This window comes from Mustelus asterias, chromosome 1 (assembly GCF_964213995.1).
Source record: "Mustelus asterias chromosome 1, sMusAst1.hap1.1, whole genome shotgun sequence".
Classification (NCBI taxonomy): Eukaryota; Metazoa; Chordata; class Chondrichthyes; order Carcharhiniformes; family Triakidae; genus Mustelus; species Mustelus asterias.
In genome coordinates this window covers 151,889,732-152,033,910 of record NC_135801.1, presented here as the reverse complement: position 1 = coordinate 152,033,910, position 144,179 = coordinate 151,889,732, and the positions used below count along the sequence as shown (strand labels likewise).

At 43.1% G+C, this 144,179-nt stretch overlaps 1 protein-coding gene across 2 annotated transcripts; it reads right to left on the bottom strand.

Annotated features, from left to right (window-relative positions):
* Positions 1–80,909: 80,909 nt before the first annotated feature.
* fam219aa (family with sequence similarity 219 member Aa) lies at positions 80,910–143,235 on the bottom strand. Of its 2 annotated transcripts, none has more exons than XM_078220642.1 (6): positions 142,985–143,235; positions 121,482–121,581; positions 98,793–98,895; positions 89,436–89,516; positions 85,495–85,549; positions 80,910–82,847 (listed from the first exon to the last, which is right to left on the bottom strand). In XM_078220642.1, exons 1-6 carry the CDS (start codon positions 143,042–143,044, stop codon positions 82,695–82,697), a joined length of 552 nt encoding a protein of 183 aa, XP_078076768.1. In that variant the 5' UTR covers positions 143,045–143,235; the 3' UTR covers positions 80,910–82,694. The 2 variants fall into 2 exon arrangements, with proteins under 2 accessions (XP_078076768.1, XP_078076759.1); XM_078220633.1 differs by having other exon boundaries at positions 80,910–82,850; positions 142,985–143,232.
* Positions 143,236–144,179: the final 944 nt, after the last annotated feature.

Here is a 144,179-nt window from a genome sequence, read left to right as displayed (position 1 = left end):
TCACTAACTGTCACTTCACCCACTTATCCTTCTTCATTCCCCAAAACTAGGTCTAGAATTGGAGCTCCTCTTGTTGGGTTTGTCATTAATTGGTTGAAGAAAATTTTCTGGACACACTGCATGAATTCTTATCCTTTAGTGCCCCTTATATTGTTTGAATCCCAGTTGATATTGGAATAATTAAAGTCTCTTACTACTATTGCCCTTTTGTACTTACAGGCAGAAATTTGCCTACATATTTGTTCTTCTATCTCCCTTTCACTATCGGGGTCTGTAATATACTCCCAGTAATGTGACTGCTCCTTTTTAAACTCTAAGCTCAACCCATAAAACCTTGTTTTTTGACCTGTTCAGTATGTCATTCCGTCTCATGACTGGAATTTATTCCTTAGCCATTAGTGCTATTCTCTCATTTTTTTATCTCCCATTCTATCGTATCTGAAGATTCTGTAGCTAGGTATATTGAGCTGCCAATCTTGCCCCTCCTTTAGTCAGGTTTCTGTTAAAGCAATGACACCATGCTGCCACATGTCTACCTGTGCCCTGAACTCACCTACCTTGTTTGTAGTACTCCTTACATTGAAGTATAAACAGTTTAACCCCATCAGTTTCCTTTGCTGAACACTTTTAAACTTACTTTCACCTGTAATTCCAAGTTTATCACTACATAGTCAACATAGAATCATAGAATCCTACAGTGCAGAAGGAGACCATTCAGCCCATCCAGTCTGCACCGATACAATCTCACCCAGGCTCTATTTCCGTAACCCCACATTTTTACCCTGCTAATCCCCCTGACACTAGGGTCAATTTAGCATGGCCAATCAACCTGACACACACATCTTTGGAGTGTGAGAGGAAACTGGAGCACCCAGAGGAAACCCACACAGACACGGGAGGAAGTGCAAACGCCACACAGACAGTGACAGTGGAATTGAACCCGGGTTCCTGGCACTGTGAGGCAGCAGTGCTAACCACTGTGCCATCTTGCCACCCTGTCATGGTGACACATCACCTGCGAATGTTCTACCTGCGTTTTCTTGATCTGAATCTGACCTATTTGATTCTAATCCTGGGAGCCCATCCCCCGCCACACTAGTTGAAATATTCTCCAACAGAACAAGCAAAAGCCCCCTCAAGGACATTGGTCTCTGCTCTGCCTGGGTGCAGCCCATCTGGTTGGACAGATCCAACCTTTCCCAGAACTGGTCCCAGTGCCTCAAGAATCTGAATCCCTCCCGAGTACACCATCTCTCCAACCTCGTGTTCATTTGGTCTATCCTCTTATTCCTGCTCTTACTAGCACATGGAACTGGGAGTAATCCTGAGATTACTACATTTGAGGTACTGCATTTTAATTTATCTCCTAACTTCCCGTACTCAGCTTGCAGCTCCTCATCCCATAGTTAACCTATGTCGTTGGCACCAATGTGTACCGCGACCACTGGTTGTTCACCTTCCCTCTTGAGAATGCCCTGCAGCCATTCCATGGCATCCCAGGCCCTAGCACCAGGGAGGCAACATACCATCCTTGATTCATGTTTGCGGCCACAGAAGCATCTGTATGTGCCTCTTACTATTGAATTCCCTAACCCTGCCATTCATTTTCCTCCTGCCCTGCTAAGCAGCAGGGCCACCCATGGTGCTGTGAACTTGGCTGATGCTGCTTTCCCCTGAGAGGCCATCTCGCCACCGAACCCCCCCCCCACAACCACCGCCCCCCCCCGCCCACCCCGACACACACACACACACACACCACCCCCCGCAACAGTATCCAAAGAGGTATATCTGTTTGAGAGGGAGAAGACATTTCTCTGAACTGAGGTGAGGAAAACTTTCTTCACCCAGGGGGTGGTGAATGTGTGGAATTCATTACCATAGAATGTAGTTGAGGCCAAAACATCTGATTTCAAGAAAAAATTAGATATAGCTCTGGGGGCTTAAGGAATCAATTGATATGAGGAAAAGGGGGAATCAGAATATTGAATTTGATGATCAGCCGTAATCAAAATGAATGGCGGAGCACACTCGAAGGGCTAAATGGCCTACTCCTGCTTCTAGTTTCAATGTTTCTATGTTTCTATGATGTCCACAAGGGACTCCTGCACTACCTTCCTGTGTCTTTTATTGTTCCTGATGGTCACCCAATCCCTTTCTGCCTGTGCAATCCTCACCTGCAGTGTGACCACCTCACTAAACATGCTATCCATGACTTGCTCAGCATCGCTGATGCTCCATAGTGAGTCTACCCACTGCTCCAGCTCTGCTAGAAGCTGCATTTGGACATACCTTCTGCACAGCTGCTCACCAGGGACACTGACAGCATCCCTCATTTCCCACATTGTGCAGGAGGAGCATATCACAGGTCTGAGGTCTCCTGCCAGGTAGTACTTCTCGATTAAGCTAGTTAGTCCCTTAAAAATATATTAGTTCAGGGCTTTATTTATGATAGTTAGGAAACTTGTTTCTTACCAAACACTTTTATTATAATTGTACAGTACTGCTCTATCCATTTTTGTTGTCCTTCTCTCAGTATTAAGCAATGAATTATTTTAATAGATTGAAAATACTCACCAGGACTTCCTCGCCAAATCAGTTTTAGTTGGTTCCACATCACTTTCTAAACTGGCGTTTGCTGACTGCTCTTCCTCCAGTTGAGCACTAGGTCCTCCGCAATCCCCCGGTTATGGTGACTGAGCCAAGTTTTCCCAGATGCTCCTCAGTGACTCCTCACCAACAGCACTCTTCTATCCACTCTCTGTCTCACTGTTTCTCGCACTCTTTTATCCTCCCAGCTCTGATACTTATCCATCAGCTCTCTCCCTTGTATCTTCTGCTACTGCAGCAGGGTAAGACCACTCAATTCAATATTCCTGAGACCCACACTCACACTGGCTGCATTTCACTCCGAATGAGTCTCTCCCACAGTTGTTGCGCAAATACCATTCCCTCACAGCAAGCATCCTTCCCAAGCTGTCGGTGCCAATGGCCACCAATATTCTGCTGGCACAGAAAATCATTCTCACAACCTCAGCAACCCCACACCAGGTTATGTTGATCAAACGGGTTTGCATTACAGAGCAAGGGCAGTTTCTGAAGTGCAGACGTCACTCACACTTTGAGCTACATTGTCGGTGTCATGGTTTGTGGCACTAATGAGCAGATCCCAACTCCCCCCCCCCCCCCCCCCCCTCCACCGTACCCTCCTCCAAAGCAAATGATAAGTGAGGCACAACAGGAAATAACAGATCCAGGTAATGTGGTGCAATGACCCAGGAAACGTGGAAAGAAATTAGAAAGATCATGTTTGATTGTAGGATAATTACTAAGTTTAACCATTCCCGTTACTTGGAATGACTTGTTTGCACTCTTCATGGGTGTATACTGTAGCAGCTGATGATAGGGTACCACAAAAAAGCTTTTGAAAACAGATTTGAAATAGTCACCACTGGTATTACAACAGGAAGAAATTTGCATCCTCCATGTTAAGCTTCACAAGTCAACAGTAATTAGCTTGATTGCTAATGCACAAATAATTTCACTCAGCAGGACATGGCTGTGTCATTACATGATGTGGACTTGTGCTTAATGCTCCCTCCACTCACATTGTCTGTATCTTTAAGACCTGGTTGGCTGTAGAGATTCGCATTCTAATCAGTATTCTGTAACTTGATTTTGTGTCTCTGTATGCCCTGTTTGAGAGCAGATTTCCACTCCATCTGACGAAGGAGCGGCACTCCGAAAGCTAATGGCATTTGCTACCAAATAAACCTGTTGGACTTTAACCTGGTGTTGTTAAAACTCTTACTGTGTCATTACAGGCAGGCGTGTATTCACACAGAAGCTTGCAAGGTAATACAAATTGCCCAGAACCACAATGTGACAGGCATGATGGAGTATGAGCACATTGTTAATGCATGTGGGTGGGGCCAGAATTCCCTGGTTTTTCCAGCCTTTTTTAAGACAGCAGGTTGGGCAGGGTGACAGTTACCTGCCCTCAAGTTGTTGACATTATTAAAATGCCAATGATCAAAGGCCAACTGGATGAGTGCTTCGAGGTGGAAAGGTGTCGCTGGCTGGTGTTGAAGTTGTGGAGGAACTGAAGAGAATGATCTTTGAATAACAAAAACTTATGCTCATTCAGTAACAGTGGTGAGTCAAACAATCATCAATTTAGAGAGTGTGGAGAGATCAAGAGAAATGGTAGTGAGGTATTCACTATATAGCACTGCTACCTCACAATGCCAGGGACACAGGTTCGATTCCCGGCTTGGGTCACTGTGCGGAGTCTTCACATTCTCCCCGTGTCTGCGTGGGTTTCCTCCGGGTGCTCTGGTTTCCTCCCACAGTCCGAAAGACTTGCTGGTTGGCCATGCTAAATTCTCCCTCAGTGTACTCGAACAGGCAACTGAGTGTGGCAACTCGGGGATTTTCACAGTAACTTCATTGCAGTGTTAATGTATTACTTTGTGACACTAATAAATAAACATAGAACATAGAACAGTACAGCACAGAACAGGCCCTTCGGCCCACGATGTTGTGCCGAGCTTTATCTGAAACCAAGATCAAGCTATCCCACTCCCTATCATCCTGGTATGCTCCATGTGCCTATCCAATAACCGCTTAAATGTTCCTAAAGTGTCTGACTCCACTATCACTGCAGGCAGTCCATTCCACACCCCAACCACTCTCTGCGTAAAGAACCTACCTCTGATATCCTTCCTATATCTCCCACCACAAACCCTATAGTTATGCCCCCTTGTAATAGCTCCATCCACCTGAGGAAATAATCTTTGAAATAGCTCCATCCACCCGAGGAAATAGTCTTTGACTTTAATAAACTTTAAAAAAAACTTAAGAGACAAATTTGTTGTACAGTTTGGACTGATCCAGACTCAAATTTACAGTTACTTACAAAGTTTATTCATCAAATTGTCATCTTGACATTGCCCTCAAATGACAGTATCTGGACTGATGGAGAAGGTGAACCGGATTGTGAGGAAAGGACAAAGGAGACCGCATCCCGTAGTATCCTTGTAGTTCTCCCTTTGCACTACTGTAACTCCCTCGGATGTGAACAGGAAATCCATTAATAGGCGGTAATGAAGTTTCCACCAAGCTTCAGGCAACGTTGTGATGGCGAATGGGAACAGTTCCAAAGAAATATCCAGCTGATGCCCCATTCTACATGCTGTCGATTGCTGGTGTTTTGTCTCCTGTATTCAACAAGAGTGCAGAGGTTTAAAACAGTAACAATGATCAGCATTTCCAGCCTAGACTTCTGGGCTATGTGTAACCTCAGCTTTCTACAAGCAGAATGATGGCAAAATCACTATTTTGCTTGTTCTGCCACACACATTGAGCATTACACATACTGAGCAAAGTATCTGGTCTAACTGCCTCTCTTATCTGTGTGGCAGCGCTATTGAAATCTATAAATTGAGTTTCCCTGGCAAAGAGGACGTTACAAGTTGCCTTGAAAATTGACTGATAAGCCAAAGGTTTCCTGTGGCTTACTGGAATCAGCCCCTGATGTGAAAAATGAGGGTTGTGATTACTTTCTTCATAAGCAAGATATTGCACACACTGTATAGACTCCGACTGCAAATCTGACTACAGAACAACGCTCTTCCAAAACGTCAACACCGACATGCAGCCTTGTGAGGCTGAGATTCTGGGAAAGATCTAAGAAGCTGCACCTGTGTCTGTGCATCATGCTGGATTGGTTTAATGAGATGGTCTGGTCCTCTGCTGGAGTCGACTAATTAATCTGGCTTGCTTTACAACCTTCTGCTGCTCCTCTGCCTCCAGCATATAGATCATGTAAAGTAGGATTCCCACCGGGAAGCCCTCAGGTACGAGCTAAGTAATTGTGTTTAAATATGTTTTCCAAGGATAATGTGGGGGAAAGCATCCTGAGTATAAACGATTCATTTTTCAAGCACTTCCAGTGAATGCCTAAAAGTCTCCACTCAGAACCTGAGTTGAGCAGCACCTTTTAAAGTTAAAGTTCATTTATTAGTCACAAGTAGGCTTACATTCACACTGCAATGAAGTTACTGTGAAATTCCCCTAGTCACCACACTCCTGTACCTGCTCGGATAGATTGAGGGAGAATTTACCATGGCCAGTGTACCTAAACTGCACATCTTTGGATTGTGGGAGGAAACCGGAGCACCCGGACTAAACCCATGCAGACACAGGGAGAATGTGCAAACTATACACAGACAGTGACCCAAGCTGGGAATCAAACCCAGGTCCCTGGCACTGTGAGGCAGCAGTGCTAACCACTGTGCCACCATGCTGCCACCTTTTAACCAAATGCCACTAACCTAGAATCCCATAGAATAGAATCATAGAATCCCTACAGTGCAGAAGGAGGCCATTCAGCCCATCAAGTCTGCACCGATCACAATCCCACCCCAGCCCTATTCCCACAACCCCACGTATTTACTCTGCTAATCCCCCTGACACTAGGGTCAATTTAGAATGGCCAATCAACCTAATCCGCACATCTTTCGAGTGTGGGAGGAAACCGGAGCACCCGGAGGAAACCCACGCTGACATAGGGAGAATGTGCAAACTCCACACAGACAGTGACCCGAGGCCGGATTTGCACCCAAGTTCCTGGCGCTGTGAGGCAGCAGTGCGAACCACTGTGCCACCATGTGCCACTTGATGCATGGGTTCTGGAAAACTGCCATTTTTCTACGTGGTGCATACTCTGAAGGCTCGATAAGAAAGCTGAGGGCATGGACTTTAGGATGGATGGTGCCATTCTGTCTAGGCCCTGTTATTTTGATGTGGCTACCACCGAGAGGGTGAGGCTTCTTTGACATTTTAAAATGAACTTCTCCAATGGAACCACAGCACATATCAACCCTGTCAGAAATTTTGCACCCTGCAAATGCGGACTGACAGGGCTAGCTTTTCATTTTTGGTCAGGTCCCCCATGCTATTGAACAGTGAGATCAAGAGTCGCGCTCAGTTAGAGAAAGATGATACATCTAAGATGAGATTAGTGTTGAAGATATAGATATAGATATGCACCATGACTGGTGCCAGCAGAGTCGGAGAATTTGGCACTCAGCCAAATCTCCATTCACAGCAGCAGGGCCAGAGAATCCCAGCCTCGGGCGAGGTAAAAGAATTCTGGCCTGATATTAAGCTGATCTTTCCCTACATCCTTGCTATGACTGTAACTATGACTATAAGGGGTCGATTCGTGTCGAATTTGGGTGAAAACTGGAGTAAATCCCGTTTTCTTTTCAGCGGGAGTTTCAAAATGAATCTCCCACACTCTGTGCACTGCAGAGTGCACTAGCCTAATTCACACTGAAAATCAATGGGCGGAACCTATTTCCACTGGAGAGACCGGCAGCATAGCGCTGAGCGGGCCACTGCGCATGTGCTGATCTGTCAGCGCCAAGATCGGTGCATGCACAGTGGCTCTGCATTGCTGGCCTCCCGATCACTGGCCTCCTGGGCCAGTCTCTAAACCCCTCCATCCCTACCCCCAACCCCTGCCCGCCTCGATACCCCCCTGCAGCCCCAATCTCCTGCGTTCCTCCCCCCCCCCCGCCCACACTGGCAGCCCCACCCACAGTCCCGGCTCGTGCCCCCCCCCCCCCCAGAAGCCCTAGAACCCCCCCCCCAAACAGTCTGGCCACCCCTCCCCCCCACCCCGCTGGCCAGCCTTGATTGCTGGCCTTCCTCCCTCTGTCTCAGGTCCCGATAGCAGAATGGCAGTGGGACACCCACCCCCACCAATCGTCCCCCACAGTGGCCCTGCCCCATCAGGCCTTGCACCCATTAGGCCCTGCCCCCTTGGTACTGCCCTATGCCCAGTGGGTAGTGCCACGGTGCCCCCTGGGCATTGGTACTTTGCCCTTTGGGCAGTGCCAGAGGCCCTATCTAGCACTGCTAAGGTGCAATGCCCATGGGGCACCCCACCCCACCCCACACCCTCTGGGGGGGCCTTGATTGTCCCCCCCTTCACTCCAGCAGGGTCAGGTCGCCAACTCCCCGCAAGTGGGGAGCTATACTGAACCCTGCTGGAGTGAAATACACCTAGCGGGGTGGGAGAGGCTAGAAGACCCAGAGATTTCAGTCCCGGGCCCACTAATTATATTTCAAATAGATTTAAATAAGGATTAACACAATGTATGCAGCTGACGGCACCGGCACGCAGAGGCCGTGGTGCCCAGTGGGGAACCCACGAAACAGCCTCCGCTAGCGTCTCCCAGCCTGCTGCACTACAAAAGAGCTATAAGTCCTGTCTAATTGCACCGGTAACGACGGTGATAATATAAAAACAAAAAGGCAGAGGAGGTGGAGAACCAACCTGAGCGCCCAAACAGCCCAAGCTATAAACTAGTGGGCGGAGAAAAGAAAGAGAGGCAGCGAAGGAGAGAGAAGAAAGAGAGTGAGAGGGAAAAGGGAAAAGTTCTCATGTTGGTCCCCACACCTCGGCAGGGTGGGTAGGCATGCTCAGGTACAGGGCCAGGGTGCGTACACCAATCGGGGTGGGGGAGGTTCTGTGGGAGCACCCGGAGTCCTGGGGCCATCGGGTATCTACTCACCTGGCTCCAACTGCAACGTCCCAACATGCACTATAAATGGTTGTCAGATCTTATAGAACCGAGCAGTGGTGCTTGACAGGTTAAATATGCTTGCTGGGGGTTGATGTGTGAGGTTGTTTCCCCCTCTTCTTCATCCTGCCTGATGCCAATATCTCGATCTTGGAACAGTCCGAAACAAAGGAAAAGGCAATGATTCACCCAGGGTATTCACCCAATGGCTGAGTCCAAGACAGCTTAATAGTTGCTGAGTGAGTGTAAGAAAAGAAAAGTAAAGCAAAATCTTCCCCTACTGAGGAGATGCCGGCATTGGACTGGGGTAAACACAGTAAGAAGGAGCAGCCCTCTGAAAGCTAATTGTATTTGCTACCAAATAAACCTGTTGGACTTTCACCTGGTGTTGTTAAAACTCTTACAGCAGATGTGAATCCATCTTCTTAAATACCGCCTGATGCTCTATCCTGTGCTGCTCCTTTTCCATTCTAATTACATATATGATGTAAGCCTGTGGTGCAAATCATCTTCCATTGACTAAAAATCTCACTGTCACAGTAAGGGGGTCAGGGTAGTGGGGGGTTGGGGGGGGGGGGCGGGGCGGGGGGGGGGGGGGGGGGTTGGCGGTGGGGGGCATGGTGGTGGGAAGGTTCCACCCTGTGTGAAGCAGTGAGAAGCAAGTCTATAATAAAAGCAAAATTCTGTGGATGCTAAAGGTCTGAAATATAAGACCGTGCTGGAAAGACTCGGGAGATCTGGCAGCATTTGTGGAGAAAGAAACGAGAGTTAACGTTTCAAGTCCACCTTCGGAACACCAAGTGCAGGAATTTACCATCCCGCCCGTCACGGGAATCATAGCAAAGGTTGGTTGACCTCAGGCAGGATTTTCCCACTTTAGGGTGAGTGTGGCTAAAACCCCCACCCTTGTGAGTCTATTTATAGTAGATGGAATCACAAACTGTTGTAAATTTTTGTTCTGGCTGTAAAGATAGCTGCTTAAGGTCTGTGAACTCTTCCAGTTCAGAAATGTTTCATTTGTATGTGACTCTCCTGGAGCTCTGGCATCCCACTGGTGTCTTCCACTGTGAAGACTTATGCAAAGTAACTATTCAGTTCTTCTGACATTGCTTTGTTTACTATTATTACTTCCAGCCTCATTTTCCAGTGATCGGGAAACTATAGGCCGGTTAGTCTGACTTCGGTTATTGGCAAGATTTTAAAGTCCGTTATGAAAGATGAGATCACAGAGTACTTGGAAGTGCATCATAAAGTAGGACTGAGTCAGCACGGCTTTGTCAAGGGGCGATCATGTCTGACAAATCTGTTAGAGTTCTTTGAGGAGGTGACTCAGCCAATACCAGCAACAGTTATGCCTCAGAGCTCTCAGTCTTACCCCAAAGACTTTGCAAATGTAAGCGCAGAAAACCAGGGGTTTCAACACACTATGACCTTCAATATCAAATTAGATCACTCAGGATCTAATTTTTTTCAATGTATTCTTTTTTTCAATATATGAAAGGTAAGAGAGAGGCAAAAATAGCCATTGGATCACTGGAAAATGAGGCTGGAAGTAATAATAGAAAACAAAGCAATGTCAGAGGAACTGAATAGTTACTTTGCATCAGTCTTCACGGTGGAAGACACCATTCGGATGCCAGAGCTCCAGGAGAGTCGGGGGCACAGGTTGAGTGTAGTGGCCATCACTGAGGAGAAGGTTCTGGGGAAACTGAAAGGTCTGAAGATGGATAAATTACCTGGACCAGATGGACTACACCCCAGGATTCTAAAAGAGATAGCTAAGGAAATTGTGGAGGCATTGGTGGTGATCTTTTAGGAATCACTGGAGGCAGGGAGGGTCCCAGAGGACTGGAAAGTAATGAATGTAACACTGCTGTTTAAGAAGGGAGGGAGGCAGCAGACGGGAAACTATAGGCTGGTTAGTCTGACTTCGGTCATTGGCAAGATTTTAAAGTCCGTTATTAAAGATGAGATCACAGAGTACTTGGAAGTGCATCATAACGTAGGACTGAGTCAGCACAGCTTTGTCAAGGGGAGGTCATGTCTGACAAATCTGTTAGAGTTCTTTGAGGAGGTAACAAGGAAGTTAGATAAAGGAGAACCAGTGGACGTGATTTATTTAGATTTCCAGAAGGCCTTTGACAAGGTGCAACATAGGAGATTGTTAAATAAGTTAAGAACATAGAACATAGAACATTACAGCGCAGAACAGGCCCTTCGGCCCACGATGTTGCACCGACCAGTTAAAAAAAAAAACTGTGACCCTCCAACCTAAACCAATTTCTTTTCGTCCATGAACCTATCTACGGATCTCTTAAACGCCCCCAAACTAGGCGCATTTACAACTGATGCTGGCAGGGCATTCCAATCCCTCACCACCCTCTGGGTAAAGAACCTACCCCTGACATCGGTTCTATAACTACCCCCCCTCAATTTGAAGCCATGCCCCCTCGTGCTGGATTTCTCCATCAGAGGAAAAAGGCTATCACTATCCACCCTATCTAAACCTCTAATCATCTTATATGTTTCAATAAGATCCCCTCTTAGCCGCCGCCTTTCCAGCGAAAACAATCCCAAATCCCTCAGCCTCTCCTCATAGGATCTCCCCTCCATACCAGGCAACATCCTGGTAAACCTCCTCTGCACCCTCTCCAAAGCCTCCACATCCTTCCTGTAATGTGGGGACCAGAACTGCACACAGTACTCCAAGTGCGGCCGCACCAGAGTTGTGTACAGTTGCAACATAACGCTACGACTCCTAAATTCAATCCCCCTACCAATAAACGCCAAGACACCATATGCCTTCTTAACAACCTTATCTACTTGATTCCCAACTTTCAGGGATCTATGCACACATACACCTAGATCCCTCTGCTCCTCCACACTATTCAAAGTCCTCCCGTTAGCCCTATACTCAACACATCTGTTATTCCTACCAAAGTGAATTACCTCACACTTCTCCGCATTAAACTCCATCCGCCACCTCTCGGCCCAACTTTGCAACCTGTCTAAGTCTTCCTGCAAACTACGACACCCTTCCTCACTGTCTACCACACCACCGACTTTGGTGTCATCAGCAAATTTGCTAATCCACCCAACTATACCCTCATCCAGATCATTAATAAATATTACAAACAGCAGTGGCCCCAAAACAGATCCCTGAGGTACACCACTTGTAACCGCACTCCATGATGAATATTTACTATCAACCACCACCCTCTGTTTCCTATCCGCTAGCCAATTCCTGATCCAATTTCCTAGATCACCCCCAATCCCATACATCTGCATTTTCTGCAGAAGCCTACCATGGTGAACCTTATCAAACGCCTTACTAAAATCCATATATACCACGTCCACTGCCTTGCCCCCATCCACCTCCTTGGTCACTTTCTCAAAAAACTCAATAAGGTTCGTAAGGCACGACCTACCTGCCACAAAACCATGCTGACTATCACCTATCAATTCATTACTCTCCAAATAACTATAAATCCTATCCCTTATAATTTTTTCCAACATCTTGCCGACAACAGAAGTGAGACTCACCGGTCTATAATTCCCGGGGAAGTCTCTGTTCCCCTTCTTAAACAATGGGACAACATTCGCTAACCTCCAATCTTCTGGTACTATACCAGAGGCCAACGACGACCTGAAGATCAGAGCCAGAGGCTCTGCAATCACTTCTCTTGCCTCCCAGAGAATCCTTGGATAAATCCCATCCGGACCAGGGGATTTATCTATTTTCAGACCCTCCAGAATATCCTGCACATCCTCCTTATCAACTGTAATACTGTCTATTCTACTCCCTTGCAACCCAGTGTCCTCCTCAGCTATATTCATGTCCCCTTGCGTGAACACCGAAGAGAAATATTGGTTCAATGCTTCACCAATCTCCTCCGGTTCCACACATAACTTCCCTCTGCCATCTATAACTGGCCCTAAACTTGCCCTAACCAACCTTCTGTTCTTGACATACCTATAGAACGCCTTAGGATTCTCTTTAACCCTATCCGCCAAAGTCTTCTCATGTCCCCTTTTAGCCCTTCTAAGCTCGCTCTTCAACTCCCTCTTAGCCAATCTAAAGCTTTCTAGTGCACTACCCGAGTGCTCACGTCTCATCCGAACATAAGCCTCCTTTTTCTTTTTAACCAACAAAGAAACTTTTTTGGTGCACCACGGTTCCCTAGCCCTACCAATTCCTCCTTGCCTGACAGGGACATACCTATCACAGACTCGCAGTAGCTGCTCCTTGAAAAAACTCCACATGTCGGACGTTCCCAGTCCCTGTAATCTCCTAGTCCAACCTATGTTTCCTAATTCTCTCCTAATAGCCCATGGTGTTAAGGGTAAGATCCTGGCATGGATAGAGGATTGGTTGACTGGCAGAAGGCAGAGAGTGGGGATAAAGGGGTCTTTCTCAGGATGGCAGCTGGTGACTAGTGGTGTGCCTCAGGGGTCAGTGCTGGGACCACAACTTTTCACAATATACGTTAACGATTTGGAGGAAGGAACTGAGGGCACTGTTGCTAAGTTTGCAGATGATACAAAGATACGTAGAGGGACAGGTTGTATTGAGGAAGCAGGGGGGCTGCAGAAGGACTTGGACAGGTTAGGAGAGTGGGCAAAGAAGTGGCAGATGGAATACAATGTGGAAAAGTGTGAGATTATGCACTTTGGAAGGAGGAGTGGAGGCATAGACTATTTTCTAAATGGGAAAACACTTAGGAGATCAGAAACACAAAGGGACTTGGGAGTCATTGTTCAAGATTTTCTTAAGATTAATGTGCAGGTTCAGTCGGCAGTTAGGAAGGCAAATGCAATGCTAGCATTCATATCGAGAGGGCTAGAATACAAGAGCAGGGATGTATTTCTGAGGCTATATAAGGCTCTGGTCAGACACCATTTGGAGTATTGTGAGCAGTTTCGGACCCCATATCTAAGGAAGGATGTGCTGGCCTTGGAAAGGGTCCAGAGGAGGTTCACAAGAATGATCCCTAGAATGAAGAGCTTGTTGTATGAGGAACGGTTGAGGACTCTGGGTCTGTACTGGTTGGAGTTTAGAAGGATGAGGGGGATCTTATTGAAACTTACAGGATACTGCGAGGCCTGGATAGAGTGGATGTGGAGAGGATGTTTCCACCAGCAGGAAAAACTAGAACCAGAGGGCACAACCTCAAGCTAAAGGGACGATCCTTTAAAACAGAGATGAGGAGGAATTTCTTCAGCCAGAGAGTGGTGAATCTGTGGAACTCTTTGCCGCAGAAGGTTGTGGAGGCCAGCTCATTGAGTGTCTTTAGGACAGAGATAGATACATCCTTGATTGATAAAGGGATCAGGAGTTATGGGGAAAAGGCAGGAGAATGGGGATGAGAAAAATATCAGCCATGATTGAATGGCGGAGCAGACGCGATGGGCCGAGTGGCCTAATTCTGCTCCTATGTCTTGTGGTCTTATGGTCTAGAACTTGGTTGAAACATTGGGGCCAAAATGCTCAGAGGTATTGGAGGGAGGGAATTATTTTTACAACAGACAAATGACTTCAATCCTAGGGCGGCACGGTGGCACAATCGTTAGCATTGCTGCCTCACAGTATCAAGGACCCAGGTTCAATTCCAGCCTTGAGTCACGGTCTGTGTGGAGTTTGCATGTTCTCCCCGTGTCTGCGTGGATTTCCTCCAGGTGCCCCGGTTTCCTCCCACATTCCAAAGATGTGCGGGTTAAGTTGATTGGCCAAATAAAATTGTCCCTTAGTGTCGGGGGACTATTAGGGTAAATACATGGGGGTTACGGGGATAGGGCCTCGGTGGGATTGTTGTCAGTGCAGGCTTGATGGGCTGAATAGCCTCCTTGTGCACTGTAAGGATTCTATGATTCTATGATTTTCCTACTGGGGAAGTTGCTCAAGGATTTTATAAATCAGCATTTGGAAGATAGTGGTATAATCAGACAAAGTCAGCATGGATTTATGATGTGGAGATGCCGGCGTTGGACTGGGTTGGGGACAGTAAGAAGTCTCACAACACCAGGTTAAAGTCCAACAGGTTTATTTGGAATCACTGGCTTTCGGAGCGCTGCTTCTTCATCAGGTGAGTGGAGAGATGGGTTCACAAACACAACATATATCGACAGAGTCACAATTGCATAATAATGCGAGTCTTTACAAGTAATCGAGTCTATACAGGTACAGCCAATGAGAGTGGAGAAAGGGATAATCACAGGTTAAAGAGGTGTGAATTGTCTCAAGCCAGGACAGTTAGTTGGATTTTGCAAGCCCAGGCCAAATGGTGGGGGGGGTTTCACGTAGTGTGACATGAACCTAAGATCCCAGTTGAGGCTGTCCTCATGTGTGCAGAACTTGGCTATCAATTTCTGCTCGGTGATTCTGCGTCGTTGTGTGTCTTGAAGGCTGCCTTGGAAAACGCTTACTAGAAGTCGGTGGTGTGGTAGACAGTGAGGAAGGGTGTCGTAGTTTGCAGGAAGACTTAGACAGGTTGCAAAGTTGGGCCGAGAGGTGGCGGATGGAGTTTAATGCGGAGAAGTGTGAGGTAATTCACTTTGGTAGGAATAACAGATGTGTTGAGTATAGGGCTAACGGGAGGACTTTGAATAGTGTGGAGGAGCAGAGGGATCTAGGTGTATGTGTGCATAGATCCCTGAAAGTTGGGAATCAAGTAGATAAGGTTGTTAAGAAGGCATATGGTGTCTTGGCGTTTATTGGTAGGGGGATTGAATTTAGGAGTCGTAGCGTTATGTTGCAACTGTACACAACTCTGGTGCGGCCGCACTTGGAGTACTGTGTGCAGTTCTGGTCCCCACATTACAGGAAGGATGTGGAGGCTTTGGAGAGGGTGCAGAGGAGGTTTACCAGGATGTTGCCTGGTATGGAGGGGAGATCCTATGAGGAGAGGCTGAGGGATTTGGGATTGTTTTCGCTGGAAAGGCGGCGGCTAAGAGGGGATCTTATTGAAACATATAAGATGATTAGAGGTTTAGATAGGGTGGATAGTGATAGCCTTTTTCCTCTGATGGAGAAATCCAGCACGAGGGGGCATGGCTTTAAATTGAGGGGGGGTAGTTATAGAACCGATGTCAGGGGTAGGTTCTTTACCCAGAGGGTGGTGAGGGATTGGAATGCCCTGCCAGCATCAGTTGTAAATGCGCCTAGTTTGGGGGCGTTTAAGAGATCCGTAGATAGGTTCATGGACGAAAAGAAATTGGTTTAGGTTGGAGGGTCACAGTTTTTTTTTTAACTGGTCGGTGCAACATCGTGGGCCGAAGGGCCTGTTCTGCGCTGTAATGTTCTATGTTCTATGTTCTATGTAGAAGATCGGAGGCTGAATGCCCTTGACTGCTGAAATGTTCCCCAACAGGAAAGGAACACTCCTGCCTTGTGATTGTTGTGTGGTGTCCATTCATCCGTTGTCATAGCGTCTGCATGGTCTCATCAATGTACCACGCCTCAGGATATTCTTTCCTGCAGCATATAAGGTAGACAACGTTGGTTGGCCATGTTGCATGAGTATGTACCGTGTATCTGGTGGGTGGTGTTCTCACATGTGATGGTGGTATCCGTGTCGATGATCCGGCACGTCTTGCAGAGGTCGCTGTGGCAGGGTTGTGTGGTGTTGTGGTCGCTGTTCTCCTGAAGACTGCATAGTTTGCTGCGAACAATGGTCTGTTTGAGGTTGTGCGGTTGTTTGAAGGCAAGTAGTGGGGGTGTGGAGATGGTCTTGGGGAGATGTTCGTCTTCATCGATGACATGTTGAAGGCTCAATATCGCGAGAAGATTTGAGTATAGGGATAGGGACGTCTTGCTGTAATTGTATAGGGCGTTGGTTAGGCCACACCTGGAGTATTGTGTGCAGTTTTAGTGTCCTTATCTGAGGAAGGATATCCTTGCTATAGAGCGATTACAGCGAAGGTTTACCAGGCTGATTCCTGGGATAGCAGGTCTGTCATATGAGGAGAGACTAAGTCAGTTAGGATCATATTCACTGGAGTTTAGAAGAGTGAGAGAGGAAACATATAAAATTCTAACAGGGTTAGACAGGGTAGATTCAGGAAGAATGTTCCCAATGAAGGGGGAGTCCAGAACTAGGGGTCATAGTTTGAGGATAACCTTTTAGGACTGAGGTGAGGGGAAATATCTTCACCCAGAGGGTGGTGAATTCACTTCCACAGGAGGTAGTTGAAACGTTGTCTGATTTCAAGTGGAAATTAGATATAGCTCTTGGGGCTAAAGGAATCAAGGGATATGGGGGGGAGGAAGGAACAGGATATTGAATTTGATGCTCAGCCATGATCAAAATGAATGGTGGAGCAGGCCCAGAGGCTGAAAAGCCAACTCCTGCTTCTAGTTTCAATGTTTCTATGACATGAAAATTCTTCAAGTATTTAATATTCTCCATCCATAGAATTGCATAGAATAACATAGAACATATAGCACAGAAACAGGTCCTTTAGTCTAATCAGTCAATGACAATGTTTATGCTCCCTCTAGCCTCTTCCCATCCTTCCTCAACTAACTATACCAGTATAGCTCCCTATTTCCTTTCCTCACTTATCCAGCTTGCATACCCCATTACTGGTAACTAAGTGTGTTGATGAAGGTGTTGATGAAGGTAGGGCAGTTGATGTCATATACATGGATTTTAGTAAGGCGTTTGATAAGGTCCCCCATGGTCGGCTTATGATGAAAGTGAGGAGGTGTGGGATAGAGGGAAAGTTGGCCGATTGGATAGGTAATTGGCTGTCTGATCGAAGACAGAGGGTGGTGGTCGATGGAAAATTTTCGGATTGGAGGCAGGTTGCTAGCGGAGTGCCGCAGGGATCAGTGCTTGGTCCTCTGCTCTTTGTGATTTTTATTAATGACTTAGAGGAGGGGGATGAAGGGTGGATCAGTAAATTTGCTGATGACACCAAGATTGGTGGAGTAGTGGATGAGGTGGAGGGGTGTTGTAGGCTGCAAAGAGACATAGATAGGATGCAAAGCTGGGCTGAAAAATGGCAAATGGAGTTTAACCCTGATAAATGTGAGGTGATTCATTTTGGTAGGACAAATTTAAATGTGGATTACAGGGTCAAAGGTAGGGTTCTGAAGACTGTGGAGGAACAGAGAGATCTTGGGGTCCATATCCACAGATCTCTAAAGGTTGCCAGTCAAGTGGATAGATCTGTGAAGAAGGCCTATAGTGTGTTAGCTTTTATTAACAGGGGGTTGGAGTTTAAGAGCCGTGGGGTTATGCTGCAACTGTACAGGACCTTGGTGAGACCACATTTGGAATATTGTGTGCAGTTCTGGTCACCTCACTATAAGAAGGATGTGGAAGCACTGGAAAGAGTGCAGAGGAGATTTACCAGGATGCTGCCTGGTTTGGAGGGTAGGTCTTATGAGGAAAGGTTGAGGGAGCTAGGGCTGTTCTCTCTGGAGTGGAGGAGGCTGAGGGGAGACTTAATAGAGGTTTATAAAATGATGAAGGGGATAGATAGAGTGAACGTTCAAAGACTATTTCCTCGGGTGGATGGAGCTATTACAAGGGGGCATAACTATAGGGTTTGTGGTGGGAGATATAGGAAGGATATCAGAGGTAGGTTCTTTACGCAGAGAGTGGTTGGGGTGTGGAATGGACTGCCTGCAGTGATAGTGGAGTCAGACACTTTAGGAACATTTAAGTGGTTATTGGATAGGCACATGGAGCACACCAGGATGATAGGGAGTGGGATAGCTTGATCTTGGTTTCAGATAAAGCTCGGCACAACATCGTGGGCTGAAGGGCCTGTTCTGTGCTGTACTGTTCTATGTTCTATTACTGGTTGGCTATTTGATCTTACATTTCTTATAACCAGTTAAATCATGCTAGTTCCCATTTCACGGCACAGGGGTGGCACAATGATTAGCACTGCTGCCTCACAGTGCCAGGGACCAGGGTTTGATTCCCGGCCTGGGTCACTGTCTGAGTGGACTTTGCACATTCTCCCCGTGTCTGCGTGGGTTTCTTCTGGGTGCTCCGGTTTCCTCCCACAGTCTGAGAGATGTGCTGGTTAGGAACATTGACCTGAACAGACACCGGAGTATGGTGATAAGGGGAGTTTCACAGTAACTTCATTGCAATGTTAATGTAAGCCTTACTTGTGACTAATAAGTAAATAATTAAACCCAGAGATGAGCTCATTTTCAACCCAGCAATTTTTCCTTTGTACCGCTCATTTTCTTTACCTATTTTCACTCTTAACCCTAATTAGGCCATGTTCTCTATGTCCCCAGCACTCTCCTTTTTCCAGGTTACTTTTTTATCTGGCCTCATTACCCAGGTTCTGTTACAATTAACCTTCATCACTTCTCAAACAGCTAATAAGCCGTGTAAGCCGAATGCATGCTGATAAATTCATTATTTCAGCAATGGATTGCACAACATCTGTGACAAAAAATGACTCAGCATTAAATGTGGAGGAAGCTGATTAACCTATGAGGCTGCGCTGTGCCAATTACCTTCCATCAATACTGTCTGTCTGTGTAAGAGAGACTCAAGGGATAATTTCCTGAATTTATGCTCTCGGCAACTGAGAGCACATATTGGAAATTTGAGTAAGCACTGCATAAGATTTTGTAATCGTTATTTTAAATGATTGGAGTGCTGGACAGAGTCAAGGTAAGAGGCCAATGCACAAGCACAAAATACGGAAGTTATATGCCGAGAAACATTGATTTTTCTAATTATAGCGGTTATTTGTGCTGGTCTGAATGTTATTCAATGTTAATGAGATGGAAATGCGTGTTCTTGGAAGTTCCTGGTCTCAGCTGGAATGCATTGCTTGCTCACCGAACTACAATTAAAATTAAATGATGTCCAGCAATGAACCATTCAGTTCTCACATGATGGTTTTCAGAGAGTTCGCAGTCATTCCATTAGTTCCACAACCTGTGCCAAACATCTATTATCCTCTGAAAATAGAAGAACCATCATCTAACCCAGACCTTGAATGGCTACCAGTATCAATCCTTGTCTCTGCCAATCAGTCAGACTGAAATAATCCATCAGTAAGAGGTTTTTAAAAATTAAGTCACAGGGCCCAGAACGTTCCGGTTGTTCACGCCAGTGAAGTCGGTAAAAATACCTCTTGAGGCTGATATGAGTCAAAATAGAGTAGGCTTTATTTAGAGTAAGCTTGTGGGAGAACTTGACCCCTTGAAAGCGAAAGCCAAAGTTCTCTCTGAACACAAGAAGCGTGGACATTTATACATCAGTGTTCCCAATACAAGCCATAAAGCAAAGTCCAGTTAACAGTCCTTGATCATAAATTATAGTTCCTTTAACAGCTTCTGATAGTCTCTAATCATAAACCAGAGTGTAACTGGTATCCTTGGGTCATAAAGCACAATTCTCCTGGTAGTTGTAGTCAAGATGCAACCTCTGGTCCCCCTGCTCTTCCCGCGGCCTTCCCTTTGAAGTGACTGTGTGCGATTGCAGCTGTCCCAGTGGGAGTCCTCCTTCAAACGGCCATTCTCGCACTCTATCATTTGGTAGCTGCTTCCTTTGTTTAAGTCATACACAAGCCTACGGGAAACATAAGACTTACCACCCAACATTTACATTTAACTGTCTGTTTTATCAGAATGATATAAACAAGCGAGGGAACCATGAACAAATGGCTTATACTACTACCAGGAGCAATATAAACAAAGGGGAGACTAGCCATAAGGAAGGGTTATGTTTGTGATACATTCCAGGTACAAAGTTCAACCTTTTAGGTACAAAATACATTGAGTACAAAAAAAACATTAACCCTTTCCCTTCTTCACCAGTAAGATCTTTTGGTCCTGCTGACGGCACACCCACAGCTGTGGGTTTATTGACGGCATGGGGTGCAGTCAATGGGAAATCTCATTGACAGCGGCAGCAACAGAAGGTCCCTCTGGGAGGACCGGGCAGGGAAGTTTGCACGCTCTCTCTGTGTCTGCGTGGGTATCGTCCGGGTGCTCCGGTTTCCTCCAAAAATGTGTGTGTTAAGAGGATTAATCATGGTAAATGCATGGGGTTACAGGGATAGGGCAGGGGAGTGGGTGGGCCTGGGTAAGATGCTCTGTCAGAGAATCAGTATGGACTTGATGGGCCGAATGGCCTCTTTCTGCACTGATTATTTTCTAGAGGTTGCAGAATGGTTCAGAATTCATGAACACTTTAAAAGAGCCAACTACATGGCACAGATTTGACACTTTTGGAAAAGATTCTCTGCTTGATCAATATGTCTGCGAGCTAAGAAGGAATCCATTCACAACAAAGCAGGTTCAATTTTACACTTGCCTAAAAATTGCCCTGGCTATGGACATGACAAATATCAATACAAGGGAACAATCAGGAAAAGCAATTTGGCTTGCCATTGGTATAAATGAAATAAATTGCTGATACAAATGCTCTTGTGTCATCCTGAGGCTATAAGCTGAAAATCAGGTTTATGAATATTGATAATTAGTAGCAGAAGATCAACGTAGCAGATTTTACTTGAATACAGTTTTTTTTTGGTTTACAAGCTTCAGGGGCGGCACGGTGGCACAGTGGTTAGCACTGCTGCCTCACAGCGCGGGGGCCCGGGTTCAATTCTGGCCTTGGGTCACTGTCTGTGTGGAGTATGCATGTTCTCCCCGTATCTGCGTGGGATTCCTCCAGATGCTCGGGTTTCCTCCCACAGTCCAAAGATGTGCGGGTTAGGTTGATTGGCCAGGTTAAATTGCCCCTTCGTGTCAGGAGGATAAGCAGGGTAAACGCATGAGGTTTTGGGGATAGGGTCTGGGTGGGATTGTGTTCGGTGCAGACTCGATGGGCCAAATGGCCTCCTTCTGACTGTAGGGATTCTATGATATACAAAAATAACAAACGGCACACATCATTAACTGCCTTAATAATATAAATAATATTCATATGTGTTATTTAACCAAAACAGATCTTTTAAAAAAAAATTTTAAAATTCGTTCATAGGATGTGGGTGTTGCTTGCTCGAGCAGCTGTAATTGCCCTTGTGGTGAAGTGTTCATATCAATCTTGTAAAACCCAGAGAAAATGATGGGTTATGGAAAGCTTTCAGTGAGTGCTGAAGAGTAAAGGGTTAACACTAGAGCATTCGTGGGGACCAGCTAGCTCAGTTGGCTGGACAGCTGCAGAGCAATGCCAACAGTGCAGGTTCAATTCCTGTACTGGCTGAGGTTATTCCTGAAGGCCCACCTTTTCAACTTTGTCCCTCGCCTGAGATGCAGTGACCCCCAGGTTAAAATCACCGCCACTCAGCTCTCCTCCTTTGAAGGTGTTCATCTGGGAATATTGCGACTTTACCTGATGCTGGTGTAATAATGATGTTAGGTTACATGGCTGGGAAGTGAGAAAGATTTGGAAGGAGGAACAGCTCCAACTTTGTGTGGAGGTCCAAATGTGTAAACACTTGCTGTAAATAAAGAGTTTGGGAAACTACAGACACAAGCAGCATACTTTGGGAGAATAGTCCCTCCCCAAAAGCCCCATCTAATCACCAACTACTCCAAACAGAGGCTACATGGTGGCACGGTGGCACAGCAGTTGGCACTGCTGCTTCACAGCGCCAGGGACCTGGGTTCAATTTCGGCCTCGGGTCACTGTCTGTCTGGAGTTTGTACTTTCTCCCCGTGTCTGCGTGGGTTTCCTCCAGGTGCTCCGGTTTCCTCCCACAGTCCAAAGATGTGCGGGTTAGTTTGATTGGCCATGTTAGTGTTCGGGGGATTAGCAGGGTAATGGAGGATTGCGGGAATAGGGCCTGCATGGGATTGTGGTCAGTACAGACTTGATGGGATGAATGGCCTCCTTGTGTACTGCAGGGATTCTATGAATCTGTGAAACATTGTGAGAGCAAGTAAAGACCCAGCAGACCTAAAATGTTGATACAGGGCTGGCAAGAAAATAAATGCTTGAAGGAAAGAAAAAAAATAAGACTCGCCTAGATATCGGAACATCAGGGGAACATTAAATGAAAACTGAGAGACATGCCCGGAGACTGAACAGCAGTGAGCACAAGCCCAAAACAACAAGCAGCAGCACAGAAGCAGGAACAATTCCAGCTCTTAGCAGAAGCATGGAATTCACACTCCCGCTCCCAGAACCATTTTAGAGTGCTTGCAACAGGCACAGAACCCAGACAACTGGAGAAAGAGGTGCTTCAGGATTGCACAAAAAAAACCCCAGGACAGTGCATTACTTTATGCAGTAGCACCTTTGCTGATGACGCGATAGCAAGGTGGGGATTGATGAGACTGCAACTTCTTGTGAATAAGTCCTGCAAGCTTTTGACTCTTGTTTCAGTGCATGTTGGAATTTAAGAATATAGATGGCTAAATTTAATAAAAGAAAGCACAGATCAGGCCAAACCACCTAATTGTCTCAGTTGATGAGAGTCTTGCCAAACAAGTCAAGGTTACTTTATTTGCCAAATTAGATGTGAAGAGTGGATTTTGGCACTTCTCTCTGGACAAAAATAATCTATATTTCTCACCTTGTTTATCACACCATTCGGTCTTTATTGTTTAAATACACTGCCCTTTGCAATAGCATCCATTCCGGAAACCGTCCAGAGAACAATGTCTCACACTCTGGAAGTCATGGAAGGAGTAATGAACCACATGGACAACATACTTATACATGGCTCCTTGAAAGATGAGCATGATCACACAGAGTCAGAGCAGCCCTGAGAGACTTACAGAATGCCAACCCCACACTGAATGAAAAGTGGGAGATCACCAAACCTATGATCAATTTTTTAAATTCACATTGTATAAGTCACTGGAATTATGGGTGATCTCCAAAACACAAAAGTAATCAGAGAATTTCCACAACCCAGAAACTGAACCCATAACTGAACTCAGGTTTCTTGGTATTGGCATAGTCAACCAATTAGGCAAATTCCTACCGAATTTAGCCGAGGCCAATGAGCCTTTGCGACAGTGGTTGGAGTGTAGACCAACAAAATGCTTTCGAAAAGATCAAGCAACTTTTCATCTCTTCCAAAATCTTGGCACATTACGACTGAGAAGTTTCTAAAAAATCATTTTGTAGGATGTGGGCGCCACTGGACAGCATTTATTGCCCATCCTTAGTTTCCCTTCAGGAGTTGGCAGTGAGCTGTCTTCTTGGACCACTTAAGTCCCTGATGGGAGAGTCCACCCACTGTGCTGTTAGGGTGGGACTTTGACACAGCAACCATGAAGGAACAGTGATACAATTCCAAGCCAGGATGGGAGTGACTTTGAGAAGAACCTCCAAGTGGTGATGTTCCAAGGTATTGGCCGCTCTTGTCCTTTTAGATGATAGTGGTCGTGGGTTGGGAAGGTGTTGCCTAAGGAGCCTTGGTGAGTTCCTGCAGTACATCTCGGAGATGGTACACACTGCTGCCACTGTTCATTGGTGGTGGGGGAATTGAATGTTACTAAAGACAGGATTGAGACAGACCAGGAAGAAACAATAAAGCCTTAATATCCTTAGAGAGAAAACCAATCGAAATTCGGTCTTCCTGTTCAGATACTGATGCTGAAGAAGAAGAATGATTTATGACAAGATGTACTGCCAGCCAGGAGAAGAACACTCAGACTGACAGAAAGGAAAGTATAGAGTATCCTTGACTTCAACAGGAGATCATAACAAGACCAGAAAGATTGGTCAAGACACCTCAGACATTGAGCATGTGAAGTCTGAGACTGTGCGGGGGAAATATAGGAGGATGTAAATATGATAGGGATAAAGACTTGAGGGGTGATGTAGAGTAAAGAGTTAACATCAAAAGCATACATGATGCCAATTGAATATGCTTTTCTTCATTTTCTCATAGGATGTGAGCATCCCTGGCAAGTCTGGTATTTTTTGCCCATCCCTAATTGCCCTTGAATGGAGCAACTTGTTAGGCTATTTCAGAGGAAAGTTAAGAGCCAACCACCAATATTATGGATTTGGAGTCATATGTAGGCCAGGCCAGGTAAGGAAGTCAGATTTCCTCCCCTAAAGGACATTAGAGAAGCAGGTAAACCTACAACAATCAATGATAGTTTCATGGCCACTATTAAAACCATAGAACCGTAGAATCTCTACAATGCAGAAGGAGGCCATTTGGCCCATTGAGTCTGCACAGATTCACTGAAAGAGCATCTTACCCAGCTCCAACCTTGTGTGGAGGTCCAAATGTGAAAATATTCACTGTAAATAAAGAGTAGTGAATTTGAGAAACTGTAGACTTAAACTGCATACTTTAGAAGAACAGACAATCCCCAAATTCTCTGTCTAGACCCTGATCACACAACAAAACAATTACCATCTCCTAAACAATCCCTCAAAAAGGTTTGAAAGCCTTAGGTTTCTCCCATGGCAAACCTGTTTCAAGACACCCAGCATCTCTATTTACTGTGATGTTAACTTTGGCTCCATCAGGGAAGCTGGTGTGGCTTTCCCAGCAGCTGAGGACTGATGTGAAGAGGATCAGAAAGTTGAAAAGGCCCTTCAGATACGCTTGTTTCTTTTGTGTGTGGGTCAGGAGGACCCCTCAAGGAAGGTTAAAGCCTTGCCAGTCCTGAACTTCCTTCCCTTCACCCCTGCCAGTCTCCCTCAGGTGAAGACCTCCAGATTTCCTTCCACTATATTTGCCTGAGAGCCATTTAATGTGGCTTGTTGTGCCCAACTCTTGTTGTGCCCAACTCTGCAACTGGAAGTGCAGCAGGGCAGGATTTCCTCTAGCCAGCCTGCCCAGCACTGGCCAATGCCAAATTTTAAGGTCGGGCTCAGTAGCAGTGAAGCAGGCTGATACCCATGTTACAAAAAACAAAGAACAATACAGCACAGGAACAGGCCCTTCGGCCCTCCAAGCCCGCGCCGCTCCCCGGTCCAGGATTGAATCCTGAATCCAGGATCCCCGCCCAATTTTCCAGCCTATCTACATCCTAATATCCTATCCACCGAGCTGTCCCTCACAGCTACGATGCTTTGTTCATCACAACCTATTAACTCACCCCCACCCCCCATTCCAGACCATGTGATCTCCAGGGAGAGGCGAAAACCCAGAGTGAAAACCCCAGGGCCAGTATGGGGAAAAAAAAATCTGGGAAATTCCTCTCCAACCCCCTGTGGCGATCGAAACGAGTCCAGGAGATCACACTGGCCCTGATCAGAAAATGCTTCCCAACCCTATTCATTTCCACTTCTGCTTTACGAACACCATCTGAATTCCCTGCCCCCGAGACAGCTTCCCAACTATCCGCAGTCTCGCTCTGTACTGGCACCAGCAAGATGATCATAGAATGAAGCCTTGAAAGGAGAAACAAAGAACAATTAGCCCGCGTCGCTCCCTGGTCCAAACTAGACCACTCTTTTATATCCCTCCATTCCCACTCCGTTCATATAGCTGTCTAGATAAGTCTTAAACGTTCCCAGTGTGTCCGCCTCCACCACCTTGCCCGGCAACACATTCTAGGCCCCCACGACCCTCTGTGTAAAATATGTCCTTCTGATATCTGTGTTAAACCTCCCCCCCTTCACCTTGAACCTATGACCCCTCGTGAACGTCACCACCGACCCGGGGAAAAGCTTCCCATCGTTCACCCTATCTATGCCTTTCATAATTTTATACACCTCTATTAAGTCTCCCCTCATCCTCCGTCTTTCCAAGGAGAACAACCCCAGTTTCCCCAATCTCTCCTCATAACCAAGCCCCTCCATACCAGGCAACATCCTGGTAAACCTCCTCTGTACTCTCTCCAAAGCCTCCACGTCCTTCTGGTAGTGTGGCGACCAGAACTGGACGCAGTATTCCAAATGCAGCCGAACCAACGTTCTATACATCTGCAACATCAGACCCCAACTTTTATACTCTATGCCCCGTCCTATAAAGGCAAGCATGCCATATGCCTTCTTCACCACCTTCTCCACCTGTGACGTCACCTTCAAAGATCTGTGATCTGAAGATCAAAGATGTTATGCAGGAAGGGGGCTGGAGTTTTCCAGTGGCACTTTTGTTGCCGTGTATGTGAGGGGGCATAGATTGATTGACTACTGTCGATCTCTTAAAATAAATGCTGCTCTTTCCTCACATGAGAAAACTGGCAGATTGGGTATGGCAGGTAACTACATCTGCAACGTGCTAAAATAAGCTGGAACTGGCAGGAGCTATTCTCCCAGATCAGGACTTACCCAGCTCCGTGATCCTGGCCTAAGAAAAAGAGGCCGGGAAGGTTAAATGTTCATTCCAGGTTGTGAGTCGGGGAGAAGCAGGGAGCCAAGCTGACATAAAAGAAAATTGTCTATTGATGACATCACTACTAAATAACAAACCAAAAGAGAAAATGCTGGAAAATCTCAGCAGGTCTGGCAGCATCTGCAAGGAGAGAAAAGAGCTGACGTTTCGAGACCAGATGACCCTTTGTCAAAGCTTTGAAGGATGTGAACAATGAGAAAACCATTGACTGTTGTGGGACTGGAAGATCCCACGGCTGGTCAATGATGGGCCAACTCTGCCATCGCAAGACACGCCACGGTGAGCGGGGGATTATGCAAATGGACAGAAACTTGAACAATAACTTCACTTCAGAAACTTGAACATTGGGTGGGATTTTCTGGCTGCACTCGCCCCAAAGCCGGAAAACCCTGCCCAAGGTCAATGGACCATTGCATGGTCCTCACTGCCCCCGACCACTACGATTCCCATGGCGTTCGGAATGGGAAAATACCCCCCAATAACTTCGCTTCAGAAAACTAGCACAGTTGTGAGAACAATTTGTGCTCAGAATGCTGAATGCGTTCAAAGTGTTCCCGCTTAACCTTAAATTGCCGAGTGCTCCGGGGAATCCTGTGATGTAGTGATTTCCCTTTTTCAGTTCAAACAGCGTGCAAACGAAAATCCTTCAATCTCCTATTTTATGTTAATGCTACTAAGTAAAGAATGAGAAAAGTAATGAGATGCTAAAAAAACAATTGGCCATCAAGCCCAATCCTCCCACAGATGATATAGAATCTATCCTCCAAGTAAAATAGTGTTGCTAAGGAACATAGATAATCGTTGCAACTTCAGTTGCACTAAAAATAAACAATATTTTGAGTACCATCCTTTGCTTATCTGAGTCAGGAAGTTATAATTTCAGGATCCACTTCAGGACTCGAGTGATAAACCAGACTATCAGTTCAGTGCAGCGGTAAAAATACTGCAAGGACTAAAGAGGTTTCCTGAGGATAAAATATTAAACAGAAGTCACAATCTGACTGTTGTGGTGGACGTGACCGATCTCCTGTCAGTATTTGAAGACCAGGGGGTTTTGGTGTTCTGCTTTGATGTCTTGAACAGTTTTCTCATTGCAAAATTTACAATCGCTGTAACCTGGGTGGACAGGGGAGGAAATCTGTAGAACAGTTTCCCAACTTCATGTGCCTTCAGGAATCAATTAGGCAGTTGAGAAGAAATAGAGGAATCATAGAGGTTTATATCATGGAAACAGGCCCTTCGGCCCAATTTGTCCATGCCGTCCCTTTTTTTAAATCATTAAGCTCGCCCCAATTGCCAGCATTTGGCCCCTATCCCTCTATTACCATCTTACCCATTAAAAGGCAAAATTGTATCCGCCTCTACTCCTACCTCTGGCAGCTTGTTCCAGACACCCACCACCCTCTGTGTGAAAAAATTGTCCCTCTGGATCCTATTGTATCTCTCCCCTCTCACCTTAAACCTATGCCCTCCAGATAGGAGAAGCTTGAACAGAGCATAAAGCTGACATGGACCAGTTGAGTTGAGTTGTTCTTATGCTATATATTTTATGTAATTTTAAGTTATAAAGGGAGGTTGGATAGGCTTGGGTTGTTTTCTCTGGAGCAGAAAAGGCTGTGGGGTGACCTGATTGAGGTGTTCAAGATTATGAGGGGCATGGACAGGGTGGATAGGGAGCAGCTGTTCCCCTTAGTTGAAGGGTCAGTTACGAGGGGACACAAGTTAAACGTGAGGGGTGGGAGGGTTAAGGGGGATTTGAGGAAAAACATTTTTACTCAGAAGATGGTAAATGCGCTGGAATGCACTCCCTGGGTAGGTGGTGGAGGCGGGGTGCCTCACATCCTTTAAAAAGTACCTGGATGAGTTCTTGGCACGCCATAACATTCAAGGCTATGGGCCAAGTGCTGGCAAGTGGGATTAGGTGGGCAGGTCAGGGCCTTTCATGCGTCAGTGATGACTTGTTGGGCCGAAGGGCCTCTTCTGCACTGTAGTATTCTGTGATTTTGTGCTTTGTGATATGATAAAGTATCTGCCCAAATATGGATGAATGCATTATAATAAGAAGCAAATGATACAAGTTGGCATACCACACATTTTTACTGTAGAAATACTGGTCATAAGGAACACCTATGTATTCCTGATATCTGGTAATTCTATGGGCTATGATGCAGGTTACATTTTAAGTGACTGCTTTCTCCTTATGAATTTCTACAATCAATTGTGTTGAAGTGGAAACTTTCCTGCTTCTTGACTGTGATAGAAAGACTCAACAAAATTCGTTCCGACTTATCCACTTTGGAAGGGATAATAGTAAAATGGACTATTATTTAAATGGTGAAAAATTACAGCATGCTACAGTGCAGAAGGACCTGGGGTTCCTTGTGCGTGAATCACAAAAACTCAGTTTGCAGGTGCAGCAGGTAATCAAGAAGGCAAATGGAATGTTGGCCTTTATTGTGAGAGGGATGGAGTATAAAAGCAGGGAGGTCATGCTGCAACTGTACAGGGTACTGGTGAGGCCGCACCTAGAGTACTGTGTACAATTTTGGTCCCCTTATTTAAGAAAGGATATATTAGCTTTGGAGGGGGTACAGAGAAGGTTCACCAGGTTGATTCCAGAGATGAGGGGGTTAGCTTATGAGGAGAGATTGAGTAGACTGGGCCTGTACTCATTGGAGTTGAGAAGGTTGAGGGGAGATCTTATAGAGACATATAAGATAATGAAGGGGCTAGACAGGGTAGAAGCAGTGAGGTTATTTCCACTTACAATGGAAACAAGAAATAGGGGGCATAGCCTCAAAATATGGGGGAGTCAATTTAGAACAGAGTTGAGGAGGAACTTCTTCTCCCAGAGGGTAGTGAATCTTTGGAATTCTCTGCCCAATGAAGCAGTAGAGGCTACCTCGTTAAATGTGTTTAAGTCACAGATAGATAGATTTTTAACCATTAAGGGAATTAAGGGTTATGGGGAGCGGGCGGGTAAGTGGAACTGAACCCACTATCAGATCAGCCATGATCTTATTGAATGGCGGAGCAGGCTTGAGGGGCTAGATGGCCTATTCCTGCTCCTATTTCTTATGTTCTCATGACTAAATAACTAATCTTTATTTACGAAAGACTGCATGCAGTAGTGGCCGAAACTTGAGTTTAGAGAGCACTTGTTACGACTTGCTAATTCCTTCTCAAGTCCACGCTTACACAAAGAATCAGTTCAGTATTTACACATAATCATTATCAGTTTGCGTGACTAGAGCTTATTCAGGAATTCGATCAGGATTAGAATCATAAGCAATGTCATTAATAATGGCACAACCTGCTGACCTCCTGGAACTCTTTGTCTCATCATTCATACCCTTATCTTGTCCTTTGATGGAACAGAAAATGGTCGGTGACTCCTTCATCCCTGACCTTATTTTGTCTTACTCATACAGCCCTAGGTTATGCGGAGTCAGCCTTATCAGGTCTTACAGGGGTCAGGCATTTTGGAATAGCTTGGTCAGCCTTTCTTATATTGTACCAAATAGTTGACCAATTTTCCCATCATGCCTTTCCTTAGTTCGTACAACTTCACAATTGTGTTGACAAAACTCTCAAATCTCAATATTCTGCAGAGGGCTATAACTTCCCCTGTGCCACCTGGCTCTGGAAATATATACTTTGGAGCTATTAATGGGGTGGCACGATGGCACAGTGGTTAGCAGAGCTGCCTCACAGCACCAGGAACCAGGTTCGATTCCCGGCTTGGGTCACTGTCTGTGCTGGGTCTGCACGTGTCTGTGTAGGTTTCCTCTGGTTTTCTCCCACAGTCCAAAAGATGTGCTGGCCTTGCTAAATTCTCCCTCAGTGTACCCAAGTGTGGTGACTAGGGGATTTTCACAGTAACTCCATTGCAGTGTTAATGTGAGCCAAAGTGATTAATAAATACCAATGTGATTAATAAATAGATCTTTATCTTTAACACCAAAAAAAATGAGCTAATGTTTCTTGTGAGATTCTATATCAATTGTCATTTTCAATCTCCTCTATCATGGATTCCACCTTATTTATTTAATCACCCCAGAAAGCTTTCCATTAATTATTGTACGGTTAGGATGCAAAACATCTTGCTATCCATACTTGTGCATTCCAATAAGAACTTATTGTAAGCCTGCTCTTATGGGATTCCAATTATAAAAGTATCCACATTTCCTTCCAGTTAGCTATTACACTGGTAGGTGGCACTACGAAATCATGTTCTGTCTGTAACTCTACACAGTGGGAGTTGAGGGGAAGAGAATCTACTTTCAGTTTGCATGCAATTGCAGACTAAGGTCACAGGGTGGAGCTGCAAGTACAAGGAAACAGAAACACCTGTTGAGGGTCATAGAGATTCTGAAGAACAAGTAAACAGACACTTCGGCCAAGATTCTCCAAAGGGGAATTAAAGCTCTCTAAATGCATGGATACTCAGGTGTCCTCGTGCATCAGTCACTCAAAGTAAGATGCAAGTACAGCAGGTAGTAAAGCAGGCAAATGGTACATTGGCCTTCATAGCAAGAGGATTTAAGTATAGGGATAGGGATGTTTTGCTGCAATTGTACAGGGTGTTGGTGAGGCCACACCTGGAGTATTGTATGCAGTTTTGGTGTTCTTATCTGAGGAAGGATGTCCTTGCTATAATGGGGATACAGCGAAGGTCTACCAGGCTGATTCCTGGGATGGCAGGTCTGTCATATGAGGAGAAATTAAGTCGGTTAGGATTATATTCACTGGAGTTTAGGATAGTGAGAGGGGATCTTATAGAAACTTATAAAATTCTAACAGGATTAGACAGAGTAGATTCAGAAAGGATGTTTCTGATGGTGGGGGAGTCTAGAACTATGGGTCATAGTTTGAGGATAGGGGGTAAACCTTTTAAAACTGAGATGAAGAGAAATTTCTTAACCCAGAGGATGGTGAATGTGTGGAATTCACTACCACAGAAAGTAGTTGAGGCCAAAATGCTGCGTGATTTCAAGAAGTAATTAGATGTAGCTCTTGTGGCTAAAGGGATCAAGGGATATGGGGGGTATGCAGGATCAGGATATTGAATTTGATGATCAGCCATGATCAAAATGAATGTTGGAGCAGGCCCAGAGGGTCGAATAGCCTACTCCTACTTCTAGTTTCTATGTTTCAACTCTTCCATCAGTCTTGGTGCTAACTTGCAACACAGGGCAGGCTTCCTGCAGTATGCCTGCTGACAAGAAAGAGCCCATAAGTGGGCATGTGGAAAATCCTGAGGCATCCCACAGCATATGGTAGCTGCTACACTAGAAAGGGTAGTGAGAAACCTTAAACGAGCGAAGCTTCGACAAAAATTACAGCCTGCTGAGGCTCAATTTGGGTTCCAGTAGAACCACTCACCTCCCGACAATATCACAGCCTTGGTTCATACATGGACAAAACAGCTGAACCCCCGGGGTGAGGTGAGCATGATTGCCCTTGATGTCAAGGCAGCACTTGACCAAATGTGGCATCAAGGAGCCCAAGCAAAACTGGTGTCAATGGGAATTTTGGGGGGAAAACTCACCACTGGTTGGGGTCATATCTAGTACAAAGGAAGATACTTGCGGTAATTGGAGGCCAATCATTTCTGTTCCAGGACATTGCAGCAGGAGTTCCTCAGTGTGGTGTATTAGGCCCAACCGTCTTTAGTTGCTTCGTAAATGACCTTCCATCCATTATAAGGTCAGAAGTGGGGATATTCGCTGACGATTGTGCAATGTTCAGCACCATTTGCACCTTGGCAGATATTGAAGCTGTCCATGCCCCTGTGCAGCAAGTCCTGAACAATATTCAGGCTTGGGCTGATAAGTGGCAAATAACATTCATGTCACTCAAGTGCCAGGCAATGACCATCTCCAACAAAAGAGAATCTAAACATCTCCCCTTGACATTCAATGGCATTAGCATCACTGAACCCCCCACTATCAACACCCTGGGGGTTACCATTGACCAGAAACTGAACTGAACTAGCCATATAAATTATACTCTCAATCACAAAGTTTATAAATCTGAGAAGGTGATTGTGCTTTCTTTATGGCTAGCAATCAGTAAGAAGAGGAAGGCAATTTTACATTTATTTTGTCATAAGCTGAATAATGGGCTCAAAGAATATCTCAGAGTAATGTCTAACAGCTATCTCCTGCTGAGTGCAGAATGCATTAAGCCAAAATTCAACATCATGTCATGGAACATTGTTAAAGGTTTTGCTGAAATCCATATGAACTACATCAACTGCACTACCCTCTTCTACACACTCAGCCACCTCCTCGAAAAATTCAAACAAATTTGTTAGGCATGACCTCCCTCTGACAAAGCCATGCTGACTATTCCCGATCAAACCTTGCCTCTCCAAGTGAAGGTTAATTCTTTACAAAATGTGCTCCAGTAGTTTCCCTACCACTGATGTGGTCTCTCTGGTTTATCTAATTTTCTCCCATCTACCACAAATATCTTCCTTTGAAGTAGGTATGACTCCAGCTACTGCAGTTTTCCCCTGATTAGATTGATTTCAATTTTACAAAGGCTCCTTGATGCCACTTTTGGTGAAATGCTGTCTTTATGTCTAGAGCAGTCACCTGTAAAAATCACTTCCTTTGTCCATGTTTGGACCAAGGCTGCAATGAGGCCTGAGGTTAAATGGTCCTGTGTACTAAGTCTACTCATCTTCTTTGCATAGGTGTCGCATCCCCAACAGGGCTGATGACTGCATTTACAACTTACAATCACAGCTTACTGAGTAATCTATCTGTAGTGTATTACTCATTTTAAGAACAATTGAGCTAATAAACAGCAATTTTTCAAGTCTTTTCAAATTATCTATCTTATTTGCGGCACGGTAGCACAGTGGTTAGCACTGCTGCTTCACAGCTCCAGGGTCCCGGGTTCGATTCCCGGCTCGGGTCACTGTCTGTGTGGAGTTTGCACATTCTCCTCGTGTCTGCGTGGGTTTCCTCCGGGTGCTCCGGTTTCATCCCACAGTCCAAAGATGTGCGGGTTAGGTTGATTGGCCAGGTTAAAAAATTGCCCCTTAGAGTCCTGGGATGTGTAGGTTAGAGGGATTAGCGGGTAAAATATGTGGGGGTCGGGCCTGGGTGGGATTGTGGTCGGTGCAGACTTGATGGGCCGAATGGCCTCCTTCTGCACTGTAGGGTTTCTATGATTCTATGATTCTATGATTTGTGTTCCATGAGCCCATGAGGACTTTTTTAACTGTGATTTCTTAATATTGGGACAATTTTCTTTTGGCTTTAAGTCAAAGTAGTTGGTTCCTGGTGGGGGTAAAACATAGGCATTTTGAACTTTTTTGCAGCTTAGCAGCCTCCAGATTTCTGATCCCTGCTTTTTCAGTAATCGAAGTGGTGAGATCAAATTTCTGACATTTTAAAAATAACCTTCCTCAAACTCTTCAAATGGTGATGATGGTCTTCTGATACTTTGTGGAATGGGTAGCAGTTGGCTGCAGTCTACTTGGATATTGGGGCCATCACAGTCAAGCTGAGCCCGGTGCATTGACCTCAACAGGCTCCGGAGTGTGGTGACGAGGGCAATTTCACAGTAATTTCATTGCAGTGTTAATGCAAGCCTTTCTTGTGACTAATAAATAAAATTTAACTTTAACTTAAACTTTAGTCCAATAGCCACACAATGGTTCTTTCAACAGCTGTCATTAGATGTTGAGCAGACTAGGAACTCTGGGTGGGATTTTGAGGCTGCACTCACTGGACACCGGTTTGCTGGCATGGGTGCAAAATGTGGCGAGAATTGGGAAATACGGTCGTCTCCAGAGAGATCGCGCTTCCAGATTTTCCCTGCCTCTCGCCAGCGCCATCATGAGATTTACGCCCACAAAGGGCGGGAACATCACTTAAATAGATTTTAATAAAATTTATTAATTTTAATAAATTAAAATCTGATTAATTCTCGCCACGTGACCACACCCCCCCCCCACTAAATATTCACCTCGGTGAAGTTTACAACAGGTTTGGCCAAATGAAAAATAGTCTAATGGATCCCTCCAGTCGAGATATAGCCTCTGGGAGGTGTGGGGGAGGGGGAGCGCAGGGTGGGTGCACGCGGCGAGGGCTATACTCCAGTAGCTGCAAGAGGGACATGGCCAGTTCCTGCCCTGGTACTGTGCTGGGGTAGACCCGAGTGGGAGCCTAAAGGCATTCATTAGGGGGGGTGCGGGGTGCGCCAAGATGATTGTCGGGGGGGTGGGGAGGCAAAGAAGGGAATGCCAGCAATGATTATCAAGGAGGTAGTGAAATAGCCCTCAATACCTCTCTGGTGGTGAAGGAGGTTATTTTCAGTTCTAATTGCAGCACCCTTTAACAATGGTGGCCGGATCTCTGTGGAATGGACCTTGCCGGCCCCACGAGGCCCCGCCTCGCCGGAGAGATGGCATAAAGCGCGCTCATTCTTTTTATTGGTCTAAGAGGCTCAAAGTCTGGAGAGAAAACTAATCTGTGGAGAAGGAGAGCTTCACGCCAGTTATCCGTCTAAGCCTGACAACTTCGAAGAATATTTTAAGATTTTGCCCATAGTCTTATTTTTTTTAGATATTAGGAATCTCATGTTTCTTTTATATATCTGCCACTGTTCCATTTGGAGCAGTCAGTGTCCTCAGAGTGAGTCCCAGGTCCTGATTTTACCATTTTCATTCTAAGTGCTGAATCTGGGCGCAATTCAGATCCAACTTGGAAATCTGTTCTCAGGTGCCCCCATACGCACTTAGCCTGAAAAAAAAATCACGAGTCTGAATCATGCTGTGGGCAGGGCTTAGCGCGCCCAAAATGATTGGAGCTCTGAACTGCGCATGCGCAGTTCGAAAAAAATTTGAAAAAGCGCACCCGTGTCAGATCGCTCCCGGGCCGCAGAAAGCAGAGAAAGCGGCCCGGGAGCGAAAAGTGGGAGCGATGGCCCCCACAGACATCACTGTCCCCCTTATCCACCCACCTCCCCACTACCCAGACCGATCGCGACCCCCTGCCCCCTTCCCCCACACCAATCGCCCGCAGAGCGGCAGCGGACCCCTCTGCCCCCCCACCAGAGACCCATCTGCGCCCCCCCCCCACCAATGAGCGATCGGGCCTCCCCCCACCCCCCCCACCAGAGATACATCTTACCAGCCTCCCTCCTCCCCCCACCCAGAGAATGATCTGGCCTCACTCCGCGCACCCCCCCCCCCGCCCCCCCCCAATAGAATGATCTGGCCTCACTCCCTCCCCCCAAGAGAATGATCTGGTCTCACTCCCCTGGAAAGACTCGCATTCCAACCATTATTTTGTAAATTGAGTTTGTGTCTTTATATGCCCTGTTTGTGAACAGAACTCCCACTCACCTGATGAAGGAGCAGCGAGTGCTCCGAAAGCTTGTGTGGCTTTTGCTACCAAATAAACCTGTTGGACTTTAACCTGGTGTTGTGAGACTTCTTACTGTGTTTACCCCAGTCCAATGCCGGCATCTCCACATCCTCGCTCCCCCGCCAGAGACTGATCTGGCCTCACTCCCCCACCCCACTCCCCCCTCCCCCCACCTCCAAGAATGATCCGGCCTCACTCACCCCCACCCCCCCCCGCCCCAGAGGAACATCTGACCCACCTCATCCTCCCTCCCCCCCCACAATCAGACAACGATCGGCCCTGTCCCCCCATCAGACAATGACCGGCCCCCCGCCCCCCACCACCACCAGACAACGATCGGCCCTCCCCCGCTACCAGACAACGATCTGACCTCACTTCCCTCTCCCCCGCAACCAAAGAATGATCTGACCCGCCTCCCTCCTCCCCCCCACCACTGATCTGAGTCAGAGAGCCGTTGGAAGCTCTGAACGCGCATCTTCAGCAGCTGGAGTGCCCGATTCAGACTTTTATTCAGCAGGTTCATTTCGGCGCGATTCCAGATTGGTGAATGTGGCGGTAAAAGGGGAAATGCTGATAAAATTGGGTGGGCAGTTCATTAATTCAATTTAAATGCATGCAAATGCATTTAAGTCGCCGTTGCGCCCATTTCGGGCACGAATCGGATCGTGGCCATTCCCGGGTCTTAGTAAAATGGCCATCTGCGCGGACACGGGCGCGGATCGTGTTAATGGCCTCACACCCGACTTTACCACGGACGCAATGGTAAAATAAGGCTCCTAGTCTACAGATTGAGTTGTAACAGTTGCAACGAAGCAGAAGCAGTAAAGTAAAAGATTCATGCAATGGGAAGCCTTGGACAATTACGTTTTCACAATCAAAGAGCACAAAAGGCTGTGAAGCATTGAGTGAACTTAGCAACCGCAGTAACTGTGACATATCTGATTTGTATGGCTCCATGTAATAACAGATATGCCATTGGTCTATTGAGCATCAAGAAGCTTAGAAATAGGTAAAAGTGAAGTAAAGTTTATTCATTAGTCACAAGTAAGGCTTACATTGACACTGCAACGAAGTTACTGTAAAATTCCCCTGATTGCCACAGTCCGGCACCTGTTTGGGTCAATGCAGCTAACCAGCACATCTTTCAGACTGTGGGAGGAAACCGGAGCATCCGGAGGAAATCCACACACATTGTGCAAACTCCACACATACAGTGACCCAAGCCAGGAATTGAACCCAGGTCCCTGGCGCTGTGAAGCAGCAGTGCTAATCACTGTGCTACTGTGCCGTCCCCACATATATGTATGTGTAAATGACACATACTGCTTTTTGATTTGATTTGATTTATAATTGTCACATGTGTTAGTAAACAGTGAAATATATTGGGCGGAATTCTCCCAAAAAATTCAAAGTGTCGAAACCATATGAAAACTGGAGTAATTCACGATGTTTTTTTCAGTGGATGTTCAGAGAAGAATCTCCCACACTCTGTGCACTGCAGAGTCCACCAGTGTGAATATCATTAATTTTTTCACACAGAGGGTGGTGAGTGGCTGGAACAAGCTGCCAGAGGTAGTAGTAGAGGTGGGTACAATTTTGTCTTTTAAAAAGCATTTAGACAGTTACATGGGTAAGATGGGTACAGAGGGATATGGGCCAAATGCGGGCAATTGGGATTAGATTCGGGGTTTAAAAAAAAGGGTGGCACGGACAAGTTGGGCCGAAGGGCCTGTTTCCATGCTGTAAACCGCTATGACTCTATTTCAGGGGGCGAGGCCTATCCCCGCTGGACAGGGTGAAATCAGTGTGCTGAGCAGGCCACTGAGTTGTGCCAATCTGTCAGTGTTGAGATTGGCGCATGCGCAGTGGCCCTATACTGATGACCTCACTGTTTGCTCGATCACTGGCCAGCCCTGCAACCCCCGCAACGTCGGCTCTCTGCTTCCCCCCCCCAGGCTGATCGCACCCCGCCTCCTGGCCCGCCCTGATCTCCAGCCTTCCCCATCCACCGATTTGTCCACCTTGACAGTTACCCCCTACACAGTCCCAACCTTCCCCCCCGTCGCGGTGCCAATCCCTCCAGCAGGCTGACTGTAACCACCCCCCCCGCCCCCAACCGGGGCTGACCGCCTCCCAAACCCCCCCAATCGCTGGCCTCCCTCCTTCCCCCACCAATCCCTATGCAGAAGGGCAGCGGGACCCCCCCCCTCCGATCACCCCCTAGGCCCCACCCCATTAGGCCCTGCCCCCGAGGCCACACCCCCATATGCCCCATCCCCTTGACACTGCCACATGCCCGATAGGCAGTGCCAAAGTGCCCCCTTGGCATTGGCACTGTGTCCAGGGGCACAGGCTGGCTGACCTTCTATCTCGTCATTGTTTGAGATGCGACCCACTCTGGTGGTATCCATGTTGAAAATTAAGTTGGACAGGTATTTGACCTCACAGTCGCACATTTCTGCCAAAGACCGCAAGAAACTATAAAAGGTCGCGAATGCAGCCAAGCCATCATGCAAACCAGCCTCCCATCCATTGACTCTGTCTACACTTGCCCCTGTCTTGGCAAAACAGCCAGCGTAACTAAGGACTGCACGCACACCGGGCATTCTCTCTTCCAACTCTTCCATCGGGAAAAAAATTACAAAAGTCTGAAGTCATGTACCAACCGACTCAAGAACAACTTCCTCCCTGCTGCCATCAGACTTTTGAATGGACCTACTCTGCATTAAGTTGATCTTTCTCTCCACCCTAGCTATGACTGTAACACTACATTCTGCACTCTCTCGTTTCCTTCTCTATGAATGGTATGCTCTGTCTGTAAGAAGCAAGAAGCAATACTTTTCACTGTATGCTAATACATGTGACAATAATAAATCAAATCAAATCAAATCAAAAGAGCCTGTTACACAGGAAAAGCAGATGTGAGGAGAGGCCAGAAAGCGCAAGGTTGTGAGGAATGGTTTCCATGACGTAAAGATGCAATGGAGACATTTCTAAATCCAGAGAAGTGATATGAGAAGAGTGGTGATGCCGAAGGAACTGATTGATTTTATTTATAATTTAACCAAGTGTATAATTTATCATACAATTACATGAAATGTTTCATTAATCAAATCTTGGGGGATTTAGTTAAAATTAACCAAATAGGGGATAGTAACATTAAAGGGTTTGGAATTTCCATTAAATTAATGTCTGACAGAAGCAGACAATAAGAATTGAATAATTATTGAAGCTGATGCACAAAACAAAGAGCTGAGCAAAATAAAAGAATGGAATACAAAGCAGTTTAAAACGAGTCCCTGATTTAATTTTAATTTTAATTAAATAATGTATTAATTAAATAAATAAAACAGGAAACACAGGGATGCCAGGTGGGGGTGCTGTGACTGCAGCATGTGTGAAGTTGTGGGAAGTATTATGATCCCAGACCACCACATCTGCAATGTCTGTATCTTAAGAAACTTCAGCACAGACCTACTGAGCTTGTGTTTGAGATGCAGATATTGGAGGGCATCAGGGATGGGGAAATTTACCCAGACAGTCAGGAGAGGATTTTTCAGGTGGCAGGACTGCCATCCTCCGACGTCCCCACTACCTGAAGAGGCTACGTGGAATGCACCCCACCACCAGTCACAGCAGCCCCATCTCTTACTCAGGCACTTTGTAGTCCCAGTACTGCCGGTGGTAGCAGTGGCCAGGCTGTGACTACAAGCAATCCTGGAGTCCTGGACCGGGTAAGTGCAGGGGGTCTGATGGTGGGGAAGGGTTGTGATGCCTGAGTGGGGATAGGGGCATGTGGGTCTTTATGGGAGAAGGAGCACCCACAGCAGGCAGGCCTTGTGGGAGGGGGTGTGCTTGATGTGGAAAGGTGGCCCTTGAAAGAGCTGCCCTAACACTTCTCACTCGAGGTCCGAGTAGGGTGACTTGCCAGTCTTCCCCCTCCACCCCTGAATTTCTCCCACCAGACTCAAAATTGGGACCCACTAGAAAGTGGATCTTAAGTAGCCATTCATTGGCCACTTATGGACCTCAAATGAGACAAGGGCAGGTGCCTATCCCCTATAAAATTTGGGGAGGCGATGTCCTAGTGGTATTATCGCTAGACCATTAATGCACAAACTCAGCTAATGTTCTGGGGACCTGGGTTTGAATCCTGCCACGACAGGTGGTGGAATTTAAATTCAATTAAAGATATCTGGAATTAAGAATCTACTCATGACCATGAAACCATTGTAGACTGCTACATAAGATAAAGGTTCACGGTGTTACGAGTAATGTATTAGCATGGATAGAGGATTGGTTAACTAACAGAAAGCAAAGAGTGGGGGTAAGTGGGTGTTTTTCTGGCTGGTGATCAGTGACTAGTGGTGTGCCTCAGGGATCAGTGTTGAGACCGCAATTGTTTATGATTTACATAGATGATTTGGAGTTGGGGACCAAGTGTAGTGTGTCAAAATTCGCAGATGACACTAAGATGGGTGGCAGAGCAAAGTGTGCAGAGGACACTGAAAGTCTAGATATAGATATTCTAAGTGAGTGGGCGAGGGTCTGGCAGATAGAGTACAATGTTGGTAAATGTGAGGTCGTCCATTTTGGTAGGAATAACAGCAAAATGGACTATTATTTAAATGGTAAAAAATTGCAGCATGCTGCTGTGCAGAGGGACCTGGGTGTCCTTGTGCAGGAATCTCAAGGAGTTGGTTTTCAGGTGCAGCAGGTAATTAAGAAGGCAAATGGAATTTTGTCATTTATTGCTAGAGGGATAGAGTTTAAAAACAGCGAGGTTATGCTGCAGCTGTATAAGGAGTACTGTGTACAGTTTTGGTCTCTTTACTTGAGAAAGGATATACTGGCACTGGAGGGGGTGCAGAGGAGATTCACTAGGTTGATTCCGGAGTTGAGAGGGTTGGCTTATGAGGAGAGACTGAGTAGACTGGGCCTATACTCATTGGAATTCAGAAGAATGAGGGGAGATCTTATAGAAACATACAAGATTATAAAGGGAAGAGATAAGATAGAAGCAGGGAAGTTGTTTCCACTGGTGGATGAAACTAGAACTAGGGGGCATAGCCTCAAAATAAGGGGGAGCAGATTTAGGACTGAGTTGAGGAGGAACTTCTTCACCCAAAGGGTTGTGAATCTGTGGAATTCCCTGCCCAATGAAGCAGTTGAGGCTACCTCATTGAATGTTTTTAAGGCAAGGATAGATAAATTTTTGAACAGTAAAGGAATTAAGGGTTATGGTGAGCGGGCTGGTAAGTGGAGCTGAGTCCACAGAAAGATCAGCCATGGTCTTATTGAATGGTGGAGCAGGCTTGAGGGGCCAGATGGCCTAGTCCTGCTCCTAGTTCTTATGTTCTTAAAACCCATCTCACAGCGCTAGGGACCCGCTTCAATTCCGGCCTCTGGTCATTGTGCAGAGTTTGCACTTTCTCCCTGTGTCTGCGTGGGTTTCCTCCGGGTGCTCCGGTTTCTTCCCACAGTCCAAAGATGTGCGGGTTAGGTTGATTGGCCATGATAAATTGACCCTAGTGTCAGGGGATTAGCAGGGTAAATGTGTGGGGTTACGGGAACATGGCCTGGGTGGACTTGATGGGCCGTCTTCTGTATTGTAGGGATTCTATGATAACGTCCTTTGGGGAAGGAAGTCTGTTGTCCTTAACTGGTCTGGCCTATATGTGACTCATGAACCACAGTAATGTGATTGACACTCAACTGCCCTCCAAGGGCAACTATGGATGGGCAATAAGTGCTGGCCAGCCAGCAACACCCTTGTCCCATGACTGAATTTTTAAAAAGAAGACAAGTTGTGGGTATGCAGAGTCACCTGGAGAGTTCGATGGGCCAATCCACCCGCAAACACAGGAGACAATAAAATTCTGCCTTTTGACCTAGGAAGCAGCCACAATCCTTAGATTAGGCAGTGGCGCGACTCAAGTTGGTGACCAGGCTGAGGGGTGTGTGACTGCATGTCAAGCAGGTAAAGGGACCCCAAGTGCAGTGCTAGAGGCATGTCAGCCTTTTAGCTTATCCAACAGGTATGAGTTTCTTGCTGCCTGTGTGAAAAAGGGTAAAGTCTGTAGGGTAGATTAGCAAAGTGTCCATGAAATTATGGTACAGGAGGCCGTTCAAGTGCAAAGAATGAAACGTTGGGGACAGAATGGTCAGGAAGTTAGATACTTCTCTCTGCAGCGGCGATCAGGTGTTCTGAAGCTTTTGTCCTGATTTGCATCTCCATTGGGTAAAGCTTAGTGCTAAATCATCTAATTTACCTTTAGCCTGATGGGTATTCATAAAGACACTAGCAAAGTGAAGATACTAGCAAAGCTTGATAGTTAAAAGGGCAAACTCTGTATCAGGCTAGAAGCTGTGGAAGCAGCAAAGAACAGGATGTGCAGCTATGGAACAAACATGGGAATTTATTGGACAGTGGATGTTGCTATGCATTGAACAGACAGTGATTGAACACAGATCCCTGTGTGCCATATTCCTGAGAGAATTACAGCCTCCTGACAGAGGCACAACTCTCAGTATTTGTGAGTAAAAAGACAATGATTGATTCATGCCTCTCCTTGGAACACGTGACTGGAAGCATGATCAGTGCCAGTAGGATCTCAATAAGGAGAGGAGACAAAAAGACAGCAGTAACCCAGGATTCACCACTGTAGAAGGAGCAGCAAGATCTGAGTCTGGGAATCGGAGACATTGGAACAAACCCATCAGCAGGGAATCTGGTCAGTTCACCTCACCACGGGTAGTATCTCTCTATGTAGAACTCATGAGTTTGGAGATTTTGTTAAGTTTTGATACATTTTGAATACTTGTGTGTGTAACGGAGGTTAGTTCTTTGTATGCAATGAAGTAAGTTAGATGTTAAATACTTTGTGAATAACAAAGTTTGATGCCTGTCATAATTTTGTGGTAACTTGGTACAATATAATAAAGGAAATTTGTTGTACAATAACTAGAAAGTTTGAGTATCTTTCTCCATGGCATCAGTTGACCAAGTTTGAGGGCAAGGTACCCTAATGAGTAAGCAGGTGCAGCTTGTACTCTGCCTATTACGACCAACCAAAGGAACATGTCATTGATTTGATTAGTCAGTCACTGGGATATACAACCTACGCGCCTGGCATCTGTCATTGGGAATATGTTAGAGTCCATTATAAAGGATGTAACGGCAAAGCACTTAGAAATACATAATATAATCAAGCAGAGTCAGCATAGCTTCATGAAGAGGAAATTATGCGTGACAAATTTAGTAGAATTCTTTGAGGTGGTAATGAGCAATATAGATAAAGGAGAACCAGTAGATGTAAGGTACTTAGATTTCCAAAAAGCACTTAAGATTTTACCACTAAGCTAGTCCCAATTGCCCGCATTTGGCCCATGTCCTGCTATACCCATGCTTTTTAAAGGACTAAATTGTACCCGCCTTTACTACTGCCTCTGGCAGCTCATTTCAGGCACTCACCACCCTCTAAGTGAAACAATTGCCCCTCTGGACCCTTTTTATCTCTCCCCTCTCACCTTAAACCTAGTAAGTAGTCTCACAACTCCGGGTTAAAGTCCAACAGGTTTATTTGGTTGCACGAGCTTTCGGAGCGCCGCTCCTTCATCAGGTGAGCGCCGCTCCTTCATCAGCACTCACCTGATGAAGGAGCGGCGCTCCAGAAGTTCGTGCTACCAAATGAACCTGTTGGACTTTAACCTGGTGTTGTGAGACTACTTACTATGCCTACCCCAGTCCAACACCGGCAACTCCACATCACCTTAAACCTACGTCCTCTAGTTTCAGACTCCCCTACCTTTGGGAAAAGGTGTTGACTATCGAACTGTTTTATGCCCCTAATTATTTTATAGATCTCTATAAGAGCACCCCTAAGCCTTCTACGGTTCAGGGAAAAAAGTCCCAGTCTATTCAACCTCTCCTTAATAAGATAAGTGTCCATGGTGCTGGGGGCAGCATATTAGCATGGATAGAGAATTGGCTAACTGATAGAAGACAGAGAATTGGGATAATAGGGGCATTTTCAGGATGCCAACCTGTAACTAGTGGAGTGGCACAGGCATCAGAGCCATAATTATTTACAATATATATTAATGAATAGCTACTACCTGGGATTTACGTATTTTGAGCCCTTTTCGTCTGTCTAGCATTTGCACCGTATTCATATCAGAGTCAATGGGCTGAACATTAACACAAAAACTGTGGATCAGTTATGTCAGTGGCATACTGTTGAGTTAAAACTCACCAGTTTGTGGGGGGATCCCGAATTGTGGGTTCCCCATCATTTTCTGACTGGTCCATTCCTATGGGTCAGCTAAAAGTTCTCATCATTTATTCTACCAAGATTATTGTTATTTTGGGAGCATATGTAGTTCATGTTTTACCTTGGAAATGCTCCTCAAATGAAGTAATCATTCCTTTTGTTAACTGTCTTTTGTTCATCCTCTGTTTGAACCCTATTGCACCTTCATCGTCCTTATGGCTTCTCTGTACTGTATTCGTATTGTAAAAGTACTGAATCAATTTTTTTGCTGTTATGATTTGCTTTGGAGCTTTGCAATATTCTACTTCCAGACCTTGCCAAAGACTTTGCCCGTGATCTTACCATTTTGCCTCGCCGACTGATGGGCAGCGGAAGCCGGTAAGATCGCGAGATAGCCGAGAAATTTAGTTCGCAGCCGATTTCTCACCTTCATGATCTTACTGGCACTGGATATCCGGCGAGATCAGTCTTTTCGGGCGCAAGGGTGATTGTAATATTTAAATCCAATATTGCAATGTAACAAATGCACTTGCCTCCGCGGCCTCGCCGGTGTAGGTTCTCTCTGGCGAGAATCACATATAGTCCCCATCGATGGGTTGCTCATTAAATAGCATTTAGATAATATTCCTTTTAGTTCATTTCAGAAAAGTCTTAAAGCTTGAAATTTTCTCATGTGAACCAGTCCGTCACCGAAAATTCAAATATCTTTTCTAAAGCAATTCTAAAGCAGAGATTATGAGAATGTGTAGAACCTGGATCTGTGCTTTCAGATGATGTCACCAAGGAGCAGTATGTAGATTGTGAAGTGGCAACATTTCTTCCCAGTTACCTTATTCTGCTTTGAAATATGAAAGGAAATCCCATGTCCCAGTTATTACAAACTTTATATACCCTGGGGATGTCTTCAGTGTGCTTCACCTGTGAACTTTTCCCCTTGTGAAACCACCTTCCCTGCATCTTCTACTTCTCGGCCAAGTGCTCATTCTATGTGTTTTCCAAGTGGTGTAAAGAAACAGCCAGAATGACTGTTTCTTGGATTGGAGGTGACCCAGGCCCTCCTTGCATTGAGTCAGCAAATGACTGTAGAGCTAAAGGCTCCGCACTAGTCGATGCAGTCATTCTCTGAGCCTTACCTGTGGTTATTTGCTGCTCAGACATTTGCTAACATCACCAAAAATACTGTATACTTCCTGGCAGCACAGAATCAGAGAGGGGTGGCATGGTGGCACAGTGGTTAGCACTGCTGCTTCACAGTGCCAGGGACTCGGGTTCAATTCCCGGCTTGGGTCACTGTCTGTGTGGAGTTTGCACGTTCTCTCTGTGTCTACGTGCGTTTCCTCCGGGTGATCCGTTTTCCTCCCACAGTCCAAAGATGTGCTGGTTAGGTGCATTGGCTATGTTATATTCTCCCTCAGTTACCCAAACAGGCGCCAGACTGTAACTTCATTGCAGTGTGAATGTGAGCCTACTTGTGACTAATAAATAAACTTTAGACAATAAGTACAGGTGCTGTACCAGCCATACAAAAGTGAATATTTGACTAGATGGCCTCTGCCATCTTTGAGTATCTATGGTGGGTGTTGACAAAGGGTGAATTTCTAGGCATGTTGCTGCCATATAGCCATTTTTCTCTATTTTTTATTATCCTTCCTTCACTTAGTTAGTTTCTTAACCAGCACAGCAAGGCAACCTTCACTCATTGGTTGCATGTTTTATGATTTAAGCTTCCTTCGAATCAGGGACGCTTTGCAAATTTTTATTTTTCTTTCTTACAGAGTGCAGTGGAGGCAGAATCAATCAACAGATTCAAGAAAGAAATAGATATGTTTCTGATGAAAAGCAGGATAAAGGTGTATGGGGAGCAGGCACTAAAGTGGAGTTGAGACCAAGATAAGATCAGTCATGATCACATTCAAAGGACTGAATTGCCTACTCCTGCTCCTAATTCCTATTATTGACAAGGGTTTTCCTTTTGAGGCTATGTATTGCTAAACCTAAGCTAATACAGAGACTCATGAAACGCAGTGAACTGATTTTAAGATGTGACTATTAACCAAAAGATCGAATGGGAGAATGGTATAAGGTAGCCCAGTACTCAAGGTATAGAATGCACCATGTCACTCTAAGATGCAAAGCCCTCGCAAGGACAATTATACGGTTATAAAATCATTTCTCCCACCTTTCAGGTGGACTAAATCCAATAAACATTCCTACAAATCCGTCATTAAATTAATCATCCTGTCATTAACTCCAGCCAATAACAATACACATCATGACCTAATGGGATTTCACCTGTTATTAATTACAGAACACTCAACAGTGAAAATAATTCCCACCAAATTGAACCCACGTGACACTTGTCCGAATCTGAGAATTCCCTTATGTCTGCTTACCACCTGCATTATCAACTCGGAGCTGTATAGCCCTATTCATCAAATTGGCATTAGTAGCCATCTTGTTCCTGACAACTGCTGATTACGTAGCCTGCTTTCAATAGAACTATTGTTTCTTGAATACCTCTCCCACCAAGCCCTGCTGTTTATTATCATTGACTGAAGCTTCACAAAATGTCACTAAAAGCAAACCACATCCATTTTATAAATTCAAAATACATGTTTTAAATGAGAAATACTCATTATTCATATAGAGTTATTCATATAGACCCAAAAGTTAAAATTCTAAATTGGGGCAAGGCCAATTTTGATGGTATCAGGCAGGAACTTTCAAAAGTTAATTGGGGGAGTCTGTGGGAAGGCAAAGGGACATCTGGTAAGTGGGAAGCTTTCAAAAGTATGTTAACCAGGGTTCAGGGTAAGCACATTCCTCCTAGAGTGAAGGGCAAGGCTGGCAGAAGAAGGGAACCCTGGATGACTCAGGATATTGAGACCCTGGTCAAGAAGAAGGAGGAAGCACATGACAGGCATAGGCAGCTGGGATCAAATGAATCCCTTGAAGAGTATAGGGGGTGGAGGAGTAGAGTTAAGAGAGAAATCAGGAGGGCAAAAAGGGGACACGAGATTGTTTTGGCAGATAAGGCAAAGGAGAATTCAAAGAGCTTCTACAAATACATAAAGGCTAAAAGAGTAACTAGGGAGAGGTAGGGCCTCTTAAGGATCAACAAGGTCATCTATGTGTGGATCCATAAGGAATGGGTGAGATCCTAAATGAATATTTCTCATCAGTATTTCCTGTTGAGAAAAGCATGGATGTTAGGGAACTTGGGGAAATAAATAGTGATGTCTTGAGGAGTGTACCTATTACAGAGAAGGAGGTGCTGGAAGTCTTAAAAGCGCATCAAGGTTGATAAATCCCCGGGACCTGATGAAGTGTATCCCAGGACATTGTGGGTCCCCTAGCAGAGATATTGAATCATTGATAGTCACAGGTGAGGTGCCTGAAGATTGGAGAGTGGCAAATGTTATGCCTTTGTTTAAAAAGGGCTGCAGGGAAAAGCCTGGGAATTACAGGCCCGTGAGCCTCACATCTGTGGTGGGTAAGTTGCTGGAAGGTATTTTGAGAGACAGGATCTATAGGCATTTTGTGACCCAAGAACTGATTAGGAACAGTCAGCACGGCTTTGTGAGCGGAAAATCATATCTCACAAATTTGATTGAGTTTTTTGAAGGGGTAACCAAGAAGGTAGTTGAGGGCAATGCAGTTGATGTTGTCTATATGGACTTTAGCAAGGCTATGACAAGGGACCGCATGGTAGGTTGTTGCATAAGGTTAAATCTCACGGGATCCAGGATGAGGTAGCTAAATGGATACAAAATTGGCTTGATGACAGAAGCCAGAGTGTGGTTGTAGAGGGTTGTTTTTCAAACTGAAGACCTGTGACCAGCGGTGTGCCTTAGGGATCAGTGCTGGGTCCACTGTTATTTGTCATTTATATTAATGATTTGGATGAGAATAGAGGGGGCATGGTTAGTAAATTTGCAGATGACATCAAAATTGGTGGCATAGTAGACAGTGAAGAAGGTTATCTTGGATTGCAACGGGATCTTGATCAATTGGGCCAGTGGGCTGACGAATGCAGATGGAATTTAATTTAGATAAATGCGAGGTGATGCATTTTGGTAGATTGAACCAGGGCAGTTAATGGTAGGGCGTTGGGGAGAGTTACAGAACAAAGAGATCTAGGGGTACAGGTACATAGCTCCTTGAAAGTGGAGTCACAGGTGGACAGAATGGTGAAGAAGGCATTCAGCATGCTTGGATTCATTGGTCATAACATTGAATACAGGAGTTGGGACATCTTGTTGAAGTTGTACAAGACCACATTTGTAAGGCCACACTTAGAATACTGTGTACAGTTCTGGTCCTCCTATTATAGAAAGGATATTATTAAACTAGAAAGCGTGCAGAAGAGATTTACTTGGATGCTACCAGGACTGGATGGTTTGAGTTATAAGGGGAGGTTGGATAGACTGGAACTTTTTTCTCTGGAGCATAGGAGGCTGAGGGGTGATCTTATAGAGGTGTATAAAATAATGAGGGGCATTGGTCAGCTAGATAGTCAATATCTTTTCCCAAATGTAGGGGAGTCTAAAACTAGAGGGCATATGTTTAAGGTGAGAGGGGAGAGATACAAAAGGGTCCAGAGGAACAATTTTTTCACATAGACGGTGGTGAGTGTCTGGAACAAGCTGCCAGAGGTAGTAGTAGAGGCGGGTACAATTTTGTCTTTTAAAAAGCATTTAGACAGTTACATGGGTAAGATGGGTATAGAGGGATATGGGCCAAATGCGGGCAATTGGGACTAACTTAGGAGTTTTTTAAAAATGGCGGCATGGACAAGTTGGGCCGAAGGGCATGTTTCCATGCTGTAAACCTCTATGACTCTATGAGAGCTGTCTTCTATAGCAGCAGCCCTTGTCAGTGTTCCTTTAGACCAAGATCATTCACTCTTAAGTCAATATTATGTTCGTGTTCCTAAACCTATGGTTGTTTTTATTAGCCTAATTAGCCCTCGTACATCACTATACTCCTATGTTGAGATGCTGAATGCAGAATGACTTCATGGACCATGGCTTCTCATGACAACTGTCATAAGAGGGTGCAGATCCAAGCACCTCTGTGCATATTCATAATGAATTTGAGTGAGAAACACAAAGTGATTCACAATATTACAGAAAATCAACTGGAGGTGACAGGAACATGTGAAGCTGGCAGCCCACAAGATTTGTTTTCTCTAGGGGTGAGGGATGGGAACTCTAATTGACCTGTGCTCTGATCAGAGAAAGTCCTTAAGATGGTTGAGCGAAGTACAGCAGAATACACTCGACTGCACTGCAAGCCTAGCTGGCTGGATCCGACAGGCTATGTGATCACTTGGAATGAGTGTTGACAGCAGGCTTTACTGACATGGGAGAAATCTTACAGTGCGTCTCCTGCTGGTTGCTAATTATCCAGCAGCAATGAGGCAGGGCTCTCGCATCCACCCACTCCAACCAATCCCCTCTAGAAATGATGAGGTGCCAGAGAGGCGAACACAATGGCAGCAGAACTGGTGCAGAGCATGAACTGTGCCAAAATGTTTAGTTGCTCTTTCATTAAATTAACACCCTCTCAGCAGGTGAGCTAATTATTAACTGGTCGCTTGGATTCTCTCAAGTGGAAAACTGAGGCATCATTCTCTGAAAGCTCATTAACAAAGATTTATGCCAGAATTCCACTGCGTCACCCGCCCGAAGCTCGTAAGATCCAGCCCGAGGCCAACGGAGAATGCCACTCTGCCAGCCTCGCCCGCCCTGATTCTGGGCCGGACATGCCGGTAAAATTCTGGCCCTAATACCTTCTTTTTTGGGCAGTACCTGGAAGTAGCAGAGAAGAGGATTAAAAATCTTGGTTTTAGCCGACCCTTTCAAGTCCTGTCTGTTTTAATGCTCATCTCTGGCATTCAACAACAGCAGAAAGTACACTGATTGTATATTTCTGTGTTTAGTTCAGTTTGTATTTTCTTACCTCTTTGAAGTGGATTTTGGGAGACTTGAACTTGTCAGAGGTCAATACAGAAGAGATTTCAGATGATGTCACGAAAAATGTTTTTTTAAACTTTTAAAACTGACTTGAAATTCTGGATTTTAAAATGAGTCAGCACAAACTGCTTTAGAATGTGAGGTCACCTACTGAGGTAAAGGTGAGAAAAGCAAACAAGAACCTTGCAACAATGACTACGGCCGCCACGTTAATCAAATTCCTTTGGAATATACAGACAGCAGGACTTTACAACTGGTTTTGCCAAGCCAAATTCAGTAGTCATCAAAGGAGTTCATCTGAAGTTACTAATGGAGCAGCAGGGAACCTTTCTTTCTCTCCTGGAATAAGAGCAGATCTGGTTCAAGAAATCAGTGTACCGAAATCTACCAATGAACTAATATCTCATAGGATTTGCAACATTTCCTAAATCTGACCACATCCAAGGAACCAGTTAATTTAAAACAGCCGCAACATTCAACAATCTACATCTCAAGGGCAAGCAAAGAACTTAACTGTATATTCTTTTGATGTTTTATTTAGAAACATAGAACCTAGAACCTGAGCGGCGCAGGCTTGGAGGGCTGAAGGGCCTGTTCCTGCGCTGTATTGTTCTTTGTTCTTTGTAGAAGCAGGAGTAGGCCACTCATTATGATCTTGGCTGATCATCAAATTCAATATCCTGATTTGGTCTCTAACTTTTCTTACTCTTGATAATTTTATATGTGCAGTGTTACGTCTTTTATCATTTTCTCCCTCGGGTTCTGAAGCTAATAACTTGCTCTTTCTTTGACTCAAGAAACCCTCCAGATGGTCTCTAGATAGTAAAACCTACATTCAGAAAAAGCAGCCGGGGGAAAGGGAGGGAGCAACACAGTTAAAAAACCTTTGTTGTGATCAATCGAGAAAACCGAATGCAAAGGAGTTAGTTCACTGCTCACCTGGAGTAACAATGAACAGTTTTATTCAATTGAGGCCAATCACTTCATATAAAAAGTGCCTTTGAGAATATCAGGGGAATGCGTTTAGACAGTAGATTTGACTGTGAAGTTTTTCAGTGTATATCCCAGTGCTGATAATTCAGTGATCAGATCGAATTTGAGCTGCAACCAGGATTTTCCACTTGGGTGAAATCCTGAAGGAAGAGAACAATTTGTGACTGGCTGATTCATTGTAGATTTTGGGCTCAGCATGAGTGCGACACTCAGGGTGAACTCCCAGCATTCTGAATGAGAAAGTGCTGTTTGAAGGTCGGGGACCAGCAGGCTGCTATAAAATTTAAAGGCCTGTAGCAATTGAGAGGTCTGCAGGAGAGCAGATTCAATGACGGAACTGTGGAATTGTTTCTGCGAGATGTTAGAAACAGAGAAACATAGAAAACTACAGCACAAAACAGGCCCTTTGGCCCCACAAGTTGTGCCGAACATATCCCTACCTTTTAGGCCTACCTATAACCCTCCATCCTATTAAGTCCCATGTACTCATCCAGGAGTCTCTTAAAAGACCCTAAATGTACGAATAATTAAATGCATACCGTTTCTCTGAGATTATTTCTCCCATGTTCCCTGAACTCACTGAGGCCCCCTTTCTCCAAAAAACATCCAATATTGTAATTCTATAAGTAGTCAAATCCAATTAATAGTTACCACACAATATAACTTAGATGACCATGTCTGGGAAGCTGTCTCTTGTTGGTTCAGCGAAGGTACAAAACTGTCTTGTAGAAGAGAATACCTGCACCGTGTCTTGGCTCTGAATCTTAGATAGAACAGGCCTCTCTGAGGGTTTTGGCCTGTGTGGCTGCTGAATGGAAACTAGCCTCTCGGGCTGTTGGATGTAACAAGCCTTTCTCAGGCATTCAGATGTACTGATCTTTCAGGCTCTGAGGTGCTGGCCATTATACCACTGAGCTTCTTTGATTATTCCATCTGTGGATTTGGCTGTCTGCATCTCTCAAATTCCTTAACTCTAGAAATTAGTATATGTATACCTTCACTGATCTCTCAATCGTCTTGATAAGCCCTTTCTACTGATAGATTTTGTCTAGATGCCTGCTACTTTTGTTACTGAGCAAATTGCATCTCATCATGTCTTTGGAATGCTGGATACTGCTATCACCAGGCAGATTTCTACTTGTTGCTGGGCAAATCGCATCCTACCATACCTCTCACGGGGAAGGCGATAGCCTAATGGTATTATTGTTAGACTATTAATCCAGAAACTCAGCTAATGTTCTGGGGATCTGGGTTTAAATCCCGCCATGGCAGCTGGTGGAATTTGAATTTCATAAAACTATATGGAATTAAGAATCTACTGATGACAATGAAACCATTGTCGATTGCCTGAAAAATCTATCTGGTTCACTAATGTCCTTTAGGGAAGGAAATCTGCTGTCCTTATCTGGTCTGGCCTACATGTGACACCAGACCCACAGCAATGTGGTTGTCTCTCAACTGCCATCTGAAGAAGGGCAACTAGGGATGGGCAATAAATGCTGGCCAGCCAGCGGGTCTGTGGGCCCGATCTTACCAGAACTTTGCGCCTGTTTATGGGTGCGAAATCGCGGTAAAGTTGGGCATCGGGCCTGTACCGCGATCTGCACCCGAATCCGAGCAGATCGTGGCTTTACCGACACCCGATTCAGGCGCGGGTCTGGCCTGCACCTGAATCGGGCGGCCCGACGATTTAAATGCATATGCATGCATTTAAATCGACTTAATGAACCGAGCGCCCAACTCTACCGCCAAATCCCACTTTACCGTCTTCTGGCCCGTTCCGTATCCGCGCTGTTACCGACCTGCAAAATAAAAGTCTGAAGTCGCCGCTGCAGCCTGCAGAGAGCGGGGTCAGAGACTGCAACGGCTCTCTGACCCAGCTCCTCCTCGGGTGTGGGGGGAGGTGAGGAGGGGGGGGGGGGGCAGTGGTGGGAGGAGGAGGGCGGGTGGGACCTAGATCATCCTCTGGTCGGGGTGGGGGGGGGGGGGGGGGGGGCGGTCTGCTGCAAGTCTGCGGCCGATCGGTGGGGAGGGAGAGGGCAGGGGGGTCCGCCGCCACTCTGCCGGCGATCCCTCCTCCCCACCGGAGGAACAAATCCCTCCTGCCGGAGTGGACGTGCGGCCATGCCATCCCATAAAACCTTCAGGATGAAGCGATTCCTCGCTAAGAAGGTGAAGCAGAACCGGCCGATTCCACAGTGGATCCACATGAAAACCGGTGACAAGATCAGTACAAGTCCAAGAGGAGACACTGGAGAAGGACCAAGCTGGGCCTGTAAAGGGATACACCATCACTGGTACACTACCAGCCACAGCCATCTCTCCCGCTCTCTTGCCCCTGCAGGGAAGAGTAATCTGTAGTGGCGGCGGACCCCCCTGGCTCATCCCTCCCCACCGATCGGCCGCAGACTGGCAGCGGACCCCACCCCTCCCCCAACCAGAGGATGATCTGGGTCCCACCACCCCTCCCCCCTCTCCCCACCCCCCGACCAGGGGATGATCTGGGTCCCCCCCCCCGCCCCCCCCCCCCCCCCCCCCCCCCCCACCACCGCGCAGTTCAGAGCTCCGATCGGTCCGCCAGCACTAAGCCCCGCCCACAGCACAGATCGGACTGGAGCTGGCAAGACACGTATGGGCACGCTGGAAAGAGGATTCCAGGCACGGATCTATTTGGCGCCTGGATTTGGCACTTAGACTCAAAATGGTAAAATCAGGCCCTAGGTCCCACGAATGAACAAAAAAAAAAGAATGTTGGCTACTGCTGTCATTAGGCACATCCCTGACAGGACTCAGTTGGACCTCCTAATAATACATGATATTAAACTTAGTTTTAAAATACTTGGCACATTATTCATGTCCAGGAGATAACACAAAGCCCTTTTCATCACCATCTGAAAATGTTTCTTAATCTTATTAATAAGTCTCATGTGCAACAATTTTGCTTGCATGCGTCTTGCGCTCATGCTAACAGTTCATTTCATTGGCTCCTATGGCAACTAAAGTAATTTTCACATTTAACAGCCTTTTAAAAGGACATGACAAACTGCAACAGCAGAAAGAACTCGAACAGATGGTGAACCCCCAAAACCTACACCATCTAGCCTCCTATGAGCAGGCAACAGATGGAGCTTTGTAATGACATTTTGCTTCTCTTCGTTCTCACCCAATTATATCCCACATTAATATATCATGACACCGAAAAGTCAGTTTATTTACTAAATGTCACAGGTGTATTCTACTCCTCAGCAGCTCGTTCTGCCTTCCTCCTCCAGACGTGCCATGAAGAAAAAAAGGAGGGAGGAAAAAAACAAATCTCATTGCATCTTGCCCTGCCAGCACATCACTGCAAGCGCTGTCGCTCACCCGATGCTTGCCAAGGAACAATCCAGAGATACAAACCTCCTGGGGAATTAGGGATGAGTGTGCCAGAATGGAGTGGGAATAGAACATGTGGAAGAAGACATTGCCGGACAAAGGGCTGAGAGAACTGGGGTCTCGGCAGAATAATCGGAAGCTCAAAATCTCATGTCTCCTACTTTTTAAAAGAATCTTGTGGAACATCAAAGGTAGATGCCGGCAATAGTGAATGTGTCAGACACTGTGTTGTAAATGTCACTGTGAATATGTCCATGCTCAAATTTAATGGCTCCCTGTGTGGCAGCTCCAGTAAAGAGCAGACAGTCTAGATTTCCTCCACAGAGACCCAGACTATTAAAGAAAGGTCTGTGCTGGCTGTTTGGAGAGGATTTCTCTGACTGTATTGGAGTCATAAAATGTTTTAAAGTTAAAGTTTATTTATTTATTAGTCACATTAAAACTGCAATGAGGTTATTGTTAAATTCCCCTAGTCACCACACTCCGGCGCATGTTCGGGTCAATGCACCTAACCAGCACATCTTTCGGACTGTGGGAGGAAACCAGAGCACCTGGAGGAAACCCACGCAAACACAGGAGAATGGGCAAACTCCACACAGACAGTGACCCAAGCCAGGAATTGAACCTGGCGCTGTGAGGCTGCAGTGCTAACCACTGTGCCACCATGCCGCCAATTGAGCAAATGTTTCAGACTTTAGCCCAACAACTTTTATTTATATAGGGTGTGGTGAACCATTGTTGGTTCCCACCAGGTAGTGCTGAGCCATGGTCTGGCCAGTACTATGAGTCTGTAGATATGTTACTGTTGGGGTTAGGGTTGGGCTGTTCTACCTGTTAATATAGTTGTTATGGTACACCCCAGTCGGCTCCGCCTCCTGGGAGAGGTATAAAGGTCACTGCTCTGCCTGGTGACGCTTTAGTCTGGGATCGTATACTGTATATGGTAGCTCTGTTATTGTTGGCAATAAAAGCCTTTATTTCCCGAGTACATCCAGCCTCTCGTGTGTTATATCGCGCATCATAGGGCATTTAGCATATTACAACATCTCTCAGTGCTTCACAGAAGCAATACAAAACAAAGTATGACACCGAAACACAGGAAATATTCAGTCAGGTGACCAAAAGCTTGGTCAAAGAGGTAGGATTTAGGGAGTATCTTAAATGAGAAAGTGAGGTAGTGAGGCAGAAAGGTGTAGGGAGGAAATTCCAAAGCTTGGGGTCAAGGCAACTGAAGGTCTCACCACCAATGGTGTACAGTTAAGTCGTGGAAACTCTAGAGGCCTGAATTAATGAGCTCAGATGTCTGATTTGATTTGTTATTGTCACATGCATTAGTATACAGTGAGAAGTATTGTTTCTTGCGCTATACAGACAAATCCTACCATACATAGAGAAGGAAAGGAGAGGGTGCAGAATGTAGTGTTAGAGTCATAGCTAGGATGTAGAGAAAGATCAACTTAATGCGAGGTAGGTCCATTCAAAAGTCTGATGGCAGCAGGGAAGAAGCTGTTCTTGAGTCGATTGGTACGTAATCTCAGACTTTTGTATCTTTTTCCCGATGGAAGAAGGTGGAAGAGAGTATCTCAGAGGGCTTTGGGGCTGGAGAAGATAAGCAGGGACAAGGCCATGGAAGGATTTGAAAATAAGATTGAAAATTTTAAGACTATGACATTGTTTGACTGAACACAGCGCAGGGTGAATGGGACTTGGTGTGAATTAGGACACAGGCAGCAGATCTTTTGAGCACCTCAAGTTTAAGAGGTAGAATGAGGAAGACCAGCCAGAAGTGCACAAGAATGATCAAGTCTAGAGGTAATAAAAGCGTGAATGAGGGTTTCGACAGCGAAGGAGCTAAGGCAGGGACTAAGTTGGACAAGGTTACAGTGGTGAAAATAGGTGATCTTTGTAATGATGCAAATATGTGGTCAGAAGTTCATCTCAGGGTCAAATAGAATACCAAGGTTACGCAAAGTTTGGTTTAGTCTCAGACAATTGCCAGGGAGAGAGATTGAATTAGTAGCTAGGGAAGTTGAATAACAAGCCTAGGATTATATGTTTTTTTTATACAGTTGTTCACGGTTTGTGAATAATGCTGGCTAGAAGAGCATTTATTGCCCATTCCAATTGCCCTTGAGAAGGCAGTGGTGGTGAATTGCTTTCTTGAACCGTTGCTGTCCATGTGGTGCAGATATACCCACAGTCCTGTAAGGAAGGGAGTTCCAGGATTTTAACCCAGCAAAAGTGAAGGAACAGCAATATATTTCTAAGTCAGGATGGTGAGTGGCTTGGGGGGAATCTTTTGGGTGATGATGTTCCCATGTATCAGCTGCCTTTGTCCTTCCAGATGGTAGCAGTTGTGGGTTTGGGAGATGCAGCCAAAGGAACATTGGTGAGGTCCTGCAGTGCATCTTTTAGATGGTACACACGGCTGCCACTGTGCATTAGTGGTGGAGGGAGTGAATGCTTGTGGATTGCGTGCCAATCCAACAGCTTGCTTTGTCCTGAGTGGTGTCAAACTTCTTGAGTGTTGTTGCAGCTGCAACCATCCAGGTAAGTGGAATTATTCCATCACACTTCTCACTTGTGGACAGGCTTTGGGGAATCAGGAGGTGGGTTACTTGCTCTAGAATTATAGAATTCCCTATTATTTCCTCCCACAGTCTGAAAGATGTGTTGGTATTCCCTATTATGATGAAGGCATGTAAAATCGCCGGCTCCAACGCACCCCCCCCCCCGCCAAACCTCTGATGAGCTCAGGATCCCAAACCCTCGCCATGTTAATTTAAATTCTCCCTAATAGCACTAGTAAACCTCCCTGCAAGGACACTGGTCCCATTTCGGTTCAGGTACAGGTCCCAGTGTCTCAGAAATCTAACTCATGCTCTCCCTCATGCACCATCTCTTCAGCCACACATTCATCTGGACTAACCTCCTATTTCTAAACTTACTAGCTCATGGCTGTAGTACCTGATTACCTGAGGTAATCCAGAGATTTCTACCTTCAGGCTAAATCTATGTCTTATCTCCCTAAGTTCTACTTGCAGGACCTCATCACCTTTCCTGCCTATATTGTTGGTACCAATATATACCACAATCTCTATCTGTTTGCCCTCCATGTTCTGAATGCCCTGCAGCTGTTCAGTGACAACCCTGACCTTGGAAGCAGAGAGGTAACAGGAGTCTCTTTTGCGGCTGCAGAAATGCCTGTATTAAAATGTTGAACTGCAGTTCTTTGAAACTCATTACTGCGTCCACTCTAAGTCCCACTAGAATTGGAAACTGTAATGTTTTAAATACACAATAAGCAATTGCTCAGTCGTTGAGGTGGTGCGATGCAACTACACATTGGAATGCAAATACCTGCTGCCAAAAACAAGCAGAATGTGATATTGGACATTTAAATTTTTCACCACTGCGCTCGAGTCCCTCTATGCCCTAATTTGTTTTTACCTCTGTAACCTTTTCCAGCCCTACAACCCACTGTGTGTACCTCCAACTCGGCCATCCTCTATATCCCTCACTCCCTTTGCCCCACCATTGGCAACCACACATTTAAACCTGTTGGACTTTAACCTGGTGTTGTTAAAACTCTTACTGTATTTACCCCAGTCCAACGCCGGCATCTCCACATCATAACCACACATTTAGTCATGAATGGCCAAATCTCTGGATTTCCCATTCTCCGCCTCTCTGTTTGTCGCCCCTTTGACTTCCCCCTTAAAACCTATCTCTTGTCAAGTTTTTAATCAACTCTTTAGATATTTCCTTCAATGATTCAGTGTCAATTTTTGGCTAATTAAGCATCTGCGATGTCTCTTGGGACACTTTGCAATGTCAAAGCCGCCATGGAATTTAAGTTGTTGATTTTGGTGTCATCATCAAAAACTCTCAAGCTGGGTGCAATTTAACCAAATATAGAATAAAGCTGGGGCAGCACAGTAACACAGTGGTTAGCATTCTGCTTCACAGCGCCAGGGACCCGGGTTCGATTCCTGGCTTGGGTCACTGTCTGTGTGGAGTTTGCACGTTCTCCCTGTGTCTGCATGGGTTTCCTCCGGGTGCTCCGGTTTCCTTCCACATTCTGAAAGATGTGCTGGTTAGGTGCATTGACCTGAACAGGCGCCAGACTGAGACGACTAGGGAAATTTCACAGTAACTTCATTGCAGTAGTAATGTAAGCCTAATGACTAATAAATAAACTTTACTTTTACTTCACTTTTTAGCTGGTAAAAGCAAATTTCTGCGGTAGCTGGAATCAGAAACAAAAACAGAATTCTAGAAAATCTCAGCAGCTCTGAAAGCATCTGTGAAGAGACAACAGAGTTAACGTTTCAAGTCTGGATGGAGAGAGTCATCCAGACTTAAGTTCATAAAATATAGGAGCAGAATTAAGCCATTTGGCCCATCAAGTCCGCTCCGCCATTCGATAATGGCTGATATGCTCCTCATCCCCATTATCAATTAAAAATGTGTCTAACTCCTCCTTCAATTTACTCACTGTTCCAGCTTCCAACGCACTTTGGGGTAGCGAATTCCTCAGATTCACAACCCTTTTCACTCCACATCTACTTTATCCATACCTTTCATCATCTTGCGTACTCAATTTGATCTCCCCTCATGCTTCTAAATTCCAGAGAGTATAGGCCTAAACGGTTCAATCTCTCTTCATACGACAAACCTCTCATCTCTGGAATCAATCTAATGAACCTCCTCTGAATTGCCTCCAATGCCACTACATCTTTCCTCAAATGAGGGGACCAAAACTGCATAATACTCCAGGTGCAATCTCACCATTGCCTTGTATAGTTGCAACAGTACTTCCTTATCTTTATATTCTATTCCTTTAGCTATAAATGCCAACCTGCATGCTAGTTTTCTCTGACTCATGAACGAGAACACCCAGATCCCTCTGTACTGAAGCACTCCAAAGTCTCTCCCCATTTAGATAATAAGTTGCCTTCCCATTTTTCCAACCAAACTGCATGAACCAACCAAACCAGCCTCCCATCCATTGACTCTCTCTACACTTCCCACTGCCTCGGCAAAGCAGCCAGTATAATTAGGGACCCCACCCCAGACATTCTCTCTTCCACCTTCTTCCTTTGGGAAAAAGATACAAAAGTCTGAGGTCACGTACCAACTGACTCAAGAACAGCTTCTTCCCTGCTGCTGACAGACTTTTGGATGGAATTACATTGCATTAATTTGATCTTTCTCTACACCCTAACTATGAGTGTAAAACTACATTTTGCACTCTCTTGTTTCCTTCTCTATGAATGGTATGTTTTTTCTGTATAGCATGCACAGAGCGGCACAGTTGCGCAGTGGTTAGCACTGCTGCTTCACAGCTCCAGGGACCTGGGTTCGATTCCCAGCTTGGGTCACTGTCTGTGTGGAGTTTGCATGTTCTCCTCGTGTCTGTGTGTGTTTCCTCTGGGTGCTCCGGTTTCCTCCCACAGTCCAAAGATGTGCGGGTTAAGTTGATTGACTGTGCTAAAATTGCCCTTAGTGTCCGGAGATCCGTAGGTTCGAGGGATTAGTGGGTAAAATATATGGGGGTAGGGCCTGGGTGGGATTGTGGTCGGTGCAGACTCGATGGGCCGAATGGCCTCTTTCTGGGCTGTGGGGTTTCTATGATTTCTATGAAACAATACTTTTCACTGTATGTTAGTACATGTGACAATAATAAATCAAATCAAAAACCTCACACTTATAACTTGAAACATTAACACAGAATAAAGCTGTTTCTATTCTGTCCCAGACCCAAACTCAGGAAAGGAATCATTACTGCATCACTGTGACATTTTTACCATTTTGCAGACCAATTATCCTGTGGTCTTTTTGACTGAGATTACCAATTAGTGTCAAATTAAGGACTGTTTCATGTTTGAGGCCTAGGCGATTGGGAACTGGATTAAGATGTATAAATTCACTTCACCATGAATCCTCAAGACAGCAGATAAGGAAATGTTAATGCAGTCAGTCTGGGTTGGATTTGCACAAAGATCCTAAAGGCCCTAACCCATGCGACAATTGCCATGGAGTCTTTCTTTCATAAAAGTACCACCTAGAAAGCAATTTGACATCAAACATAAAATGATATATTACTCAAGAATGTCAAGTCTTCATTAGTTACGATGTGAATAATTGAAAGCCATCTGCTGCTTCTCAACATTTCCGCAACCAAGTTACAGATCATATAATTAGGTTAGCAGTGCTCTCCACCTTTATAAAACATGCATCATCATCATGAGACATTTGTGCTTCTATTTTAACGAAGGGTCAAATTTTGTAATTTCAGAAGCACTCAGCTGGTGAGCTTGGTGTACTTTCACTCTCATTTCCAGACATCACTAATTAGGATATCTTACAGTAAAAATAGAAAATCAGAGATAAACTCCCTGACAAAGAACAGCATGGCAAGTGATTTATCTGTTGAAGATTAAGACCTTGCTTCACGCCAATACACTCCATACTTAATCAATTGTTTTCATTTGTTTTTCCGTATATCCTACATAGCCTTATTGGGAGGCTTCTCCCCAGTCTGTTTTCTTTTTACTTTATTTTGTCAGGGGATGTCAGCATCGCTGACAGGGATAGCATTTGTTGCCCATCCCCAAATGTCCTTGAAATGAGTGCTTACTCAGCTGTTTCAGAGGGCAGTTAAGTGTCAATCACACAACCGTGGTCTGGAGTTACATAATAGGCCACGTTGTATACAGTCCAAAGATGTGCAGGTTAGTTTGATTGGCTATGCTAAATTGCCCTTTAGTATCAGAGGGGCTAGCAGGGTAAATACATGGGGTTCCAGGGATAGAGCCTGGGTGGAATTGTTGACGGTGTAGGCTCAATGTGCTGAATGGCCTCCTTCTGCACTGTAGGATTCTATGATTCTATGTTCTGGGTCACATGAGGTCATTGTTCGACAGCTATAGATCTGAGATCAATGCTCCCACATAGTGTGATGCATGACTAGCAGATCTGGACTGACTGTTGGTTTCATATTGCACTCCTCTTAGGTACAAACACAGACATACAAACATATGAATTAGGAGCAGCAGGTGGCCACACGGCCCTTTGAGCCTGCTCCTCCATTCAATAAGATCATGGCTGATCTGATTGTGATCTTCATCCTCCTCCTTTCATCCCCTTGTTTATTGAAAATCTATCTACCTCTCCCTTAAAAATGTTCAAAGACTCTGCTTCCACTGCCCTTTGAAGAAAGGACTTCTAAAGACACACTATCCTCAGAAAAATGTACTTCTCATCTTGGGCTTAAATGGCCGACCCTAGATTCTGTCACAGGAGAAAACATCATAGAAACCCTACAGTGCAGAAGGAAGCCATTCAGCCCATCGAGTCTGCAACAATCCCACCCAGGCCCTATCCCCGTAATCCCACATATTTACCCCACTAATCCCTCTAACCTACTCATCTTGGGACACTAAGGGGCAATTTAGCTTGCCCAATGCACCTAACCTACACATAGAAACATAGAAAAACTATAGCACAAAAACAGGCCCTTCGGCCCCACAAGTTGTGCCAAACATATCCCTACCTTTTAGGCCTACCTATAACCCTCCATCCTATTAAGTCCCATGTACTCATCCAGGAATCTCTTAAAAGACCCTATTGAGTTTGCCTCCATCACCACTGACGGCGGCCGATTCCACTCGCCCACCACCCTCTGTGTGAAAAACTTCCCCCTAACATTTCCCCTGTACCTACCCCCCAGCACCTTAAACCTGTGTCCTCTCGTAGCAGCCATTTCCACCCTGGGAAAAAGCCTCTGAGAGTCCACCCGATCTATGCCTCTCAACATCTTATATACCTCTATTAGGTCTCCTCTCATCCTACGTCTCTCCAAGGAGAAAAGACCGAGCTCCCTCAGCCTATCCTCATAAGGCATGCCACTCAGGGATACACATCTTTGGATTGTGGGAGGAACCCGGAGCATCTGGAGGGAACCCACACAGACACAGGGAGAACGTGTAGACTCTACACAGACAGTGACCCAAGCCGGGAATTGAACCCGGGTCCCTGGAGCTGTGAAGCAGCAGTGCTAACCACTGTGCACACCTTCCTCTCCACATCCACCATGTCAAAAACCCTCAGGATCTTAAAGGTTTTAATCAAGTTGTCTCTTACTCTTCTAAATAAGGGCAAGCAGGTGGGCATGGAAGCTGAGCTAGCTGAAGTGAACTGGGATAAGAGGCTAGAAAATAGACCGATAGAGAAGCAATGGCGGACTTTGAAAGAAATATTTCAGAATCTAAGCCATGATCCCCACAGCTGCCAATTGGATAACCCATATTCTGGTTGTACTCAGTAATTGTTATATACAATATGCCAACCATTTCAGAACATGACAACACAGGAACTTACTAGGGGTTGGGAGTATTTCTGCCTTCTGCTACACAACTGGCAGTGCTTGGGATGGGCAAAGGCCCCACAGATGTACAGATTTTCAGTCCATTCGGTTGCCGTCTCTGGCCTATTTCCATTCAGTACAATAAAAATGTGCATTTATATCCTGCAGTTAATGCAAAAGATTCAAACAAGTAAGGAAAGTGGACACCCTGCAACAAGGGAGAGGTTAGGAGGAAGTATTGATGTTGTCTGGAGGCTTTTAAAGTGGAGAAATGTATGTCAAGTCCTTCAATCAGGTACTGAGTGAACAATTAATTCTTCAAATGAAGCAGATTATCTGGTATTTATCACATTGCTGTTTACTGTGTGCAAATTGGCTGTCGCATTCTCTACTTTAGAATGGTGATTCTGCTTCAAAACTACTTTAGTTTTAGAAGATCCTGCAATGTGCTGTATAAGTGATTTATTTCCTTCTTTCTAATTCTACTGCTGGAAAAATTGTTTTAACATTGAAAACTTCTAGAAGCAATACTTTTGAGACAAAATTAAGTCATATGGACAAATGTGGGGTAATTGAAAACAGCTAGTACGGATTTCTTAAGGGAAAGTCACATTTAACTTGCTGGGGTTTTTTGAAGAGGGAACAGAGAGGGTTGATGAGGGTAATGCTGTTGACATGGTCTACATGGTTCTCCAAGAGTCATTCAGTACAGTGCCAGACTTGAGCAAACTTAAATATCACAGGATAAAGGGACAGTAGCAACAGAATCACAGAATTGTCACAGCACAGGAACTGGCCATTTGGCCCATCATGTCTGCATGAGCTCTCCAAACGAGCATCATGACTTAGTGCCCTTCCCCAGCCTTTTGTCTGTATTCCTGCATGTTGTTTCTCTTCAAATATTCATCTAATGCTCTCTTGAATGCCTCCATTGAACCTGCCTCTACCACACTTCCAGACAGTGCAATCAAGGCCCAACTACTCACTCTGAAAACGTTTGTTCTTATATCATATTTGCTTATTATGCAAATCACCTTAAATCTGTGCCCTCTCGTTTGTGATCCTTTTATGAGCAGGAGAAGTTTCTCCCTATCTACTCTGTCCAGCCCCTCATGATTTTGAACATCCATATCAAATCTCCTCCGAGTCTTCTCCTGTCCAAGGAGAACAGTCCCAACTTCTCAAATCTATTCTCATAACTGATGCTTCTCATCCCTAGAACCATTCTTGTAGACGTCTTCTGCACTCTCTCCATTGCATTCATATCCTTCCTGTAGTACGGCACCCAGAACTGTACAATATTCCAGCTGAGGTCTAACTAGTGTCCCATATAAATTCAGCATGATCTCCTTCCTCTTGTAGCCTTTGCCCCTATTATTAACCCCAGAATACTACATGCTTTAATAGCTGCTCTCTCCACCTGTCCTGCCACTTTCAATGATCTATGTACATGTAAACCCAGGTTCCTTCCTTTCTGCATCCCTTTAAAAATTTTACCCCTTATTTCACATTGTCTGTCCAAGTTCTTCCGATCAAAATGCATTATCTCACACTTCTCCTCACTGAAGTTTGTCTGTTACCTACCTGGCCACTAATCAACTTGTTTACAAAAACAGAAAATGCTGGAAAATCTCAACAGGTCTGACAACATCTGTGGAGAGAGAATAGAGCCAACGTTGCGAGTCTTGATGACCTGAACTCGAAACATTGGCTCGATTCTCTTTCCACAGATGCTGTCAGACCTGCTGAGATTTTCCCGCATTTTCTGTTTTTGTTTCAGATTCCAGCATCTGCAGTATTTTGCTTTCACCAACTTGTTTATGTCCTTCTGAAGTTTTACACTGTCAACTTCACAGTTTACAATACTTTCCAAGTTTTGTGTCATCTGCAAACTTAAAAAAGTCCCTTTCCAATAGGAAAAGGAAAGGTCGCAATACTGAAGCCTGGGGAACACTATAAACATTCCTCCAGGCTAACAAATATTCATTGACCGCCTGTTTCCTATTGTTCAGCCAATTTATATCCATGTTGCAACTGTTCCTTTTATTCCATGAGCTATAACTTTTCTCACAAGACTGTTGCGTTGGAGTATAACAAATACCTACTGAATGTCCATGTATATCAAATCAACAGTATTACCCTGATCAACAAACACTTTGTACCTCCTCAAAAAACTCCGGCAAGTTAGTTGAACACGATTTCTCCTTTAAACATCCATGCCGGCTGTTCCTAATCAATCCACATTTTTCCACATGGCTATTAATTCTATCCTGAATATTTGTTTCCAGAAACCATTGAAGTTAAACTGACTGACCTGTATTGCTGGGGCTATCCTTACAAATGTTTTTGTGCAAGGATGTAACATTTGCAGTTCACCAGTCCTCTGGCATCTCCCCTGAGTCTAGGAAAGACTGAAAGATTATGGCCAGCACCCTTGCAATTCCCACTTTCATTTCCTTCAATATCCAAGGATGCATCTCATCTAGTCCCGGTGTCTTGTCAACTTTCATACCAACAGTCTATTCAACACTTCATCAATTTTGGATGCTTCTAGGGACAGACTTTCCTCATCCTGGGTAGCATCTACCTCCTTGGTAAAGACAGCTGCAAAATATTCATTTAATACCTCAGCTATGCCCCCAGCCTCCACTTGTAAATTCCCTTTTTGGTTCTTAATTGACCCTACTCCTTTTACCACTCTTTTACTATTTATCTGCTGAAAGATGATTTTGTGATTACCCTTTACGTTGGTTGCCAGTCTCTTCTCATAATCCCAAATAACCAGCTTCTCCTGCAGCAGGGCAAGGCCACTGTCTGAAGGGTAAAATAGTTGGAAAGCAAAAGAGCACCTCTTTTCCCCTATGATCTCAATTCCCATTTGGATCCAAATTCCCAAATACACTGAGACATTGTATCTCACTCAGGATGAGGTCTCTCTCACTGCTGTTGCGCCACTTACTGATCATGCGCTTGAAAAGTATGTTTTTTATAAATATAGCTGAGAAGAGTTTCCTGAAATTGGCTGAGTGATTGTGATGAATGGACGTTTTTTGGGCTGGAAGATTTGTAGTCGAGTTTTCCTAAAGTCAGTGTTGAGATCCTGGCTTTTCCTGATGTACAGGGCACAATTTCAAAATTTGCACATGAAATAAAACTTGGAAGTGCTGTGAACTCTCAGGATGACAGTGTAGAACTTCAAAGCACATAGATAAGCTGGTGGAATGGGTGGACAGGTGGCAGATGATGTTTAATATAAAGTTAAAGTTTATTTATTCAAACAAAGAACAAAGAGCAGTATAGTACAGGAACAGGCCCTGTGGCCCTCCGAGTGTGTGCCGATCAGGTTGTCCTATCTGGACCAACTGCTTATATCACCTCGATTCCCCATTTGTTCATGTGCCTGTCTTAAAGTCTTAAATGTTGCTAACGTAACTGCATCAACCACCTCACTTGGCAGTGCATTCCAGGCCCCCACCACCCTCTGTAAAAAACTTTCCCCGCACATCTCTACTGAACCTTTCCCCCCTTACCTTGAACTTGTGTCCCCTTGTAATTGTAATTTCTTCCCTGGGAAAAAGCTTCCAACTGTTCACCCTATCTATACTTCTCATAATTTTATAAACTTCTTTCAGGTCGGCCCTCAGTCTCCGTCTCTCCAGAGGGAACAATCTAAGTTTATTCAATCACTCCTCATAGCTAATACCCTCCGTACCAGGCAACATCTTGGTAAACCTCTTCTGTACTTCCTCCAAAGCCTCCACGTCCTTCTGGTACTGTCGTGACCACAATTGGACAGTATTCCAAATGTGGTCTAACCAATCATTTATTTAACTAACATAATTTGCCAACTTTTATACTTGATGCCCCATCCGATAAAGGCAAGCATGCCATATGCTTTCTTCACCACCTTTTCCACCTGTGCTGCCACTTTTAAGGATCTGTGGGCCTGTATTCCCAGATATGTGTGTCAATTCGCCCGTCCAGCCTCCATCTTTCCAGGGAGAACAATCCCAGTTTATTCAATCTCTCCTCATAGTTAATACCCTCCATACCAGACAACATCCTGGTAAACCCTTTTTGTATTCCCTCCAAAGCCTCCATGTCCTTCTGATGGAGTGGCGACTAGAAACAGTATTCCAAATGTGGCCTAATCAATGTTTTATATAACTGTAACATAATTTGCGAGCTTTTATACTCGATGTCCCAGCCGATGAAGGCAAGCAGGCCATATGCTTTCTTCACCATCTTTTCCACCTGTGCTGTCACTTTTAAGGATCTGTGGACCTGTACTCCGAGATATGTGTGTCTATGTTCCTGATGGTTCTGCCATTTATTTTATAGCACCCACCTGAATTGGATCCACCAAAATGCATCACTTCATATTTGTCCGGATTAAATTCCATCTGCCATTTCTCCACCCAATTTTCCAGCCTATATCCTGCTGTATTCTCTGACAATCTTCATCACTATCCGCAATTCCGCCAATTTTAATATCTTCAAACTTGCTAATCAGACCAGCTATGTTTTCTTCCAAGCCATTTATATATATTACAAACAGCAGAGGTCCCCACGGAACACCACTAGTTACAGACCTCCATTCAGAAAAACACCCTTCCACCGCTACCATCTGTCTTCTTTAGCCAAGCCAGTTCTGAATCCGTCTAGCTAGTTCACCCCGATTGCAAGATTTAATCTTTTGCACCAGCCTGCCATGAGGGACCTTGTTGAATGTTTTACTAAAGTCCATGTAGATAACATCCGCAGCCCTTGTTGTCACCACCTCAAAAAACTCAATTAAATTAGTGAGACATGACCTCCCTCGTACAATGCTGTCTGTCGCTAACAAGACCATTCAATTCCAAACGTGTATAGATTCTATTCCTAAGAATCTTCTCCAACAATTTCACTATCACTGACAGCAAACTCACTGGCCTATAATTACCCAGGTTATCCTTGCTACCATTCTCAAATAACAGGACAACATTGGCTATCCTCCAATCCTCTGGGACCTTTGAGATTCAGTGTCACAGGCCTGGCTGGATTCACTGTCCTTTGAGATTCAGTGTCACAGATTCAGTGACCAGTGGTCAACGACGAAACAAAAATGTGTGTTAGAGGCCAAGCAATTTCATCTCTTGTCGCCCTCTAACCTGGGATAGATGCCATCTGGCCCTGGGGATTTGTCTACCTTACTGCTTTTTAATTCATCTAACACTTCCTCCCTCGTAATGATGACTTGTTCTAAAGGGTTTGCACACCCTTCCATGACACCATCAATCGACATATTCCTCTTTGTGAATACTGATGCAAAGGACTCATTAAGGATCTCACCCACTTGCTTTGGTTCTATACATAATATCCTTCCTTTGTCCTTAATTGGACAAAGTATTCATCACAAGTAGGCTTACATTAACATTGCAATGAAGTTACTGTAAAAATCCTCTCATCGCCACAGTCCAGCCTTGTTCAAGTGCACTGAGGGAGAATGTAGCATAGCCAATGCACCTAACCAGCACGTCTTTCAGACTATGGGAGGAAACTGAAGCACTCGGAGGAAGCCCATGCAGACACAGGGAGAACATGCAGACTCTGCACAAACAGTGACCCAAGCCGGGAATAGAACGTGGGTCCCTGGTGCTGTGGGGTAGCAGTGCTAATCATTGTGCCACCGTGCGAAGAAGTGTGAAGTGATTCATTTTTGTAGGGCAAACACAGACAACATAAAATAAAGAGTGCAATTCTTAAAGAGGGTGCAGGAGCAGAGGGACCTAGGTGTATACGTGTACACATTGAAGGTGGCAGGACAGGTTGAGAGAGGGTTAATTTAGCATACAAAATCTTGGGTTTTATTAATAGGCACATAATTTCCTTGCTCTTGTACTCTGTTAAACTTGTATGAGACACCCCTTTGCTCTCAAGGGTAGTATGTGCAGTTCTGACTATCACAATTTAGGAAAGATGCGAAGGCACTGGAGAGAGTGCAGAAAAGATTTATGAGAATGGTTCCACAAATGAGAAACTTCAATTATGAAGATAGATTGGAGAAGGTAAGACTTTCCTTGGAGAAAAGGTTGAGAGGAGATTTGATAGAGCTATTCAAAACCATAATGACTCCAAACAGAGTAGATAGGGAGACATTGCTCCCACTCATGAAATGATTGAGAACATGAAGGAACAGATTTAAAATAATTGATAAAAGAAAACAAAAAAGTGACACGGGACATCTTTATGCAGCAAGTGGTTAAGGTCTGGAATGCATTGCCTGAGACACTGGTGGAGGCAGGTTCAAAAAGGGAATTAGATTGTTACCTGAAAAGGAAGAATGTGCAGGGTTATGGAGAAGGTGAGAGAATGGCATGAATTGTTTATATGGAGAGGCGGTGCTGGAGTAAATGGCCTCCTGTGCTGCAACAATTGTGTGAAGTGATATGACTCAGCTGTTGCTGTAACCATATCAATTGATTATATAATAGAAAATCATGATGGTAAAACTTCAATTATTTTGCCATTACTTTAAAAAGCAGACTGATCTTGCTTAGAGTAACAAATCTTGATTACTTCAACAATAAATTTTGATTACTTCAGGGCTTTAGTTTCCTAATATTGATGAAAAGCCAGTGAGAGTGTAGAGTAAGGAAACATACATGAATGGCAGCAAATAAATGCAGCAAGAAAGCGTGTGTTTGTATATTATGCCTTTCCACCCTCAATGTCCCAAAAGCACTTTACAGCTAATGTGCAAAACAAAATCTACAAAGATAAATGGCCAGTTATTTTACGGTAAAGAGATATATTCGGGTCTTTTCTTTGCCGCTGTTTCGGCAAGCAGCCAGCACCCTGGACATTCTCTCCGTCGGGGAAAAAGATACAAAAGTCTGAGGTCACGTACCAACCAACTCAAGAACAGCTTTTTCCCTGCTGCCGTCAGACTCTTTTGAATGGACCTACCTTGCATTAAGTTGATCTTTCTCTACACCCTAGCTATGACTGTAACACTACATTCTGCGCACTCTCATTTCTTTCTCTATGAATGGTATGTTCTGTCTGCATAGCGCGCAAGAAACAATACTTTTCACTGTATGCTAATAGTTGTGACAATAATAAATCAAGTACAAAAGTATCCTGCATTGACCTGGAACTTGCTCCTTAACAGCAATGTTAAGCGGTTCAAGAAGACAACTCACCATCACCATCTCAAGGGCAATTAGGGATGGGCAATAATGATGGCTTAGCCAGCAATGTTCTCATTTTGTAAATGAATTAAAAAGATTTATCTTAATTTTGACAAATCTGTCAATGAATTTACCCAATTAGAGAAAAATTACCTTTTGAAAAGACATTGGGCATAAAGCCACTTATTTGAGTGTTTGGGAATTGCTTTTATTGTCTATGTGGTGACGAGTCACTTCATTGATTTGCTGCAGTCAGCGAGGTGAGGGCAATCCCAAAGTGCTGATAGGCACGGAGTTGCAGGACTTGGATTCAGGGAGATTTAATAGACATAATAGACTTGGACAAGGCAAAATGTTTCCAATAAGCTAGCAGTACAAGGGTGAGGGAGTACAGGTTTAAAACTTAAAGGCTTTAGGGGAAGAGAGTTAATACCATTGTATGTCAAAGGCAATTGATTAGAATTGCTCTTAGTGGAGAAGATCACTTCTCCACGTGTGGAGATAAATGATACTTTCTCCTTACTTACCCAACCCTGAATATAGCACAGAAGGGTGACATTTGGCCTGAAGATATGGTTCTCTGCAAGATTAACACAGCAAGTCCCACTCCCCCCACCCTTCCCTGTAGCCTTGCAATTATTCAGATCATTATCCAATTCTCTTTTGATAACAATTGTCTTAATCACACTTTCAAGTGGTGCATTTTAGATCCTAACCACAATACAAAAATATTTTAATTTGCAATTGATGTTTTTGTCTCCTTAAATCTCGGTACCAATTCTTCCGATAACAGAAAGCTTCCATCTAATCTGTCCAGACTATTCTATCAAATCGCTTCTCAATTTTATCTTGTCCATGAACAGCCTCAACGTCACCACTCTATCCACATTACTGACATCCCTCATCCCATTTATTGCAGATGTTTTTCAAAGTTTGCTGGACATAATTTGCTTTGATGTGTAATTATCAGCAAACATACTCACTTCTGACCATTTTATGGTCGGAAGATCATTCATGAAGCAGCTGAAGATGTTTGGGTCTAGGGCACTGCTTCTGCAGTGATTGTCCTGCAGCTGAGATGATTGGTTTCCATCAAAATAATTTTATTCTGTGCTAGGTATGACTCCAGCCAGTGGAAAGGTTTGCCCACATTTCCAACTGTTTTATAGTCTCTCAGAAAGCAGCTATCTTAACTTGCTAAGGTGATTTTTCTAATTGGTTGCAACTTGTATTTCGAAAATTGCTTAAAGTCTGCAATGGGGTTGGCAGAAACCCTGCTGCCAGCAACTGCGGTCACTATTCTCTAAATAATCCACCTGTTGATTGCATAGAAAGCTTTAGGGGATAAAAAACCTTGGGCAAATGGGTTACTTGCATTCATATTATGCTTTCTTCCTTTCCACTCCATCAAAGGTAGGAAATAGAAACAGAAAAAAACTACAGCACAAAACAGGCCCTTCGGCCCCACAAGTTGTGCCGAACATATCCCTACCTTTTAGGCCTACCTACAATCCTCCATCCTATTAAGTCCAATGTACTCATCCAGGAGTCTCTTAAAAGACCCTATTGAGTTTGCCTCCACCACCACTGACGGCAGCCGATTCCACTCGCCCACCACCATATGAAAAACTTCCCCCTAACATTTCCCCTGTACCTACCCCCCAGCACCTTAAACCTGTGTCCTCTCGTAGCAGCTATTTCCACCCTGGGAAAAAGCCTCTGAGAGTCCACCCGATCTATGCCTCTCAACATCTTATATACCTCTATTAGGTATATCTCCTCTCATCCTACGTCTCTCCAAGGAGAAAAGACCAAGCTCCCTCAGCCTATCCTCATAAGGCATGCCACTTAATCCAGGCAACATCCTTGGAAATCTCCTCTGCACCCTTTCAATCTTTTCCACATCCTTCCTGTAATGAGGCAACCAGAACTGAGCACAGTACTCCAAGTGGGGTCTGACGAGGGTTTTATATAGCTGCATCATTATCCCCAGACTCCTAAACTCAATCCCACGATTGATAAAGGCCAGCACACCATACGCCTTCTTAACCACCTGCTCGGCCGATTTTAGAGTCCTATGGACCCGGACCCCAAGGTCCTTCTGATCCTCTACAGTACTAAGAGTCTTTCCCTTTATATTGTACTCCTTCATCCCATTTGACCTGCCAAAATGGCCCACTACGCATTTATGTGGGTTGAAGTCCATCTGCCAGTTCTCCGCCCAGTCTTGCATCCTATCTATGTCCCTCTGCAACTTCTGACATCCCTCCAGACTATCCACAACCCCACCAACCTTTGTGTCATCGGCAAACTTACCAACCCATCCCTCCACTTCGTCATCCAGGTCATTTATGAAAATGACAAACAGCAAGGGTCCCAGAACAGATCCCTGGGGCACACCACTGGTTACCGACCTCCATTTAGAAAAAGACCCATCTATACCCACTCTCTGCCTCCTTTGGGCAAGCCAGTTCTGGATCCCCAGGGCAGCAGCCCCTTGGATCCCATGCCCTCTCACTTTTTCTAGAAGCCTCACATGGGGGACCTTATCGAACGCCTTGCTAAAATCCATATAAACCACATCTACCACTTTCCCTTCGTCAATGTGTTTAGTCACATTTTCGAAGAACTCCACCAGGCTCGGAAGGCACGGTCTGCCTTTGACAAAGCCATGCTGAGTATTCTTGAGCATACTAAACCTCTCTACTCATAAATCCTGTCCCTCAGGATCTTCTCCATCAGCTTACCAACCACTGACATTAGACTCACCGGTCGGTAATTTCCTGGGCTATCCCTATTCCCCTTCTTGAAAATAGGAAACACATCCGCAATCCTCCAGCACCTCCCCCGTCTCCATCGACGACGCAAAGACCATCGCCAGAGGCTCTGCAATCTCTTCCCTCGCCTCCCACAGTAACCTGGGGTACATCCCATCTGGACCCGGCGACTTATCTATCTGATGGATATTATACAAAGAATGACCAAGACCCACTAAGTCAGACCATTGCACCAATTTAGCAAGGATTTTGCTGGGACAGCTACTAAAATGATTTTGCCAAGAACATGTTTCTCAGTGTGTGTCAAATTTAAATCGTAAAACTTGGTAAATGCTTAGCTAACTTCCAGTTCTGGACAAGACTTAACTTTCTCCATGATAATGTGGACACTCACCTGATGAAGGAACAGCACTCCGAAAGCTCGTGCTATCAAATAAACCTGTTGGACTTTAACCTGTTGAGACTTCTTACTGTAACTTTCTCCAGTTCAAAATTGGAAGGATCAAAGCCATTATTTGATCCCCAAGCACCATTCCACTGCCATTCACATGCTAAACCAGACTGCAGTTTGTTAGTATGTTAAAATTTACTGATTCAGATATTTGGACAGTGGTATACCAACTTCTTTCATTCAGTACAATTTCCCATTTCCATGCTTACTATATTAACCGTTTAGATAGTGATTTCCATCTATACCATGATGAAAAAAATGGTGGTCACGAGAAAGCTAAATTACTTGTTGTAACACCTAAGCTAACGTAAAAAAACTCAACCAGGTTGTAGAAATCAAAATATCACAATGTCAAGATTGGGCCTCTACCTCGTCTTCAAGAGACAGAAAATGGTCCATTAATGTCCCCAACTGAGTTGACCCCACTCTAAGATAAACAAAACTTGAACAGGTCAGTCTTCCAAATCTGGAGTTTGCATGTCTGTGGTCTGACAAAGTAATTGTAAGCCTGCCAAATGGCAGACATGGTGCCCAGTTCTGGATTGTTGTAATTTAAACCTTTATTGGCACCTTAGAAAGAGCCAAGGCACACTGACATTCCTCTATCAGATTTTTCAGTTTGCTGGGTGGATGGCCTTTTCCCAGACTATTGAATTTGGATGACCTTCCCTAACACTCCCAAATACTAGATGTCACAGATGGGCACATACAAGAGCGCCTATTCCGAGTCAGGGTTACCACCCTCTCTCTCTTCTCCCCCCCGGCCCACCCCCCACTGCAAGCTCATTAGAATCTGGATCCTTGATCAAACAGCGCTCTTTCCACAGAAAAGGTAATAGAGTTATCTGCAGACACCGAAAGCACCCATCCAAGGACCCCAGTTTAATTGTATTACATCGCATCCTTTTTACTAGAGTCTGGGATTCTGTGGGAATTGTTGAGACACAAGAATGACTGCTGTGCGTGTCAGAATAAAAACAAGGAATATTTTTTTGGAGTTGGAAAGTAAACAATTTTCAGGGAAGCGGGTGTGGACTTGAAAAGAGAATGAAACACCTGTTGAAGCAGGTGTTCTGTTCAGGAGTGTAAATAATTGTTTTGACAGGGAAGAGGAGGAACATCGTATTGTGAGGCTGTGTGGCAAGAAGGTAGAGAGCAGAAGATAGCGGAGGAAATATGGAGTGGGGCAGGGCCTTAGGGAGAAAAAAATTGCCCATCTCTGGGAGGATCATGTTGTAAAGCTACAGATCTGCTAATTCATCATAAGTACTTTTAAAAAAATTTATATAAAAATATATTTTCACTTTAGGTTTGCAGGTTAAAGGTACATTTCAGCTAATGAACGAATACTCCCACAGTCCAAAGATGTGTAGGTTAGGAGAAATTAGCAGGGTAAATGCAGGGCTAGGGCCTGGGTAAGATGCTCTGTCAGAGTCAGTGCAGACATGGACTGAATGGCCTTCTCCTTCTGCACTGTAGTGATTCTATGATTGTTGTAATAATTTAGACAACATACCAGGTTTCACATGTATATTTTTATTGATGAGTTACACTACAATGATCAATGTCAAATACTGCATTGGAAATGTTAAAAAAAGGCTATACACATTCCTATTTCCAAAAATGTTAGAAATAAATTACACTTGATAATAAATAAAAATCATATTGAACTAAACATTTAAGGCATTATCTACTTGCAAAACAAGTTAATGCAAAAGAATGATGAGTTTCAAAAAAATACTTGGGAAGCAGAAGCTAAGTGTTCTCCCTTCCAAACAGAGTTTTTGAAGCAAATGTAAACAGACAATGGCCACCATATGTGGGATTCATAGCTTCCACTTGTGATGCTGCCAATATTGACCACAAAACATCCTTAAAGAATGCATAGTACAGGAGCTGCTCAATGTTGTACAGACATTTAAAATAAAATTGTTTAATGTAACACCCACCAAGGGACTTCAAATTTAATCCCTCCCCACCTTTTTTAAAAACAAGACATGTGTCAAGTCTTAATTGGATAAAGCTGGTAGGAAGAGACAAAGAACCAATGTGATCACCATCCAACACAGAGTTTCACGCAAAACACCGTGACTAAATTAACTGGCTAACTGTCTTTAAATTAATTGATAATTCCCGATCACAGAAGATTAGACAATGAAGAATCCCCAAGTCTTAGTTAGCACAAACTGCAGCAATTCTTCACAAACTTTCAGTTCACGCACTAAATGGTTATAATAAATTGACTATTTCGTATGTTACAAGAGTATAGATTGGACAAATGTTGAAACTAAAATTTTGGGCCAGTTTGCATACACGACTGTATTTTCAGGTTCTAAGAACAAAATTGCTGAAGCACACTAGGTAAAGTACTGTTTAGCCTTTGAAATCATGGCTTTATTTTTATCTTGTTTAAAACTAAGTACCTTACATATTTTTAGTTTCATGAAAGAGTTAAAACATTCTATAGAGACAAATTTCACTGTTAGGTGCAAAATTGTTAACACAGAACTAACTAAATAGCTTATTTTCTTTTATACACACTAGGCATTTTAAATGCTCATGCTCAACATGACATTGATAGTATATACCTTATCCACAACACAAAGATAACCAAAAGAAAAGTGCGAATGGTGAAAAATAAAATAAAAACAGAACACCCTGCCAATGCATAAAACATTCATCAATTCCTGAAGGGAAAAAGACAGGTTAATGTTTTGGATTGCAGCCCGTTGACAGATATAGGGCCTTCACCTGAAACAAAAACCCTTTTCTCTTTCAGACATTGGTGCATTCCTGTGTATCTACTATTACAAAACAGAAGATGTGCTGTGGAGGTCATCTTAAATTTAATGTTACTGCATCTGCTATAGTAAACTTAAATTTTGGCACAATAATTTAATTATGCTCTCTATACCAAATTGGCAACTAACATTTATATAACAGTCACAAATTGAAACATTATTGTGCCAGTTTCAACGTGGAATTCTTTTGTAGACCATTTTTTTTTGTTTGGAAGGTGTTGCTTTGTAAAAGGATCACATACATTATAGTTAAAGACAGCAGCCGATCTCCCACATACATTAACAACCATGATGGATCTAGATCTTCCTTTTCAGTACTCCTAAATGTTTTGCTTTTTTCTAACAATGATGCTATCTTTGTCACAAACAGAAGAAATCATGTAACTAACATGTCATAATAGGGGAATTTCACAGTAACTTCATTTCAGTGTTAATGTAAGCCTTACTTTTGACTAATGAATAAACTTTAAACTTCAAATGTCCACAAATCCAGGCACAAAGTTTCAGTGTAATCATTTCAATGTTTAAAATTGTGAATTTTAATGGAATAATTTAGATGACTTGAGTATTGCAATGTTGATAATATATTTACCCAAGAAAAAAAATCAGTGGCCAATAACTTGATGGGCGCATTTCAACTTTCTGATGTTCAGATTCAAGGGTCCATATCCCATTCCTGTAATGTGCAACTTACTTGCCATCAAGTTAGCTTCCAAACAATTACAGTAAAAGATGTTGGAAATACACAGCAAGCAGTGTGGGTGGCAGTTACAGCTCAACACCGAGTAATGTTAAGCAGGACATTTTTGGAAACCAGAAAAGCTATTAATAGAGAAATGGATGAGCAAGATCCAGGGGTACAGAGTTCTTTTAAATGTGGAAATGCAGAAAACATCACAAACAGGATTTTGGGTTTTATACATGAATATAAATGCAAAGAGCTTTGCATTTGCAAGTTTGAACAAAACAATTACAACTTGCATTTATGTAATGCCTTAAAATGGAATAAAAATGTTCCAAGGTGCTCCAGTGAAGTATAAAAAAAACTAAGTCATAAGATATTAAAAGGGCTGACCAAAAGCTTTGTCAAACTGGTGGATTTTATGGAAGATCTTAAAGGAGAGAGAGGTGGTGAGGCAGAGGGGGGGTTAAGGGCAGAATTCCACAGGGGCTAGGCAGCTGGACTGACTGTCATCCATGGTGGAGTCAAGTGGGCAGGAGCGGGAGTGGGGTGCGAAAATACACAAGTCACAAATCAGTAGAACGGAGAGTTTGGATTTCTTTTTTAAAGTTTATTTAATAGTGTCACAAGTAGGCTTACATTAACAATGCAATGAAGTTACTGAGAAATCCCTGAGTCTCCACACTCCGACGCCTGTTCGGGTACACGGAGGGAGAATTTAGCATGGCCAATGCACCTAACCAGCACGTCTTTCAGATTGTGGGAAGAAACCCACGCAGACACAGGGAGAACGTGCAAACTCCATAAAGACAGCGACCCAAGCTGTGAACCGAACCCAGGTCCCTGGCGCTAACAGTGCTAACCACTGTGCCACCGTGCTGCCTCTAGTTGGTTATAGAGAAGGGAGAGGCTAGGTCACGATGGGATTAAAACACAAGGATGAGAAGTTAAAATTGGAGACGTAATGGGGGATCAATATTGACCAACAAGCACAGGCAAGATGGGAGAGCAAGACTGTGGATAGTAAGTGGACAGCTGAGTTTTGGGCAGGCTGAAATTGATGAAAAATGGAAGTAGTGAGGTTGGATGGAACATAAGCAGTGATGAGAGTTTCATTGGAAATGGACTGGGGACGTTGGATTGGTGTTGTGGTGGGGTGTGATGTAATGAAGGTCAAAGTAGATAGACTTTGTGATGGACACATACATGGGGTCAGAGAAGTCCAGCTTGAGATTCAATAGGGTCAATCATCCCAATGGGTTGGTCATTTTTTAAAAGCTAGTTTCCTGCTTTATGTTATTCAAATCAAAGTTCGTCACTGGCCTGATTTTCAAAGGTGATTTTGTGGACCTTCAGAAATGCGAGCAGGACCGAAATGTGGAATTCTGCCCCATTTGCAACTGATCCCAATTATAGCGGTTGCAGAATGGGGTGGAACATGACTCATGAGGGAAACCTGAACTCAGCAGAGCTATTTGAACTCAGTTCTGAGGCAAGAACCTTAACCCACAGTGTGGGAGTTATGAATATTTGGAGTCGATGTAAATAGTCTTGAAGTGAGGAAAAAAATTGTAGAACTATCAAGTCTTGAGGTTATTTAAATCGCAAAATTAAAAAAAATACAAACTGTTAGTGCAAAGTAAAACAAAACTCTGTTCCAGCAGTTTCAATAACTTTTTGGTGACATAACCCCAAGAGTCCTTTATAAATGCTTGGTTGCTTTCTACCACCTATAATTATCCAGCAAGGGATTCTGTCCAACAGTGGACAGCTCAAAGCGGTTAAGGATTAGCTGTCTTTAATGTGGGGTTATGAATAGGGGTTTGTTTTGAAGCGATGAAGCACTAGAGATGCAAATGTTTTGAACAGGCTTTAATGAATGGGTGTGTATTTTTTTATTAAAGACCGAAATAGCTATTTAGATCTTTATTTTATCTCAGCATGTCTCCTAAGACCTGCCTATGGTGGATATGGGGGAGTTGACATGGAGGGTGTAAGAGCCAAGGGTGGTGGGATCAGCATGAGTTGGCATGGTATGAGACACCACTGGGACAAGTAGAGTCATGAGTTGGCATAGATTGGGCATTAAGGTTCGAGGATTATAGGGCCTAAAACATAAGCAAACTAGAACCAAGTCCCACTTTTAAACAGTTTGCCTTGGCAATTGGCAGCCTGTGGTCACCTTCGATCTACGTCCTGGGCTCGGGGCCTAACTCTATTCTGGATCCGGCCCTTTTCCCGGACCAGAGATCCTAAGGTGGGTGTGGCAAGTCTGGAAATTTCCTGACTTGAGCTACCTGTCTTGAAAGTGAAAATACGGGTCAGCGATGGGAAAAAGCTTGTTCAGCCTGAAACATTAGCCAAGGAGGTGGAATTGATGGTGATGGTGTGCAATTTGTGCCAGGGGTCAAAGACAATGCTTTCATTTATTTTGGCAGTTCTAGTTTAACTAGAATAGTGCCTCATCTAAGACCAGATATCAGACAAGCAGCCAGACAACACAGTGGGAATTCACATTACTTAAGCATAGCAAAGGTTAGGAGAATGTTGCTTTGGAATAAAAGCTGAGGGAATTAGTTAAAAGTTTTGAGGGGAACATGGTATTAAAAGGCAGCATGGATAGGAAGTTAGATAAAGTGCAGAAAAAGTTATTTTTAAAAAAAATGAAGTCTGTACCAGAAAGTGATGAAACAGCGGCCATAATAACTTTTTCAAAGAAAGAAAAATAGATATGGAAAGGTATCGAGAATGGCAGGGAAATAAGATTTACATCAAATAGCACCTCCTGAGAGTTGGCACGAGCTACAGATTATCACAAGAACATGAAATGCTTCACTGCAACTGGCTATTGGGATTGAGACCTATATATTAAAAGGAATTGGAGGATAAAACAGGACATGAAAGAAGGGCAAGGAAATGGGTTTAGATTAAAAAACCTTAGCCAAATGCCTCTTTCTAAGCTATAATTTTTATGAATTGAAATAGAAAAATAGGTAGCTTTAAGACAAGGCCTCTAATTAATGCAAAAACATTGACATGCGTTTTCTTATTCAGATGCTAGATTTGTACATCGTCAGACTTTTCTGTTTTATTCCAGATTTCCAATATTTAGTTTTGATTTTTAAATGCAGAGAATTGAGAACATTTCTAGAAGCTGATGTTAACTTGAATTGGTCCAAATAAGGTTGGTTAAATAGGCAAGAAGCACCTCAAACATTTTAATATTTCAATAAGGTCGCAAGACAAGACAAAAATCCGACACATGGTGAACATTTTTGTATTATGATCGTAGTGCAACAGTTTCACATGTATTGGAATAGGGTATTTTGTTAACTGGAAGCTTTAACAAAGAGCAGCATCAACCTGGAAGGCAAAGACTGAGTAATTCAGACAAGTCACTTTGTTTGCGTGGAGTGTTAGCGCAGGACACGTGCATACCAGAACATACACAATACAACATTGTAATATTGAAACAACAATTAGCAATAATTAATTTCTCAGAAAGATCGTGAAAGAGGGGTGGGAGTAAGAGGTCATTAATAACTTCTGCTCTGGATTTATTGATGCTTTGGTAGCAACCCACTGAGCATATAATTGACTCCTTTAATTACACAACTTGAATTGAGTCTTGCACCAGCAAATTTTTAGTTCGATGTCAAAAATTCTTCACTTTAGTGTTATCACAAACTCAGACTTCTTATTCATACTAATACGCGCCAAAGCTGGGTAGAAATACATTACTGTTCTCTTAATTTTTGACCACAGGCGCCATATGGATAAAATATATTAATGCCTAATTTTTCTTTACAAATACATATACATACATACATATATAAACTAAAGTAAACAACAACCATGAGCTTTTAAACCAGACAGCAAGTTATTTAGACTAGATTCCCTGATCAAATATTTATGAATCTGTTATTCTGATTGAAATATTTGCACTGAAATATGATATTTAATTGGCTGAATTAAGAATTTTCACTCATTATGCTTCTGGCTCAAATATGCTGTTCAAGGTGACCATGTAATTTTTGCGATAGCAGTATTAGGTCATCTCTGAAGGGTCAGATTTGAATCTGTTATTATTTATATTTGTACTTTTCTAACAATTGGCTTGGTTATTTGATAGGCTTCAGTGTTTTGGAAGGTGTATATGGAATGAAAGATGGATTATGAAATGTGTGGAAACCTTTTTTTAACCAAGTAAATCAGCCAAGTTACACTTCCACATCCCATTAAATTGTCTGGAACTTTGACCCCCCTCCCTACTTAATGAGGACCTCTAGTGACAGCATACAGGGAGAATTTAAAATAACAATTTCTACTCAATTGGCACATTTTATAATGATTAGAACTTAATTGGACAATGCATGCATTGATTTTTACCAATTAAAAATGAAATGTGTAGTGCTGAGAATGACCAGAACACAGACTTCAACCAAGTTTCCTTGAGTTAAACTTCCTAAAATTTGAAGACAAATTAAATGAATTTTAAATATTGCCATATTATAGCTACAACTATCCCTATAATTTTAGCAATTGCTAAATGCTTCAAGTGCAGGACAGTAAATACACATTTCAGCCCCATTTCACAGGTGCTGTCCATACAACACCCTTCTTGCACCTCTGCCCATTTCTGATGCCAAACTTGAAATGAATTGTTCACTTGTACCATGGTTTTCATTTTGCCAATTCTCCTACATTCCTTTAACTGAGAAAGCACACATTAACCACCTTTAGGGAGAGTTATACACAACCTCCCTTCCTCACAAACAAATGGAACACCAACCTGCCCACAAAAAAACCCGACAAAGTTTTTATATTCCCATGATTTCTTTCTAAAACAAAAAAGACCAAACAAAAAATATTTTTCCTTTTTCAAAATAAAATTTCAAGGGGGGAAAGTAACCTTGAATATGAGACCCTGTGTTTACAAGAATAGTCCAAAACTTGTGAACAGCACAACAGTACGAAGTGTACTTTGGCTTCACTCAGAGTGATATGTAAAATCAAAAGGTTGATATGTAAAATCTTTAACAAAAAGCTATGCTAGAGTTATCAAATTCTGAATGGTAATGAAGTTAGAAACCTCTAACAAATTATTAACCTGATATACATTAGAAAGACAATGAGATTTTCATGCTTTAAAACCTCAACCACTTTTAGGTCAAATATCATTGTCTCTAAATGCAATAGTAAACATGTATATAAAGATAAACTAGTACCCTTCAAATACAAACAGCCAAATATTGGTAGACAGAAAAACTGCTGGATTTTGCTTTCAGCACATGATAGAGGAGCTTTGAATCATGCCCGAAGTAGTATTCCATTTCGTCCCTTCCCCCCCACCCCACCCCAAAAAGCAGATGGGGAAAAAAATAATCAGGATTACACAATACAACCACTGCTAAGCAGTAGGATTAATTGTCACCTTCTATCACACACAAATTCAGCACTGCATTCACATCCACTTATGAATGCCACAATGATGGTCTGCTTTTTTTTTGAAACACGGACACTAAGTGCATGTCCTACCATAGGAGGAAGCAATGGCTGTTAGTTTTACAATTACAGTGGAAAGCGTCAGTCACATTATTGAACATTGCAAGTGGTGGAGGTGGCCTGGCAACACATGCAGGTGGGATTTACTGATTTGGGGGGAATAAGATCCAGGTCTTCATCATCTGGAATTTCATCTAACCGATAGCCATCCTTCAAGAGCTGGATATTCAAATCTTGATTAATCTGCTATAAAGAGAAAAAATGTCAGTAGCTCAGGTGGGATTTTCTTGGTCATGTGGAAATGCTATTGTTAACACCTTGTAGCATCGTCAGATAAAAACAAGAAAAAAAATGGATCAGGATGCTAACTTTTTTCCCCAAATCTTCCAAGTTAATTTGCAAAAAAAGTAATTTTTCTAACAGCTTAGATTTATTCAAAACATCTATTTCACATCAGGAAAAGCAAGCAATGCTCACAAAATATCTTCTATATTCACAATACTTAAAAAAGATTAATGGGAGAACAGGGTAATAATCTGCAAATTAAGCTCTCTTAAAGATGCGGGTGGCAGATTAAAAAGGTTGCTTTAAGTGGAGAAAGGAGGACTTCCACAATAAGGTGGTGTGATCTGATAGCGGAGTACAAAACGTTACACCTACATATCAATATCTACCCACAAACTGAAACCATGTCTGTGGTGGTGGGAAGTTCAGAATTTTATAGGAAGACCTGTAAGGTCAGTTTACCTTTCCCTACTGCAGAGGTTTTCAAACAGGGCACCCTGCAGATGCAATGTTTTACTGTAAATCATGATCACAATGCAGGTCACACTTGTTTGGATCTTTAGAACATTTAACTTTTAACAAGAAAATTAGGACGACAATGATCTTTTGTACAACTCATCTTATAACAGAGGCCATTCAGTTCATTGCGCCTCAAAGCTCAGTGAGAGAATTATCAATTAGTTTCAATTTCCTGCTCTTTTTCCACTATCCTACAATTCTCTCACTTTCAAGTATCTATCCAATACCCCTTTGAAAGTTAATGAATTTTCTCTCATTTCGCTGTGATGGAACATAACCTAACGCTGCATTTTTATAAACATATATCCTTATTGCTATTTCTTAACTTTAAACTCTTGGTGGAACCAAGTCCATTAAGATGGCTGACACACTGAGCTGTGGTCTACGAGTCACCAGAACAAAATAAACCACTTTGTAGGTTCGGAAATGTCACACCTCATTATTTCTGAGGAGCGACTAACAGACCAGCTGGGGACTGCAAAGCCAACTTCAAACAGACCTATATGAAGGCCATCTGTATTTGATAGACCAGCGGAGAAAGTGCAGCTTTGGAGACAATGACTTCACAAACATCAGACCCTGAACAATAGTACCTTTTTCAACAGTGGTTGAAATATCAGTTTGGAACACAGACAACATCCAAACACTAGATAAACTGTTTTGTAAAAATATTGTGGAGGGAAGGTCATATGACCTAAAACTCTGGCTTGATGAACAGGTTAATACGATCACCTCTGCTGAAAGTTTTGCATAAAATAATCCTCAACTCACCTCTAGTTCCTTTGCCGATTATTTTAAAATCTATGTCCTCTGGTTAGCAACCATTCTATCATGGGAATCAATTTATCCTATTCTGCTGTGGGCATGAACTTGTGTCAAATATCTTTTGAAACATCAAGTGCACTGTCATAGCACTTTGCATATTCAACTTGGGATGCTACATTTTCAAAGGAGTTTAGAAGGTTGGTTAGACATGACCTTTCCTTTCTGGTGGTTTTCATTAATTACATTGATATTTTGGATACTAGAAATTAGTCCAGTTAATCGATTTTATTATTTCACATGGAGCAGAGTTGAGACTGATGGTGTCAAATATTCTTTAACGTACAAGGAGCCTCAGTGGTCTGTTTCCATCCTACTGGTATCTCCAGATTCATTGGCTAACAGGTTGTCAGATGTTTGTAAATCTAGTTTATTTTAGCACTCATGTTTCAAGTCCTCAGCCTGTTTAGGACGTCCATGTAATTTATATTGAAGTTGTTGAATTTGTTTGGTTTTGATATTGAGCCAGAGCAAGACCTCAGAGCACTGGATGCTGATCAGCAGACTATTGCTCTGATTGGTCCATTTCATTTCTCCAATTATTTTTAAATATTGCATGTTTACCAGTTACGCGGTGGCTGCCAGCTTTGTGGTCCACAGGTCCCAGTTTGGGATCCCCTGCAGAAATGCATTTTTATTAGAAGCTCTTTGGGATATGCGGAACATGTGATAAGCACATAAATGCAAGTTCCTTATTTTACTTTGTGCTTGGTGCTTGTTTTTTTTTCTTCATTCTTCCAGGTACTCCGTGATGTCAAGGAAAGCAGATTGGGACAGCATTTGTTGAAGATGCAGTCAGACCTTCAACTCCCAGGTGTTGATGTGTTATATTTATCAATAAATGTGTTAAGTCATGTGAAAATGCCTTTGCTGCAATCTCCTGACACTGGGGGCAGCAGAACAACAGTGGTTGCAAAGCTCGTTGCAGCTGGTGCTATGGGAGTTGTCTGATGAGTTGAGTAACGGCCCACCGGTGTCAAACCACAGATGGGGGATCAGTTGTACACACAAACATACGAAGTGAGACTGAGCAGCACAAATCAAAATAAATGTAAAAAGCTTCTAAGCAAACTGATGGCAATGGATCAGACAATAGTAGGGATTATACAAGTTTTAGACACTAAGAACATTGTAAAAGACAAAATCAAAGATCCAACTGTTAAATACATTTACTTGAAATCCAACAGCACTGGTACCTACTCATTTTCATCAACGTTTTCCTTTCTTCTGGCTACATCAACTGTCATCTGTACAAATAACTCACCTCAGCTGAAGAATAACCAGACGAAGAGTACCTTGACATGTCAAAATCATCATCACTGCAAGGAAATAGAAACAAGTTTCACTTTTCAATAACAATTGCAGGTCTTCAGAGGCCTCTCTACAATATTTGTGTTCTTCTATAGATAAAATGCCATGCAGGATTTTATCTTTAAAGTAACAGGTAATTAGAACAAAGAAAATTACAGCAAAGGAACAGGCCCTTCGACCCTCCAAGCCTACACCGACCATGCTGCCCTACTAAACTAAATAGTTGGAGATCAGTTTAATTTTGTAGAAGTAATTACATTTTTTAGAAAACAGATGCATGACTTACAATGGCAAGATAGCATCTTCAGTGACAAAACAGGTTTTACAAAGAATTTGATTTCATAAAAGCAGCTGAGTAAGGCTAACTTTTATATTATATTTTGTAGAGAAAATAGAGTACCACTCAAAATATTGCAGTGGCCTTTTAAAATTTTACCTATTAAAAACATGCCTTGGCTTGCATCCCCTGCAGAGAAAATCTGTCCAGTTAGAATTAAAATTTGTAGTTGAAGCAATAAAATTTTCATGGGTATAACTATAAATGTCTATAAAGTTAAACCTATACAATTTTAGAAAAGGTAGTGTGTTAGGAACATTGTTTTATCACCAATGGAAGGATTAGACATTTTTATTAGAGTTGCTACCATGGTAGTCACCTGAGCAGTCAGAGAAGGATTAATCAGCTCTGATGGTGTGATATGGCAAACATCACAATGATGTTGGAGTGTTTTTTTCAATTAAAACAAAACTCCTTCCAATTTTATGCTCCAAAACAATATTCACAAAACATTTCAAATCTAATGGTTCCCTCCCACAGTCCAAAAGACATGCTGGTTAAGTGCACTGGCCATGCTAAATTCCCTTTCAGTGTAGTTGAACAGTGTGGCGACTACGGGATTTTCACAGTAACTTCATTGCAGTGTAGGCTTCCTTGAAACACAATAATAAACTTTTAAAAATAATTAGATATGCTGGAATGGAAAGCAAGCAATGGGTAGCTACCATTTACTTTACTAGACCAGATGCATAAGTACTGTGGCTACAACAGCAAGACAGACAGGCATTCTGTGATATGCAACTTTGACTTCCAGAACCTTTCCACCATTTATGGTGCAGTCAGGAATGTGATTAAATACTTTCCATTTGCCTGGATGAGCGAGTTTCCAATAACTTCAAAATTCAACGCTATCGAGGACAATACAGCCCAATTGTAGGCAACTCTTCCACTACCTCAAATATTTATTCCCTCCACACCATGGCTCCAGTGTGTACTATCTACAGGATGCTCTGCTGCAACTTGCCCAAATTCCTTCTCAACGACAGCTCCCAAACCTGCGACTTTAACTGCCGACAAGAACAGGTGAATGTGAACATCACCACTTCAGAGTTCCTTTCCAAACCCCACACCATCCTGACTTGGAAAAGTAGAAACCTGAATGTACAGAGTCAAACAGGTAGATGCAAGATGGGACATTGGTTTTGAATGCAACCTTACACATAAGAACCTTTGAAAGGAGAAAGAAAGCAGTGGAGTGACAATTAGTAAGGATAGTGGGATTGAGAGCGGGTATTTTTTTGGAGAAGGTAGTGATAAGAGTTTTGAAAAGGAAATGCCCAAGGAGAAGGAACTATTTACAAGATCTGCTGGTATGGGGGTGAGGTAGGGCAGTTGGATAGAGAGGAATTCTATAGGAATGAGGTTGAAGAAAGCAGGTGGGTCTTATGGATTAGATGAGTTGAGAGAATGGAGAAAGATGAGTAAGAAAATAGGATTCAAGCAAGATGTAGTTCAGTAATGAAAGGAGGCAGAAAGAAGCTGAACTAACAATTCCCAGCATGGAGGCAAAAAAATTCATGAACTTCTTGTGGAGGGGGTAGGTCACAAGCGTTTAAGGAAATGGTTGGTAGCAATAAATGAGGCCATGATTATCTTTGTCCATAGGATGATCCTACAGTAGTGGATGATTTTTGCAAGGAAAGCAAAGTCCAATAGAATTTGACATGGTTGAGTCAGATTTGGTGATGAATGACTCTGTTCTTAACTTTATCACAGGATCTCCAAGTTTACTTCAAAGTCATGCACCATCCCAAATTGAATATACATTGTTGTTAGAAACACCCTAACCAACAGCACTGTGGGAGCTCCTTCACTACACAGGCTGCATCGGATTAATGATGTGGAGATGCCGGCGTTGGACTGGGGTGGGCACAGTAAGAAGTCTCACACCAACAGGTTTATTTGGTATCACAAGCTTTTGGAGTGCTGCTCCTTCATCAGGTGAGTGGAGAGTTGGGTTCACAAACACAGGATAGATAGACAGAGACTCAATTGCAAGATAATGGTTGGAATGAGAGTTTTTACAGGTAATCAAGTCTCTACAGGTACAGACAGTGCGAGTGGAGAGGGGATAATGACAAGTTAAAGAGTTGCGAATTGTCTCGAGCCAGGACAGTTAGTAGAATTTTGCAAGGCCAGGCCAAATGGTGGGGGCATGAACCCAAGATCCCAGTTGAGGCCGCCCTCATGCGTTATGGAACTTGGTTATCAGTTTCTGCTCAGCTATTCTGTGTTGTCGTGTGTCTTGAAGGCCGCCCTGGAGAACACTCATCCGAAGATGAGGTTGAATGCCCTTGACTGAAGTGTTCCCCAACCAGAAGGGAACACTCCTGTCTGGCGATCATCATGCGGTGTTCATTCATTGTCATAGTGTCTCCATAGTCTTACCGATGTACCTCAGGACATCCTTTCCTGCAATGTATCAGGTAGACAACGTTGGCCGAGTTGCACAAGTATGTACCATGTACTTGGTGGATGGTGTTCTCACGTGTCGATGATCCAGCATATCTTGCAGAGGTTGCTGTGGCACGGTTGTGTGTTCTCCTGAAGGCTGGGTAATTTGCTGCAAACAATGGTCTGTTTGCGTGTTTGTTTGAAGGCAAGTAGTGGGGGCGGCCTTGGCGAGATGCCCGTCTTCATGATGACATGTTGAAGGCTCCGAAGGTGGTGTTGCAGTTTTTCCGCTCTGGGGAAGTACTGGACGAGGAAGGGTACTCTGTCGGTCGTGTCCTGCATTTGTCTTCTGAGGAGGTCGGTGCAGGTTTTTGCTGCGGCAAGTCGGAACTGTCAATCGATGAGTCGAGCGCCATAGCCCGTCCTTCTGAGGGCGATGAACAGATAGCACGCAACAATCACCAGGCAGGAGTGTTCCCTTTCCATCGGGGAACACTTCAGCAGTCAAGGCATTCAGCCTCTGATCTTCGGGTCAATGTTCTCCGAGGCGGCCTTCAAGACACACGACAACACAGAATTTATGGCCTCAACTGGGATCTTGGATTCATGTCACACTATGTGTAACCCCCCGCACCCCCCCCACAACTGGCCTGGGCATGCAAAATCCTACTAACTGTCCTGGCTTGAGACAGATCACACCTCTTTAACCTGAGTATCTCGCTCTCCACTCACATTGTCTGTACCTGTAAAGACTTGATCTTAAGACTCGCATTCCAACCATTATCCTGCAATTGAGCCTCTGTCTATATATGCCGTGTTTGTGAACCCAACTCTCCACTCACCTAATGAAGGGCGCGCTTCGAAAGCTCGTGTAACCAAATAAACTTGTTCGACTTTAACCTGGTGTTGTGAGACTTCTTACTGCATTGGATTAAAGCAGTGGTCTATGACTATCTCAAGTATAGCTGGGGTTAGACAAATAAATACTGGCCTTATCAGCGCGACTTAACAAGAATTAAAGGTACAGCAATTCAGTAAAATCAGAGAAACGTCTGTCCAGTGAAAATTTACTTTTGCGGATGTCAAAGACCTTTGCACTGAAGTTGATTTTTTAAAAATTATTTCTTCAAATTTAAGAAAAAACAATTGGTGAAAGAACATACCTGTCGGTATCCAGCGCAACCAAAGGTTTTTCATCTGGGCTTTGATCTAGGGAGGAATATCCTTTGTTTGGTACAACCAGCCTGCCAAAAGATTATTACAAATTAGAATCTAACTTATTCTTGAACACTTTGTCAAACTCGTTTTTCCAATAGTAAATGTCAAGGTCCCACATGGGAGACTGACTGAGAAATCAGGGAAACTTGGCAAGATAAATAAGAAACTGGCTTAATAATAAGACATAGAGGGCAACTTTCTTAAAAAGCTTCTAAGTGTTGAATTCACAGGAAAACTGGAGTAATTCATGCTGTTTTTTCCCAGTGGGAGTTCACACTAGAATCTCCCATACTTCATGCAATGCAGGGACCACCAGTGTGAATATTAAATTTCAGGGGAAGGGGCTATTCCCACCTGGGAGGCTGAAACCAGCAGGCCTCTGTGCATGCGCAAATTGCCCTGAACGGTCAGCCTCCCATTTTCTGGCCAGCTCAATCAGCCCAGGACACCCACAGTGCCCCCCAACTCCGATTGGGCCCCACCCTCACCCCAATCTCCAGCCCCACCCACCCTCAGCAGTGCCAAAGCCCCCCAACACCCCCTTGCAGGCAGACACCTCCCCCAGTTGACCCCGATGGGCAGTGCCAAGGTGCCCCTTGGGCATGGGCACTTTAGTCTTTCGGCTGTGCCAGGGCATAGGTTGGCACTGCCAGGGTGCCCATGCCTAGGGGGCACACACCACCCACCACTCAACTCTCTGGGGGCCTCCGATTGCCCTCCCTTCACTGCAGCGGGGTCAGGCCGATAGCTCCCTGAAAGTGGGGAGCGACTGTAACCCCCGCTAGAGTAAAATACTCTAGCGCGGTGGGAGGGGCTAGTGTGCCCAGAGAACTCAGTCCGGGGCCCGCTAATCATATTAAAATGACATTAAAAATAGATGTAAATTACTTAGTGTTCCCGCTGGCTTCCAACACAGACCTGACGGCACCAGAAATCCGACGCTGGGAGATGCGTGTGAAGCGGGAACATGCACAAATCCCGTGGCGGGGTGGGAGAATTGCCCCCAAAGGGTAATGGTAGAAGGCTGTTTGAGTGACTGTTGGCTAGTGACTACTGGTTTACCGCAAGGATCAGCACTCAAACCCTTGTTGTTTGTTGTATACATAAATGAAATACATGAAAATGTGGGGGGGGGGGGGGATGTTAAGCAAGTTTGCAGGTGACATCAAGATTGGTAATAGTTAAGATGCTTGATAATTGATGCTTGCAGGTTACAGGAAGTTATAGCTGGGTTGGTCAGAAGGGCAGAGCAGTGGCAGATGGTATTTAACCCTAATAAATGTGAGGTGGTGCATTTTGGAAGAAGAAACAAGACAAGGGAGTATTTAATGAACGGCAGGACACAGGGAAGCTCAGGGAAACAGATGGATCTTGGGGTACTTATTTCCTGAAGGCAGCAGAACAGGTGAATAGGAAAGTTAAAAAGGCGTATGAGACATTTGTTTTCATCAGTCGTGGTATAGAGTACAAGAGCTAGGAGGTAATGTTGGAGTTGTACAGAGCATTGGGTAGGCCGCAGCTAAAGTACTGTATGCATTTCTGGCCATCTCACTATAGAAAGGATGTGATTGCACTAGAAGGGATACAGAGGAGGTTCACCAAGATGTTGGCTGGAATGGAATGGAATGGAGCTATAAGGAGAGTCTAAACAGACTTGGAATGTTTTCTTTAGAGCAGAGAAGGCTAAGGGGGGACATTATTGAGAAGTACAAGATTATGAGGGGTATGGACAGGGTGAGGACAGAGCAGCTGTTGCTCTTGGTTGAGGGGTCAATCACGAGGGGCATAGTTTTAGGGTAAGGGGCAGAAGATTAAGAGAGGATTTAAGAAAACCTCTAACTCGCTCAGAGGGTGGTGGGAATCTGGAATGCACAGCCTGGGATGGTAGCTGAGGCCGGAACCTTACAACTGTTAAAAAAAAATTTGGCTGAGCACTTGCAATATCATACCTTTCAAACATATGGGACAAGTGCAGGAAAATGGGATTAGCCCGACTTTAGTAGTTGTCAGTGCAGACTTGATGGGCCAAAGGGCCTTTTCTGCATTGTATGACTCTGACTCTACGTCTCCACATACATCAAATTGCACACTCATGCACCAATTTCCAGTCCTCAATTACAATCGTTTTTGATTTTATTGCAAAGCCATTGCATATTAAAGAAATAAACAAAGCATTTGATCGGTGACTTGTGTCACATAAAGCATGTTTATGGTTATAATGCTTGAAATGGGTCTGATTGTTGCTATATACCACAAATATTAATTTAATCGATAGCAACCATAAAAACTAGATCATACGTTAACCACTAAAACCATGATTTGGCGTAGATACTTTGATTATACTATATAAACTGTACATTGAATATAATTTTGTAGTATAAGGATGCAACATTGCTTCAATAACTTGATTGCCCAAAGAACATTTAAACTAGACTTTTCTTACCAGACCTGCTCTTGCAAACTCGTTTTTCAATTTTAGTGTTAGTGCGTTTGCTACATTTTGCTATCCATTACCTCTGCCGCATTCTCCACTTGGCTCATGTTCTGTGGGTAACTCCTTTTCAAAATGTGTTTTTTTTAAACTCTTTAAAACACCTTTTCAAAAAACAGTTCAAAGAGGCAGGGAAATTCAAAACAGGCAAAGACAATTCAATCCATCAAGTTTGTTCCAGCCCGAGTCCATGTATGGATTATTCCTGTATATGTTTTGCCCGCATCAGTGACTGATCCTTTAGCAACTGTACTTCATCAACCTCCCTGAAAATCTTCAAGCAGCCCTCAATCTTTTTTTGGAACAGATATTGATTTGGCTTCTTAAACAATGGAGTTAACTGGAATTGACTCAACTACTCTGAGGATTTTGTTCCATGTATCATTGTCCTGTAGGAAAATAAAGTTTTGATTCCCTAATAGCTAACCTTACTTAAGGCATCTATTGTATAGTGTCCTCTAGTTTTTTTTTGTTGCTGATTGTCCGAGTATCTTATTTAATCTCATATAAATCATTGATTTGTGCCATATTTTCTCAGGTTATTTTTCTCCTGAATAAATAAATTTAACTCAAACATTTTAGCCTAATTCATACTTTAAAACATGGAACTGTATTTTGAGAATTCCATATTCTTTGAGGTAATCAGAATTGATGGCCTTTTACTATCACTGCAGAATAGATCCATGTGAAACACCACATATAATTTTTTCCAAGACTGGTATAATATGCCAAGCTCTATTACTGTTACAAATTTGGGTCTATTTCAGGTAAATACATTTTTGGGTTCAGCAGGGCCAGTCACCCGAGCATCTTCCATTCATGGGAGTGGGCTCACATTGTTCTCACTCAATTATACAGTAGCATGGATCCAGGAGTGTAACAATTTCCCCCTGTGCTCTGAACAGATCATCTGTAGATTTGGCTGGTGTATTTCTACAAATGCTTGTTCTACTTTTGGAGAGATTGGCGATTTGATGCTGGAATGAAATATTAAGTTGCTGTGCATGTGAAACTGTCACCCAATTAAACTTGTCTTTGAGTATTAAACAAAGTAATGAACATGCTATGTTCAGTTGGTTGCCTCACTGATCCTCTGCCCATTTCCCGACAACTCAGGACACAACTTCCTCACCCCAGAGTTTCTGGGACTAACTGGATTACTCCAGAGTCTGTATAGACTTGATATCAATAGGCTTTTTCCGATGCTGTCATAACTGTAACTGTGTGATATTTAGGACAGAGGTGAGGAGACATTTCTTCACCCAGAGTGGTAAGCCTGTGGAATTCATTACCACAGGAAGTAATTGATGCCAAAACATTGAATGTATTCAAAGAGCAGTTGGATATAGCACTTGGGGGCGAATGGGATCAAAGGTTATGGAGGAAAAAGCAGGATTAGGCTATTGATTTGGATGATCAACCATGATCGTAATGAATGGCAGAGCAGGCTCGAAGGATCAAATGGCCTCCTCCTGCTCCTATCTTCAATGTTTCTACAATTAATGACCAGCTGATTGCATCTTATAGACAAATCTTAAAGTTCCAAGACAACATACTATGTGACTAAAAAATTAAACTATTTCTTGTCATGCCTGCAACCTTTGACAGTGTTGATCCATCATCATCCTCCGACACCTCTACACTGTCATTCAGCTGCATGGAACTGGACTCATTCTTTTTAATTAGATGAGAATGGAGACAGTATCATTTGCAATGGCTTCTATTCTTATACCCACACCAATACCTCTGGTGTCCCCCAAGGGTACATTCTTAATCTCCTCCTATTTCTCATCTACAAGCTGCCTCTCAGCAACAAGTTTTACTTTTCACATGTACACCGATAACAACCAGCTCTGGTTCATCACCACCTCTCAGCTCTCCCACTTGTGCTAAATCAGACTGCTGGTCCGATATTCAGTACTGGTTGGCAGAAATTTCCTCCAATTAAATATTGGAAATCCCAAAGACAGCAGCACAGTGGTCAACACTGTTGCCTCACAGCGCCAGGGAGCTAGGTTTGATTCCAGCCTTGGATGACTGTGTGGAGTTTGAACATTCACCCCATGTTTGTGTGGGTTTCCTCTAGGTGCTCCGGTTTCCTCCCACAGTCCAAAGGTATGTAGGTTAGGTAGATTAGCCATAGCAAATGCGTGGGGTTACGGAGATAGGGTGAGGGAGTGTGCCTGGGTAAGATGTTCTTTCAGGGAGTCGGTGAAGACTTCTGCACTGTAGGGATTCTATGGCAAGGCATTGCTTTTGATTCCCAGTTGAATGCCATTTCCTAATTGTTTACTCAATCCCTCTCCCTGGTAGCCGTATGAGGCTAAATCAGTCTATCTACAAACTTGGTGTTATTTTGGATTTTGTGTTGAAACTCTGACCATATATCAGTGCCATCAGTAAGATCATTTACTTCAAATTCCACATCATCACCTAACTCTGCTTCTCACCTAGTCTACACGTGACTTCAGATCTACAGCAATGTGTGTGATTGTCTGAAATTGCCCAGCAGGTTGTTCAATTCAATGGCAGGCATGGTAAACTTCTGTGCCGTGTGGACTCACCGAAAGTACATACATACACGCAAAATAAAAGTTGGCCAATTTCGGCCCCCAGGCCTGCTCTACCAATCAATATTATGGATTATCTGATTGTGTTGAATTCCACAAACCCATCTACCCAGATAACCTTTCATTTCCTTGGCTAACAATAATCTACCTCTCCCTTAAAAATATTCAGTTTTTTCTTCTGAGGCAGTGTTCCAAAGTCCCACAAACCTCAAAATATTTCTCCTCGTCTGCGCTATAAGGGTGACCCCTAATTTTAAAACAGTGCCCGCTAGTTCTAGACTCCCCCACAAGAGGAACTATTCATTCCAAGTCCATCTTTTCAAGACAATTCAGGATTTTATATACTTCATTCAAGTCACCCCCATACAGAAAACAAGCCCAGCCGTGTCCAACATATCCTCATAAGACAACTCACTCATTCCAGTTATCAATCTGGTAAAACTTCTTTGAATGACCTCCAAGGCATTTGCATTCTTCTTTAAATAGAGACCAAAACTATACACACTATTCGAGATGCAGTCCCACCAATGCCCTGTATAACTGAAGCACATCACCCTTACATTGATGTTCAATTCTTTGTGGAATAAAGGATAGCATTCCATTCATCTTTTTGATTACGTACTCTACTTGCATGCTAACTTTGACACTCATGCACGTGAACACCTAGATCCCTCTGCACATCAGAATTCTGCAATCATTCTCTGTTTAAGTAATACTCTGCTTTTTTATTTTTTGCCAAAGTGAACAACTTAACACTTATCCGCATGATACTTCATCTGCCTGATATTTGCACACTCACTCAACCTACTTATATCCATCCTTGTGTCTTCTTTACAACATTCTTTCGTACCTATGTTAGTGTTGTCTGCCAATTTAGCTGCCATGCTTTCACTCTCCTCACCCAAGTCATGGATGTAAATTGCAAACAGTTGAGGCCCAAGCATAGACCCCTGCAGGGCTGCCAATAAGACCAAGACCCAGTTATGCATAAACGGATTTCTGCCAGCCAGCCAATCTTCTATCCAAACTAATATGTTACCCCCACACCATGAGTTTTACTTTCCACGATAACCTTTGATGTGGCATCTTATCAAATGTTTTCTGGAAATCTGTCTGCAGGTTCCCCTCTACCTTCAATACATATTACTCCTTCAAATAATTCAAAAAATAGTGAAACATAATTTTCCTTTCACAGAATCATGCTGACCCTTCCTGTGTGTACAGCTATGACTTCCTTAAATGATGGGTTCTAACACCTTCCCCACAACAGATGTCAAGCTAACTGGCCTATATTTTGTGTCTCCTCCTCTTCTTGAATACTAGTAGTAGAGTAAGAACCAATTCCTACAGGGTGAAAGGATAGAGAAAAGAAACCAACACCTCCTTCCCCCAACAACCTATTCACCAAGCCTGGACTCAGTTTCCTCTGTTTGCCTTGGCTACACGAAAGGATCCTGAACTTGGAGTAAACTGAACTGGGATACAGTAGCCAGATTCAACCAAGCTATTTAACTGCTCAGCTCCTACAACTGAGAGTGAGTCTAAGCTGTACGAATGAATGAATTTAGCCTGCTTACACGGTACTTTCCAGTTACTGCCAATTATAAACTAGATTAGATCTTAATTAAGTAAAATTGCAGAAAAAACTGCTTTGTTCTTGGATTCAAACCCCTTGCAATAATGGGTGACACACTATTTGCCTTCCTAATTACTTGCTGTAACTGCATGTTAACTTTAGAACACCCAAATCTCTCTGAAGATCAACATAATAGTTTCTTGCTATTTAAAAAATATTCTTTTCCTATGTTTTCCACATAGTGAATAACCGCATTTCCCCACATTATACACCAGCAACTGCCAATTTCTTGCCCATGCAGTTAACCTACTTGCATCCATTTGCAGACTTGTTATACCATCCTCATTACTTTCCTCCCTAGCTTTGTCTCACCAGCAAACCTGAATACACCACTTAGTCCCTTTATCCAAATCTAAGTTATTAATATAGGTAGCAAATTGCCTCAACATCGATTCTTATGACTCCTCACTGGTAACAGCCTGCAAACATGAAAATGATATGTTCCTACTCTATTTTTTGACTTTATGACACTGGTGTCTAACACAAGCTCCCCCTCGTCATTGATTCCATCTTCTCCACATTCACTCGGGCTGAACCAGACCATTTTTAATATTTAATCCCAAACTAATTTTCAAACCCCATGCATATTTATCACTAAAATTGCCAACTTCCTCCTATTACCCCAGGAGTACAAGTCTACACTTGTTCCTTAAATCCCCATTTCATCTTCAGATTCCCAATGGCTTGTTTATCCTACCTCCACAAGCTCCTCCAACTTTATGATCCCTTTGCACATGATATTTTTCTGCTGCTAATCACATTCACTTCACTCCTTTCATGAAATGTGACAGCACTGTTACAAATGTGACGCCACTGTTTAAAAGAGGTAGACAAATGGTGGGTACTATCGGCCAGTTAGCTTAACTTCTATGATGTGGAGTTGCCAACGTTGGACTGGGGTAGGCACAGTAAGTAGTCTCACAACATCAGGTTAAAGTCCAACAGGTTTATTTGGTAGCACGAGCTTTCGGAGCACTGCTCCATCAGGTGAGTGTCAAAATTCGCAGATGGCACTAAGATGAGTGGCAGAGCAAAGTATGTAGAGGACGCTGAAAGTCTGCAAAGGGATACAGATAGTCTAATTGAGTGGGCAAGGATCTGCCAGATGGAGTACAAATGTTGGTAAATGTGAGGTCATCCATTTTGGTAGGAATAACAGCAAATGAACTATTATTTAAATAGTAAAAGATTGCAGCATGCTGCTGTGCAGAGGGACCTGGGTATCCTTGTGCATTAATCTCAAAAAGTTGGTATGCTGGTGCAGCAAGTAATTAAGAAGGCAAATGGAATTTTGTCCTTCATTACAAGAGGGATGAAGTTTAAAAACAGCGAGGTTATGTTGCAGCTGTGTAAAGTGCTGATGAGACCACACCTCGAGTAGTGTGTGCAGTTTTGGCCTCCTTACTTGAGAAAGGATATACTGGCACTGGAGGGGGTGCAGAGGAGATTCACTAGATTGATTCCGGAGTTGAGAGGGTTGGCTTATGAGGAGAGACTGAGTAGACTGGGGCTATACTCATTGGAATTCAGAAGAATGAGGGGAGATCTTATAGAAAGATATAAGATTATGAAAGGAATAGATAAGATAGAAGCAGGAAAGTTGTTTCCACTGGCAGGTGAAACTAGAACTAGAGACATGACCTCCAAATAAGGGGGAGTAGATTCAGGACTGAATTGAGGGTGAACTTCTTCACACAAAGGGTTGTGAATCTGTGGAATCCCCTGCCCAGTGAAGCAGTTGAGGCTACCCCATTGAATGTTTTTAAGGCAAGGATAGATAAATTTTTGAACAGTAAAGGAATTAAGGGTTATGGTGAGCAGGCGGATAAGTGGAGCCAAGTCCACAAAAAGATCAGCCATGATCATATTGAATGGTGGAGCATGCTTGAGGGGTCAGGTGGCCTACTCCTAGTTCTTATGTTAAATCAATGGGGCTACACCTTCAGCCATGTAGCTTTGGACACTCTCTGCTAACCTCTGCCCCATTTCGTTACCTTGAGAAATTCTCAAAATACAACTCTTCAAGCGTACTTTCTAGCCTATTTCCTCACACCTCTCTTCCTGGCTTATTCCTAAAAGCTATTTGTAAACAGAAACACAATTGTTATAGTGCAGGAGGCAGCCATTTGGCCCATTCTCCAAATGAGCATTATACCTTAGTGCCATTTCCCTGTAGCCCTGCACTTTTTTAATTCAAGTAATCATCTAGTGCCCTCTTGAATGCCTCAAATTGAACCCATCTCTACCACATCAGCAGGCAGGGGCAGCCATCCACACCTCAAGCTGTTATCCATGTTAAAGTTATACAAACGCAAGTTGCTTGGAACATGATGTTTGTACAGCACAAGAAAAGGTGCCTTCATCATGCCAATTGCTTACAGAAGTACCCAATTCTTTTAAAGTATATTAGTCCAAATATTTTTTCTTGCCTTCAGCCCAGTCCTTACATATAATTAATGAAATGGGCATTGGTGCGTGGTATCAGATTGTAGGATTACAGAGTATTCTGTAGAACCATAAAAGATCAGCATAGGATCTTCTATACTGGGACATTCTACAAACTATTGCTATTGTATTCAAGAATTAAATAAATCTAACTCTGTACCTTGTTCTTGCCATCACGTTGTTCTTTTTTGGCTGTTGATTGACAGGGCTTCCAACAGTGCCATTCTTCAGGGACCCCTTCCTGGCTAGTTCTCGTTGCTTCTCTGTAAACAGTCAAATTAAGTATTTATTCCCTAGATGGCATTCAGCATCAATGTATTTAATTTATCATAAATATTGGCTCTAAAACATTTCAAAAGCTCAAAATCACTATTTATGATTTGGTTAATACAAGAAATTACACTCAAATCAAGAATCTCATCTCAGGAAAAGAAAAATCAGGTATATTCTATAGGCTTGGGACAAGTTTTAGTGGGCAGCATTCTCTGTGTCCCTTGTTTCCCATTATATGCAATCCCCATTGCCGGGAAGCCCACAGTGGGGATTCACTTTCGGTAGGACCAGAAAGTTTTGCCAGTGGGAATCGCCGGAAAATTCCAGCCATAAAGTTAAATCTTATTGCTAGCATTAAAACTGAAGACAGAGCTTCAAGTACATCTAAATGATATTTTTTTATAAACATGAAGTACTTTTAATTAATATTCAAACTTTGGAAGTAAACAAAAGAGGTATTGCACCTGCAATATGTAATACCAATAGCCTGACTCAGCAAAATAGATAACAAAGGGTCATCTGGACTCGACATCAGCTCTTTTCTCTCCATACAGATGCTGCCAGACCTGCTGAGATTTTCCAGCATTTTCTTTTGGTTTCAGCAAAATATAACTTGGGTTTTAGTGAGCAGTCAGCACTAGAAAATAATTCTTTAACAAGTGGAAATGTATTCCTGCAAACCAGTTTTTAAAAAAACATGGTAGTGCTTCAGTAAATGATCAAGAGTAATGCAGTAGATTGGTGCATCACATTGTGGGGGCAACATAATATTAAAATACAAATTGCAGTCTACAATTTCCAATTACTTAAGCTTTGGTTACAAAAATCAGTATTTTCCTACAGGAAGTGAAGAAAAAGTTTGGAAAATTCCATTACCCTGAGGTTCAGGAGCAGCACTGACAAGTGTCAGGGATTACTTATCCTGACATCTTAGACAAGGAACTTAAGTCAGCCAGGTATCCATTTATATCAAGTTGCTTAAGGGACTCCAACCCAAGCTATGGATAGCAAGAATTTCCATAGGTATTTAAGAAGGAAAAAAGTAAAATGAGTGCAGATCCTTGAGTGTAAGAATGGGGAGTTAATTCTAGGTAAGGAAAAAGCAGATGAAATGAACAAATATTTTCTGTTCACTATAGAGGCTACACAAAACATTTGAGTAACAGTTGTAAATTAAGAGTTGGAAGGGAAAGGAATCTCAGTGAAATTACTATCACCAGAGGAGGAGTACAGCGCAAACTGATGGAACCATGAGCTAACAAGTTTCCAGTCCTGATGGACTTCACCCTAGGCTATTAAAAGGAGTGGCTAATGAGGTAGTAGGTGCATCAGTGTCAACTTTCCAAAATTAATTAGATTCTGCAAGAGGCTCCATCAGACTGGAACACAAAAAATATAAATTCTCTATTCAAGAAGGTAGAGAGGTAGTTAGCAGGAAACCACAGACAGGTTAGCTTGACATGTGTCATGGGAAGGTGATTAATCATTTTTAAAAAATTTATTTTTCTGCAAAATTACACAATTGATCATTTATCAGGTTGACTGGACTGGAATCTGGAATGAGAGCATTGTCTTATGAGGAAAGGTTAGACAGATGGCTTGCTTCCATGGAAGTTTGGAAGAGTGAGGGGTGACTAGATTTATGAATACAAGATCCAGAAGAAACTAAATAAAAGGCAACTGGAAGACAGTGAAAAAGGTGTAAAAACAAAACTGTTTTAAAAGTTATTTCTGAAATGGCTTTTTAACTTTTAAATCACAAAAAAACTAAGGAATGCAGTTGTGGTGTTGTGCCAAGAATGTTCAAATTAATAATCTGGCTGTGTACTAACACTAAAATAATGGGGGTGGTTGACATTTAGGAGCTGACAAATCTGTGTTCATCTGCTAACTTTAATAAAAGATATACAAGCAAAGAACAGTGGAATGCTGGAAGAAAGTACTAGTATGTTTTAATATTGCTCTAACCATTCCTTTCCCGTGAATCCAATTTTACTTCCGTGCTCATTTATTTGCTGTTATTGGGCTGAGATGTGAGCCAGCTAACAGTGAATAAGAGACTGCAATCTATGGATACATGTATTTTAGGCCATTTGAACTAAGAAAAGCACAATGTAGCTCAAATCAAAGCTAGGATTACAGCACTTACTCAGGAAATTCAAATGTTATGGGGTGGGCAATATCAGGATACCAGAAAATATACAATTACAGTTGCTTCTCAACTCATTCCCCACATCCTCAACATGGATTGGTTTGCAAATAGATCACTAAATGGTAGGCAAACATAGTTCCTAGTATCTGTCTACGCTTATCCGGTCCATTGATTGAAAAGCATATGGTCAAGTTCACAGATCACATAAATCAGAAACCAGAGTATTTAATTATCTTTTCGATTGCAAAATTTAGAATATTACATTTGTCTAGTTTTAGGTATTCATCAGCACCACAACAATCTTATCCAGGAAATTCACTTCCAATTGCAAAATTTGAAAACAATTTGTTAATTCTTCATAATTGTCATGTAATAGCAATGGTACTTTCCTTGAAACTCATACCCAATGATTTCTGAAACAAGATTTTGAGAATCAACATACAATTTAATGATTTTCCAAAATCAATAATCAGACAGACTGCTGCAGTCCCCTGGGTGTGAATCATTTATTGATTTCTCCAAGTATTGTCTCTAGTGCACTGAAAATGCTGTATTTCTTGTAATGTTAAATGGCTCTACATAGGATATCTGCAAGTTAGTTTGTTGAGATGCTGGCATCTACTTCTTTCACCTTTCTCATTTTACTTAGGGTTGCCACATATTGATGTATTTGTTTCGATTCCCCAAGGGGTAAATAGATTAATTCTCTATCATATATATTTTTGCCGTTCATTACAGTTAAGTTTTCTGTATGCATTGATACCAAGTTTAAAAAAACATTTGTATCCAGTCATATAATTTTGGGATGGAGAGAAAGTAATGAATGGAAGGGTCTATTTCCAGTTCCTCAACAATATCTGTACTGTAAACACTCTGGCACTGTTATTTAACCAAAAGGGTTCTGGAGTCTGGTAACATCCCCACATAAGTCTTGGTCCTAACTGCTTTGTTTTACTGGCAAAGCTGCACCACGCAGACTATCACATGGCAAAAATACAGAAATTAAGATGCAACTGGCTTGCACCACTTCTGGTGCACTGCAAAGTGAGAAGCTAAATACCCCATACTCCTTACTAAACCGATTGAAAATAGTAGTTTAGCATGACTTGTGTCCTCGCTATTGCTTAGACAGAAATAATGGCACTGGCCAGCAGCAAAAAATATTGATTTTAAACAGTCCACTGTTTCATTGGTTTAAATTGCTTGTTTTTACGTACTAGAACTGCAATAAAGAAATGTGCATGCAATTTTTATATTTTCAAATTGCTGTGTTATTAGACATTTAGTAATTAGCCTGTTATGGGTGAATTTGATAGCGCTGTGGCTTTATTTCAATTTAATTACATTTATCTTTATCTTGCGATATGTCCCAAGGCGATTGGCCAATTTCTTTAACATGAATTAGAAGTGTTTTATTTGTCAATAGCAAAAACTACCGAAAACTATTGAGAGTTTTAAGCAGAGGAAATTAAGTGCTAATTGCTGGGCCGCATTACAGGTACAGGTCATCAGGGACAAGCCTGTGTTTACACAATCGGCAGAATAACTGTGCAATTTTGTTTTAGTTTGCTCATGCTACATTAAAGCAACTGAAGTAAACTCGTAAAGCATCAAAATTTTGAAAAATTGACAAATAAAGGATGATAGTGAAATAAATTTTGTGCGAAAACAACTGAGGATAACAGCTATGGGTTTAGTATGGTCAGATTCAGCAGACCAGCTAATTCACTCTTCAAGCTTGTTCTGTGGCATTCTGAGCAAAAACAAGTGCAAGGACTAAAACCTGTGAGAGCTTCACTCAAGTATGTGCAGTTAAATTTACCTGTTATATTAATCAGCTGGCTTTCTAATAGGCCCTATCCTACAATAAACAAAGAATGGACCTAGTATGATACTAAATGCCCTCGAATTATCCAAAGCAATGTTTGATTCCTACCATCCTACTGTCATTGCTCTCCCGCTAAACCCCTACTGGATGCCCGACTGATTGTACACTGTTAGCAGCTTTAAAATGTAAAACGTTTTTAAAACATTGCTGTATTCTTCTGTTCAAATGAGTTTGGATGATGATCAAACTTCAGTTTCAAAATATGCAGTAAAGTTGATGAAACCAACACGAGAAACAATACTTTTCACTGTATATCAATGATCAGAACTGGACATTTTACAAAACAACATTTTGCTTCCATATTTGGATTTAGCACGCACTGCAGAGACATGTGCCACAGTTGTACGGTATTAAGCAGCCCCAGACCTTTATGATTCTGAGCTTTAAGTGCTAATTCAATACCATGGTGTGGAATTATTGATTTGCCAATTATTAAAGCAGCCAACTTTATTTTACAATGACTACTGCGTTTGTTTTTTATATCTTGGGAGAGTCTGCAAGCTCACTTTTCATTGTATTTGTGCATTATACAATGACAATAAAAATGAATGTTCTGTCCATAGGAGCCTGCAAGTTGGATTGAAACTGAAACTATCGGCAAAGAGCATCAATTTATATATAATTTTAATTCCTCATATGTCACATGTTTTGGGGCAGGTAAGTAATTACACTACAGAGTAACTGTGCCCATTTTCACTAGCAGTTATGAAGCCGGAATTATCTTCACACCACCTTAGAGAAAACCTTACTTATGCTTTGCGTTACTGAGTTTGCTCTCAACATCTTGAAGGTGGTGGTGAGGAAAATGCAGCCTTTAAAGTACTCCAGATTTGTACAATTGTAATTCTGTTCTCATCACTTCAGCATGGTACATTTGTATTTTTCAAAGCCTTGGAAGCGATTGGAGTTGTCAGATTACCCTACTGAATAAAAAAAATTGAATGGTGGGAGAGAATAGCACAGGCAATTTTATCTAATCTGTATTTTCACTTAATTTCATTTGGAATTCAGGCAGAAATGGTCATCATACTCAACTTATGCAATCAGTAAGGTAACTACAGTGTATTCTCATGAGAACTTGAAGTTTATAGATACAGCTTGGTGGTTTAACAGTGCGAAACAAGAGTGTCTGTCAGCATAGAGTTTTCAATCCCACTCCAGAACTTGAGCACAAGAAACTAGGCCAAAAACCCACAGGAAAGTGGATGGCAGGATAACTGGGTGAGGGGGCAAGACAGGGAGAGGATCTTTGCCGCCAAGGGCTCAGAGGAAGATTCAGGAGGAGGTTATGAAGAGAGAGCAGGCCATTTTCCATGCAGGCTTCTGAACCGGACCAGTCACAGAGATTTTTCTGGGATGCCCAACTAATAAGTAAGGTCATTCTCTATCCTGCCTTGCCCCTCACCCCTCTGCTTCAAATTGTTTTGCTCTTCATTGCTACATTGCTTAAATAGGGCTACTGCAACTTCCACAAGTCCTTGCTTTAAATAGCTTAATTTTTCTCACTCAAGCCTTTTGCTACTTTAAAACACCTTGCTTTGAGTATGACAATGCAGCTTAATGATAAACATAAATAATTTCAAAGAGCAGCCAAATCATTAGCAACTATTATACTGTAATTATGTTGCACTGTACTTGAATTTGATGAGGTCACAGTAAGTGGCCTTGGATCCCCGCAGTCAAGCAACAAGATCATAATTTTAATATGAACCAGCCAGGCTGCAGTCACAGATCATACTGTAGGCTGTCTGGAACTGTTATAATTATTCCCTTAGCACTGCAAGTACAAATAGCTGCAATAAAACTCGCTTAGTCAGATGGTTTTCTTGGAAGTATTGCAAGTTATATTCAAATAGAGTTTGTGATATTTTCTTTGAAGTCACAAATACAACTGGTTTGAACAAAAAGCTGCACATTCAAATTTGTATTGAAATGTTAACTTCAAGGGTATATGCTGATTTTTTTCAAGTAATGTTCTTCTGTCTCCCCTTTTTCAATTAGACAAAGATAATCCAGGCTTTGTGATTTCTCAGTGGCTATCAACATTGCTCAGTATCAAAAAAGACGTTGCACCTTTCTTTATTGGGTTTCCCCACCTTTTAAAGCTGCTACATCCATCATGATATTCAGAAATATCAAATAATCAATAAACATTTTCTGCAATAGGCAGACATATAAATCAAACTAAATCTTGCCATGTTGGTTTGATTCTGGAGTCACATATGAGACTGGGCTAGGACAGCAGGTTTTTCTTGAAAACAATTAACACAATTCAACAACTTTTCATCTCTTTTACTAATGCCATCTTCTTTTTTCAATTTACAGATTAAAAAAATGAAATTCTCAATCCACCCACCACAAGGACCACAGGGTGGAAAGCAACAATGGAATGGCAAAATCTATTCATTCAGAAATTAGAAAGGTCTGTAGCAAAAACCAAGTTGCTTTTGTGGGAAAGTTTAATTTCCCATACAGATTGGGGAGAGCAGCATACCTCAAGTTCGGAAAGTAGGAACAATTTGTTCCAAAAATAACAGGTTCTAGCAGTGATCATAAAATGATTAAGCTCAAATGTTAGATGGAAAAGGAGAAACTTAACATCGTTCCAAGATTCTAGATTTTGGTACGGTTAACCTTAATGTGATGAGGCAAAGACGGACCCCAGCAAACTGGCCAAAATTCATTGGGCAAAACTACTGATGAACAGTGTTCAAAAAATGTTGAATACGTATATACCCTTAAAGGGGATATAGACTTCTGTCAAATAAAACAATTGAGGTTTGAGATAACATAAAACTAACCAAATACATAAAAGTCCAAAGAATAGCATAAAGCCAAGAGACTTGGATATGCAAGGAGCAACAAAGAAGCAGCAAAAAACAAAAGAAACATGCAAGGGATATCAAAATTAAGATCAAGACAGAAGACTTTTAGAATAACAAAGAGTTAGTCAGGGTAACACTCGCCCTTTAAAAACAAATGCTGGGATAATGCATTCTTTCCCTTTATTCTTTGACAGGATGTGGGCATTACTGACAAGGCCAACATGTGTTGCCCTTTCCTAATTATGCTTGAATTGAGTGGCTTGCTTGGCCTTTTCAGTGGACAGCAAAGAGTCAACCACATTGCTAAGAAGTCTGGATCATATGTAGGCCTGACTGGGTAGGGTTGGTAGATTTCCTTCCATAAAAGGAAATCAGCATGACTGTGGAGCATCAAATCCCACATCGATTTCTACTTTATTATAAACTTGCTGAGTTTGAAATGCACCACAGGTGTACAAAATGGAAATGATTGCAAGTTAAAACAAGCATGTTGGAAAGGCTTGGTGAAGGCAATGTCCAACAAGCTCAGCAATTTGATTTTTGATTTGATTGTCACATGTATTAGTATAGTGAAAAGTACTGTTTCTTGTGCACTATACAGAGTATACCGTTCACAAAGGAGGAAACGAGAGAGCACAGAATGTAATGTTACAGTCATAGCTAGGGTGTAGGGAAAGATGAACTTAATGCAGGGTAGGTCCATTCAAAAGTCTGGTGGCATCAGGGAAGAAGCTGTTCTTGAGCAAGTTGGTACGTGACTTCAGACTTCTGTATCTTTTTCCCGACGGAAAAAGGTGGGAGAGAGAATGTCTGGGGTGCATGGGGTCCTTAATTATGCTGGCTGCTTTGCCAAGGCAGCAAGAGGTGTAGTCAGAGTCAATGGATGGGAGGCTAGTTTGCGTGATGGATTGGGCTACATTCACAACCTTTTATAGTTTCTTGTGGTCTTGGGTAGAGCAAGACCTATACCAAGCTGTGATACAACTAGAAAGAATGCTTTCTGTGGTGCATCTGTAAAAGTTGGAGTTGTAGCCGGCATGCCAAATTTCCTTAGTCTTCTGAGAAAGTAGAGGCGTTGTTGGGCTTTCTTAACTATAGTGTCGGCACGGGGGGACCAGGACAGGTTGTTGGTGATCTGGACACCTAAAAACTTGAAGCTCTTGACCCTTTCTACTTCGTCCCCGTTGATGTAGATAGGGGCATGTTTTCCTTTACGCTTCCTGAAGTCGATGACAATCTCCTTCATTTTGTTGACATTGAGGAGAGATTATTGTCACTGCACCAGTAAATGGGGCTCTTAAGCCCAGAATCACAGCCTCAAACCTCACGTTGCATGCTGATTTTTAAAACTCAATAATGTTGAATTTAATATTGTTTATTATTTAATGAGGAACATATCCATTTGATAGCATCTGCAAAAAGTCCTATTGAAAAAGCAAAACTGATGGGAAATTTAATATAGACTGACAAACGAACATAATATTTTGGAGAACAGTAAATCCTCACAATTATGTTTTAATTTACTCTGTCAGGTTTCGGTTTCCAACTTAAAACCTAATTTAGGACATCGAAATGCAAATTATAAAGTCAGAGTGATGCACTGCAACTGTCAATGCACCTGTGCATTTGTATGAAGTGCTCCCCCTAGCGTTGCAGCACAAATAAACGCAGCCATTCCAAAGAACTTAAGGGCTATTCCCAGTATCCTAGCCAATCTTTATCCCTGTCTACAGGACTGCTATGAGACTGAAACAACTCCAGCTTGTAAATGGATTTTTTTCCCTTTATCTACTCCTTATACGCATGTGATTCTTAATAATATTCGTTCATGGAAGTCATAAAGTGAGTTGCTTTCACAGAATCTGCAGCCTCTGAGCTGCTCTTGTAGCCACAGTATTTATATGGCTGGTCCAGTTTAGTATCTGGTCAGCGCTAACCCCCAGGATGTTGGTAGGAGATTCGGCAATAATAATGCCATTAAAAGTCAAGAGAAGATGGAGAGATTCTCTCTTGTTGGTAATGGTCATGGCCTGGCACTTGTGGTGCAAACATTATTTGCCACTTAGCAGTCCAAGTCTGAACAATGTTCCAAGTCTTGCTGCAAATGTTGAACAATCCCATTTGTGACCTTATGATGGAGGGAACTTCATTAATGAAGCAGCTGAAGATGGTTGGGCCTGAGATACTACCCTGAGGAACTCCTGCAGTGGTGTCCTAGGACTGTGAGATTGCATGCAAGATAATGGGCGGAATTTTCCCATCCCGCCCATCATGGGAATCATAGGGGGACAGGACACGGACCATACAAAGGTCCGTTGACCTTGGGTGAGATTTTCCAGCATTGGGTCGTGTGCGGCCAGAAAATCCCACCCAATGTGTTTAGACTTCTGGGACAAATAAATGTGTGCTAATAAATAATGTTCTATATTTTTAAATTAACAAAGAACTAGCTGCTGAAATCATTTCAATTTGGATAAACCACTCCCAAGGGCAAGAAAACACATTAAAACACTTTGACCACAGAACAATAACAATATAGTGTCCATGACACTATACTGAAATGTCAACATCTTCCCAGGTTTATAGATGTTTGTGACAGATAGAGAATTAGGACAGGTAAAATGAAATATACAAATATTTAGATTGCAAGTTTAAAACTAAAGCCTGTCCATAATTCAGCTGATTCTTCGATATAGTCCTGACATATTATATGAGATAATTTCTTTGAATTTCGTTCTCCCCATGCTCAAAGCATCTAGTTGAGTCTAAGACTGAACCACAATATTTTTTCTTTTGAAGATATTTGTGCGTTTTGGGCAATCAGCTTTTTTAATACTTGGGTAAACATAGTGGTCAATGTTACAAAAATTTCTGGTTTCTTTCATATACATCCCCAAGATGTGGCTTCATAGAAATGTGCTCAGTATGTTCAATATTTTGTGTTTTTGATAAAAGCCAACATCTATAACTTCACTATGATATTGGTTTTGTTAATGGACACTGCAATGTAGTCACCAACTAGAAAAAAACAAGAGTTAAGGAAAAGCTAAAATGCAACAGTACAAGGTAAAAGGGCAAAGCTGTCATAGCCCCAGGTCACCACAGACTGGTGGTGATTTAAGCCAAGGATCACCACACTCAGGCGAGGGGCAAGGTTGAAGTGAGTCTTCATGGGAATTGGACCCATGCTGTTGGGGTTTCTCTGCATCACAAACCAATCATCCATCCAACTGAGTTAACTGGATAAAGGCAATAAGGCTGACAGGAGTATTTAGTTACATCAATGTTCACGAAGGAATTTTAAAACGCTTCGGTATAAGTTGCCAAGATAATCCGAAAAATCCTGCTCGCTGACTTCAAGGTACTTTTGATGACTGAATGCACTAATATTTCTTCCGCAAGATTGATATTTTAGAACAAAGTTTCTTTGGCAGCAGGATGTTACAAAAGGAGGGCAACCTCAAATCAGAAAGAACACACATCAGGAGAGCAAAGAGTTTACAATATTCATGTCCATGTAGTGCTCAATGCAGTACAGTAAAGGATATCATAGCAACCATTGTTTATTTATCTATGGCACCTTTGATAAAGCCCGACTGTCAACCATTTTTATCCAAATAGATGAGGCAATTGTGCAAAATTATTTAAAGCAAATTTATTAAGTAGACATCAAATAGTTGACAAGTGGCCTTTTGTGCAATTCCATTACCACAAATTATATTGGTTCATTTACAATCAGACCATGATGATTTAATCTCAGGCTATAAATCAATCCTGGTCATTTCTCATCATGTGTTCAATGCAAGTCAGTTGTGTCTGGTCCTGCTCACTTTGTTCAACATAACACAAAGTAAACTGACTGAAATGGGTCAATTTCAAGGCAATGATATACCGCTTAAGAACAGACATCCAGATGAAGAAATAATGATCTTCTGCAATAACATTTATTACTGTATTGCAATTTTCAAACTCTTCAGGGCTTTAGAGTTTCCCTGCAATTACTGGCTTGGAAAAGTAGTTGCAATTTCAATCTAGTGTTCTCCAGGATATAACACTCCAGCATTATACCCAAGGAGTTCAAGTGATTATCACTTTTTAATTTTCCAAAATTTAAATGATACAAATAAAAGCTTAGTCAATTCGTTCTCCATTTTCATTTGAATATAGCTAGCAAAAAACAAAAGTGTTGTAATTAAAATATCCCCCCGATGCTTGGTTGCAGCAGCTACTAATGTATTATTACAGAGACTCAAAGTTCATGCCTTTGTTTCAGAATCGAAAACAATATGAAACACGGTGTCACTAAAGGACAAATTAACTGCCCAGCCGACATAAAATATCCCCAAGGTATTTCCACGTAACACTAACAAATTAGACAATAAATGTCATTTTCTGTCAGAGAACTTCTGACAAATGTTACTTTATATTGCATCATGTTCCTATATGAGCACAATTCTCCAGGAACCAGAATGCTGGTTGGAAGTGACAGCAATGTAAGGACCACATGTAATTAATTATAGGAATACCTTTTTTAAAAAAAGTTGAAGCTCAAAAATGTGCAAGATTTTGGCAGGTATTGTGGTAATTCAAAATTTTTTAGTTTGGGAGGTTTAGTAGTAATTAAATATACTTTAGTTTAGACTATTTCCTAATAATTTTATTTTGTGCTTACAGTAAAAAAGCTTTTATCGGTGGCACAGTAGTTAGTACTGCTGCCTCACAGCGCCAGAGACCCAGGTTCAATTCCCAGCTTGGATCACTGTCTGTGCGGAGTTTGCACGTTCTCTGTGTGGGTTTCCTCCAGGTGCTCCGGTTTCCTCCCACAGTCTGAAAGGCGTGCCAGTTGGGTGCATTGACCCAAACAGGCAGCGAAGTGTGGCGACTAGGGGAATTTCACTGTAGCTTCATTGCAGTGTTAATGTAGGCCTTACTTGTGACGAATAAATAAACTTAAACATAAGCAGGTCAAGTTTCTCATGAATTGAAATTTGTAATGGGATCACAGGCTGCACAATGAAAAATTCACCAATTTCATTGTTTGCATTGGAAATCAATGAATGCCATATTCTTGTGTCTCTTTAGAAAAGGGAAATGTCGCCAGTGTCAGATCTGCAAATGTTAAAAAGGATGTGAAATTAACAGCATAATATACAAGAACAGTGAAAAACAGATTTTACATAGAAAATTGTCCACTTGCAACATTTTCTTACACAGCTGGATATTCAGCAAGATTTGTTAATAAGACAATCTTTTGCAGACTTGTGCTGCAATATTGTAAAATGTAGAAGGTAGAATTAAGCATCAGTTATGATTACATTCAATTGAAGTGCCAACTGGCCTACGACTGCCTCTTTTTTTTGTGCCTTTATGTTTTTACAGATGTGGCTCCCAGCTGACCACAACCATTCAGATTCTTTAGCAAACAGGGTCAAGGAGAATCAGAAGGCCTTTTATGCAGGTATTAGGAACAAGAGAAAAAGAGTAGGCCCACTCAAGGCCAATAGAGAGAAGTTATAACAAAGAGCAATACAGCACAGGATCAGGCCCTTCGGCCCACCAAGTTTGTGCTGACACAGATGCTGCTCTAATATTTTCTTGCCTCTCTGGGGTCCATGACCCTCTATTCCCTGCCTATTCATGTATCTATCCAGATGCCCCTTGAACGTTGTTATAGAATCTGCTTCCACCACCTCATCCGGCAGTGCGTTCCAGACAATCACCACCCTCTGCAAACTTTGCCCCTTACATCTCTTTTAAACTTTCCCCCTCACTCTCAACCTATGCCCTAGTAATTGACCCCGAGAGAAAAAAATCTGACTATCCACTCTATCCAAGCCTGTCATAATCTTGTAAACCTCGATCAGGTCCCTCCTCATCCTCCAACACCCCAAGAAAACAATCCAAGTTTGCTCAACTTTCTTCATATTCCATATCCTCTAAACCAAGCAACATCTCCTACACCCTTTTCAATGCATCAACATCCTTCCAGTAATGTGGCGATCAGAATTTTAAACAATGCTCCAAATGCTACCTAACCAAAGTCTTATACAGCTGCAACATGATTTTCCAATTCCTATACTCAACATCCTGACTGATGAAGGCGAGCATGCCATATGCCTTCTTGACTGCCTTGTCCACACGAGTTGCCACCTTCAGGGAACTGTGAATCTGCACATCTAGATCCCTCTGTATGCTAATATTGCTAAGGGCTCTACCATTTCATTTATACTCTCCTTCTGCAGTACACCTCCCAACTCACATCACCTCACATTTGTCCAAGTTAAATTCCATCTGCCATCTTTTGGCCCAGGTCTCCAGCCGATTTATATCCTGCTGTATCCTCTGACAATCCTCCTCACTATCTGCTACTCCTCTAATTTTTGTATCATCTGCAAATTTACTAATCAGACTATCTACATTTTTCTGTACACCCTGTCCCTAACAATCTTCTCCAATAACTTCCCCACCACTGATGGAAGGCTCACAGACCTGCAATTTCCCGGATTGTCTCTTCTGCCCTTCTTAAACAGAGGAACAATGTTAGCTACTCTCCCATCCTCTGCTACAGCTAACTTATAAAAGACTCCCACATAATTGGATATGGATTTACTCTCAAACAGCCACCCCCGTCGACATTCCCCAGCTCCTGCCTAATACTGTTGTAGTTAGCTTTCCCCCAGTTTAGTACTTTAACTCTGGGACTACTTCTATCCTTTTATACATCTTGAAACTTACAGAATTGCGATCACTGTTCCCAAAATGGTCCCTCACTGAATCATTAATCACCTGTCCAGACTTGTTTCTCAGAACCAGGTCTAAGATAGCTCCTTCCCGAGTTGGACTATCTACACATTGCCTCAAGAACAACTCTTGGACACTGGTCAAACTCTGCCCCGTCCAAGCCCTTGGCACTAAAGGAATTCCAGTCTATGTTGGGGAAGTTTAAAGCACCCATCACAACAACCCTGTTGTTTTTACATCTTGATGTGGAGATGCCGGCGTTGGACTGGGGTAAACAGAGTAAGAAGTCTCACAATACCAGGTTAAAGTCCAACAGGTTTATTTGGTAGCAAAATCCACTAGCTTTGGGAGCGCTGCTCCTTCATCAGGTAAGTGGGAGTTCTGTTCACAAACAGGGCATATAAAGACACAAACTCAATTTGCAAAATATTGGTTTGAATGCAAATCTTTATTGGTAATCAAGTCTTAAAGGTACAGACAATCAACACTAGAGAATATCAATATATCGAAGGAGGAAGTGTGGGGTATCCTAAATTGCAAATACCAAATTAGTTTAAACCCTCTCCAACAGCACTACCACTCACCCTCGGACATTGGTTCCAGTCCTGCCCAGGTGCAGACCGTCTGATTTGTATTTGTCCCATCTCCCTGGTGGGACAATGTCCCAGGAATTTGAATCCTTCCCTCTTGCACCATCCCTCAGGCCACATTCATCTTAGTTATCCCGACATTCCTACTCTGACTAGCACCAGGTACTGGTAGCAATCCTGAGAATGCTACCTTTGAGGTCCTCCTTTTTAGTTTAACTCTTAACTCCCTAAATTCAACTTGGAGGACCTCATCCCATTTTTTATCTACAACACTGGTACCTGTACGCACCACGACAGCCAGCAGTTCACCTTCCCCCTCCAGAATTCCCTGCAGCCGCTCCGAAACATCCTTGATCCTTGCACCAGGGAGTCAACATACCATCCTGGAGTTTCGTTTGCGTCCACAGAAACTATTCCCCTTACGATCGAATACCCTATCACTATAGCCCTGGCACTCTTGCGTGGAGCCACAGGAAGTGGGGGAGATCCTTAATGAGTACTTTGTATCGGTATTCACCAAGGTAAAGGACATGAGATAAGGGATAGGTGTGAACACTAGAGAATATCAATATATCGAAGGAGGAAGTGTGGGGTATCCTAAATTGCATTATGGTAGACAAGTCTACGTTAATGCAATTTAATTTGCCAGGACCAAATGGGATCTATGCTAAATTACTGCAAGAGGCAAGGGGAGAAATAACAGGGGCCTTAACAGATATCTTCACATCTTCTTGGACCACAGACGAGGTTCCAAATGATTGGCGGATAGCTAAAGTTGTTCCCTTGTTTAAGAAAGGTAGCAGGGATAATACAGAAAATTATAGGCCAGTGAGCCTGACGTCAGTAGTGGGGAAGCTTTTGAAGATATTGAGGGTCAGGATATACGCACATTTGGAAAAAACAGACTAGTTAGTGACAGGCAGCATGGTTTTGTACGGGGAAAGTCTCATGTCTCACCAACTGGATTGAGTTTTCTTTGAAGAGGTGACAAAGATAATTGATGAGGGATGGGCTGTGGATGTAGTTTATATGGAATTTACTAAGGCGTTGACAAGGTCCCACATGGCAGACTGGTACAAAAACCACATGGGATTTGGGGTGGGCTGGCTAGATGGATACAGAACTGGATAAACCTGTTGGACTTTAACCTGGTGTTGTTAAAACTCTTACTGTGTTTACCCCAGTCCAACGCCGGCATCTCCACATCTTGGTTATAGAAGACAGTAGCAGTGGAAGGATTTTACAGAATGGAGATCTGTAGCTAGTGGTGTTTCGCAGTGCTCGGACCTCTGTTGTTTATGGTATATATATATAAATTTTAGGTGTGAATTATACTGTAAATGGCAGAACCCTTAGGAACATTAACAGAGGGATCTGGGCATGCAGGCCCTCAGTTCCCTAAAAGTGGCAACACAGGTGGCCACGGTGATTAAGAAGTAGATTAAAAATGTTTTTTAAAAAAAACTTGTTTCCAGACGTGATGTTAATGTCACATTTCCCTGGGCTGACTGTAACTTTAAGAATGGAGTAAAAATTAAAAACAAAGTCAATGCTCAGAGCGGACCGGGCAAACCCAAATCCATCCTCTTGCTTCCTCCAAAAACCAAATTCAAATTGAATCCAATTCATGGTCCCCATAAGGAAGACATACAAGATCCAAGTTGACAAGAAATGGCATTGCACCTCATCTTGGGGTGGATCTGATGGAAGATCAAAATACAGGCCAGACTAGCTGCCATTGGAAAAATCTTCAGTGAGTTGGTTGGTTTTTATGGTGGCCGATATAGCAATTTGTTTTGCTCTTACCACCTCACTGGATTTACCGAATTCTATTTTATGTGGCACGATTTGAATTCAAACTCTAGATTGGCAACTTAGCATCATGACAATGCTACCTGCATTCAGTGCGCAAACATGCCGGCAGCCAGGGTAAGCAAACAAAAATCTACAGCAGAAAATTCAAATTTTACACCCCTGACAATGTGTTTTTTATTTGTTTTTATTCATAAGTAAGGCTTACATTAACACTGCGATGAAGTTACTGTGAAATTCCCCTAGTTGCTAGAGTCTGGCACCTGCTCGGGTCAACAATGTGATCACTAAGTGGGCTTACAACCCATTTGGATTTGTGGGTCCAGGAACCGGTCATGTGGAAGGATGAAGTTCATCATCCAGCCGCAAAAATCCAAGCAGTATGCCCAAGCAACAACAACTAATGAAGTCATTGTACTTTTACGCAAATCAAAGAATCTCACATAGTACAGCCAACTGATTTGACCTGTAAAATAAACAATACTTTTCACTGTTAATACATGTGACAGTAATAAATTGTTTCTTGCGCACTATACAGACAAAACATACCGTTCATAGAGAAGGAAACGAGAGAGCACAGAATGTAATGTTACAGTCGTAGCTAGGGTGTAGCAAAAGATCAACTTAACGCAAGGCAAGTCCATTCAAGTCTAATGGTAGCAAGGAAGAAGCTGTTCTTGAGTCGGTTGGTACGTGGCCTCAGACTTTAGTATCTTTTTCCCGAAGGAAGAAAGTAGGAGAGAGAATATCTGGGGTGCGTGGGGTCCTTAATTATGCTGGCTGCTTTGCCGAGGCAGCGGGAAGTGTAGACAGAGTCAACGGATGGGAGGCTGTTTTGTATGCTGGATTGGGCTACATTCACGATCTTTTGTAGTTCCTTGTGGTCTTGGGCAGAGCAGGAGCCATACCAAGCTGTGATACAGCCAGAAAGAATGCTTTCTATGATGCATCTGTAATAGTTGGAGAGCGCCGTAGCTGATGTGCCAAATTTCCTTAGTCTTCTGAGAAAGTAGAGGTGTTGGTGGATTTTCTTAACTATAGTGTCGGTATGGGGAGGACCAGGTGGTTGGTGATCTGGACATCTAAAAACTTGAAGCTCTCGACCCTTTCTACTTCGTCCCCATTGATGTAGACAGGGGCACGTTCTCCTTTATGCTTCCTGAAGTCGATGACAATCTCCTTTGTTTTGTTGACATTGAGGGAGAGATTATTGTTGCCGCACCAGTTCACCAAATTCTCTCTCTCATTCTTGTACTCTGTCTCATCATTGTTTGAGATCCGACCAACTACAGTGTTGTCAGCAACCTTGAAAATCAAATTGGAGGGGAATTTGGCCGCACAGTCATAGGTGTACAAGGAGTATAGTAGGGGGCTGAGAACACAGCCTTGTGGGGCACCAGTGCTGAGGATAATCGTGGAGGCGTTGTTGCCTATTCTTACTGATTGTAGTTTGCGAGTTAGGAAGTTCAGAATCCAGTCGCAGAGGGAGGTGCCGAGGCCCAGACCATGGAGTTTGGAGATGAATTTTGTGGGAATAATAGTGTTGAAGGCCGAGCTGCAGTCAATAAATGAGTCTGACAAAGGTATCCTTGTTATTTAGGTGTTCCGGGGTTGAGTGCAGGGCCAGGGAAATGACATCTGCTGTGGGCCTTTTGCAGCGGTAGGCAAACTGTAGTGGATCCAGATAGTCCGGGAGGCTGGAATTGTTTCGTGCCATGCCTAACCTTTCGAAGCACTTCATAATGATGGATCTGAGCATCAGTTGAGTGAACTACGAGAACAAGATACTGCAATCTATTCTGACACAAGTCCCATGCGACATTAACTACTTGTTACTGGTGCTGACATCTCTGAAACAGATCTAGTACTTAAATGAAAGATTAGTCCAAGTATTGCTACATCATTGAAGCGGTTCAACAATCCAACTCTCCATAATTGGAGAAAGCTAATTGCAAAGGAGTTGCTGCTTTAGTGAGCCACATTTCAAATATTAGATTGGACAATTAAGGTAGAATGTTCAGATGCAAGAATAGGCTTCAGATTCCAAACACAGCATTTTGTGCAGTAGCGTTATAGACGGCAGCCATTTTTGTCACACTTGTTACAATCCCTCCATACGATTGCATCCTAAGCTGCCATTATTGCTGATAAGTGGATCCCACCTTATCCAAAGAATCTGTTGCAACTGCACTGTGTAAGGTAGGACAGCTGCAGGGATGCATAAATTGTGCATGTGACATAGCAATGGCTGTCTAGGCAGTACCAAAATATGGATGGGGTTATATGAGCTTTTGACTTTTAGAAATTACACTGAAACAGCTCAAATACTATTTGGCTTGGAATGTTTGCAGCTGATAGAGAAACTTTTTAGAAGAATGAGAGAAACTATGAAACATAGTCCATTTAACCTGTCATTTTCACTGACTCCACAAACAACAAAATATATGCTCTTCTCTGAAGTCTATTTCATCAAAATTTGAGGGCCGTGACTGACAACAGGTAATACTTAAAAATTAAGCTCAGTGAAATTTCTCCCTGCCCCTGTCCCCTGAATCCAATAAATTTAATATCAGTTTGAATTTATAAATCAACAATTTGATCCTGGTCAATTTCATTCCACAGATGCATCCAGGATACCAGTTGTAAAAGGGCTGACATGTTCTCCAAAAGCATTCACCACATGAATCTGGGTTATATTTAGACCAAACACCTGAACCCATTCGGACAACTTGCCATTTCACTACAAAATCTGGTGTTACTTGAAGTTGTGTTATTTTATATGTTTTATAGGCCGGGGGAAAAAACAAAGTGCAATATGCTGCCATTGTTTCACTCTAACCTAAACATGCTAGTCTAATGTATAATTTTTATTTCTATAATTTTATTTCTGTAGCACATGGGACAAAACTGCTAATGCAAAGATAAAAGTATGCCTTTTATAAAATGAGTCTATGAACTGTAGAAATTCAACAAAACTGCCAGGTTTTATTGTAATCATTTTCAATTCAATAGGCACACAATAAATATTCCCCATATTCATAATGTACTTGTATGGAAGTTTATTGTTCCTGTAACTGACTAGATCTATCCACATATTCAATAAGCAATATTGGTCATGGGTAGGTTTTCTGTTACATACCTTTGTTCAGAAGTTAAATCAAAGTGACTGTTAGAATCTAAATATTATAATATTTGAAAACAGACTGAAGCAGCAAATTTATAATTTCTCCTTTTTTATATTATTTCATTGGATGTGGACAGTGCTGGTAAGCCCAGTGACTTGGTGGGCAGTGACTGTATGACTTTTAAGGGGCATCTTGACAAATACATAAATAGGAAGGGAATAGAGGGATATGGTCCCCAGAAGGGTAAGGGGTTTTAGTTCAGTCAGGCAACATGGTCAGTGCAGGCTCGGAGGGCCGAAAGGCCTGCTCCTGTGCTGCAATTTTCTTTATTCTTTGTGAGTATTTGTTGCCCATCCCTACTTGCCCTTGAGAAGGTGACGGTGAGCCACCTTGAACTGCTGCAGTGTAGTGTGATACTTTAGGAAGGGACTTCTAGGATTTTGATCCCACAACAGTGAAGGAATGGCAATTTGGTTCCAAGTCAGAATGATGTGGGGTTGGAGGGGAGCTTGCAGGTGGAGATGTTCCCAATCATCTGCTGCCCTTATCCTTCCAGGTTGTAGAAGGTTAGAGTTTTGAGTTATAACTGTGAAATCTATCCCATTTAGCATGGTGGTAATGCCACACAACACAACAGACAGTATCCTCAGTGTGAAGACAGGGTTACATCTCCACAAGGGCTGTGAGATGGCCACTCCTACCAATACTGAATATTATATTAGAAAATTGCTTCATCTATAATTTCACCTCCTGGGCACCAGCTCCAATTCTTTTTTTAATTTTAAGAGGGTCACAACTCCCACAAGGAATCTACACTCATGGAAGTACAATCATCACATGCAGAGCCTCCATTGTAGTTATGTCTGCATTCTGCAAGCAGGTGATTCAGGTAATATTTAAAAACTAGAAAGAAATGCTGATCTTTACCAGGGTTGAAGGTATTTTTGTACTCTGTGAATGTTTGCTTCCCAATTACCCCTAGCGCCCATTTCATGTCCTTTTGAAACCGACAACTCAAATATACTTTCTGTGCCACAAGCACATATTCGCCTCAATAATCCAGATTCTCTTCCCACCCAGAGAGACCCACGAAACGCAAGAACAAAAGAACTAGGAGCAGGAGTAGGCCATCTGGCCCCTCGAGCCTGTTCCGCCATTCAAGATCATGGCTGACCTTTTCATGGACTCAGTTCCGCTTACCCGCCCACTCACCATAACCCTTAATTCCTTTACTGTTCAAGAATTTATCTATCCTTGCCTTAAAAAACACTCAATGAGGTAACCTCAACTGCTTCACTGGGCAGGAACTTCAGAGATTCACGATCCTTAGGGTGAAGAGGTTCCACCTCAACTCAGTCCTAAATCTGCTCCCCCTTATTTTGAGGCCATGCTCCCCTAGTTCTAGCTTCACCTGCCAGTGGAAACAACTTCCCTGCTTCTATCTTATCTATGCCCTTCATAATCTTATGTTTCTATAAGATCTCCCCTCATTCTTCTGAATTCCAATGAGTATAGCCCCAGTCTACTCAGTCCCTCCTCATAAGTCAACCCTCTCAACTCCAAAATCAACCTAGTGAATCTCCTCTGCACCCCCTCCAGTGCTAGTATATCCTTTCTCAAGTAAGGAGACCAATATTGTACACAGTATTCCAGGTGTGGCCTCACCAGCACCTTATGCAGCTGCAACATAACCCCCTCTTTTTAAACTCCATCCCTCTAGTAATGAAGGACAAAATTCCTTCCTTCCAATGAAGGACAAAAGCAGAGATCACATTTTTTCCTGTAAGAGGCAAGCTTGAAAGGAATCACTCCATATCAAGCATGGCTGACCTGGACACTATGCGACATGGTGGCACAGTGGTTAGCACTGCTGTCTCAGCGCCAGGGACCAGGGTTCGATTCCCGGCTTGGGTCACCCTCTGTGTGGAGTCTTCACTTTCTCCCCATGTCTGCGTGGGTTTCCTCCGAGTGCTCCGGTTTCCTCCCACAGACCGAAAGATGTGCTGGTAAAGTGTATTGGCCATGCTAAATTCTCTCGCAGTATACTCGAACAAGCACCGGAGTGTGGCGGCTAGGGGATTTTCACAGTAACTTCATTGCAGTGTTAATGTAAGCCTACTCGTGACATTAATAAATAAACTTTAAACCACTTTTACTACCTAGCATAGACAGATTGAAAGGATTTATGGGTTGATAATCAATCTGTTTTACCACACATAGAACCTCCTTTGGCCATCGAGTCCTAGAGTGGGGAAAGAACCTGGAACTTCTGGTTCAGAGGCAGGGATGCCAACTACTATACCACAAACCCACCTCACTCGGTTACTTGGCGAGGAGGACGGCAAGACAAAGTACTTGTGCATACTAAGGAAAAAAAATTGCTTTAAGAATATAATTTCTTCAAAGGTTATTATAACCAGAAGACATTTACAAAAGATGAACAAGTTTCTAAAATATTGACTGTAAAATAATTCTTGTATTGCACAACACAAAATTACTAGCTGGGGGGAGCGGAAGAGTATTCCAAATTCCGTCACTTTTTAAGTATCAGTGAACAGATTATTTTCCATGTTTTGTGGTCCACCTTTATCAACCAATTCTGTATGGGTTTGAAGACAACACATCCGGATGTTCAACATTAGTTTCCCATTCCTCCCTCCTCCATAATATTGTCCTCAAATGGGATGAAACACTTTGTAATTACAAAACAATCACATTAGGAAAATCTACAGTGCATTCTATAAAACTAGCTTAATTCAAATATTATCAAGATTCAGAGATCGATCTAACCATGAAGCAGAAGGCACATGCTTGATTGCTTGGACTGTCAGGGATTTGTATCAACTTCTGTCATGTTAGAAAAATCGTCAAGAATGTTTTGTTGGACAAAACATTCCTGATCCATCTATAACAGTCACAGAAAACGTCAGCACAGATACTCAAAAAATACATCATTTGCTATAAAACACTCAAAATATAAGTAAATATTTTGCCTGAATCAGCAAAACTCAAATGTTTATACTTAAGGTATTTTGTATTACATTAATTGAGCTGGATATTGTGTACTAAAAAAATCATAAACTTTGTATTTTACCATGTTGGATAAATAGAAGAAAGTGGAATTAGAAAATTCTTTAAATTCCTATAATCACACATGGTAAAGCCACTTCAGGGCTGGGATTTTCCTTTTTTTTATTCTGTCAACTAAATCTAGAGCCATTTTACAGCAGTAAATGTGTGTACTGTGCCCATGCAGATGAAACTACAGCAAATCTGTGTCATAGTACAATCTGCTTGTTAGTATATTTCATTATGTTCAATTCAACTGTTGTGTCATCATATTAATAACACAGTTCAATATTGAACGTTAACAAGGAAGTAACCAATGATTTGCCAATAACAAAGAGTATTAAATAAAACCAATGTTGGACAATATAGCTCACCTATTTTCATCTGCAGTGGGGATGGCTTGTAATTCATTGTCACAGTCTCGCCCTCTCGGGTGTCACACTCACCTTCAGAGATGGCTGTGGCTGTGGGATCCTGTGTGGAATGACAAAGTGCATTATTATTACACTATCTAAAAGTATGTCACGCAATATTTTGAAAAACTGTGTCAAGAGAAATTAGACAATAACACTGCTTATTTGGCTTGCGTTGTGCAAATTAATTTTGAAGCTGAGTGAAGCTTGCATAAACACTTAACCAGATTGATTTCCACAGAGGAACAGGAATCAGGCATTCAGCTTATGGAGCCTCGCTGCCATTCAGTTAGATCTTGACTGATCTATACCTCAACCCAATTTATCTGTCTTTGCCCTATATCCCTCGAGAGCCTTAACTAAATAAAAACATCTGTTCTGACAAAAGGTCTTGATCATAAATGTTAACTCTGCTTCTCTCTCCACAAATGCTGCTAGTCCTGCTGAGTATTTCCAGAAATTTCTGTTTTTATTTCGGATATCCAGCATCTGGACTATTTCATTTTTATGAAAGTCTGGCTGTGTCTTGAAAGGTCCAATGTCATATCCACTGCAGACTTTAGGGGAAAAAGATGTCTACTCAAGTTTGGCTGAAGAAATGCTTTCTGATTTTGCTCTAGAGTGGCCTAGCTCAAAGTAAGATTATGCTCACCCCCTTTTTTGATTGCCTCAGCAGAAGAAATAGTTTATCTTCATTTTTGCTAATTTAACTAGGCTGATTAGAATACCCTTCAGTCTTCTATCCTCAAGGGAATAAAAGCCAATGCAACAATACAATGTGCCCTCATAACGTAACCCACAAACCATTGATGTCAGTCTCATGAATCTGCAATCGCCCTCCAAACCAGTGGATCCTTCTGGAGATGTGGCCCCAAGATCTGAACGCTGTCCTCGCACGTCAGTGTTTCCCAAACTTTTGTCAGGCAACATCCCATTCTAATGCCGCAGAATCGTTTGACCCAGGTTGAAAATTTTGTGGGCATGAGTTGTTGGGTGGGAGGTGGTGGACCTTCAGTTGAGTGGGGGAGGGAGGGGTGCAGGAGGCAGAAAAAGAGGAGAGGAACTGAACATACTCTATCTCCCCTCTCCTCCTGCTCCCCCCTTTCTTTTCTTTCCCCTCCCTCATTACAGGGAGTTGATGTAAAGACAAGGGTTCTCCAAAAATAAACACCTACCTATTCATAGGTCTTTCTGCAACAGCAGGCATCTCAGATCGCATTCCATTAGGCCATGCCCGCCAAGTAACAAGGAATTTAAAAGTCGCAAAGATTTAAAGGAGCCTCAGAAATCAGTCTGAGCTCCACAGCTACTGTTGCTGCCTCTGAGCCCCCAACCTCCAAATCTCATCTCACAACCCAAAGCTCTGCCATATGTGGTCTGTGCAAGGCTCTGTACAAATTGTGGCAAATAACTAGTTCATGGTTCATCTTAATATGTTAGAGGTAATTTTTCATTCTGGAAAGATTAAAGATATAAAGGTAATTAAAATGTTGGGCTTTATAGATTGCCAGAACGCCTAAAGAAATAGCAGTTCAAAAGGTGACCCATGCTTGTTTAAAGTTTTGGGGGCATCCCAGGACAGCTACATTGTCATGGAGATGGGTGGAAATTTCTTCATTCATTCATTCATTCATGGGACATGGGCATCGCTGGCTAGCCAGCATTTATTGCCCATCCTAGTTGCCTGATGGCAGTTGAGAATAAACCACACTGCTGTGGCTCTGGAGTCACATGTAGGCCAGATCAGGTAAGTATGACACATTTCCTTCCCGCAAGGCCATTAGGGAACCAGATGGGTTTTTCCAACAATCGCCAATGGTTTCATCGTCATTAGTAGATTCTTAATTCCAGATTTGTTTTTATTGAATTCAAATTTGTAAGTTTTAGGGCAAATCCTCCATGATTAAAAAACCCCAGAGAAGGAAAATGGCCGACTGGTTGTCAGGCCACATGAATATGCAAGAGGCTGGGAATAATCAGAAGGTCGAGACAGGGATAATCTAATAAACAGGAAACAAAGGAGAAACCATGACCAGCAGGCAAGAAGTAAATGGCCCAGCAGCAAAGACAATGAAAACAGAGATCATTCCATCCACAGACAACATCAATGATTCATCTCGCTGATGGGATTCCAATCAGGATGACTCAGAGAACATTTAAAAGACATTAAAATGTCAATTAAGGCTGTCGGCCCTTTTGTCCCAGTCAATCGAAACTATCAATGATCAGAAACTGTTTTGTGTGAGAGAATCACTGCTTCAGGTTTTAAAAAGGGACAAGCAAGCTTTGGTCTCTCTCTCTTTTCTCTTCGGACCAGCATAGCAGCACTCTTCTCTCTCTTCTCCTGTTGCTGCCTGCCTCTCGTTCGTCTCCAGCACGCAGCCCGAAGCCCACTGAGCAATTTAAACTAGGATTGCGAGTACCCTCCGGTAATTCGCGAAGTTCCCGAGATCATCATAGTGGATGAGGCTTTGGGGAAAGGGGAAGGCTTTTGCATGCACCTTTCATAGTTTAAGACACTGGTAAACTTGTGTAAAGTAAGCATTCCGTTGTGCCCGTTATAGTATTCCTTCCATAGCCATAGTCTTATAGAGCATAAGGCATTGTGTGTTGTTTTCCTGGTGTTTGGTGATTGACTTTGATGTTTTAACAAATATATATATATATATCTTTGACTTCCATTGGAGTCCGTTTTGATATTTTCAATTTCTCACCAATGATCTCTGACCAAGTCACAATATTAAATATCCCTTACCATAATTCCAGAGTCTGGAACTGAGGGTACCCTGGGCGCTTCGAAACCGCCCACTCAGGAAAGGCTGCCAGGTAGTGGATAGGCAGCAGTTTCCTTTTCTCTCTCTTGGGAGCGCTACTCTAGTGAAGTAGACGCAAGGTGGCCGTTGTTCCATCGGCGAGAGAGAGAATCACTCGGACATTGGTGGGGTTTGGGTAACGGAGAACCAAACCTAAAATAAGCCCAGTGGAGTTAAAAAGGGGATCCCGCTACAAATTCCACCACCTGTCGTGGTAGTTCTCTGGTTTCAATTTATCTGGGTGTTTTTGCTCAGTTTATAGTTGACTAAGATAGCCAAAAGTAGACAACAGTTAAATAGACTTGCACTGTAAACAGAGTAAAAACTAACTTCATAATAGACTACATAGAGCATGGATGAGGCATAACTTTAGTTATAATTTTGTGAAGAAGCAGAGCTGCAAGATTACCAAGCTTGAAATTAGTGGAAGAACTTAGAGTATTCTGAATCTCTACAGTGGTACAGAAGTTTTGTTGTCTCCAGCGACTTGTGGCAGAGAAAGTAACAAGCAGTTAGCTTGGGAGTATTGGAAAAGCAACCAGAACAAGGGACTGAGGCATCCAGTCAAAACACGATAAATGAAAATTTTATCTGAGAATAGCTGCAGCTGAAGGGAATTCTGAAGACTGGGACATACATCTGCAGGGACAAACCATAAGTAAATGATTTTATATTGAACTCTGTTCTTTGGGATGACACAGTAAGAAGTCTCAACACCAGGTTAAAGTCCAACAGGCTTATTTGGTAGCACGAGCTTTCGGAGCACTGCCCCTTCATCAGGTCATTTGGGATGATGCCATGGAATCTTTTACACCCACTTGAAAGGATACATGGGGTATGGTTTGACTTTACATCTGAGTGTCTTTTGATTGTCTTTTTGTGCCATTCTAATAGCTTTCAATGATTTGTGAACTTGGACTCCCAAATTTCATTGCTCATTTACAGCTCTTGGTTGTGACCATTTGGCAAAAAACCCTCCAATTTATCTCCCGTGTTCAAAGTCCTGACACTTCCCCACATCACTATTTCCCTACCACTACAGTGGAGAGATTAAAATTGGGAGTGTACAAAAGGCTAGAAATGGAGGGAAGCAATAGTTTTACCCACTCACTCAAAATTAGTCTACGTCAGGTTCTTGCATTTTTAAAGAATGATTTATCCACTCTTTCCCCAATCAAACTTGTTTAACATTGTAAAAACCCACATTAATTTAAATGCAACTCAGTCTACTTGTGTAATCACAATAATAAACTTTCAGAACTTTATATTTTTAAAAAGGAGGAATTTTGCTGCTTTCAGTGATCAAAACAACATTTGAAGTGATGAAACAAACGAAAATAGTTGCTTGGAAAATTCCTTACTAAAAGCATTCTAGATAATGTTTAGTTATATACTTGACTTGCATTCATCATTCTATTCAATTATTTACAGAAACACAAATGAGCAGTTTAGGTCAGTGACATTAAAAATTAACAAATTTAAATAGTGAAAATATAATTGTAGCTTCACTGTTTCTTTTAAGCAACTTGCATTTAGTAAGCTTCTTAAAAAGTGGGAAAACATTCCAAGAGACCTCTCAGGTGCATTGTCAGACAAAGACCAACGCAAATCCAAAGCAGATGTTTGGACAGGTGATGAAAAGTCTGGTCAAAGTGGCTGTCCAGCCTCCCATCTTCTACCCTCATGAACACAAGCTCATTCAAAACCCAGTTGCTCTTATCCTAATGCACAGCAGGTCTAATACCCATCCTTCCTGTGCTTGTTGAGCTGTAATGGTTCCTGGTTAAGAAAGGTCTTAATTTAAAAATTCACATCCATGTTTTCAAATCCTTCCATGGACTTGCTCTTTATATCTGTAATCTATTCCAGCCTGATAACCTTCCTCCAATTTTGGCCTTTTCAACATTTCCATTGTTAATCCCTCCTCCATTGCTGGCCATGCCTTTAGCTGTTGTGGTCTTTCTTACCTCCTTTAATATGCACCTTAAAACTAATCCTTTACACAAGACTTGGTATGAAATTTTATTGCATAATGCTTCTGTGACATGCTATAATGACATTTTATAATGTTAAACTATTACAAAAAGTTGTCATCTTAAAAAGGAGAGGAGAGAGGCAGAGGGGTTTATTCATTTCATTCCAGAGCTTAGGCCTTCAAGAGGGAAAAGCATGTCTATGTACAGGGATGCAAAGAGAGTGGGGGCTGCACAAGACCAGTACTAGGGGAGCACAGCTTATGGTGGATTGTAAACCTGGAGAAGTGCACAGAGATAGGAAACAGCAAAGCTGTGAATGGATTTGAACAAAAGAAAATCAAGTTTTTGCTTAGAAGACTTGATTCCTTCTCCCCATGTACACTATGAACAGCATGCTTTGTCTGTCTAGTGCGCAAACAATACTTTTCATTGTATAATACATGTGATAAGATCAAAATGATGCACCCATCTTAGTGTTTTTTCTGGGTAAATCTTTGCTCAAAGCTATTAAATACCACTATAAAATACCTCTTCAGGGGGGTTTAAACTAATTTGTCAGGGGGGTGGGGAAAGGAGTTGTAGTCCGGAAGTCAGTGTTGAGGGTAGTGACGTATTGGGGAAGGTGTCAAGGGTGGATACCAGTAGACAGGAAGGTGGGTTGAAGTGTGTCTACTTCAATGCAAGGAACATCCGGAACAAGGTAGATGAACTTGAGGCGTGGATTGGTACTTGAGACGACGATGTTATGGCCATTACGAAGACGTGGGTAGGACAAGGACAGGAATGGTTGTTGGATGTTCCGGGGTATAGATGTTTCAGTAAGTGTAGGGAAGCTGGTAAAAGAGGTGGAGGAGTAGCATTGTTAATCAAGGATAGTTTAATGGCTGCAGAAAGGCACTTCGAGGGGGATCTGCATACTGAGGTAATATGGGCTGAAGTTAGAAATAGGAAAGGAGCGGTCACGTTGTTAGGAGTTTACTATAGGCCCCCAAATAGTAATAGAGATGTGGAGGAAGAAATTGCTAAGCAGATTATGGATAGGTGTGGGGGTCACAGGATAGTTGTCATGGGGGACTTTAACTTTCCAAATATTGATTGGAACCTTTGTAGGTCGAATAGTTCGGATGGGGCAGTTTTTGTGCAGTGTGTGCAGGAGGGTTTCCTGACACAATATGTGGATAGGCCGACAAGAGGTGGGGCCACATTGGATTTGGTACTGGGAAATGAACCGGGCCAAGTGCTAGATTTGGTTGTGGGAGAGCACTTTGGAGATAGTGACCACAATTCGGTGTCTTTTGTTATTGCAATGGAGAGGGATAGGGCCGTACGGCAGGGAAAGGTTTATAATTGGGAGAAGAGGTAATTATGATGCGCTTAGGCAAGAATTAGGGGCCATAAGATGGGAACAGAAACTGTCAGGGAAAGGCACTAATGAAAAGTGGAACTTTTTCAAGGAACAAATACTGTGTGTCCTTGATAGGTATGTCCCTGTCAGACAGCGAGGAAATGGCCGAGGGAGGGAACCATGGTTCACAAAAGAGGTGGAATGTCTTGTAAAAAGGAAGAGGGAAGCTTATGTAGGGATGAGGAAACAAAGTTCAGATGGCTCGATTGAGGGTTACAAGTTAGCAAGGAACGAGCTGAAAAAGGGGCTTAGGAGAGCTAGGAGGGGGCACGAGAAGTCCTTGGCGGGTCGAATCAAGGAAAACCCCAAGGCCTTTTACTCTTATGTGAGGAATAAAAGAATGACCAGGGTGAGGTTAGGGCCGGTCAAGGACAGTAGTGGGAACTTGTGTATGGAGTCAGTAGAGATAGGTGAGGTGATGAATGAATACTTTTCTTCAGTGTTCACCAAGGAGAGGGGCCATGTTTTTGAGGAAGAGAAGGTGTTACAGGCTAATAGGCTGGAGGAAGTAGATGTTCGGAGGGAGGATGTACTAGCAGTTTTGAAGAAACTGAAGGTCGATAAGTCCCCTGGGCCTGATGAAATATATCCTAGGATTCTTTGGGAGGCAAGGGATGAGATTGCAGAGCCTTTTACTTTGATCTTTGGGTCCTCACTGTCCACGGGGATGGTGCCAGAGGACTGGAGAGTGGCGAATGTTGTTCCTCTGTTTAAGAAAGGGAATAGAAATGACCCTGGTAATTATAGGCCGGTTAGTCTTACTTCGGTGGTTGGTAAGTTGATGGAAAAGGTCCTTAGGGATGGGATTTACGACCATTTAGAAAGATGCGGATTAATTCGGGACAGTCAGCACGGATTCATGAAGGGCAAGTCGTGCCTCACAAATTTGATTGAATTTTTTGAGGAGGTAACTAAGTGTGTTGATGAAGGTAGGGCAGTTGATGTCATATACATGGATTTTAGTAAGGCGTTTGATAAGGTCCCCCATGGTCGGCTTATGATGAAAGTAAGGAGGTGTGGGATAGAGGGAAAGTAGGCAGATTGGATAGGTAACTGGCTATTTGATCAAAGACAGAGGGTGGTGGTGGATGGAAAATTTTCGGACTGGAGGCAGGTTGCTAGCGGAGTGTCACAGGGATCAGTGCTGGGTCCTCTGCTCTTTGTGATTATTATTAATGACTTAGAGGAGGGGGCTGAAGGGTGGATCAGTAAATTTGCTGATGACACCAAGATTGGTGGAGTAGTGGATGAGGTGGAGGGTTGTTGTAGACTGCAAAGAGACATAGATAGGATGCAAAGCTGGGCTGAAAAATGGCAGATGGAGTTTAACCCTGAAAAATGTAAGGTGATTCATTTTGGTAGGACAAATTTAAATGTGGATTACAGGGTCAAAGGTAGGGTTCTGAAGACTGCGGAGGAACAGAGATCTTGGGAGATCTATCCACAGATCTCTGAAGGTTGCCACTCAAGTGTATAGAGCTGTGAAGGAGGCCTGTAGTGTGTTAGCTTTTATTAACAGGGGGTTGGAGTTTAAGAGCCGTGGGGTTATGCTGCAACTGTACAGGACGTTGGTGAGACCACATTTGGAATATTGTGTGCAGTTCTGGTCACCTCACTATAAGAAGGATGTGGAAGCGCTGGAAAGAGTGCAGAGGAGATTTACCAGGATGCTGCCTGGTTTGGAGGGTAGGTCTTGTGAGGAAAGGTTGAGGGAGCTAGGGCTGTTCTCTCTGGAGCGGAGGCGGCTGAGGGGAGACTTAATAGACGTTTATAAAACGATGAAAGGGATAGATAGAGTGAACGTTCAAAGATTATTTCCTCGGGTGGATGGAGCTATTACAAGGGGGCATAACTATAGGGTTCATGGTGGGAGATATAGGAAGGATATCAGAGGTAGGTTCTTTATGCAGAGAGTGGTTGGGGTGTAGAATGGACTGCCTGCAGTGATAGTGGAGTCAGACACTTTAGGAACATTTAAGCGGTTATTGGATAGGCACATAGAGCACACCAGGATGATAGGGAGTGGGATAGCTTGATCTTGGTTTCAGATAAAGCTCGGCACAACATCGTGGGCCGAAGGGCCTGTTCTGTGCTATACTGTTCTATGTTCTATAAAAGACTGCCACTTCACCTCTACAGTCCTACCTTTTATCCTAACTTCTATTGCACTTGAGCTACATCTGCTTTACAGATACCTTTATTCAGATTTAAAACCTCATAACAATAGCTTATGAATTGAAAAACCTGATTCTTGTAAAACAAAACAGTATCCATAATTAAGGATGACAAGTTAAACCACAACCAATACTGATTTAATTTCAGCAAGGGGGGATTTTTAGCCACACTTCTTAGGTGTCAGTTGGAAGCATACATCCCCGAAGGACAGAATGTGACTTTTTGCCCCCACTAGGAAGATGAGTCCTAAAGAATAGTGTGCCATTGCAAGCATCACCTGCTGAATGGGGCATAAATCCAAGGTCATTGCTTATTCACATTCACAGCATATATCTGACAGAACAAATCAGTCTGAACTCTGATACCAACTCCAAGAAAATGTTCAAACATTTGTGATACAGGAAGATTTGGCTCACATTGAGCAGAGGCCGATGAGCACACTTTAATACATTGGTGAGTGCAGATTTAATCACTGTCTTCTTGAGACCATACCCATTGTCAGTGGTGGTGGAGTTATTATTGAGTTTTCTGTCAGTTTCCCTAAATGTAAAACTTTTCACCAGTGGTGCCAGCATGAACCACTTATTTGGCTCTCAAAATAAAAATGGCAAATAGAAGTCTGTAATAATGGCTGCAAAAGCAAAATACTGATGCTAGAAAATGAATAAAAAGGTATTTCCAGCATTTTCTGTTTACAACAATGGTTATTGGCATTGGTGACCGTTGCATTTTGGAGTTTCAATCCCAGGTACTTTGCTTAAGTATCATTGGTATTTTTGTAAGTGGACTTTGCATCCTTGAAGAACGATGATGTAGCTCGAGCTGTTCAAAATCTAGGTAGGTGTTACAAAACCTATACATAGTAAACCCTTGTCACTGTATTCCAACTTAGTGAAACATTTTATGCGTCACTACTTGATTGACATCAGTAGGTGGAGGAATACATGCTGCACTAATTTCACTAGAAGCTCAAATATTCATAAACATTTTAAAACAGATTTTCCTGCACAAATACAGTTGGCAAAAAAAACATGAATTGTAGAAAGAACAGCCCAACATGACGGTTGTAACTGAAAGGAATGCCTTGACCCTGGGTCTGTTCCAAACACTTGGAACAACCAAAATTGGCAGGATATTAGCACATTTTCACAGTTACCTGGAATTTTGTTGAGCATAACTGCTCTGAACAGTTTATATTAGAATATTAAACAATATTTTCTAGAACAGTCTATAGATGTATACTGGTACTAATGGTGCAGTCACATATTTCTTACAGCTGGAGAAATTAAATTGTCCTTGACTTTAAGCATATATACAGTTCAATGAGGAAAAAAGTACTGATTTTTCTAATTGCTGGATATTACAATTTATCTGCCAAGAGAATCACTGTGCAACTGAAATCACACAATCCAAGTAGTCAGTATAGTCTGATCTGATAGCTGATCACTGCTTGGGAGACCGCTGAATAACCCTCTGAGCAAGGAGATAAAAGTTATAACTTTTCGTTAAATTACAGTGATTTTGCTGGAAAGCATGACTATGGATAGTAGTAAAATGGCCAACCTCAGGGGTGATGTCTCTGATAAAAAGTCATGGATGTGGAAGGTTAATTTTGTTTCTCTCTCCAAAAAAATTGCTGCTGGACTTGAGTTTTTCCAGCATTTTATGTTTTTGTTTTAGGATAATTATATATTTTGCTTCACAGAATCTGTAGTGCAGGAGGCTGCCACTTGGCTAATCAAGTCTGCACTGGCTCTCCAAAACAGCATTCGACCTAATCTCACTACCCTGTCTTATTCCCATAACCCTGCACATTCTCTTTTTACAGACAGCGAATCTGCCTCCACCACCATCTCAGCAGACTCCAAGCACCTTCAGATGAAGACCTTTCGCCCCACGTCACCTCTACTACTTCTGCCAATTATTTTTTAATCTGTGCCCTCTCTTGAGTGGACATTGACATTATGAACTACTCTCTCAACATGCCCTGCCATCTTCAATGACTCAAGTAAATATACAGCAAGGTACCTCTGTTCCTGCATCTCCTTTGGAGTTTCTCTTCATTTTATACTGTTTCTTCATCTCAGCTCTGGGTATTGAACTTCATCTGCCACTTGTCTGCCCAACCACCAACATGTCTATGTCCTTTTGAAGTTTGAGACTATCCTCATCATAGTTGAGTGTTTCCAATATTTGTATCATCTGCAAATTTTGAAACCATGCCCTGAACATCAGTCTAGATTATTAACATACACCAGGAGGAACAAGAATCCCAACATGATCCCTGGGGAACCCCACTACAAACCTGCCTATAATCTGAAAAACAAGCATTTATGAGTACTGTTTCCTGTCACTCACAAATGTGTGTGGCACTGTATCAAATCAATTCTGAAAATCCACATCCAAATCAATAGTGTTGTCCATATTTCCTCTGTTACCTCCTCAAAAATTCCCACCAAGTTTCCCCTTAATCAATCCATGCGGGCTTTTCTTAATTATCCTGCATTTGTCTAAATGTCTATTGATTTTGTCTCGAATTATAGTTTCCAGAAATTTCCCTACCGTTGAAGTCAAACTGACTTGTGGTTGCTGGCTTTATCCTCGTACCCCCTTTTGAACAGGGGTCTAGCACTACCACTGTCTAAGGAAGACTGATTATCACTAGCGTTGCTGCAATTTCCATTCTCACTTCCCTCAGTACCCCTGGATGTATCTCATCTGCTTCTGGTACCTTTTCAATATTAAAGATAGCTTTTCCAATTACCTCCTCTCACACCTCAGTCTGGACTTCCTTTGTAAAGGCAGATGCAAAGTACTCATTTAATACCACCATTATCTCTCCTGCCACCATGTGCAAGCTCTCTCCCCCCCCCCTCCTTTTTAATCCCTAATCAACCTTTATAATCTGCAGATGATTTAGTACAGTAATTTCTTTAAAATATTTATCAATGGGTGAAGTGTTCCCAGGCAAAGTGAACTTTGAAAACCTAATACGAAAAAAATCAGGTAATAAATCTCTGCTTCCACCTGGAAGTCACAGACTGAATTTGCAACAGTATAAGTTTCTATTTTAAATGAATTATAGATCAGTTTTCCTCTAGAATAATTTATAAAAAGAACAAAACAGGAAACAGGCCCTTCGGCCCTCCAAGCCTGTGCCGCTCCTTGGTCCAACTAGACCAATCGTCTGTATCCCTCCATTCCCAGGCTGCTCATGTGACTATCCAGTTAAGTCTTAAACGATGCCAGTGTGTCTGCCTCCACCATCATACTTGGCAGCGCATTCCAGGCCCCCACCACTCTGTGTAAAAAACACCCCGCTAATATCTGAGTTATACTTCGCCCCTCTCACCTTGAGCCTGTGACCCCTCATGATCGTCTCCTCTGATCTGGGAAAAAGCTTCGCACCGCTCATCCTATCTATCTATCCAGGTTACTGTGGAAGGCGAGGGACGAGATTGCAGAGCCTCTGGCAATGATCTTTGCGTCGTCGATGGAGACGGGAGAGGTGCCGGAGGATTGGGGGATTGCAGATGTGGTTCCTATTTTCAAGAAGGGGAATAGGGATAGCCCAGGAAATTACCGACCGGTGAGTCTAACCTCAGTGGTTGGTAAGCTGATGGAGAAGATCCTGAGGGACAAGATTTATGAGCATTGAGAGAGGTTTAGTATGCTCAAGAATACTCAGCATGGATTTGTCAAAGGCAGATCGTGCCTTACGAGCCTGGTGGAGTTCTTCGAAAATGTGACTAAACACATTGGCGAAGGGAAAGCGGTCGATGTGGTTTATATGGATTTTAGCAAGGCGTGCGATAAGGTCCCCCATGCAAGGCTTCTCGAAAAAGTGAGAGGGCATGGGATCCAAGGGGCTGCTGCCCGGTGGATCCAGAACTGGCTTGCCCAAAGGAGGCAGAGAGTGGGTATAGATGGGTCTTTATCAAATTGGAGGTCAGTCACCAGTGGTGTGCCCCAGGGATCTGTTCTGGGACCCTTGCTGTTTGTCATTTTCATAAATGACCTGGATGAGGAAGTGGAGGGATGGGTTGGTAGGTTTGCCGACGACACAAAGGTTGGTGGGGTTGTGGATAGTCTGGAGGGATGTCAGAAGTTACAGAGGGACATAGATAGGATGCAAGACTGGGCGGAGAAGTGGCAGATGGACTTCAACCCACATAAATGCGTAGTGGTCCATTTTGGTAGGTTAAATGGGATGAAGGAGTACAATATAAAGGGAAAGACTCTTAGTACTGTGGAGGATCAGAAGGACCTTGGGGTCCGGATCATAGGACTCTGAAATCGGCCCCGCAGGTGGAGGAGGTGGTTAAGAAGGCGTATGGTGTGCTGGCCTTTATCAATCGAGGGATTGAGTTTAGGAGTCCGGGGATAATGATGCAGCTATACAAGACCCTCGTCAGACCCCACTTGGTGTACTGTGCTCAGTTCTGGTCGCCTCATTACAGGAAAGATGTGGAAAAGATTGAAAGGGTGCAGAGGAGATTTACAAGGATGTTGCCTGGATTGAGTGGCATGATTTATGAGGATAGGCTGAGGGAGCTCGGTCTTTTCTGTTTGGAGAGACGTAGGATGAGAGGCGACCTAATAGAGGTACATAAGATGTTGAGAGGCATAGATCGGGTGGACTCTCAGAGGCTTTTTCCCAGGGTGGAAATGGCTGCTACGAGAGGACACAGGTTTAAGGTGCTGGGGGGTAGGTACAGGGGAAATGTTAGGGGGAAGTTTTTCACACAGAGGGTGGTGGGCGAGTGGAATCGACTGCCGTCAGTGGTGGTGGAGGCAAACTCAATAGGGTCTTTTAAGAGACTCCTGAATGAGTACATGGGACTTAATAGGATGGAGGGTTATAGGTAGGCCTAAAAGGTAGGGATATGTTTGGCACAACTTGTGGGGCCGAAGGGCCTGTTTTGTGTTGCAGTTTTCTAGATTTCTATCCCCTTCATAATCTTGTACACCTCTATTAGATCTCCCCTCATTCTCCATCTTTCCAGGGAGAACAAGCCCAGTTTACCCAATCTCTCCTCATAGCTAAGACCCTCCATACCAGGCAACATCCTGGCAAACCTTCTCTACACCTTCTGGGGCAGCATGGTAGCACAGTGTGGTTAGCACTGCTGCTTCACAGCTCCAGGGACCTGGGTTCGAATCCCAGCTCGGGTCACTGTCTGTGTGGAGTCTGCACATTCTCCTCGTGTCTGCGTGGGTTTCCTCCGGGTGCTCCGGTTTCCTCCCACAGTCCAAAGAGGTGCGGGTTAGGTTGATTGGCCATGCTAAAATTGCCCCTTAGTGTCCTGGGATGCGTAGATTAGAGGGATTAGCGGGTAAAATATGTGGGGGTAGGGCCTGGGTGGGATTGTGGTCGGTGCAGACTCGATGGGCCGAATGGCCTCTTTCTGTACTGTAGGGTTTCTATGATTTCTATGATTACACTCTCACACCTCCACGTCCTTCTGGTAGTGCGGTGACCAGAACTGGACGCAGTACTCCAAATGTGGCCTAACCAGCGTTCTATACAGCTGCAACATCAGACTCCAGCTTTTATACTCTATACCCCGTCCTATAAAGGCAAGCATACCATATGCCTTCTCCACCTGTGTTGCCACCTTCAAGGATTTGTGGACTTGCACATCTCGGTCCCTCTGTGTTTCTATACTCTTGATGGCTCTGCCATTTATTGTATAACTCCTCCCTACATTATTTCTTCCAAAATGCATCACTTCGCATTTATCCGGATTAAATTCCACCTGCCACCTCTCCGCCCAATTTTCCAGCCTATCTATATCCTGCTGTATTGCCCGACAATGCTCATCGCTATCCGCAAGTCCAGCCATCTTCGTGTCATCCGCAAACTTGCGGATAACACCAGTTACACCTTCTTCCAAATCATTTATATATACCACAAATAGCAGAGGTCCCAGTACAGAGCCCTGCGGAACACCACTAGTCACAGAACTCCAGCCGGAAAAAGACCATTCGACCGCTACCCTCTGTCTCCTATGGCCAAGCCAGTTCTCCACCCATCTAGCCACTTCTCCTTGTATCCCATGAGCCTTAACCTTCTTAACCAACCAGCCATGTGGGACTTTGTCAAATGCCTTACTGAAATCCATACAGCAACATCCACGGCCCTTCCTTCATCAACCGTTTTTGTTACTTCCTCAAAAAACTCCACCAAATTTGTAAGGCACGACCTCCCTCTTACAAAACCATGCTGTCTGTCACTAATGAGATGTGTTTCGTTCTAAATGCACATACATCCTGTCTCTAAGAATCCTCTCCAACAACTTCCCTACCACGGACGTCAAGCTCATCGGCCTATAATTTCCCGTGTTATCCCTGCTACCCTTCTTAAACAACGGTACCACATTCGCTATCCTCCAATCCTCAGGGATCTCACCCATGTCCAAAGAAGCGACAAAGATTTCCGTCAGAGGCCCAGTAATTTCATCTCTCGTCTCCCTGAGCAGTCTAGGATAGATGCCCTGGGGCTTTGTCAGTTTTAATGTTCCCTAAAAAACCTAACACTTCCTCCCTTGTAATGGAGATTTTCTCTAACGGGTCAACACCTCCCTCCGAGACACTCCCGGTTAACACGTCCCTCTCCTTCGTGAATACCGATGCAAAGTATTCATTTAGGATCTCCCCTAATCCCTTGGGTTCTTAGCATAATTCCCCTCCTTTGTCCCCGAGAGGTCCGATTTTCTCCCTGGACAACTCTTTTGTTCCTAACGTATGAATAGAATGCGACAGTTACCATCGAAACCCTACAGTGCAGAAAGAGGCCATTCAGCCCATCGAGTCTGCACCGACAACAAACCCACCCGGGCTCTATCCCTGTATCCCTACATATTTACCTGCTAATCCCTCTCACCCTCATATTGACCCACTAATCCCTCTAATCTATGCATCCCGGGACACTAAGGGGCAATTTACCTTGGCCAATCAACCTAACCCGCACATCTTTGGACTGTGGGAGAAAACCAGAGCACCCGGAGGAAACCCACGCAGACACGGGGAGAATGTGCAAACTCCGCACAGACAGTGACCCGAGCCAGGAATCGAACCCAGGTCCCTGGAGCTGTGAAGCAGCAGTGCTAACCACCATGCTATCGTGCCTTAGGATTCTCCTTAATCCTGCCTGCCAAGAACATCTCGTGACCTCTTTTTCCCTTCTAACTCCCCGTTTGAGATCTTTCCTACTCTCTCTGTATTCCTGCAGAGCTCCATCTGTTTTCAGTTGCCTGGACTTAACGTACGCCTCCCTTTTCATTTTAATCAGATCCTCAATTTCCCTGGTTATCCACGGCTCTCGAATCCTACCTTTCCTTTTTACAGGCATATGCTTATCCTGCAGCCTTATCAATTGTTCCTTAAAAGACTCCCACATGCCAGACGTGGACTTACCCTCGAACATCCTCTCCCAGTCAACGTCCACCAATTCCTGCCTAATCCGGCTATAGTTAGCCTTCCCCCAATTTAGCACCCTGCCCGTAGGACAGCACTCATCCTTGTCCATTACTATCCTAAAGTTAACAGAATTGTGGTCACTATTTGCCACATGTTCCCCTACCGAAACTTTGACGAGCTGACCGGGCTCATTTCCCAGAACTAGGTCCAGTATAGCCCCCTCTCTGGTCAGGCTATCTACATACTGTTCCAAAGAACCTTCCAGTATGCATTTTACAAATTCCTCCCTGTCCGGAACCCCAGCTCTAAGCACTTTCCAGTCTATCCCAGGCAAATTAAAGTCCCCCACTACAACAACCCTATTTTTTCTGCACCAATCAAGAATCTCCTGACATATCCTTTCCTCCACTTCCCGTGGGCTGTTGGGTGGTCTATAGTACACACCCAGCATAGTGACTGCACCCTTCCTGTTTCTGAGTTCCACCCACAGTGACTCAGTACATGACCCCTCTAAGTTGTCTACCCTCTGCACCGCGGTAATATGCTCCCTAACTAATATCGCTACTCCCCCACCTTTTTTAGCTCCTCCTCTGTCTCGCCTAAAACACTTATACCCCGGAATATTCAGCTGCCAGTCCTGTCCTTTTAACCAAGTCTCCGTCACCGCAACCACATCCAAATTCCGCGTAAGCATTAAGGCCCTAAGTTTGTCTGTCTTACCCGTTACGCTCCTCGCATTGAAGCAGATGCACTCCAGACCTCCAGGCCCACTCAGGTCATCCTCCTCCAGAGTGCTCCTCTTCTTAGCTAGCCACAGAACCACCTGTCCATGCCTCTAACCATTGCGTCCCCCACCACTATCGCTCTCTTAAACCCCTTCCTTCCCTTCCGGACCCGTGAGCCTGTCTCTGTGCAGGCGATCTGGTCCTCGTGGCTTACCCCTGGTGGGTCATTCCCCCTCCACAGAATCCAAAACAATATACCTATTTTGGAAGGGGACAACCACAGGGGATCCCTCCACAGACTGCTCACTCCCTTCCCTTATCCCATCTGTTACCCCTCCCTTTCTTTTATGGGAGACTGCCACTGGGGTACTTTCTGGCAAATCACCCTTCTGACTATTACCCCTCCTAACTGTGACCCACATGTCTTCCTTCCGAGACCCTGGTGTCACTACCTGACTATAACTTCCATCTATTAATCTCTCATGTTCCCTAACTAAACTGAGGTCATCGAGACGCAGCACCAGCTCCCTTACACGATCCTTCAGGAGTTCCAGTTCCACGCATCTGGCACAGATATGGACTTTCGGGAGGCAAGTCGTCTCCAGGAACTCCCACATCTCACACTGAATGCAGTATACTGGCCTCCCACTGATTCCTGCCATGTCCTTTTTAGTTTTTGGAAGAGCAAACAAAAAGGGGGGGGGGGGGGAACAGAAGACAAACAAACAACCTTCCTCGCCTCCGCCGAAGCCCTGTGAGCCAAAGCCCTTACAGCTCTCACTCTGCTCCCTGCTCACTCCGCTGCCCGCTCAAAAGGCGGATATTGCACAGTATACCTATTATGGAGGGGGACAACCACAGTGGATCCCTCCACAGACTGCTCACTCCCTTCCCTCATCCCATCTGTTGCCCATCCCTTTCTTTTATGGTAGACTGCCACTGGGATACTTCTGGCACATCACCCTTCTGACTATTACCCCTCCTAACTGTGACCCATGTGTCTTCCTTCCGAGATCCACAGATTGCTTTGAAATTGCCATATTGAAAATTACAAACATATGAATTAAATGGGGAAGGCTAACTAACTCACCCCTCAAATCTGCTCCACTATTCAATAAGGCATGGCTGATCTGATTGTAACTTCAATCCCACATTCTTGCCTACCCCGATAACTTTTAACTCTTGATCATCAAGAATCTATTGATTTAAAAACATTCAAAGACTCCATTTTGAGGAAAAGTTCCAGAGACTCGATAGAAAATTTCTCATTTTTCTTAACTGAGCAGCCCCTTACTTTTAAACAGTGGACCCTAATTCTAGATTATCTGACGAGAGGAAACATCCTCTCCACATCCACCCCTCAGGATCTTAAAGTTTTCACTCTTACTCTTCTAAACTCGAGTGGATACAAACCTAACCTCTTCACATAAGACAACCTGCCCATTTCTAGTACCAGTCTAGTAAACATTCTCTGATCTGCTTCTAATGCATTTACATCTTTCCTTAAGTAAAGGAGATAATACCGTACATAATACTCCAGGGTCTCACCAGTCCCCTGTACAAATGAAACATTACCTCCTTACTTTTGTAATCAATTCCCCTTAGAACAAATATGACATTCTATTAGCCTTCCTAATTACTTGCTACACCTGTACACTGGCCTTTTGTAATTCATGCACCTGGACACACAGATCCCTCTGCACCTTGGAGCTCTGCAATCTCTCACCATTTAGTTAATAAGCTTATTTTTATTCTTCCTGCCAAAATGGACAATTTCACAATTGCCTACATTATACTCCATTTGCCAGGGGTGACACCGTGGCAGTGGCTAGCACTGCTGCCTCTCAGCACCAAGGACCCAGGTTCAATTTCAGCCTCGGGTCACTGTCTGCGTGGAGTTTGCACATTCTCCTCGTGTCTACGTGGGTTTCCTTCCGGGTGCTCCAGTTTCCTCCCACAGTCCAAAGATGTGTCGGTTAGGTTGATTGGCTATGCTAAATTAACCCTAGTGTCAGGGGATCAGCTGGGTAAAAATGTAGGGTTGCGGGAATAGGGCCTGGGTGGGATTGTGGTTGGCGTGGACTCAATGAGCCAAATAGCCTCCTTCTGTACTGTAGGGATTCTATAATTTTTCCCCACTCAATTAACCTATGTCCCTTTGTAGCGTCATGTCCTCTTCACAATTTATTTTCCTGTCCATTTTTGTTTCAAACACATTTGTGACCATACCGTCAGTCCCTTCACCCAAGTCATATTTATAAATTGTAAAATGTTGAGACCCCAGCACTGATCTGTGATACACCACTCAGAAATCATAGAAACCCTACAGTGCAGATAGAGGCCATCTGGCCCATCGAGTCTGCACCGACCGCATACCCGCCCAGGCCCTACCTCCATCGCCCTACACATTTACCCGCTATTCCCTCTAACCTACGCATCTCAGGCCACTAAGGGGCAATTTTAGCATGGCCAATCAACCTAACCCGCACATCTTTGGACTGTGTGAGGAAACCCACGCAGACACAAGGAGAATGTGCAAACTCCATACAGACAGTGACCCAAGCTGGGAATCGAACCCAGGTCCCTAGAGCTGTGAAGCAGCAGTGCTAACCACTGTACTACCCACTCATCACATCCTAGCAAATAGAAATGGACCCATTACGTCAACCTTTTCTTGTTAGTTAGCCAATCTTCAATCCATGCAAATATGTTAGCCCCTACACCATGAGCTTTTAATTTACGCAATGTTGATCACTGTTTTATTAAAAGTAGTCAAATGGATTTCAAATACACTTGGGGGGGGGGGGGGGGGGGGCAAAGTGTTGTGGTATTGTCACTGGATTAGTAATCCAGAGCCTCAGTGTAATGCTCTGGGGGACGGGGTTCGAACCCCACCGTGTCAAATGATGTAATTTGAATTCAATAAATCTCTGGATTAAAAGTTTAATGATGACCATGAAACAATTGCCAATTGATGTAAAAATCCATCTGGTTCACTAATGTACTTTAGGGAAGGAAATCTGTCGTCTTTACCTGGTCTGGCCTCCATGTGACTCCAGATCCACAGCCATATGGTTGACTCTTAAATGTCCTCAGGGATGGGCCAATAAATGCTGGCCCAGCCAGTAATGCCCACATCCCATGAACAAATAAAAAAATAATAATTTGGCAGAGCTTATAGCGCACTCGCCTCTCAAGTCAGAAGGTTCTAATTCAGAAGGTCTTACTCCTGTGTTTGAATGCATAATCTCATACTTCAGTGCAGCACTGAGGAAGTGCTGCATGGTCAGAAATATTGTGCTATAAGCAAGATCGATCTGTTCAAATGGACAAAGATCTAATAGGAGCAATCAAAGAGCCTTGTAACATGACCAACATTTATCTGAGTAGTACCACAAAATGGATTAACTGTTCATTTATCTCAATTATTACTTGTGGGACCTAGCTGTCATGCTTGTCTGAACAACAGTGATTTCACTTTAAAAGTAATTCACTAGCTATGAAGTTTTTTGTGACATTGAGAATGTGATGAAGCACTATAGAAATAGTACGCTTTTTTTCCCTCACTCTTATAACCTTTTACAGAAAAGATATTCATCATCAAAAGAGGGCCTGAATCGTTATACAGAATAGTAACTGACTAGCTATCACAAAAATATCTTTAAAAAGTAGTTTGGATTTTAATAAAACACATTTGTGAAAACCCTGCAAAGCAGGACTCTTGCCTGCAGCTGCACACTGTACCATATCCATAAATTTACTGGGCCACCAGGACAGCTATTAATTAATTCATGCTGGTCAATTTTTGGATGTGCTGATCTCAGCTCAATTTTGTGCCCTGGTAAAACTATGATATAATGACCAAGCAACCCAAATTCTTGTCAAGTCTATATTGTTATACATATTTAGAGTTCAAATATATTCAAGAGCTATGAAAACAACTACAATTTTCATGGAAAACAATGGATTACACACAAACTAAAATTACAAGTTTCTCATTCCCTGAAATATGTAAAACATGCACGCATTCGGGCATGGCTTACAGCTATAACATAATAAGGTTCCAAGTAATTAGAATTACAACATCTGCACCTGAAAGTTGATTACATAATCATTGTTCTATTTGAATGAAATTCATAGACGCCAAGTGTTTGGTGTCAAGTGAAATAAACAGTACTGCTTAAATTTTAACCCACAACTATTACAATGCACCTGGTGTGGAAGACAAGGTTTTGAAATATTAACAAAACTAAGTCTAACTTTATTATTCATTAAAATTACACATTTCTTCTATAAAATTACCTACATTATTCCTTCACTTTTAGGTGCAAAAAAAAAAGAGAGAAAAACAAACAAGTCATTTGGGATACACCACTACAATTTTCTGCACGTTTGGCTTCCCCGCCCTGTAATTAATGGCTGGGAGAGGAGGCAAAAGTGAGTGTGAATTCATGGGCCCAACCAGCCGCTGCATCACTTAAAACTTGTGCAGATACATTAAAATGCGCATTTTTTGTTGATTGAAAAGCAGGGAGTTAGCGCATCACAGCAAATACCGTGGGATCAAAATGACGGAGCAATATTTAAAAAAAGGGGAAATAAACAATAGAATAAAGGCTTTTGAATCCCCCACCCACTAAGCAGATATATTAATAAAATCACCAGGGAATGGCCTGGGGCTGCAAACAGTCGGGAAGCCGGGAGTGGAAAGGAGGCTGACGGAAACTATTGAGAAATAAAATAACACAGAGACAAGAGATTATTATTGAAAGGCAAAACGCTCCCTTATACCAGTGGCTGTACTAAGACATGATGTGATGTACTAGGACAAACAGGGAGAGACACAGATTGTTTTTTTTGTAAAACAGAACCCTCCCTTACCAGAGGCTATATTCAGACAGAGAGATAGATTTTTTTTGTGGGAAAGAAACCCAAAATCCTCCCTTACCAGCGGCTGTATTTCTGAGCGGGCTGTGGGCACTTGAAACCGATCGATTTCTTCCATCATTTTGAATGAGGAAATCGAGGCGAATCTGCGGCCTTGTCCTGTGTGCTTTTTTTTATATATTGTGAAGTGATCCCCCCCACCCCCCCGGTCCCTCGCACACAGTGGAAGTATTGAGTCAGGCGATGGTGACTCGCTGCCTGTCACCCCCTCCCTCCCGAGCCGTCGCTCTCATTAACTCATCCTCTCCCCGGAGTGAGTCAGTGAGTGAGCGAACGCGCGCCTGCCACTCGCGCAGCAACAGTGACTCAACCCTGGGTTCCGGAAGTGACGTCCCCTAGCCCCTCGCAGGACCCCCCCTTTCCTCCTGATCGCCAAAAAAAAACAAAAACACACACATCTCCTCACAACCATTATCTCATTCTTCCTCGGTGGGAGAGCCTGTATAATAATTTCTGGGAAATATATAATCGGGTCCACGGAAATTCTACTTTCTTTTTTTTCAATTCCCCGGAATTTCAATTCCCCATTCAGGCATCTCTGCAGGCAGCCCGGTTGCCCCCGGTTACCGCCGGCTGCCCATCGCCCCCCCCCCCCGGCAGTTTTGGCCACATTAACCGTTGGATATCTGCCCCGATCATCCCGCGGATTTGGTCTCATTGATACCCTTTCATTGTGTGCATTTGGAAAAGGTGTCGTTATCGCACTTTCTGAACTGGACATGGATTGTTTGGGCGGCGGATGGTGGAAGCTGCGGTTGCCTGGGTGACAGGATTCAACTTCCGGCTCTGCTGCAGCAGGGCGACAGATAGAGTCACTGATAGAGAAACACTTAGCACTAGAGAGTTAGAGTTAGATTCACTTACTGTTAGGATTAGATTAACCTCTATTCACTGTTAGAGTTAGAGTAACCTCTGATCACTCTTCCTGTTAGAGTAACTCTTACTGTTAGAGAAACCTCTATTCACTGTTAGAATTAGATTCATTCTTACTGTTAGAGAGTTAGATTCACTCTGTTCACTCTTGCTGTCAAATATAGATGGATCTCTGTTCACTCTTACTGTGAGAGAGTTAGAGTTAGATTAATCTCTCTTCAGTCTTACTGTTAGAGTTAGATTCAGTTTCTTTACTCTTACTGTTAGAGTTAGGGTTAGAGTAACCTCTGTTTACTCTTACTGTTAGAGTTCCATTCACTTTC

Bases quoted from the DNA above. Each gene is read 5' to 3' on its own strand.
- fam219aa (XM_078220633.1), bottom strand. From the start codon at position 143,044: ATGATGGAAGAAATCGATCGGTTTCAAGTGCCCACAGCCCGCTCAGAA. The intron at 98,896-121,481 runs GTGAGCTATATT...GACTGTTTACAG, and splicing joins CCCACTGCAGATGAAAATAG to AGAAGCAACGAGAACTAGCC. The intron at 89,517-98,792 runs GTACAGAGTTAG...ATCTTTTGGCAG, and splicing joins AACGTGATGGCAAGAACAAG to GCTGGTTGTACCAAACAAAG.